At 43.9% G+C, this 144,179-nt stretch overlaps 3 protein-coding genes across 5 annotated transcripts; 1 reads left to right on the forward strand and 2 right to left on the reverse strand.

The window, feature by feature from the left end:
- Nucleotides 1–2,221: 2,221 nt before the first annotated feature.
- SLC1A2 (solute carrier family 1 member 2) lies at nucleotides 2,222–63,173 on the reverse strand. 3 transcript variants are annotated; one of them, XM_075281057.1, is made up of 12 exons: nucleotides 62,645–63,173; nucleotides 25,018–25,157; nucleotides 22,763–22,915; nucleotides 20,395–20,645; nucleotides 19,968–20,124; nucleotides 19,184–19,310; nucleotides 16,636–16,869; nucleotides 11,595–11,789; nucleotides 11,170–11,304; nucleotides 9,991–10,219; nucleotides 7,918–7,988; nucleotides 2,222–2,948 (listed from the first exon to the last, which is right to left on the reverse strand). In XM_075281057.1, exons 1-11 carry the CDS (start codon nucleotides 62,659–62,661, stop codon nucleotides 7,953–7,955), a joined length of 1,674 nt encoding a protein of 557 aa, XP_075137158.1. In that variant the 5' UTR covers nucleotides 62,662–63,173; the 3' UTR covers nucleotides 2,222–2,948; nucleotides 7,918–7,952. The 3 variants fall into 3 exon arrangements, with proteins under 3 accessions (XP_075137158.1, XP_075137156.1, XP_075137157.1); XM_075281055.1 differs by lacking the exon at nucleotides 7,918–7,988 and having other exon boundaries at nucleotides 2,225–2,948; nucleotides 62,645–63,172; XM_075281056.1 differs by lacking the exon at nucleotides 2,222–2,948 and having other exon boundaries at nucleotides 7,637–7,988.
- A 5,228-nt stretch (nucleotides 63,174–68,401) lies between these two features.
- On the reverse strand, nucleotides 68,402–100,253 carry PAMR1 (peptidase domain containing associated with muscle regeneration 1). Its single transcript, XM_075281053.1, has 11 exons — nucleotides 99,841–100,253; nucleotides 91,980–92,156; nucleotides 89,324–89,452; nucleotides 87,141–87,255; nucleotides 81,846–82,063; nucleotides 81,150–81,257; nucleotides 77,777–77,989; nucleotides 73,466–73,532; nucleotides 72,469–72,710; nucleotides 71,313–71,605; nucleotides 68,402–70,111 (listed from the first exon to the last, which is right to left on the reverse strand). Exons 1-11 carry the CDS (start codon nucleotides 99,911–99,913, stop codon nucleotides 69,575–69,577), a joined length of 2,172 nt encoding a protein of 723 aa, XP_075137154.1. The 5' UTR covers nucleotides 99,914–100,253; the 3' UTR covers nucleotides 68,402–69,574.
- Nucleotides 100,254–132,209: 31,956 nt separating this feature from the next.
- FJX1 (four-jointed box kinase 1) lies at nucleotides 132,210–134,408 on the forward strand. The gene has a single exon (XM_075281046.1). It carries the CDS (start codon nucleotides 132,661–132,663, stop codon nucleotides 133,843–133,845), a length of 1,185 nt encoding a protein of 394 aa, XP_075137147.1. The 5' UTR covers nucleotides 132,210–132,660; the 3' UTR covers nucleotides 133,846–134,408.
- Nucleotides 134,409–144,179: the final 9,771 nt, after the last annotated feature.

A 144,179-nucleotide genomic window follows, 5' to 3' on the forward strand; every position in this document is an offset into this window, starting at 1 on the left:
GAGGCCTATGATTTGGCTTCTGCAGTCCACCAGGTTTGGTGATGTCACCCAGGAGGCCGGAAGAGGTCCTAAGATGACCCTGAAGAACCCCGGAGACGCGAGGGAAGGCAAGTATCAGCATTTCTTATGTTTCTGCACCTCCCATGGACCCCAGAGTATAATAGGGTGGTGAACCCAAAAAATTTTGGGGAAAATTTGTAATGAATCCATTTTGTTACAAACCTCTAATAGTAACCAATCACTGCACAGTTTTAATTGTTAAAGAGCAAAATTTGATATGAAAGCTTGACTGTGATTGGTTGGTACGGGCAACAATTTTTTGTTTCATACGATTTCATGCATTTGCCCCATATCTTTCAATATATATAAATTGCGACTCAGCCTGTGTATATATCAGCCATGCAAACCCAATTTACCACCGGCTCTATGACATTTTGAGTCTATAATTATGTAAATGGGAGGGGGGGGGGGTGTTGCGCTTGTTGATGGTTATTTTTGCACATTGCAAACGCTAGCATCACCTGCGATATCTATATACAGCATCGCTGCTGCTTGTGCTACCACTGGGAGCCAGGTGCAGATACAGGATACCATGGTAATGGTCTCCAGAGTAATGCTAGCCTAATCCATTCTACCCTGCAGGCACCGAGCGAGGACACGTATGTGCTAAGGGGGGTGCGGATACCTGAGGCACTGTGCACATTGTCTGTATTCTAAGACCCCGTAAAAATATACCTGTGCTTATCACTTTTCCCATAGATATACATATACTAAATGTAATATTATATATATTTTTTATACAAAAAATTCAAAAAAAGGGATGAAAAAAATATAATTTTTTTGAGGCCTTATTTTTCTATATTTTTTTTTTACCCCCCTAATTCTGCTTAACCCTATGACAATTCATAAAACAGAACACTAAAATGGAAATGGTCTTAATCTCTAAATGAAAATTTTTGAAAATTTTTGTAAAAATACCAAAAAATTCTAAAAAAAAAAATGTTCCTGCAAAAAAAAAATTCTTGTTCCTGAAAAAAAAAAAAAAAAAAAAAAAACTGGTTCCTGCAAAAAAAAAAAAAATTCTATAATTTTTAATTTTTTTCATACCGGATTAAAAAAAAAGAAATGAAAAAAATAAAAAAAAATTTTAGGGCTTATTTTTTATATATTTTTTTTTACTCTCTAAGTGTGCTTAACCCTATGATGATTCATAAAACACAAAAATAAATAATAAATTTTAAAAAAATGTAATTTTTTTTCCATCCCTCCATACTTATTGCATTAGTATGTCTGAAAAAACTGGTTCCTGTAAAAAAAAAAAAAAAAAAAATTCTATAATTTTTAAATTTTTTCATAACGGATTTAAAAAAAAAATTCACTAAAAGGAATGAAAAAATAAAAAAAAATTTGAGGGCTTATTTTTGATATTTTTTTTACTCTCTAAGGGTGCATTCAGACTACGTAACGCCGGGCGTGTATGAGAGCCGTACACGCCGGCATTACGGCAGACTGCCGAACACTTCCCATTCACTTCAATGGGAGCGCTCGTAACAGCGGCGTTTACGAGCGCTCCCATTGAAGTGAATAGGAAGTGTTCGGCAGTCTGCCGTAATGCCGGCGTGTACGGCTCTCATACACGCCCGGCGTTACGTAGTGTGAATGCACCCTAAGTGTGCTTAACCCTATGACAATTCATAAAACACAAAAATAAAATGAAAATAGTCTTAATCTGTATTTGAAAATTTTTGAAATTTTTGGAAAAATGGCCAAAAAAATTCTACAAATGGCAAAAAAAAAATTACATATTTTTTTCATCCCTTCATACTTATTGCATTAGTATGTCTGACAAAAGTAACAAAGAAACAAACCGGTTCCTGCCCCAAAAAATCATTCAAAAATTTTTAAAATTTTTCATCCCGGATAAAAAAAAAAAAAGAAATTAAATAAAAAAATTCCTGAAATATCATTTCATTATGTGCTATAATAACCATCAAATTTACGTGCCCTAAAGGTAAGGAGTAACATGTATTCTTTCTACCATTGATCAAGCAAACAAGGTTAACGTGTTAAATCTAGAAGTATAATAAAATATTTCCAAAAATTGAAATGAGTATACAAACACTGTAAAATACAAGATACACTGGAAGGATACAAGTCACAGATTTCCGAAATTAAAAAGAAAATTTCACATTTTAAGGAAAATCTTTATCAAGAACAATAACATCAGTGCTATGCGATACATTATTTTCCGGAAAAAAAAAAAAATCCCAAAAATTTGAATATATGCATATAAAATATATTCTATAGACTCTTGGCTAGACGGTCGATGGTCACTAAAAGTTACGAAGACCGGAAATATTTCTTCATTGCGTCAGGCCTACAGCAGGAAGACTGCGGAATATACAATTTATGACATATATATATATATATGTATATTTAGGACCAGATAGTAGTAAAATACAAGACCCCGGTAGTGGTCGTTGAGTAAACAAGTTGGTCACCGCTATGTAATACCATGTGTTTGTATTGAACGTAGATCCTGACATGGAACGGATAGGAGACCAGCCATTGAACGGAATGTAATGAACACTGTCCTGTAGACAGAACCCTCCCAAATTCTGCACGTTTGATACCTGAGTCCTTACAATGAGGTGTGAGCTCATTCAAACATTCTCGACACCCCAAGACCAAGTCAGTCATTGGTCTGGTCTTGCCCGTTTTGCATATTCGGACGCCCACAAAAAGGTTTCCTGTGCTATGACTGTAAGGGTTGTGCTGGGTAGTTATGGGTGGAATGAGATTCATCAGATCATACTGTATCATACTGTACGCTAACGCTCTTCATGAAGACAGGCTGTGGCGGTGGGGTTCCCTCACCCTTATGCTTCCAGAGGTTCTTCCACTACAGCATTGAAGTCTGCCGTTTTCCCGTTGTTTGCCAGCGTCACCTGAAAATGATCACGGTTATGATGTAGCTCCAAAAAAAAGACAATATCAACCCCCTCGGATACCCGAGAGTTGAGCAAATTTTTGGTGTGGTTTGTGTCGAGGTTGGATGGACGTAGGGTTAGAGCTTCTATGGTCAGTGATGTTAACTTTGCAGAAGAGCGTTGGATTGGGTTAACCACCAATGAAAGTGGAGGGTGTAGAGTTAAAGTGATGTCTTAGATAGGAAGGCCATACTTGAAAATTTGGGGGTTTCTTCAACATGCCCATGGTGTAAACAAGAGCTTCCACTCCAACCTATCAAGTTATCTAAGAGGAGAAGATATCTATTGCACGGAGGGTCATCGAGGCCTTCCTCACGGCCCCAACATAACCATGTATATGGGGCAAACTAACTTCAGGGACCATAACTGGAATGGTGGAATGTTTGGTGACCAAGATCTCAATGGACATAAGGAACCTACATTGAGATCTAAGTTTGAAGGACATTTTTAGAGAAGCTGGCCATACTTGACCCAAGGATGCCCAGTTTAATGATTGGATTAATATTAGGGCCAGATAAGGGGAAGGTAGGGGTCTATAGTATAAATTTTTAAGAAATTTATGGGTTCTATTTCTCTTTCTTATTCAGAAGAGAATGGCATTGCCATCGGGTTGTTTCCAGAAATGGTTAAAGTCTCAACTATAACGGATGCCAAGGAGACACTTGGTCATGTATGGCCAAAAGTCCTAGAACCAAAGTGCTAAAGCTCAATTTTTGGGTCTGTCCCATATCCATAAATGAGATGCAGGTATAATCTGAAGCTCCTTGGCCCCAATTTATAATGTGACCTGATTTATGACAGAGGAAATTTTGGACCTCCTTAGGCACTAGAGAAGGCATGACTTCGACCTCTTATTAGTCTATACTTGGCTGTAGCCATGATCCCCAAGAATGGCGTCTATATTGGTTGCATTACTCTATAGCAGAGGTTCCCAAACTTTTTTTTTCTCCTAGACCACTTTCAAAATTTTACTGGTTTCGGTCGACCCCCTGCTGCTCCATTTCTACCATATTCCCAAAACTTGTCAAACAATGTGAAGATGAGATCTAACGATGGTCCCGTCTATATTCCCATTTCTGTTAGGGTCAGTGCTACATGTTTGTAGGGGGGACTTGGCAAGGACTTATGTTGTTATTGCAAAGAAAGCAAGAAGACTATTTACCATGCAGCAAGCAAGCAAGCACATTTATTATCCACATGCAGGGAGGGGCAGCAGCTTCACACATGCACCTAGCAGGCAGGCCATAGGATTCAGGAAGACACACAGCAGAATCTAGCAAAGTTCCTTTAATGCATGAAAAACAGCTGCAGGATTAGCGTCACCATAGAAAAAGTGCAATCGGGTTACAGATCACAATTTCCAGTCATTGCTTCTGATGATGTCATCAATACTATACAAATATATACAGTAAAAAGGAACCACTGTAAGAAGAATAGCGATATGGACGGGGAAGGTCAGAATCACATGACAAGGTTTAGGGGAGGCTTGTGCCCAATTTTTTTTTTTCTTACAAAGTAATAAGTGTAAAAAGATCCCAAAGAAAGAGAAAGAGTGAGGAGTCCATAAAAGTAACAGTAAAGGTATTGTTCACTTATAAAGAGAATCTAGCTACAGAAAAAGTTGAGTCACTGTGTATATATATTACATTACTTATCCTGAGTTACCTCCTGTATTATACTCCAGAGCTGCGCTCACTATTCTGCTGGTGCAGTCACTGTGTACATACATTACATTACTTATCCTGTATTATACTCCAGAGCTGCGCTCACTATTCTGCTGGTGCAGTCACTGTGTACATACATTACATTACTTATCCTGTATTATACTCCAGAGCTGCACTCACTATTCTGCTGGTGCAGTCACTGTGTACATACATTACATTACTTATCCTGTATTATACTCCAGAGCTGCGCTCACTATTCTGCTGGTGCAGTCACTGTGTACATACATTACATTACTTATCCTGTATTATACTCCAGAGCTGCGCTCACTATTCTGCTGTACAGTCACTGTGTACATACATTACATTACTTATCCTGTATTATATTCCGGAGCTGTGCTCACTATTCTGCTGGTGCAGTCACTGTGTACATACATTACATTACTTATCCTGTATTATACTCCAGAGCTGCACTCACTATTCTGCTGGTACAGTCACTGTGTACATACATTACATTACTTATCCTGTATTATACTCCAGAGCTGCACTCACTATTCTGCTGGTGCAGTCACTGTGTACATACATTACATTACTTATCCTGTATTATACTCCAGAGCTGCGCTCACTATTCTGCTGGTAGTCACTGTGTACATACATTACATTACTTATCCTGTATTATACTCCAGAGCTGCGCTCACTATTCTGCTGGTGCAGTCACTGTGTACATACATTACATTACTTATCCTGTATTATACTCCAGAGCTGCACTCACTATTCTGCTGGTACAGTCACTGTGTACATACATTACATTACTTATCCTGTATTATACTCCAGAGCTGCGCTCACTATTCTGCTGGTGCAGTCACTGTGTACATACATTACATTACTTATCCTGTATTATACTCCAGAGCTGCGCTCACTATTCTGCTGGTAGTCACTGTGTACATACATTACATTACTTATCCTGTATTATACTCCAGAGCTGCGCTCACTATTCTGCTGGTGCAGTCACTGTGTACATACATTACATTACTTATCCTGTATTATACTCCAGAGCTGCACTCACTATTCTGCTGGTACAGTCACTGTGTACATACATTACATTACTTATCCTGTATTATACTCCAGAGTTGCACTCACTATTCTGCTGGTGCAGTCACTGTGTACATACATTACATTACTTATCCTGTATTATACTCCAGAGCTGCGCTCACTATTCTGCTGGTACAGTCACTGTGTACATACATTACATTACTTATCCTGTATTATACTCCAGAGCTGCACTCACTATTCTGCTGGTACAGTCACTGTGTACATACATTACATTACTTATCCTCTATTATACTCCAGAGCTGCACTCACTATTCTGCTGGTGCAGTCACTGTGTACATACATTACATTACTTATCCTCTATTATACTCCAGAGCTGCACTCACTATTCTGCTGGTGCAGTCACTGTGTACATACATTACATTACTTATCCTGTATTATACTCCGGAGCTGTGCTCACTATTCTGCTGGTGCAGTCACTGTGTACATACATTACATTACTTATCCTGTATTATACTCCAGAGCTGCGCTCACTATTCTGCTGGTGCAGTCACTGTGTACATACATTACATTACTTATCCTGTATTATACTCCGGAGCTGTGCTCACTATTCTGCTGGTGCAGTCACTGTGTACATACATTACATTACTTATCCTGTATTATACTCCGGAGCTGTGCTCACTATTCTGCTGGTGCAGTCACTGTGTACATACATTACATTACTTATCCTGTATTATACTCCAGAGCTGCGCTCACTATTCTGCTGGTACAGTCACTGTGTACATACATTACATTACTTATCCTCTATTATACTCCAGAGCTGCACTCACTATTCTGCTTGTACAGTCAGTGATGTAATATATTTATAAAGTTACTAAACTTTTTCAGAAGTGAACATTACCCTTTTATGAATCCATACTGTTGAGTTCCATAAGGACCATCTCACCAGCTGAAGCTTCCCATCCAGCTACTGCCTAGTTGCAATGAGTTAAAGGGGCTCTCTTCTATAGAAGACTCTCCCACCGTGAATCCCCCTCTATGGGCCGGGGTGGATAGAATTCTCTGTCCCATTACCGTAGTGTTTCTGTTTGAACCTATGGGTTGTGCATCATTGGTTTCCTAATTTAGTTGCCGACTTGAAGTGTCGCCTGATAAACTGATGCTTGACATAGAGGCGGGCCTATTGGAGGATCACACTTTACTGCAATACTGCAACTCAAAGGTGTGAAATAGGTTCTATAAAAAGCGTGCAGTGACACCTGCTCAGCACCATCTCTGAAGATGTGAAATTCTGTCACTGGGAAAATATCAGAAAAAAAAAAATCTTCTGGGCAGGAAATTCTAAATTGAAAATTACGTTGCAACTTTTTTGAATTCTATTGATGGCGCCTTCTTCAGGAGCCGGGGCAAGGACTCTTATATTGGATATTAAATTTTTAATTGTATTCTGGTGTCAACGGTTTTATTTTTGTAGAAAATTCATTATGATTTCAGGATCCTTACATAGACTGGTTACAAAGAGCGTCTCTTACTCTGGAGGACCCGGCCTGTCCGAGCATTACATGGACAGCCTATTGATATGAATGAAAAGTGTGTAATACTGTATTTCTCCTGTGGTGGCACTGCAGGGAACTCAAACACTTACTACTAGATCATAGCTGATCACTTGAAATCTCAACAAACGAATGACCTATTAAATTATGATCTTCTCACCAAAGTGGACAACCCCTTAAAGGGAGTCCATGACCAGATCTTCATTTATAGCCCAACCCCCCCAGAGAGATAGGTTAGGGTCATCTGAATCAAACAGTGTTTTCCCCTTGTGAATCGGGGCCTCTGTTGGTAAGATATAACCATTTTGTCTATATGCAAATGAGTTTTTGGAGCTGCCATTTTTCCAAAGAGCTCATTTGCATATGGACAAACTTAGTGATATCTCAGCAATGGAGGCACCGATTCACAAGGGGATAACGCCATTTGATTCAGGTGGCCCTAACCTATCTTTCTGCTGGGTTGGCTTGATATGTTAGGTTCTGGTGTCACTTCCTTTAAGGTCTTGAAAATTTTGCGCATGTGGAAAGGAAGCAGAGCGTTATTTTCTAGAAAATTCCATTGCTTTGCTGCAGATTGATTGTTGTGGACATCACTATGCTACGGTTCTATTATGACATCTAGAGTCCACTACATCTACCCTTAAGAGCGTGTCTATGCCTTACCTTACATGCTAAGGTCCCCGCAGTGAACACAACACCTACAGACAGGACTGGTATTCGACTCGGTGGAAAGACTGGATATATGAGAGCATTGAAACATGAAGACATGACAAAATGCACCGACATTTCAACAAAAATAATAAAATCATCCCTCCCGTCCATAAGAGGAAAGGATAAGCATGCATTACAAAAAGATTCAAAGTAACAACAAAAAAAAGATGATTATACAAAAATATACAAAAAAAAAAAAATTAATAATCATGCAAATAATAGCCATTCTACCCCAAATATAATACACTACCAGACAGAATGTACTGGTGATACATGAGAGAATTTAAGGATTGGCAAAGCACAATGGAAGCTGCCATTCTGTGCACCAATTTTTGAGAAAATAGAGACATTTTTGTAATTTAAAGGGATACGTTTAAGATGGAGTCTGTGGGCAGCAAATTATAGAGCAGGAGGAGCTGAGCGGATTGATATACAGCTTGTGGGAAAGATTCAATAGAACTTGTCATTTATTCAGTTAAATCCTGTGGGTAAGTTCTGGGGGCGGTCCTACTCAGTGACTACCTTCTTAGCACCACCTACTAAATTTATAAGCCCAGAAAGAGCAGGAATTAAGATGAAAAATGACAAGTTCTGCTGAACCTTTCCCTACAAACCTATATATCAATCTGCTCAGCTCCTCCTGCTCTATAACATGCCGCCTACAGATCAGACTCATCTCACAACATGACAGGTTCCCTTTAAGAGACAATAGAAAATGAGAAAATGGTGGCTTCCATTATAATTTTACTATATTACCAGCCTATATTGTATCCATATTTATATATATACAACATTTTGTTGGCATCTTATCAACCCCTTTGCTGTCAGAAAGGTTGGCAGGTGACAAACCCTCGACCAGCAAAAAAGGCACAACATCATAATAAGAAGTACTCTCAGCACTGGGCAATCTTCACCAAATGTATACTATATATTTCTGGATGGCTTATATGCTACTGTGTATCATGGAAGAAGCGTGTATCAGGGACCTACAAAAATTTGCACCATGTATCATCCCATGTCCTGAGGTTAAAAGTTAAAATAATTTAAAAAAAAAAAACTAAAATAATACATTCTAATTATTATATTACAAAAATATATAGAAAAAAATTAATTAAAATGTCAGTTTTAGTTGAAATTTATTGGCAATAAATTTTTAATGTCAGGAGAAAAAAATCATAAAAATAATTAGTTAAAATAATATAAAATAAACAAAAATAAATATTTTTTAATAAATAATTTTACACTTATTAAAAACTAAAACTAAAATAAAGACATTGAAAGTATTACATGATCGCTTCAATTGCCATTTTGTGTTCTAGGAATACACTTTAGATACCCAGTTAAATTCGGGGTCAATAGGGTCCACTGTTTAACATCCACTGTGTTTATAAAGAGAGTCTCCCTCTCTGGAGGACCCGCCCTGTCCAGCTATATACAGACAACCCATTGATATGAATAGACACTGTGTCATGCTTCATCTCTCCTGTGGTGGCGCTGTGGAGAAACCAAAGTTACTTCTAGGTGTCCCCATAGATGATCACTACAGGTCCCAATAATAGGAAAGTCTAAAGGATGGTGTAAGGGGCTGAACACCATATCTATCAGGCCCCCAACCCTTTTTTCCCATTGGTCTCCATCCTATGGCCCATGGCCTTCAAGTGACACTTAGTGACTTATTACTATTATAACAGTTGCCATCTGGCAAAGCTGGGAAGTGGCACCATATTCCTATGGTCCCCATACTGGAGTATTCCTCTGCTCCCCAAGTTTAGTGAATCGTCCATGTTATATCCCACTCACTATTCCATGATACACTGTAGCAAAAAGAGAGAACATTCGTTCTTAGTCAATGTCTACCAAGTTCCAATGTAACCAATGGAGGTTGGGCCGCTATATTGGGGGTGACTTGGCCTGTTGTAATCGCAACAGGATAAAAACATACAACAGTATACCCGGGCATGCAGATGCAACCCTCAAGCATGCAGTCTATATACAGGTCTCGATATCCATAAAGGTGAATGGTACCTTGCAGTCGTCGACTACAACAGAATTGTGCGCTGCGTAAATGCATTGGTTTGAGTTATTCTCCCGGTGGTTTTTCATGTCGTCATAGATGGACTGAGTCTTGGTCATTTCCAGTTCCTGCTGTGCGTGTTGCTTATCCAGACTTTCCAGCTCTGCTTTGGATAGATGATAGACTATGCCGGCACCAAAGGAATCGCCCACCACGTTGACGGAAGTCCTCATACGGTCCCTTATATTGAGAAGACACAAGAATTATATACAATGGACCTGATGGATCACATCTGATCTTGTGAGGTGAGGAACAAAATGGTAATACCTGGTCTTGGTCAAAAATACAAACTTAATATTGGTTTAGTCCACAGAAGCCATATCACTCATTTGGACCATATTGTCTACAAGATGAAGAGGCTGGAAATCACTTATAAGTTTTGGGTCCCATTGGCTCACTCCTCCTGAAGACCCCATTTTATTGAAATTCTGAGTGGCCAAGTTAGAGATTTTTTTAGAAGTCCTATCTAAGATATCATCTAGAGGTCCTATCTAAGAGGTCCTCTAGTGGTCCCATCTAAGAGGTCTTATCAAAGAGGTCCTATCTAAGAGGTCCTATAGACTTTCTATCTAAAGAGGTCCTATCTAAGAGGTCCTATAGAGGTCCTATCTAAGAGGTTCTCTACAGGTCGTATCTAAGAGGTCCTCTAGTGGTCCCATCTAAGAGGTCTTATCAAAGAGGTCCTATCTAAGAGGTCCTATAGACTTTCTATCTAAGAGGTCCTATATAAGAGGTTCTCTACAGGTCCTATCTAAGAGGTCCTATAGTGGTCCTATGTAAGAAGTCCTATCTAAGAGGTCCTATAGTGGTCTTATCTAAGAGGTCCTATCAAAGAGGTCCTATCTAAGAGGTCCTATAGACTTTCTATCTAAGAGGTCCTATAGAGGTCCTATCTAAGAGGTTCTCTACAGGTCCTATTTAAGAGGTCCTATAGTGGTCTTATCTAAAAGGTCCTATCAAAGAGGTCCTATTTAAGAGGTCCTATCTAAGAGGTCCTAAAGAGGTCTTATTTAAGGCATCCTAAAGTGGTCCTATCTAAAAGGTCCTAGAAAAATCCTTTTTAAGGGATTCTACAGAGGTCCTATCTGAGACATTGTATAGAGGTCCTATCTATGGGGTCCTATACTTACAGCAGCCAGTCCACAGCAACGAGTAGACTGATGTCCTGTGTGGGAAGCCCCACAGCTGTGAGGATGAGAAGCATGGTAACCAGGCCTGCACTGGGGATACTGGCCGCTCCAACGCTGGCCAATGTGGCCGTCAAGCTGAAAAACAAAAAACACATCAAGATGAAAAGTTAAGAACACATATAATACACAAAGACCCCCAGGTGACCTGACAAAGGAGGGGGCTCTACATGATCTATCAGTTCAGTGTAGAAGGGCCTGGGTTTGGTCACTTCTCATCCATAGGAGTAGGTCATGAGACCTTTAGGCCAAGGTTCCTAAGGGGCTGGCATTATTTAGACATGCCCTTCAAATGAAATATAAAAGGGATCACTCAGGCTAAGCCGAAATTTTGCAGAGTGGATTGTATTTGGTTAGAGATGACTTACCTCACCGTTACAATCTGTCCACCATCCAGTATCACGCCATTCATCTGGGCAATAAAGATGGCCGCCACAGCTTCGTACAGAGCAGTTCCATCCATATTAATTGTGGCCCCGACAGGGAGCACGAACCGTGTTACTCTTTTGTCGATACCTAGGTTTTCCTCGAGACAGCGGAAGGTGACGGGCAGTGTTCCGGCACTACAACACACAAGAGGCGCTATGTAGTTATCTGCTCTACATGTATGTGGTAGAGAGACTAGAAGATGGCTATATTATAGGACAATTCTCCAAGACGACTATGTGAGCAGTCTAGTGACAACCGAAATAAGCCAATATCATGTTTAGAGCGACAGTAGTCAGTATATTGTGCAGCCGATGTAGGGTGGAGTAACACCCTAATTTCTCTTCTTTCTGACAGTGGAAGGCTGTGCATCATAAATCTTCTCACTCCAGTGCACCAGAGGGCAGGGCGAATAAATTTATCTTGCAAAGACTGCCAGCCATCAAAGGGAATCAGAAAGGAGATCAAAAAAGTTTATCCAGGCCTAGTGTGGTGAGGATGACTTGCGGGCCCCCCTGGCTTCAGGGCCCTATTGCAGCTCTGACCACTACGACCTCTGTTGTTATGTCAGTACTCTTCCTTGGATTTCGGATAGTCTGCCCCTATAGTATGTACGGCCTTTGTTGTCTCCATAGATTAACCAGGGCACATTGTTATATTCACTGCATCGCTGTAGTGAGACTGAGGAGTCTCCTCGCTTATAAATAAACCCGCACTTTAATATGTATATTGTGCCTATGGGAATTGCCTGTCTCCAGAGCGGATCAGAGCACATTAAGCTGAATACTTGCAATGCAACCATGACTGGGATCTGTTATAACATATGGAACCTATTACACCCCATGTGCCCTGCTGTCCACAACAACCTAATCCCACAATTTTGTTCCGTCCACTTTTTGGCCAGGTTGTGGCGATCCATATAAAGCTTAAAGAAGCAGTCATCTTTTTAATTTAATTTTATTTTTTTACTACTGCCATTGTTTCTATATTGGCGGTGGAACATTATACTGGTGTTGGGGACACTAAAGGAGCATTATACTGTGTGGGAGACACTAAGAGAGTATTATACTGTATGGGGGACACTAAGGGAGCATTATACTGTGTGGGGGACACTAAGAGAGTATTATACTGTGTGGGAGACACTAAAGGAGGTATACTGTGTGGGGGACACTAAGGGAGCATTATACTGTGTGGGAAACACTAAGGGAGCATTATACTGCGTGGGGGACACTAAGGGAGCATTATACTGTGTGGGAGACACTAAAGGAGGTATTATACTGTGTGGGGGACACTAAGAGAGTATTATACTGTGTGGGGGACACTAAGGGAGCATTATACTGTGTGGGAGACACTAAAGGAGGTATTATACTGTGTGGGGGACACTAAGAGAGTATTATACTGTGTGGGGGACACTAAGGGAGCATTATACTGTGTGGGAGACACTAAGGGAGCATTATACTGCGTGGGGGACACTAAGGGAACATTATACTGTATGGGGATACTAAGAGAGTATTATACTGTGTGGGGGACACTAAGCGAGCATTATACTGTGTGGGGACACTAAGAGAGTATTATACTGTGTGGGGGACACTAAGAGAGTATTATACTGTGTGGGGGACACTAAAGGAGCATTATACTGTGTGGGAGACACTAAGAGAGTATTATACTGTGTGGGATACACTAAGAGAGTATTATACTGTGTGGGGACACTAAGAGAGTATTATACTGTGTGGGGGACACTAAGGGAGCATTATACTGTGTGGGAGACACTAAGAGAGTATTATACTGTGTGGGGGACACTAAGAGAGCATTATACTGTGTGGGGGACACTAAAGGAGCATTATACTGTGTGGGAGACACTAAGAGAGTATTATACTGTGTGGGGACACTAAGAGAGTATTATACTGTGTGGGGGACACTAAGGGAGCATTATACTGTGTGGGAGACACTAAGAGAGTATTATACTGTGTGGGGGACACTAAGAGAGTATTATACTGTGTGGGGGACACTAAGCGAGCATTATACTGTGTGGGGACACTAAGAGAGTATTATACTGTGTGGGGGACACTAAGGGAGCATTATACTATGTAGGAGACACTAAGAGAGTATTATACTGTGTGGGGGACACTAAGAGAGTGTTATACTGTGTGGGGGACACTAAAGGAGCATTATACTGTGTGGGAGACACTAAGAGAGTATTATACTGTGTGGGATACACTAAGAGAGTATTATACTGTGTGGGGGACACTAAAGGAGCATTATACTGTGTGGGATACATTAAGAGAGCATCATACTGTGTGGGGGACACTAAGAGATTATTATACTGGTGTTGGGTACATTAGGGAGCATTATACTGTGTGGGGGACACTAAGGGAACATTATACTTTGTGGAGGCTACTGGAGAGCATTATACTGTGTGTGGGGGTGGGGACACTAAAGGAGCATTATACTTTGTGGAGGCTACTGGGGAGCATTATACTGTGTGGGGGACACTAAGGGAACATTATACTTTGCGGAGGCTACTCAGGAGCATTATACTGTGTGTGGGACATTAAAGGAGCATTATACTGTATTGGGCCACTGGAGAGCATTATACTATGTGGGGGACACTAAAAGAGCATTATACTTTGTAGAGGCTAATGGGAGCATTATACTGTGTGAGAGCTACTGGGGAACATTATACTGTGTGAAGGCTACTGGGGAGCATTATATTGTGCACGGCCACTGGAGAGCATTATATTGTGTGGGGGACACTAAGGGAGCATTATATTGTGCACGGCCACTGGAGAGCATTATATTGTGTGGGGGACACTAAGGGAGCATTATATTGTGTTAGACAATTCGGGAGCGTGATACTATATGGTGCATGGAGAATGGTGATGGTTTAGCTTTGAGGATGCATTCACACTGTGCGGTTAAATTTTAGTTTTTAGTGAGGTTTCCTAAGTCTCATTTTCGAATCCACTCGGTCGGTGTAAATCATTGAGATCACCGGTAGAAAAAGAAATATTTTTGACTGATTTATAAGAAAAAAAAGTAACATAAATCCCGTGAAAATCAACCATAAAATTGAATTTTTCCGAAAAAAGTGGAAAAGGATCAAACTCCTGTAATAGACAATGACCAGGAAGGGAAAAAAGATTATGGCTGCGCCACTGCCAAAGAAAATAAATGCATGCTAGCTGCGAGCTACCGGTGGAGCGTGTCCTCAGGACCAGACAGCTGCAAAATATCAGTCATGGGCTCAGATTACTACACTAACAATTTCCCAGCCAGAATTCAGTAGTGAACTGGTGTAAATAGGGTGTGGAGGGCGAGATCTCAACTTGTAACATATGGCTGTACATTGTACTGAAAGCCCCTTTAAGAGCTGATCATATCAAGACTCATTCCTGGGTGGTCTATACGTGTTATACAATACATATATAGATGGCTATCCAGCTTTCTATACACCCTGGATCCATGAACTACTGCTTGCTTTTATTTCCCACTGTTCCACTGTGTCAGTTGTTACTGTCACCCTGGCGTTGTAGTCATGCACAAGGAGGAACAGGATGAACAATGCTATAGCTGCAAAATATATTCTCTTTTTAAAAGTTGTTATCATCATTTCTATTATAGTCCCTCCCTTCTCTATTAAAGAAGAATATGGAATGTGGGTCTATGGAGCGTCCTTTGGGTTGAGTTTGTGAGAAATCCCCCTTAAAGGAACATTAAACACCTGCACGTCCTTCCTTCCTCCCCTCTATTTTTTAATTTTTGGTACTTTTTTTTGGCTCCTATAATAATTAAAGCTGAGAAATATATAAAGAAATCTCTCTGAGCCCCATGAGATCAGCCACGTCCGCCCTATAACAGGCTGTAAGATAACTGGCTGCAGCAGGAGCCTCCCCCCCCCCCATCCTTGACTGAAGTAGAGCAAAAGGTGGATCATATCACCAGTACATTAACCCTGGATTTCTGGGGGATATGATGCAAACTGACAAAAAGTGAGGGCAAGATCATTAGAGGCCTATAGACTTGGCACAGTTCACTTGCACCCTGGAAAGGGGACGTTATACTGAAATATGCAGCCTGTTCAATTGCTGTATACGACTTTATACATGGTGTCCTATCAGTTTTTCTGTTGCTAATAATCCAGGGATACAGGACTGCGAATACAGGTCATATACATACAGGCATGATGCAACCAAACAGATCCCTGGCACAGAAAAAGAAATCTATAAGCAGACTCAGGTAAGCTGCTCGCTGTCTGTGACTAAGGCCTAATGCACGCTTGGTTGTGTGCATGTCAAGGCTCTCCCAAGGGGGTGTCTGATGATCCGTTCCAATAATTATAGAGCGGGTCCTATCCTGCTCTGTGTCATGAGAACAGAATGGATCTGAAGCCATCATAGAAGCGAGTGCATCATGCAAGGCACTCCGATGACATTCAGATGTCACTCCGAGTATCATCTAAATGCATTCCGATGCAAAATTACTCCTCCTCCCCCTGATGGCACACTCGGTTATCTGCATGGGGCCTACTAGCCTGTTAGCAATAACACAAGCACCTAGTCAGAAGTAGATTCAAGTACCTTTCTAACATAATAAGCTGTGAGATATGCAGAATGTTCAGTCCAGTGCACAGAGAAAGCAGATTGCAAACATATGTGAAGATCGTGAGGAAAATCAGCCCCTCCCTTCTCGATTTATTGTGTGTAAAGAGAACAGACCCTTCCCCTCTACTCACTGTGAGTCCGTCTTGTTTCACAGTGATAACTAAAGACAGAATTTCCCAAGTAACAAGGAGTGAACAGCAAATTAGAACTTTAGAGAAGTTTTTCGTCATAAAAAAAGCAAAATTTTTCAATAAACTGTATTAGGTTTTTGTCCAACTTTACAATCTCTATTAAATGAGACTAAGCGACCAAGTTTTAGGGGTGAGGTGTCCCAAATGTTTCCTGATTTTTATCTCCGTACTAAAACACAAGAAGCGGTTACCTGGAGGCTGTACCAAGAGCCGTGATCCAAGCCTGAAAGATCCCAGCCAGAAAGGAGAACGGACTTTTCCTGGTGATTATGAAGTAGAGAGACGGCAGGAAAATAGCTCCGTGGATAATGAGGCCTACGATGACCGTGATCATGTACATCCCCAGTTGCCTAGCAACAAGCTCCAAGTCTTTAATGGCGATGATTTTCCCACAGATCAAACAGGCGATACCGAGGGGAGAATACCTGGAGAAGACCAGAGGGCACAGATATATCATCAACAGCCAGTACCGACACTATATATAGCATAGGGCATGTCTATAGGCCACTGATCTCCATATCTCTATGGAAATACAAATGCGTTGGAGTATCAGAGCTCCGTACAAGTTGGACAGAACATCAACTCTTAGTAATAAAGCTGCATGAGAAGTTCTACATTTTCCATAACTTAGTGTTGGTTGTCAATATCGGATCGGTGAAGGTTCAACTCTCAGCACCCCCACCGATCACCTGATTGGGAATGCGACTGAGCTACAGAAGAGTTGGTCAGCTGGTGGATGTAACGTCCCTAAGAAGGGAACGCAAAACTTTCCCCCGTGCTTCGGCCCGTTCAGTATGTTGATTGGTGGGGGTACCAGAAGTCTATCTACAGTATATGGCTATCTTTATCAATCCCACAGATTTGGATGGAGTGGTAGTATGCTGACATGACTATCTCTCTATCCCAATGGGGACATGGGCTTCCTGTTCTCGTGATCAGTGGTGTGATCCACATTAGTCAGATATGTATTTCTTATCCGATGAATAGGGTATAAGTTGTTATGGAAAAACAATCCCGAACGTCTTGCTTATGAGAGTGTCTTGGAAGATCTAGAGAACTTTGGTAGTGGTCAAGGTGATGGTGGCTTTGAACCTTTGCCCCATGTCTTCCTACAATCCAACCCGTCCTTGTCCCAATCTCTCAAACCATTTTCCAATTTCCAACCCCCCAAATTTTAGGTCCATGAGCTCAGGTCAACACTGAGGGGTTCTGATGCTCTACAGTTTATCTGAACCTCTTTGGCACCACTCACAAAATTTTGGTACTTGGAAACCTTATGTAAAAAAAAACACTGATGTGAATTGGGTTGGACATATTTCCAGTGGTAAGGGCTGCAACTTCGTGAAGGTCAAAGCTCAAGGACAACCCTGATGTCATCTTCTGAAACGCCTCCATGACATGTCTGAAGATCACTATTGGGTGGCTTCCTACTCCAAGCTACAGTCATTTGGCAGGCCATACCTACTTCTTACGTCAGCAACCGAGCCCCGAATCAATTGACAACTATGAGCAAGGAGCAAATTGCAAATATCAAACCAGTCAGCAATGAGGAACCAGAAGTGATTCCAGAAGGAAGAAAGCACATGCTAATTTGCTGAACTGGGAAGTCATTGTTCTTTCGAGACTGCTCTCCAAATGGCTATTTTCTTAAGAAGAGATCAATAAAGCTGTGACAGTCTACTTCTTTTAAGATCGTGGATGTCGTCCACCTGTAACAGGTCCAGAATTTCCCCAGAGGCCTCATTGTCTTGCCGAAACTGGGTCTGTGGCTTTTACAAAGAATTGACAAAAGACCTGCAATAAACAGGAAATTCGTCTTCTACGGTTGGATAGAGAGGTCATTGTTAGTGTGGAAACTGGGTCTGACTTATATTGTGAAACATCGTCTGCTATAAAGGCTGACACATTGTTAGAAAAATGACTTTCTGAGGAGGAAAATGTCGAAATAGAAAGGGATTAGGTAGAGGCTTACTGACTCGTGCGTTGTTATGAAACCCAACCATCAAAGATTGGCCACCAGTCTGTCCTGGTTAGAGAGATCTCCACTGATGGTGGCCATCGATCTTCAAAAGCTGTCCCCTGAACGCTATGTTTTTGCCAACAACTATTCTTCCCAATTCCTTCACTAGCATACATCCTTGGTTCAACCAAGTGAGGAGAAGGGAGCATGCTTCTACTAGGACACCATTGGATCGGACATGTTGAGTTTTGGGTCCATTCTTCTTTTGCTTGGGGAAGAGTTGACAGATCACGCTACGCATAATATCACCCAGTCTGACGAAATCGATGGATTGTGCCCAAGTTCTCTTATACGTATGGACACCTTAATCAGACAAGTCAAATATTGACTACTAGGCTAGAAGAACTTGAGATATGTCTACAAAAGTTGCCAGATAAAAAATATGATGGAATTCGGCACAACACCATGGCGGGAATTTATCAACCCCATTAGGATTGGAGCAAGCCTACATCCACAGATCTGTGCTTACTTCTCCAAGATGGCGGGAACAACCAAGGTTTGCAAAAACTGTATGCAAATGCTAAGAAGTGATGAAAGGCAAAGGGCAAAGGTCACACCAAATTTTGATGGGATTTACATTTCTCTTTTCTTCAGTTCGTTTTGTTAATTGACGTTCCCTTCTTACTGACAACATTCTTACTTTGCAGCATTTTTTCCCACAACTGACTAAAACTTTTGCACAGTACTGTCTCCCTAGCTTCCCTCCCACTTCTACATACCACATAATCATTGTCACAAGTTTCATCACAATCTCATTGAGGATATTGAAAAATTCCACCATCAGTCTGGCCTGTTCGCCCATTTTGCCCATGGCAATGCCAAACGCAATGAAGAAGCCAATTACTCCTGCGAAAAGAAGAGGTGGAAGGTCACGGTGGAGTTCAAGGAGCAGTCATGAATCAAATGCAGCATTGTCCAGCCATCAATAGTCATTGTCAGAGAGTGCACATGAAGGAGACATTTGATTTTGTACCTTGGAGTGACATATCTTGGAACGTCGGTCAGAAGATCCTTACATTCTACTCTTCCACCATTGTGTTCTTACCTCTGCCTGGTTGTAATCTCTACTTTATGTGGCTCATGGGGATGGAAGATCCCACAATTGGCCTTAGACAGTAGATGAAAACCTTCCTTACTCTGTATCTAGGGCTGAGACATGACTTTTGTAGGGACTACATTTTTGATGGCCAACGTAGACTTCCATGAATGGTACAGCCTGGTATGTTCTTCAAGGCTGAACATCTAAGTGACCAGTTGTCCATCGACTACCAGGCTACAAGGCCTGGAGGAAAATAAACAGCAGGTAGTTATGCCATGTAAGTGCTGACTCTTGACTGGACAGTCCCTTTAAGAAGACCAATGAGTGGAATTCTCCATATGGAAATATGTATTGTTCAACTATGACTTGTTCGAGCCTCAAAGGGTGAAATCTGGCTAGTAGGCAACCTCATACAACTATGGCCTGCACATGGTCAAAAAATGGCAATATCTCAGATTTCATACCCAAGACGTTCATTCCATCTTTGAACTCCAATTTTTTTCTAATTTCTTCTATAGGTGCGGGGACAGTTTCGTTCAGGAGAGCGAAGACGGAGTCGGTCACATTGGTAGATTCCTCTGGGGGAGGTTCCACAATAACCTTCTTAGAAACTGTCTGAATCTAAGGGTAGAAACAGAATATTTAGGGTGTTTATGGGTTCGTTGGTGGGAGAACCAGCAGTGATTGTTCAATTTCTTTACAGCACTCCTACAGGTGAGATTAGGCATTACACATTTACTAATGAAATCACTGGGCTCTCCAGACAATGCATGGACTTGTGGGATCTTTCAGAGCTAAAAACACTCGTAGTTACTTTGCTCCGCTGATAGATGTGAGGCCTACACAGGGGACACGCTGGGTGACATATCTGGGGTGCAAATAATCTGTTACCTGCTGGAAACAAGCCTGAACCAGGTTCTCAGGAAACAGATTTCTGATAAGATCCAAGAAGGCATCTAAACTGGAGACTTCATCATTTTCCTGCCCCTTTCCAAGTTGCTTCTTTAATTTAGGGTCTCCAGGATGTATCGCCAACACGAGGATGACTCCCAAGATTGCCGCTATAATGGTGGTAGCCATGTAATAAACCATTGCCCTGGTGCCAAGACGTCCACTCGACTTTGCATCCAATCCAGCCAACCCTGAAAGGTAAAAGTAAAAACATAAAACCTTCATATGCATGTTCATATTGGGAGCACATACCTTATGGGTCCCTTTAGATGTCAGGTTTGACTGCATCCTCTCCACCTCCCTTATTGAGGACCTTGTCATGTGGTCAAGTGACCTCTGTAAAGGTTCTAAACTCACAGAACCATCAAGACTCCAAACAGTGCAGGGCCGGAGGTTGTATTGCCACCATCTGTAGTCTAATAGCACCAGTGGAAACAAGTGCTATAGATTTGACCCTGATGGAAAGAATCTTTCATTACAATATTGGCCAAAATATCTAGAATGTTCTCCAGAACTGGGCCATAAATCAGTTCTCCATCTGTTTCTATCCTCCAAGCTTTACAATTCGTAATTCAATCCACACATTTTCCACCATCTCTGGTGCACAAGGGGTTATTCAGTCCGGTCGGTATCCATCTCGAGCCGGTATCCTCTGATTTACCAGATTAATATATGGTTTATTTCCAGCTGTCACAAGGGATTTAATTGTGTGCAGTAAAATAAGGGCTACAGATGTTTCTATCCCGTTCTGCGTTTAATTGCTGGAGCGAGCTGAACATCTCTCAGACAGTCCTTGTAGATGAGACACAAGATGGCATCTCCTCCGCTGCAGTAATGAGCCGTCTACGCTCAAACTGTGCAAATCTACCCCAAACATCTGTCTAGCTACAGAAAGGAGCAAAAATGGCTACCTTGTCTAGAGATAAAATGAGTCACGTTTATGGGGGAAGAGGTCATGAAGTTATGGGGCTCTGCAGGATGGTCAGGAATGGGCCACCAACACCATCGCTACCTTGCATTTGTCCACCAAGAATGACACCTGTACTGGAAGAGTCCTCGAGCTCCCCAGTGGCTACTATGACTGATACACTTGTGGTGACCACCATAGGAATGTGAAATGTTTTGTTAAGTTCTTCAAACCCACCGGTCTAAAATATGCCCATGATTCACTTGTGTGAAAATGTCCTTACAGTCTATTCGCCAACCACACATCAGAGATCAGTAAATGCAATGTGACTAGTTTTCATAGTAGACTTTACCAATACTATATCCATTGGACTGATCAATGATATCAAATTGATATCATGAGAGTCAACAAACACTGGTCAAACCAGTTGATTTTGGTGACCACCTATTATGGTGATGCCCTGCCTCTGTTTCCCAATGTTGGCAAGTTGGATTTCAACATGCCCAGTTCTTTGGTTCTCATAGGAGAATGCTTAAGCAACTAAGGCAAATCCGAAGGATTAGGAGTCAACCGCAGCTATGGAAGATGTCTACCTAAGTCTTAGTGGTATGAAACTTATGGGTGGAACCTCTTGTATCGTATGTGGGGCATCGCTACACTTGTACCATCAAGCTTGAGGACCTTAAACATGGAGTTCCTTCCCGCAAGTTTGGCAGCATGGCCATACTTGATACAAAAAAGTGGGGCATGCTCTTATGGTATCCATGGAAGGGGTTACTGAATGCGCAACATGACCATTAGTGGTTGGCCATTTCCTCCCATGTCCACAACATCATTCTATCCGGTTCACTGATCTATCCAGTGATACATCGAATCTCTGCAACATCTGTAGCCTCTAGCTCTGTCCTTCGAAAAGAAGCCCAATTGGCAAGACCTGCAATTTCCATGGCTTGGCATGATGTCTATGAAGAAATCATTGGGTTAATGACTGCCAGAAGACTCAGGAATTGCTGGAAAGATAGTAGAGGATCTGCTAAAATATTCAGTGCAAGTTTATGAGGGGGTCTGTCTGTGCCAATTCCGATTTTTGGCTTCATCAGAAGATCCCATCTGGATATCAAAAGTTTATTGCTAACAATCCACAGATCTAAAAATGTATTCCTAGTGTGAATTGTTGAAGGATTCCAGAACCTAGGTTCTCAACATCAAGGAGTACGTGCCATGTCTCTTGGGGTATTTGTATACATGTTATAAGTCTATGTGTTCAGTGTAGCACCATGTATGATCAGGATGTTGGGGAAACATTGATGCCATTGGTTTGAGTAGGGGTTACATGGCCTAGAAATGTTGGGGACCTCCATGCTCTAGAACGCTGGAGACCTCCATAGACCATCCACTTACCAGTGATTAAACTGGAAATGATTAAAGGTAGAATCAACATCTTCAGCATCCTCATGAGAATATCTCCTGGGAAGGCTATGACCATAATAATGTCAGGATGGATAGGAGATGCCAGCCGAAGGAGACCTCCACAAACTGCTCCCATGATAACACCTACAAAAAGGGCAGAAGAGTTGTTACAGACTTTTAGGGTAACCTAGAACAACAGAAAGAAATGTTTTGGTTGTCCCAGTTCTTGGTTCTACTGCCGGTATCACATATCTAGATTACCACAACCCACAAGATATGATATGAATCCATGACGGGTGGGGGTCTCGACACTAGGATTGGGTTCTCCTACAGCCATTTCCAAATTTGCAGCCTCCACAAGAAGAGGTGAATCTTTATAGTGTAGAGTCCCACCTAAAGAGGTCACATTGTCGGTGGCTGAAAGATTTTACCAAAATTTGCGCTGTGTAAACTCACTTTCATGTATTTACAGTCCTATGAAAAAGTTTGGGCACCCCTATTAATCTTAATCATTTTTAGTTCTAAATATTTTGGTGTTTGCAGCAGCCATTTCAGTTTGATATATCTAATAACTGATGGACACAGTAATATTTCAGGATTGAAATGAGGTTTATTGTACTAACAGAAAATGCACAATATGCATTAAACCAAAATTTGACCGGTGCAAAAGTATGGGCACCGCAAACAGAAAAGTGACATTAATATTTAGTAGATCCTCCTTTTGCAAAGATAACAGCCTCTAGTCGCTTCCTGTAGCTTTTAATCAGTTCCTGGATCCTGGATAAAGGTATTTTGGACAAACAATTCAAGTTCAGTTAAGTTAGATGGTCGCCGAGCATGGACAGCCCGCTTCAAATCATCCCACAGATGTTCAATGATATTCAGGTCTGGGGACTGGGATGGCCATTCCAGAACATTGTAATTGTTCCTCTGCATGAATGCCTGAGTTGATTTGGAGCGGTGTTTTGGATCATTGTCTTGCTGAAATATCCATCCCCGGCGTAACTTCAACTTCGTCACTGATTCTTGAACATTATTCTCAGGAATCTGCTGATACTGAGTGGAATCCATGCGACCCTCAACTTTAACAAGATTCCCGGTGCCGGCATTGGCCACACAGCCCCAAAGCATGATGGAACCTCCACCAAATTTTACAGTGGGTAGCATGTGTTTTTCTTGGAATGCTGTTTCTTTTTGGACGCCATGCATAACGCCTTTTTTTATAACCAAACAACTCAATCTTTGTTTCCAAAATGAAGTTGGCTTCTCCAAATGTGCTTTTGCATACCTCAGGCAACTCTATTTGTGGCGTACGTGCAGAAACGGCTTCTTTCTCATCACTCTCCCATACAGCTTCTCCTTGTGCAAAGTGCGCTGTATAGTTACCGATGCACAGTGACACCATCTGCAGCAAGATGATGCTGCAGCTCTTTGGAGGTGGTCTGTGGATTGTCCTTGACTGTTCTCACCATTCTTCTTCTCTGCCTTTCTGATATTTTTCTTGGCCTGCCACTTCTGGGCTTAACAAGAACTGTCCCTGTGGTCTTCCATTTCCTTACTATGTTCCTCACAGTGGAAACTGACAGGTTAAATCTCTGAGACAACATTTTGTATCCTTCCCCTGAACAACTATGTTGAACAATCTTTGTTTTCAGATCATTTGAGAGCGGGCTGTCCATGTTCGGCGACCATCTAACTTAACTGAACTTGAATTGTCTTGTAGAAAGAAATGGTCCAAAATACCTTCATCCAGGATCCAGGAACTGATTAAAAGCTACAGGAAGCGACTAGAGGCTGTTATCTTTGCAAAAGGAGGATCTACTAAATATTAATGTCACTTTTCTGTTGAGGTGCCCATATTTTTGCACCGGTCAAATTTTGGTTTAATGCATATTGCGCATTTTCTGTTAGTACAATAAACCTCATTTCAATCCTGAAATATTACTGTGTCCATCAGTTATTAGATATATCAAACTGAAATGGCTGTTGCAAACACCAAAATATTTAGAACTAAAAATGATTACGATTAATAGGGGTGCCCAAACTTTTTCATAGGACTGTATATATACAGTAGGCGTAGCTGTAGCAAATTTTTGTCTGTGCAACCTCCACTTCAACATAGAGTTCAATATCCAAAGTCAAGTCCAAGTCAGCATAACGTCCCCATTTTAGTGATCGGTAGTTGTCCCAGTGATCGGACCGATATAGCACTCACATAATGTGACCATTGATAATCAAAAACTCACCAAATACTGTGAGGGAAAGCAAGAGGTTTCCTCGGATCTTGTCACAAAATCTCAGGCATGGTGATCGGGGGCGCACTTCTTCTGAGGTCAGTTGGCTATCATGCATACGCACTTCCACCTGTTTGGGGGTGTTGTTGGCACTGCAAAAAGTTCATAGATATGTTAGTCGGTAGGTCTCTTCGGTTGTGTGCATTTAGAGTTTGGACACAAATAGTGTGATATCTAGTAAAATTTTTGCTATATATCAGGGTGCAAGCAATAGGGTGCAGTGACTAAAACTGGGGAGAGTTACGATATGCCGCAACCTATAGTCACCCATCTTATTGAAAACTGGGACTAGGCAGTCAAATAGATGCGATGCACTTTGCCAAAATTTCCTATGGTGGAAAACTAAAGAAAATTTGAGTTAGCAGATGACTATCATCTTCAATCGAAAGTCCTATTCCTATGATACAGTGCACAGGGTTGGTGCCACAAATATAGGGTCAACACTAGACGTAGGTCCTCCTTATTGAGGGACCCCATGCATGGCACCATACACACAATATCACAAGACAGGAAAAAAAACCAAAATTATTACATTTATGTCTTAAATTTGCAAATTTCTCTACGTGTTCAATGATCGTAGAAGATAGTGATGCCCAAATACCAAGGACTATCATGATCCTCCTGGCTTTTCCCATTGCTCAGGTACAGATGCAAGACCATTAATGAAAGAAGAACTCAGCCCTTCACAGTCACATTGACATATATTGACCTGTACAGAAAAATCCGGCTAAGAAGTTTCACAATTTGGTCAATGTTGGACCTTCATCAGATGTCGGAAATAAGGTAGTAACTGCTTTGGACGAGAGGTGTAGTCAGCATGTAGGTGGTGGAACCACTAGTGACAGGTGCATTGTTACCAAAGGGATCAGTAAGATCCTCCCTAAACTACAGTGGTGGACTGGCCCTCAAAGGCATCCTCCAGTGGGCCCAAGTCTAACACAAATTTGACACCCAAACTTGGAGGGTACTGGTCTATTTCCTAGGGGTTGTTGGAAAGTTGAGCTTCTTGTGGTCCCATGGTGCCCCGTTCTGTCTCTGATCCCAAGCACATTCAGCCCTTGCCAGGGGCCTATGGAGCCCCATTCTGTCTCTGATCCCAAGAACATTCAGCTCTTACCAGGGGACTATGGAGCCCCATTCTGACTCTGATCCCAAGCAAATTCAGCCCTTGCCAGGGGCCTGTGGAGCCCCATTCTGACTCTGATCCCAAGAACATTCAGCCATTGCCAGGGGCCTATGGAGCCCCATTCTGTCTGATCCCAAGCACATTCAGCCATTGCCAGGGGCCTATTGAGCCCCATTCTGACTCTGATCCCAAGCACATTCAGCCCTTACAAGGGGCCTATGGAGCCCCATTCTGTCTCTGATCCCAAGCACATTCAGCCCTTACCAGGGGCCTATGGAGCCCCATTCTGTCTCTGATCCCAAGAACATTCAGCCCTTACAAGGGGCCTATGGAGCCCCATTCTGTCTCTGATCCCAAGCACATTCAGCCATTGCCAGGGGCCTATTGAGCCCCATTCTGACTCTGATCCCAAGCACATTCAGCCCTTTCAAGGGGCCTATGGAGCCCCATTCTGTCTCTGATCCCAAGCACATTCAGCCCTTTCAAGGGGCCTATGGAGCCCCATTCTGTCTCTGATCCCAAGCACATTCAGCCCTTACCAGGGGCCTATGGAGCCCCATTCTGTCTCTGATCCCAAGAACATTCAGCCATTGCCAGGGGCCTATGGAGCCCCATTCTGACTCTGATCCCAAGAACATTCAGCCCTTACAAGGGGCCTATGGAGCCCCATTCTGACTCTGATCCCAAGCACATTCACTCGTTGCTGGGGCAGGAGCGTTGATGTTTCGTTTATGGTCAGGTGACCATTGGAGCCAATCATGGGTCTCACCAATCTCCCCTGGCAAGAGCTGAATGTTCTTGGGATCAGAGACAGAATAGGGCTCCATAGGCCCCTGGCAAGGGCTGAATGTGCTTGGAATCAGAGACAGAACGGGGCACCATGGGACCACAAGACCTGTACACAAATGGGATGTTAATACTGAGGCTAGCCAGTCATGTACCATTTATTCACGGGTCACCTCGGAGGACTCCCCTGACCACAAACAAAATGTCACACCGCTTCTGGAACTTCTGGAATGGAGGACCTGGAATGGGACACACTTAAAAGTTGAGTTGGATTTTGTGAGATAAGACGCCCCCAGAGGAGCAAGGGTTACTCTCCATTACCCATGCTAAACACATGCATGCTCAGCCAAGTCATGAGCCAAGTGTGCACGTGAATGGGGCGGTCATAAGGAATAGCTCTCAGGGGATTGAGCAGTTGGTCAAGAATTAGCGAATATAACAAACTGTATACACAAGCGATGACCACAATACAAACACAGCTCGCGCTCAGGATGTTTAATAAGGAAAGAACCGCCATCATTTATCCGCAGGAAACCTCAATATGTCTCAGGCTACTGTGATTTGTAGGGGGGAGAGCCGGGGCGCAGATGAACTGTAAGCACAAAGAGGAGACATTTGCCAGTAAACAACAGTTTGTGTTATTTTGCTTAATTTAATTTGTTATGCGGGGAACATCTGTCGTGTATTTTAGCGATCGCCATGGAAACGGAAATATCAGTGGCGACAATTATAGCTTCTGTCGCTCGTGGTATTTATAGGGCAAGGTGATATGTGCCAGCGAGGAGACTGTGAGCTCTTCTGGCAACCTGCAGGAGGCGCTAAAAGCCTTGTCTAACTGGAAATGGCATGTCGGCCATATGGAGGACTAGACTGGCAGAAGCGAATTAGTTGCCATTTTTTTACATCCCTATTTGTTCTGTATTATAAGCTCAGTTCAGAAATGTAATCTGGTGGGTAGAGACTCAAGTGTTCAGTTTTTCAACAGCGCCACCGCAGGGGAAATAGGGTATTGCAATGTTTTGGTCCTCCAAAGCGTGAGATTCTCCTTGTAGTCACGCTCTACTTTAGGTAATAGATGAGGGTCATGAAGAGGGTATCCCCATAATATTCACTAGGGTATCCCAACGATTAAAGGTTTGTCCACGAGAAGATGGGAACTGGCAAACCCAAACCTCAAGAAGGGATTTTTTCTTTTAGGACTAAGCCATGCCATACACTAATGTTGAAGAATTTGGTGAAGACCGGCCAACCATCTAACGTGTATATAGATCTCCTGACTGGGAGGATAAGGATCAGGCTGTTGGATAGGTCATCAATTAATAATCCTGGGTCCGTTAACACAGGGTTAAAATTCTCTAATTTCTGGTTGGATCCCCCAAAGCCTAAATCAAGAACCTCTGCTGCTATGGGCTATAGGCCCCAAGGTGATTTTAGGGCCTTCTTACAAATGGTACCTCTACAACCATTGTAGATACCGTAAACCACCAGTGTTGGGCTGAGGTTCTGTGGGCCCAGTGGAGGACATGATTCTGAGGGCCCACACAGAACAAGGTCTAGAAGGTTATTGTGACTCAACCCATACCAAAAAGTCCCGAGGGGCAAGTGATCGTTCCGGAGTCACCTCCATGTTGGGTTGTCTTCTGCCATTTGAACCTATTATTGGGGGTTGTAGGCCTTCCTGAATAGGGGAGTCTTCAGGGCCTTCTTGAAGCCTGTGATTGTGGGGATCAGTCTTATGTGTCTTGGTAAGGAGTTCCAGAGTATGGGGGATGTACGAGAGAAATCTTGGAGACGGTTGTGTGAGGAGCGGATGAGGGCAGAGCGGAGTAGGAGGTCATTGGAGGATCTGAGGTTACGTGTGGGCAGATAGCGGGAGATTAGGTTGGAGATATATGGAGGGGACAGGTTGTGGATCACTTTGTATGCTGGGCTATAGGTAGCCAGTGGAGGGACTGGCAGAGGGGAGCAGCCGATGAAGATCGGGGGGAAAGGTGAATTAAGCGAGTAGCGCAGTTTAGGGTTGACTGGAGGGGCCGAGGGTGTTTGCTGGGAGTCCATGGAGAAGGGTGTTGCAGTAATCTAAGCGGGAGATTATGAGGGCCTGGACTTGCGTCTTAGTAGTTTCAGGGGTGAGGAAGGAGTGGATTCGATGGATGTTCTTGAATTGGAGGAAGTGTTGAGGGTTTGAACGTGTGACTTGAAGGACTTGTGTCAGAACTTGGACCCCTGGAGGATCCTCAGGGACCCCAGTAGACCATTCGAACCCTACATACCCCCGATGACCAGCTAGCTATCCTGAAGGCTTCAGTTAATTGATATTCTTGTGTTACTAGTGTAGCTATAGAGGTCACAATGGTTACAACTGCTCCTTTCTGATTCCCTTTAATGGCTAGTAGTCTGCGAGTTGTAAATGTATCTCCTCTGCCCTCTGGTGCACTGGAGAGAGAAGATTTATGATGCACAACCTTCCACTGTCAGAAAGGAGAACATTAACTCTTTAATGGGTAAAAGTAGCAGATTGTCATTGGCATATAGTCATGGAGGGAGTTATGGCACAACAAGGTATACAATTATACTATATGGGGGGGGGGGGCATCAACAAGAAATGGAAATGATGGGAAACTTGTGTGCACAGACATGTTGGGAAGAAGTTGTCATGGTGGTCTGGGCTGGATAAAGAAGGAAATGTAAAGGCTGCTTAAATGTATGGATGGGACATAGCGTAATGGGGCCCAAGCTGAGTTTTGCACGAGGGCCCATGAGTCGTTAGTTACGCCCTTTCCTTGGATAAGTTGCCCCTTTAACCAGGACAAAGCCAGATTCCTGTTCGGCTCTAGATAATACCGCACATTGTACTCGATACTGTATATTTATTTGTTAAAATCTCAATTTTTTCCCGAGCCACTAACACCCAGTAAAATCGCCCAGAATTCCTCTCCTGGCTTCGTCCATCGCTCTATATAAAATCCTTGCCAAGTCTCATTCTGCAAGACTGAATGTAATTCATTGGCGTCTCCTGGGTATGAATGAGGCTCTGGGGGGACACATTTATCATGAATTACTCCGCCAGCGGAGGCTAATGCGGGGTCACCGCTCCATTAACAAGTACAAGAGGCTTCTATGGGAATGGTGGGTAGTAGTGGGGCTGTGGATACACCGCTAATGCACATAGCTTATGTTCATCAGACATGATATGGAATAGCGCAGGGGACTCAGGTGTCCCCGGGGCGAGAGGAGAATCACAGCAATATGACAAGTTTATCAATTACATCCCGCACTTCTGATACCATATAGAATAAAAGATTGCACGGCCCACTCTAATAGTAAGAGAGCGACTGTAAGAGGAGCGGGTGGTGCAATTGGACCCCAGCCCTGGGGCCAGAAGGGGCCCGTATAAGGAACTGGGTATAATCCATGGTGTCCTGGTACAAAAATTGGCTTCAAAGGTGGGCACAGGCTTTAATCCCCAACTCAGTGCTACTCTATGTTATTTCCAGCCATGTTGGGGATACGAAAATGCAGGGTCACATGGCTGTATCTGTAAACTCAGACTAATTATTACCGCCATACAGTGCACAGATAAGCACATACAGTGACAAACTATCACTACCGTAGAGTGACTTCCAGTACCTATATAACAATTACATACAGTACCCATAGAAGAGTGCCATACAGTGACTTTATAATACACCATATAGTACTCATATAACAGTGCCATATAGCACTTATATAACAGTGCCATATACTACTTATATAACAGTGCCATATACTACTTATATAACAGCGCCATACCGTACGTATATAACAGTGCCATATAGTACTTATATAACAGTGCCATATAGTACTTATATAACAGTGCCATATACTACTTATATAACAGTGCCATATACTACTTATATAACAGTGCCATACCGTACTTATATAACAGTGCCATATAGTACTTATATAACAGTGCCATATACTACTTATATAACAGTGCCATATACTACTTATATAACAGTGCCATACCGTACTTATATAACAGTGCCATATAGTACTTATATAACAGTGCCATATAGTACTTATATAACAGTGCCATATACTACTTATATAACAGCGCCATACCGTACGTATATAACAGTGCCATATAGTACTTATATAACAGTGCCATATACTACTTATATAACAGTGCCATATACTACTCATATAACAGTGCCATACCGTACTTATATAACAGTGCCATATAGTACTTATACAACAATGCCATATAGTACTTATATAACAGTGCCATATAGTACTTATATAACAGTGCCATATACTACTTATATAACAGTGCCATATAGTACTTATATAACAGTTCCATAAAGTACATATAAAACAGGGCCATGCAGTACCCATAGAATAGTATCATACACTACCTATATATCAGCACCATACAGTATCTAAATAGCAATAACAAAGATTGCACATATAATAGTGCCATACAGTACTCATATAAAGCACCATACAGTACCCATAGAACAGCATCATACAGTACCTATATAACAGTTCCATTCTGTACCCATAGAGCAGCACCATACACTACCTATGTACCTATGTAGCAGTGGTAGCCATATAAAAGTATAAATGTGCCATAAAATACTTTTATAACACTGCCATACAGTACTTATGTGACAATTCCATAAGTTGTCCCTTTAATCAAGACAAAGTCAGATTCCTTATAACAGGGTCAAACAGCACCAATATAACTGTGCCGTACAGTACTTATATAGTAATGACATACAATGCCCATAGAACAGTGCCATATAGTACCTATATAACAGCATCATACAAAACCTATATAACGTCATATAGGACCTATATAGCAATGCTTTACAGGTCCCATAGAATTTTTCCTTACAGTACCTATATAACATGTCCACTCAGTACTTAAATAGCATCGCCCTATAGTACCTATATAACAATGCCATATGGTAGCCATTGAACAGTGCCATACAGTATCTGTATAACAGTGGTACACAGTATCCAAGCATGTGTCACATAGCTCCATTAATGATGGCGCCATCTTTTTAACAATGCCCTATAGTACTTATACAACGGCACCATACACACCTACATAACAGTTCCATATAATCTTTATATATCAGCACCATAAAGTCCCAAGGTGCCACATGGATCCATTAATAGTAGCACCATACGGTATCCAAATGCCACAAATCTCCATAAATAATAGTGCTATACAGCAACTATATAACAGCATTGTAAATATCTATATTACAGTACCTATTTATCGAAATGTCATAGAGAACCTATATAGCAGTGCCATATAGTACATATTTAACATTGCCATACAGTGCCTATGTAATAGTGCCATACAGTACTTATGTAACAGTGCCAAACAATACCTTTCTCACAGTCCCATATAGTACCTATATAACATCACTATAAAGTGTACAGCACCATACATTAATCAAATCAAAAAAGCTTTACACATATAACAGTGCTATACGGTACCTATATACCAGAACCCTACAGTACCCGTATAAGAGTGCCATGCATTATCCATAATAGCACCCTACAGTACCTATATAATAGTGCCACCTCACAGTATCTATGTACCAGTGATATACAGTAACCATAGAATAGTGCCATAGAGTTTGTATATAACAGCGCCTTATGGTACTTATATAATAGTGCCGTTCATTACCTATATAACAGCGCCATACAATACCCATTGATCAATGCCGTACAGCTGCTATATAACAGTGCCATTCATTAGCTATATAACAGCCACATGCACTACCCAAAGAACAGTGTCATATAGTACCCATAAAAGTGCCATACAGTGCCTATATAACAACACCATACAGTAACAGTATCCACATAGAGTACCCATAACACTGTGCCATACAGTATATAATAATGCCAAGTAGTACCTATAGAACGGTGCGAAACAGTACCTATATAGCAATGTCATAATGCCATACAAAACTTATATAACAGCGCCACATAGTCCTATCATTTACACCGCCATACACTGCTCATTAATACACTAGGGCAGGCGGTGTTATACATGGCACGTGAGGGAGAAAGGTCCCTCTTACAGATTTTGCATTGGATTACGGTTATACCTGTAAGGAGGGGGCAGCGGCACAGGCCCTACAGTGCTAGAAACCAAAAAGTACCCCCTATCCTACCCACCCCCTATGGCATTAGCGCCCCCCTCAGCACTATAGCAGCTCCTACAGTTGCCTTTCTGCCACAAGACTAGATGACATCCCTTGCTATGGATCGGTGTGATACGGTGGGCGCGGGATGGCGGGTGGTAATCTGTCTTTGCACTTGTTCCTCGGCCTCCTGAGCACGCTACTTCTCCGGCCTGTGCTGAAGGGATTATGAGAGTGAAGCCCAGTGTTAAGGAATCTCATGAGGCGCTTTATTTGGGTCTGAAGGCTTATCGTACGCCTTTTATCCTCTCTCTCCAAGCTGCTTCCCTCTGCTGCGTTCAGTATGGCACAGAATACGCGCCATCTGCTCAGAGACATTGGCATGGAGCAATCCCTTTAACCAACAATATGCAGCCACATTTGCCGGCCGGGCTGTTATGTGCTATGTGGGGTGTACTTAGCCGCAGTAATCTTCCCCTCTCGTAACCCGGACTTACACAATCGAAGGTTGCAAGGACATGGGCGATCATGGGCTGGAAGAACACTAGATCCCGCAAGGACATGTATAAGCTGGGGAAACTTTACAGATCCACGCTTCCTATAAGTAAAGCCGTAGCATTCGGCTCTCTTCCATCCCCCCTCCCCTCGTGACATAGTGCGATTCTGTTCATGTCTGAACACAAATGAGGACCGGCACCAGAACAATTTACAACCAGTTTATAGTCAGGGACCTTTCAATGGTTCAAGTGAATGAGGCTGCAATACCAGACACTGCCAATGAAGAAGAGTGACGCTGTTTCTAGAAAAACACTAGACTCTTTTTCATAAAGAATCACGCTGCCTGTCTATATTATCTGTGTGTACTGTGTGCAGAATCTCCAGTGTATCTTGAGAGAGGCAGCTTCACATGTTCCCCCATCTTTACACTGCTTGTCTATACCATCTTTTTGTGCTGCGTGCAAAATCTTCAGTGTATCCTATGCGATGCTGCTTCACGTTGCTCTTCCCTGACTTACACTGCCTGTTCATACTATATGTGTGTGCTGTTTACACAATCTCCAGTGTATCCTATAAAATGCGGCATCACACTATTATCCCCTGACTCACACTGTCTATCTATACTATCTGTGAGTGCTGAGTGCAGAAACCCAACTTTATTTATAGGAGATACAGCTTCACACTAATCCCCCTGCCTCTTGATTTTAGTAGCTGGCAGTGAAAAATCTATCACAAGCAGCTTCATACTACTATCCCCTGACTCACACTGTCTATCTATAATGCCTGTGAGTGCTGAGTGCAGAAACCCAACTTTATTTATAGGAGATGCAGCTTCACACTAATCCCCCTGCCTCTTGATTTTAGTAGCTGACAAGGAAAACCTATCACAAGCAGCTTCATACTACTATCCCCTGACTCACACTGTCTATCTATAATGCCTGTGAGTGCTGAGTGCAGAAACCCAACTTTATTTATAGGAGATGCAGCTTCACACTAATCCCCTTGCCTCTTGGTTTAGCAGCTGACGGAAAAACCTATCGCAAGCAGTAACATACTACTATCCCCTGACTCACCCTGTCTATCTATACAATCTGTGAGTGCTGAGTGCAGAAACCCAAGTGTATTATAAGAGATGCAGCTTCAGACTAATACCCGTGCCTCTTGCTTTTAGTAGCTGACAGGGAAAAACCTATCAGAAGCAGGAGGCAGGGTAGATAGGTTAAACATGATTCACATTATAATGCAGGAGAAATAAGGCATTACACCATTACCCCATGAAATCGGTGGACAGCTTCAGGTTCTCCATAGTGAGATGTTGCCCTCTGTCCACTGTTATTAATGTATAAGAGTCCTATATGGAGGACCTCCCCTTATTAAATTGGAGTTCCCACCCCCTGGATAACACATACAAGATTCTAATCCCATGGAAACCCCTTTAAATTTTCCAAAACATTGGATAGGTTTACTAGGAGAACGTGGCCAAATACCAGGAGCCGGTGGGAATATGTCTCTTTCATTCAGCCTTGTATTAGATGATCCATGAAACTTTCCTTGCTCGCCTTTCTGTATAACAAATATACAAATGTCACCAGAGGAATGCATTAATGTCCCTGAGATGTATGAGCCTATAGGGGCCAGCAAGGGGCGCCCATTAATCTCTTACATGCAGGACAGGGGGAGCTATAAACAAAGATGTGCAGTCAATGTCAGGCAGGAGCTGCACAAGGGACAGGGACTTTGATCTCCACAATCTATCACCAGCAGCAGAACCAAAACATACCGACAAGTAAACACAGGCGGATGTCCTATCCCCTGGGCGCCTGAGACATTGCCAGCGTTGTGTGGTCTACCCTTCATGGGTACGACAGTGGACTCAAGGTTCAGATTAGGTTCACATCTGCATTGGGGTCTTTGTAGGAGAGACTCCGCCATAGATTCCATCTAATCTTTCCTTTCTCCCGTTTTTTTTGTCGGACCATTGTTTGGGATCCCATGCGAACCCGAACGATGGAGAGAGCAACGCTAGTGTGACCCTAGCGTCAGCCAGATGATATGGGGCCCTGAAACAACCCAAGTGCCCACTGCGAAAAGCAGATTATTCACAACGACCCCATATAAGAGAGCAACGGGAGGCGACTTCCATGATAGTTTGAGTCCACCATATCAGAGATCCAACCACAGATGCCACCCAAGTGGCAAATAAAGATGCCCCATAAGAATACGCCAGTTACAAGACCCCCTATAACACTAACCTATAGCCGTAACAGGATTGGGCTCTCCGCAGATGCCCCAATAAGTGCCAGACACCATTTTCTCCATAGACCGGTCAGCCACAAATGCCTCCTAATGATGTATCGGCCATAGATGACAGTACAACTTCCTCTAGCGCCACCTTTAGTAAGGTCACTCTTTAGAGATCAATGCCTGGTTGCCAAAGAAAACTGGTGACACTATCTAGGATTCTAGGCAAACCAGAATATCTCCTCCAAAAAGAAGGCAGACCCTTCTGCAGATTTTCAGAGAGACACAGCTACAGATCCACCCCAAGACCTATCCACAGACAGCTGTCTTAGGGCTAGCTGTGCAAAATATTTGACTGCGAATGGGTCTCACTGCCTTATGGGAGGAGAAATCCTGATTGGTCTTTAGGCCCAGATCATGCCACTGGGTCTCTTAGAAAATCAAGCATTGATGTGTAGGGAGGTACCTTCCTAAAGGTGGCGCTAGAGCATATTTTTCCCATCAAGAGCAACATATTGGCCTGTTCCTTTTTTAAACATATCAGAGCATACTGAGATTGTACTTTTGCAACAGCTATGGCCCTTTTAAGACAAGCAATACCTACTTTATGGCATCACCATAATGCGGGTGCAGTGTGAATGGCAACGTACAAATTTATTATTCAGCGTCTCGAAACGTAGTCTAAGACTTTGCAAATCAGATCCGAAGATCAAGATAATGACCCTGGCAGTGAAGAAGTTAATACGCAGGGTCTCGGGCTTGTGTGACTGAATAGCAGATGTTGAGGAAGTTTTTAATCTAATAAGAGCTGCATTAATAGCGGACAGCTCTACCAGCGAAATGTGTGCAGCGTCCTTTACAATACTGCCCCCGCCCCCTTAAAGCGTAACTAAATTTGTACTGATTTTTTTCATAAATCTATAATGCAAATGAAGAAACAATCTTTGTAATACATTTTATTAAAGAAAAGTACCTGTTTCTACACTTTTTTGACTCCTTCTGACACTGATCAGATCTGTACAATAGACGTCTATGGAGAGGGGAGAAGGAGAGGGATATCTACACTATAGAGAGACAGTTTTCTTTCACAACATTCCTGGGTTAAGAAAATTTACTATCAAGCCTTCTCCTCCTCCCCTCTCCATAGACTTCATTGTAAACTAAATGATCAGGACTCTAGACTGATAATTTGTTGCAACGAAACAATGCGGGTCTGGAGGTCAGTCGGGATGGTTAGTGGAACCACACTTTCTGGAACAACTACAGTGGCAGCAACTGTTCAGCAAACTTTATGAATCCATAGTACATGTGAATATAAGACATTTTGCAGTATATTTATTTCAGAGAAAAGTGCTTCTTTCCCCTTTCTCCTTAAAAATTGCATTATCTCTGAAATATCTGCTGAATCAGTCTTGGTCTCCCAAAACGGACTGTCAGTTCACTGAAGGACCAGATTTCAGCTGTCCTGAGAAGTCTATGGAGTAAGGAGAAGAGAGGAGGAGACCATTCAAAGAAATAAATACACAGGCTGCAGCTAATAGTAAGTTTTCTCAGTATTTCACTATAATATCCCATATGATCCTGCAATTATTTATGTGTGGGGTATCAGAATACTAGTTGCCCATATAAGTCTATAGAGAAATGAGACCTCCATTGAAAGAATCAGAGGCACAGGCTGCTGCAGCTAATGGTAAGTTTTCTCTTGCCCTAAGTGCTCAGTTATTCAGTATAAAATCCCATATGATTCTGCTACCACTGAATGAGAGAAAGAGTTCTGGGGCAGATTCTTCTCCACTTTCTGTGTACAGTGTATTGGAGACATCATGACAGCTAGTCATCAGCTCAGGGAGAACTGAGAACCAGAGACAGAGCCTGCAGAGGGGAAATCGCAAAAGGTGATTTATTATGAAAAACATGGCTGCTTTCTTACGAAAACAGCGCCACACCTGTCCACAGGTTGTATGTGGTATTACAGCTTAGTCCCATTTTCTTCATTGGAGTTCAATGACAATACCAGACACAGCCCATGTACAGAGGGGGCGCTATTTGTACAAGAAAGCAGACACGTCTTCCCTTAGGAGTCTGCGTGACGCCGTTCCTCTATTGTTCCTCCTACAAATTGTTGTTACCGGTTGTTGGGTGATGACCCTGCACACTTTGACAGTGTCCAATGAGAGATGAGAATGCCAGACAGTGAAGGGACACACCCCTATGACAAGAGAATGGTAAAACCCCATTGGTAATTCATTCATAATATTTCCAGGAGGAGTAACAGAGGAACAGAAAAGTTCTAAGAAAAGATACTCCGAAATGATCAGTTTCCTATGTTTGCGCCGGTCCGTTTATCCTCCTCTCAAGACTAAGAAAAGCATTGTAAATATTCGCGGCGAGCCGGAGCTGCCATCTTCATTATCCATTCTGACAAAGTCTCTGACTTCATTACGAGCTGTCAGCTTGTTGTAGGCAGCGGCGGCGGGATGGGCTCAGTGCTGTCTGGTGCTTACACACTGAATCTTTACTTATTTTGATCCAAAAATATCCCCCATCAACCCCAATGGACCATTAACCACCGACCTGCCGATCCACTGAAGTCAACTGAGGTCATGCGCATTAACCCTTACAGCTCCTCCCAGTGCACGAGACGGCAGAGCTGTACATCTGACTACTGCCATCTTTTACTTGATGAACATTTCCAGCGACACCGGTCTGCTGAGTAGACAATATGTCCTATTGTATCATAGAAGCCGCACGTCAGGAGGAGAAATGGCCGCCGCATCTAACAGTAATAATTAACTTTGAGATCTTCTTTTATTAAGTATGATAAGTAATGTATGAATAGCAACTCACTAATATACAGAGAATACACCCATTATTAGCCAATGGTTCAGTCACCATATATGTATACATTACCTTACTTATCCTGTAGTGATCCTGAGTTACATCCTGTATTATACTCCAGAGCTGCGCTCACTATTCTGCTGGTGCAGTCACTGTGTACATACATTACATTACTTATCCTGTATTATACTCCAGAGCTGCGCTCACTATTCTGCTGGTACAGTCACTGTATACGTACATTACATTACTTATCCTGTATTATACTCCAGAGCTGCGCTCACTATTCTGCTGGTGCAGTCACTGTGTACATACATTACATTACTTATCCTGTATTATACTCCAGAGCTGCGCTCACTATTCTGCTGGTACAGTCACTGTGTACATACATTGCATTACTTATCCTGTATTATACTCCAGAGCTGCGATCACTATTCTGCTGGTACAGTCACTGTGTACATACATTACATTACTTATCCTGTATTATACTCCAGAGCTGCGCTCACTATTCTGCTGGTACAGTCACTGTGTACATACATTACATTACTTATACTGTATTATACTCCTGAGCTGCGCTCACTATTCTGCTGGTGCAGTCACTGTGTACATACATTACATTACTTATCCTGTATTATACTCCAGAGCCGCGCTCACTATTCTGCTGGTACAGTCACTGTGTACATACATTACATTACTTATCCTGTATTATACTCCACAGCTGCGCTCACTATTCTGCTGGTGCAGTCACTGTGTACATACATTACATTACTAATGCTGTATTATACTCCAGAGCTGCGCTCACTATTCTGCTGGTACAGTCACTGTGTACATACATTACATTACTTATACTGTATTATACTCCAGAGCTGCGCTCACTATTCTGCTGGTGCAGTCACTGTGTACATACATTACATTACTTATCCTGTATTATACTCCAGAGCTACGCTCACTATTCTGCTGGTGCAGTCACTGTGTACATACATTACATTACTTATCCTGTATTATACGCCAGAGCTGAGCTCACTATTCTGCTGGTAGTCACTGTGTACATACATTACATTACTTATCCTGTATTATACTCCAGAGCCGCGCTCACTATTCTGCTGGTGCAGTCACTGTGTACATACATTACATTACTTATCCTGTATTATACTCCAGAGCTGCGCTCACTATTCTGCTGGTGCAGTCACTGTACATACATTACATTACTTATCCTGTATTATACTCCAGAGCTGCGCTCACTATTCTGCTGGTGCAGTCACTGTGTACATACATTACATTACTAATGCTGTATTATACTCCAGAGCTGCGCTCACTATTCTGCTGGTACAGTCACTGTGTACATACATTACATTACTTATACTGTATTATACTCCAGAGCTGCGCTCACTATTCTGCTGGTGCAGTCACTGTGTACATACATTACATTACTTATCCTGTATTATACTCCAGAGCTGCACTCACTATTCTGCTGGTGCAGTCACTGTGTACATACATTACATTACTTATCCTGTATTATACTCCAGAGCTGCGCTCACTATTCTGCTGGTACAGTCACTGTGTACATACATTACATTACTTATACTGTATTATACTCCAGAGCTGCGCTCACTATTCTGCTGGTACAGTCACTGTGTACATACATTACATTACTTATCCTGTATTATACTCCAGAGCCGCGCTCACTATTCTGCTGGTGCAGTCACTGTGTACATACATTACATTACTTATCCTGTATTATACTCCAGAGCTGCGCTCACTATTCTGCTGGTGCAGTCACTGTACATACATTACATTACTTATCCTGTATTATACTCCAGAGCTGCGCTCACTATTCTGCTGGTGCGGTCACTGTACATACATTACATTACTTATCCTGTATTATACTCCAGAGCTGCACTCACTATTCTGCTGGTTCAGTCACTGTGTACATACATTACATTACTTATCCTGTATTATACTCCAGAGCTGCGCTCACTATTCTGCTGGAGCAGTCACTGTATATATACATTACATTACTCATCCTATACTGATCCACTCCAAGCTATATTTTCTATTGACAAATAATTTGGGCCTTGTTGCAACCCAATCCCAAATCAGTCAGGCGACCGTCTAGCTTTCACATCCTCCATTAGCTAAACTGATTCCCATGGACACCACCATTTCATCCAGCATTAAAATCCAGCAAATCACTAGCGGTAACAGGTATCAGTCGTCCTGCAAACCTTCCACCCCTATGTATAGATTTGGTCTCTCCCATTACGACATGTGATGTCATCAGTTGACCATATTGATAGACTTTGGATGACCATCCCACCATTTCTGGACATTACATATACGAAACACACAGGCCATCTTATGGTACTGTTCTTTTTCACCTAGATGGCAGCAGAGGGTTAGCTATGTACCCCTTATACAAATATGAAGGGTGATTAGAGGTAATGGTAGGGGTCTGCAGTGGTAAGCACTGGCCAAACCCTTCAGTCAATAGCTATGCCAAGGATTAGATTTAGGCCCCACATATTGTGCAATACCAGTAACAATTTAAAGGGGATCTCCACCTTGTATGATCACTTTTTCAACGGCAACCAGTTTTCAACTTTCCTGCAGCGCCACCACAGGAGAAGTGAAGCATTACACAGTGTCCATTCACATCAATGGGAATCCCTGTCTTGCAGGACATGTTGGGTCCTCCAGAGATGATCTTTTGACCTGCTCTCTATTCTGGACAAAAGATAAGGGTCCCGAATGGAAGACCCTCTTCTATTAACTCAGAATCCCCTGAAATAGCTTTTCTAATCCAAATAATTTCTTAATCTTCACGAGATTCACCACTGGAGCTAGGAACTGACCTTGAATGGCGGATCTGGATGTCCCTCATGTTTCCGGCTACTATTCCAATGGATCTATTAGGGTATTTTTTGTTTTTTCTCCTTTAGGTCCATATACCATGAATTCTTCAGTTGTTAGGGCGCCATGATGGATGACCGACCCTTATCCACCCTATCGCCTCCTCACTTTCATCTGACTGCACCGCAGCTTCTCTCTTAGCACTTGTTTTCTGATGTCTATTTTTTTCTGTCGCCATGGGATAATTTCCGACCATTGGGGACAACCTGCTACGTTACCGAGCTAATTACCACCTGCGGGAAATCGTGTGCTTACAAGGTGTTACAGGGTAGATGACGCGGGTAGACAGCTATTATGGAGGCACAACCAAGACTGAAGAGAATTCCCTAAAAATGGAGGCATGAGATGGTGGGATGGTTTGATCTAGACCTTCAAACTGGATGGACCTCAAAAAGAACCATCAACTGAACCAATGGAGGTCCAGGAGCTATCATGGAATGTAGAGGTACAAGAGGACTATCTATGTGTGGCCAACCAAGGGGAGCAAAGTTTTTGGACAATCATTGATATCATGAGTTTGACCAACTTGACCAGGAGAGTGGCAAATATAGGTGGACCAGATCAGAAGATGTTCTGGATTTCTCGTCCTACAAGAGTCTTCCTCCCTGAGTCCTGAGTAGGCAACTTAGATTTCTTTAATTAAAATTTTGGTTGTCTTCAATTCGATTTACAAAAATTTAGGGAATTTTTCCCTCTTTCTAGGTTCGGCCATGCAATGTGTAACATCTGACTTAACATATCATCCTGTCCAGGTGACGTCATGTATACTGATCAATTGGCCGAGGAGCTGAGTCTATGACCAGTATACAGGAGGCCACCACTAGGCCTGTGCTGGTCAGTTTTGCCTTAGGGGGGTGTACATGTGCAGTCTCCACTCTACTCTACCAATTAAATGGGATTTGAGGGCTTGGTGAGGAGTTCCAACCACTCATGATCAAGAGAACAGGGGTTCTGTGTCCCCTTTTTGGCAGTTGCACATGAGCACTTGTATGGTGGTCTGGATGAACACCTTGAACATCAGTCTCCATGTACACTACTATAGAGGTGCCAAAAAAATGGAATGGATGGCACCTATGGAATCCATGTTTTTCACGCACCCTATTATTAGAATAGATGGACCAAGTGGTCAGGAATACAGCCCTGTCTATATGGGGCCATAGACATGAATGGGGCATAATTATGGATTTGTAATGTCGGATAGCCCAAATTATGGTCTTGTGCATGGAATCTTAGCCTGTTGGTATAGTAAGGTGTTGAATATAAGACGTGTTACGATGTACTTGTATGGTATGTTACATGCTAATGTCTCTGTAAATGTTGCAGGCCATTGTAGTCAGCGTTCTAGTACATTCTTGCAGCTGTATCTAGCAGTGACTCCTCGGGGGCGGTACTAAGTCTCCATGGGAGAAGTTGTTTGTTGCTGTCCCGTGATGTCAAGCATTTTCGGGCTGTCTGGAATTGGAGATGGCTCTCTATTTAAGGGCCGATTCTGCTTTCTGTAGGGACAAGGCAGGGGGACATGTTTCTGTAGCCACTGCTGAAGGGCTGCTTGGAGGAGGGAACATCTAGTGAGCCCAGGCAGCTTATACAGAGGAGAGGAACTCCTCCCCCTAGACGTGAGCAAATGCAAAGCCAAGGATAAAAGCAATGGAAGACCTATGCCGATTCCTGCAGGTGTACTAATGCAAAAACTACCCCATTTCTGGCAGCCTGAATTTCTATGATCAAAATGAATACTGATGGCCTGGTCCTTGGTCATTAATATTATATCTGTGAGGGTCCCACAGCCAGGACCACGACAGATCTGCTGTTCAGGAAACAGGACAGCTCACGGTAAGGTTTACATACCAGGTACTGCGCCACTCGCCGTAGGATTTGTAGTAGCGGGTTCTGGTACTGCAGAGTTGCCCCATAGACTTCAATGGAGCAGTGCTGCAGTACCGGAACCCGCCACTATACTGTGAACATTGGAAGTGAATTATAGATGCAACATGGCACTTCTGTGGTTATACAACGTATGCACTAATCTTTGGAGCATTCGATAAACTCGGCTCTGCTATATCACTGACCCCGTATGAGCCCCGCATTCCTACAACCTATGTGAACGCAGACAAGAGGTGTCATGCATCAGAATATTAGGAAATATAGTAACGCATGAATAAGTGATACCGGTGATTCATGGCGGAAAGTTCTTGTCCGGGCAGTGCCAGGAGGGCATTACACACAGATTTAGTGCAGTTCACCAGTCAGCAACAAAAGTCGTTCCGGTGGCGCAACAGACGAATAAAAAAGTGGAAGAACAATGGCTGAATGTGGGTGATTCACTGCAATGTACTGGGTGATGCCCAAACATAGAGCCCTTGTGAGAATACCCCGGACCCTCCCCTGCCCCAGGCGGACAACTTGTCTAAATTGTGATCAAAATGTCAGGACGTAAAAGCAAAATCAGAGGCGGGACTTATAGTCTATGAAATTCAGAACAGATTTATAGGCCATATGCGACATCTGCAGACCAGACGCCCAGACATGATGAGCGCTGCTCCGAGATTCCCAAACCACCCAACTGTTACTAAAATACCCCTCTCTGATAAAACCAAAATATCCAGTGATGACATTTATTACATAGTATGGCGCCACCTGGTGTTCACAGCCAGGTCTCTGCATAGTGATCCTCTGTTTTCTGCAGGGCAACCAATAGGAGTAGCTTATTGCCCTGTATGTCAGCAGAGGAGCAGAGACTGTGCAGTACATGGCAGTATAGCTGAGAAGACTACCACTACACGAGGAGTAAGAAGGGACTGTATTGTCAGAGGGAGAAGGAGTAAGAAGGGACTGTATTGTCAGAGGGAGAAGGAGACTGATTCTGTGCAGTGTCGGAAGTACATAGTAGTATAGCTAAGAAGACTCCTACTAAAGGGAAGTAAGAAGAGGTTATATTGTCTGGTGTCAGAGGGGGAAGGAGACTGATTCTTTGCAGAGTTTCTGCAGTACATGGTACTATAGCTAAGAAGACTCCTACTGAAGGGAAGTAAGAAGAGGCTATATTGTCATCTGCCAAAGGAGGAAGGAGACTGATTCTATGCAGGGTCTCTACAGTACATGGCAGTGTAGCTGTGATGATGCCTAGTATAGGCAAAATAAGAAGAGGCTATCTTCTCAGCTGTCAGAGGGGGAAGGAGACTGATTCTGTGCAGAGTCTCTGCAGCACATGATAGTATAGCTAAGAAGATTGCACTACAGGGAAATAAGAAGGGACTATATTGTCAGGGGTCAGAGGGGGAAGGAGACTGATTCTGTGCAGTGTGTCTGCAGTACATGATAGTACAGCTAAGAAGATTGCACTACAGGGAAATAAGAAGGGACTATATTGTCAGGGGTCAGAGGGGGAAGGAGACTGATTCTGTGCAGTGTGTCTGCAGTACATGATAGTATAGCTAAGAAGATTGCACTGCAGGGAAATAAGAAGAGACTATATTGTCAGGTGTCAGAGGGGGAAGGAGAGTGATTCTGTGCAGTGTCTGCAGCACATGATAGTATAGCTAAGAAGATTGCACTGCAGGGAAATAAGAAGGGACTATATTGTCAGGTGTCAGAGGGGGAAGGAGACCGATTCTGTGCAGAGTCTCCACAGTATATGGCAGCATAGCTGAGAAGACTCCTGAAGGGAAGCAAGTAGGGTCTATATTGTCATCTGTCAGAGGGGGAAGGAGACTGATTCTGTGCAGAGCCTGCCTTAAAACAGATTAGCAGTGGCAACTGGGGAGAAGGCAGTGTTAAGAAAAAAATTCCCCCAAAATTAAATTTTTTATGTCATGAAAACTACACTTAATAACAGATACTCAGAGCCTGTGACTTTGATATGAGAATAATTCTACTTTAAAAGAAGAAACTGCAATCGCCATAAAAGCCGAGCGCGCTCTGTCATGTGTCCTACATATAGCTTTCTACGTATCCACTGGTATGTAAGAAAAATGGGATTATCTGCAGTTTAAAGGGGTTGTCTCATGAAAGTCGGCCTAGTGATTAGCTGATCATCCGGCTTCTGCAAACCCTCCCTGATCCGCTGTTATCGCCAGGGGAACTTGTGTCCTGCTGTACATGTCACTTTCCTGCTGCGGGGGAATACGTATAGTATTGCAAATGGCGGGTGGGTCTGGCTGCGCGTGATGGGGGGGCCTGGATTAAGCCTATGTAAAGGGGACGTCAGACAACAACCCCTATTCTTTCTTCAGCCTATCCCTTTAATGGACATAATAATTCAGGCATGGTGGGACATAAATATGGAGGCACGTAAAGTCTTCCATGGCGGTGGCGTCAGTCATCATTCACCATGGCGGACAGACTGAGCGCTAATGAGTCGCCTGTCAGTACTTTATAGTCATGGTAGCCGGTCGGTTGCTCTTATGATGAATCTCCTGCACTGACTGCAGATAAGAATGATGGGGTAATAATTCCTGTCAGTACCGGGGATGGATGCGCCTATAAATATGGAGGATGAGGCGGACGGCCGCGTACCGCCAGCTTGTGCTGATACTAATATTATGGTGCAGAGAATCAACGTGGTTATTGTTATATGTGTCAGTCATCCGCTCGTACACCCGACCGCTCTTCCTCCTCACCCCCACGTACACCGCCAGCTCAGCCGAGTGTGCATGTGTTTTCAATGGGGAGCAGGGAATAGGTCGCCTCTAAATAAACGACCATGACCGGACCTCCTATATAGAAACCCCAGACCAGGCTGCTTAAAGGGGTTTTCCAGGCTTATTAATCGATGACCTATCTTTAGAAGTACAGCGCCATACATTGCCTAGTGACCGGTTTTGGTATGGCAGCTAAAACCGTTCACTTGAATGGGACTGAGCTGCAACCAGGCCAATGTTCCAGTGCAAAATTTCATAGGGTCCCATAGATATTGTCCTCTTATATTACAGATCGAGCAACTATGGGCCCCCCTTAGGCTCAGGGGCCTGGGTGGAATTTCGGCCTCGGCACCCTCTCAGCCCCCGCTGTGCAGTCGCCAGTCAGACTACGCAATGATATCACAATACAAAGGACAGGAGGGGATTAGTAGGCCATAGACATGGACAGATGAGTCAAAAGCGGAAACCCTGTATAGATCTAATATGTGTCATAGCTGAGGGTTTGTTACAGTGTGAGAAGCCTTAAGGGCTAGTTCACACTGAGTTCTTCAGCAGCGGATTTTGACGCCTCAAAATCGCTGCCAAAAATGGCTCCCATTGAAGTAACTGAAGCCACTCACTTCGCAAGACTACCTCCCAATTAGGCCCATTCATTGCGGCCTAATCCGGAGCAGAATGCCGCAACGGGATGCCGATGCACTAGCCGCGTGATATGCTCACACATGAAATCCATTTTTAACCGGTTGGTCGCCAAAAAAACCCTCCACCATGTCCTATATTTGTCTGTTTTGATGACCACAGAGGCGCCATATAAGTCACTGGGGGATATTTTCAAAACCAGTCTCTGCCGGCCAAAGATGCGTCTCATTTATGACGAAGAAAACGCCTCCTCGTAAACCATACACTTACTGTACTGTAAAAACCTGCGAGATAGTACAATATAATCCGACATCAATATCATTAGGTTGAGCCGATCTTGAGATTTCAGGATCGATTTTAAAATCCTATTTCCGATCATTTTCCAGCCGATCCCTGAAATTTGTGCGATCGCCGATCGGAATCCGATCTTTTCTAATCCCAATCGCTCAACCCTAATCAATGCTTCTCTATGGGAAATGTCACTCTTCGGGTTGAGCCGATCATGAGATAACCTCCGACCTCGATCCCGCTGGAAAAGATCGGGATTGGAATTCTGATCACGATCGTGAATTTTACTCGATCGCCGATCGGAATCCGATCTTTTCCGATCCCGATCGCTCAACCCCAAATATTCAGGGTAACCAGCATATAAAACCAAAAAAATCTGAGAACCATCAGAACTGATATATTGCACGTTGTATTCCTGTGCCGGATTATTTGATTCCGATGACAGCACATCTATATGGACGGCTGGTTACATCTCATATAACCTATAGACAACCTGTCAGCCTATATAAAGAGGCCGCAATGACCACAGACAGGGCCCGCACCAGGTTTGTGTGGGCCCTGCAGCAAAAAAGCGCCGTGGTAAAAACCGTGGCCCTGACGCACTGTATTTCTTTCTGCAGTCCTTTGGACAAAAAGTTTGCAGAGCTTTCCTCTGCGTACTTTCTGCTTCAATCATATCTCAACCGACGACATTTCCATGGAAATCCTGACATTTCCAAAACCGAGATTTTTTGGTGTTTTGGAAATTATATTGCGTATTTTATTTTACTGCAAAGTAGGGATCTGGCCTCATGTGACAAAAACACGATGGGAAAACCCAACATTTTACAGTTCCTTCTAGCAAACCCCATCCACACATTGTGGAAACATATGTGCAGTGGACACGCTGCGATTTCCAAAAGCGTTGGGGTTTTGGAAATTGCAGCATATCAATTATACCTACAAAAACACCATGAGTCTATAATGGAAGCAGAAAGTGAAAAGCACTTCAGGAAAAAGAAAAAAAACACAATGCATTACTGCCGCAGTTTTTCCTGCAGCGCTATTGTGCACCCTTTCAGGGACTTCGCTTGGGGACCCCCTGAACGGAAAGCTAAACGCATTAAAAAGTGGTTAACTAAGAAACCACACGGACCCCATAGACTGTAATGGGGTCCATGTGTTTTCTGCTCAGTTTCCGCACAAAACATGCGGAGAGAAAATTGCTGCTTGCAGTACTTCTCCCTCTGCGTGATTTGTGTGGAAACCACACGGACCTCAGTCTATGGGGTCTGTGTCTCAGAAAAAAAAAGTAAAAGAAAAAAAAAAAATTGCCCGGACTGCCTCCCCCGCATTAGAGGTGCGGCACTGGAGTCAGCACCCGGCAGCCAAGTGGGCCCCTTCAGGATCCTGGAGCCCTGACACTTGCCCGGGTGTGCCAGGTGCTGACGCCGGCCCTGACCACAGAATGTAGGGCATCGAATCTCTGATAAGCGGCCTGCAAAGTGTCCGGAAATCGCTTATTAATGGTTACGGCACAGACCAATATATATGGTGGAGGCCATTATTTTAATCTCCCAGTAATCGATGTGGTATTCGCAGCGTACGATTGCCATGGAGATTCCCATTCAGCGTAATGGACTGGAGTCTATCAGAGCATGAATGTAATATATTCCTGAGGTGGGGGTGACGGGAGAGAGGGAGGAGGGGGTGAGCGTCACCGTACAATACAGGCAATAGATAGGTAGGGTCAAGGTATATAGAACAAAACACAGGCCTCTTCAAGAATTGGGCTTATCATCTGCCCCCGAGCACCAGGAACTAAAATCTATCCCAATTTATACCGATTTCTCATGTAGGCCCCAATTCTCACAGAATGGGTGGGCAAAAGTCGCAATTTCTGTTGTAAAATTGTCCAAAAATTTTAATTTTTTACAAGATTTACGACAGTTTTCCGCCATAGAGGGGTGTAAATTTGGCACAGCGCTTTCTTGCAGCAAAGAGGCGCCACATTGTTCCTTCTGTACCCCAGTGCCACTTTGTATGAAAATGGGCACAGTATGGTGCAGACCAAAGTGGGCAGGGACCACTTTAGTTTATGACTGGCGTAGATTTTAGAGATGAGCGAACACTAAAATGTTCGAGGTTCGAAATTCGATTCGAACAGCCGCTCACTGTTCGAGTGTTCGAATGGGTTTCGAACCCCATTATAGTCTATGGGGAACATAAACTCGTTAAGGGGGAAACCCAAATTCGTGTCTGGAGGGTCACCAAGTCCACTATGACACCCCAGGAAATGATGCCAACACCCTGGAATGACACTGGGACAGCAGGGGAAGCATGTCTGGGGGCATAAAAGTCACTTTATTTCATGGAAATCCCTGTCAGTTTGCGATTTTCGCAAGCTAACTTTTCCCCATAGAAATGCATTGGCCAGTGCTGATTGGCCAGAGTACGGAACTCGACCAATCAGCGCTGGCTCTGCTGGAGGAGGCGGAGTCTAAGATCGCTCCACACCAGTCTCCATTCAGGTCCGACCTTAGACTCCGCCTCCTCCGGCAGAGCCAGCGCTGATTGGCCGAAGGCTGGCCAATGCATTCCTATGCGAATGCAGAGACTTAGCAGTGCTGAGTCAGTTTTGCTCAACTACACATCTGATGCACACTCGGCACTGCTACATCAGATGTAGCAATCTGATGTAGCAGAGCCGAGGGTGCACTAGAACCCCTGTGCAAACTCAGTTCACGCTAATAGAATGCATTGGCCAGCGCTGATTGGCCAATGCATTCTATTAGCCCGATGAAGTAGAGCTGAATGTGTGTGCTAAGCACACACGATGAAGCAGCCCGATGAAGTAGAGCTGAATGTGTGTGCTTAGCACACACATTCAGCTCTACTTCATCGGGCTAATAGAATGCATTGGCCAATCAGCGCTGGCCAATGCATTCTATTAGCTTGATGAAGCAGTGTGTGCACAAGGGTTCAAGCGCACCCTCGGCTCTGATGTAGCAGAGCCGAGGGTGCACAAGGGTTCAAGTGCACCCTCGGCTCTCCTACATCAGAGCCGAGGGTGCGCTTGAACCCTTGTGCAGCCTCGGCTCTGCTATATCAGAGCCGAGGGTGCGCTTGAACCCTTGTGCACACTCTGCTTCATCAAGCTAATAGAATGCATTGGCCAGCACTGATTGGCCAGAGTACGGAATTCGGCCAATCAGCGCTGGCCAATGCATCCCTATGGGAAAAAGTTTATCTCACAAAAATCACAATTACACACCCGATAGAGCCCCAAAAAGTTATTTTTAATAACATTCCCCCCTAAATAAAGGTTATCCCTAGCTATCCCTGCCTGTACAGCTATCCCTGTCTCATAGTCACAAAGTTCACATTCTCATATGACCCGGATTTGAAATCCACTATTCGTCTAAAATGGAGGTCACCTGATTTCGGCAGCCAATGACTTTTTCCAATTTTTTTCAATGCCCCCGGTGTCGTAGTTCCTGTCCCACCTCCCCTGCGCTGTTATTGGTGCAAAAAAGGCGCCAGGGAAGGTGGGAGGGGAATCGAATTTTGGCGCACTTTACCACGCGGTGTTCGATTCGATTCGAACATGGCAAACACCCTGATATCCGATCGAACATGTGTTCGATAGAACACTGTTTGCTCATCTCTAGTAGATTTCAGTTCAGGTGCCCGGGACCCCTGGGATACACCCGAATTGTTAAGAGGCTGGAGCGTCTAATAATTCAGACACATCAGGTGTCATTGGAAACGTACAGTACGCCAATTTTAATAAATTCCCCCAATCTATGTAAGGTTTTTTAATTTCCTTTTGACAAACTTGAATTTTCCGTCAAAATGGCTTAAAAAACACGACTAAAAAGCACGAAAACTCCCCAAAAACTTAAATATGCAACGAGCCACAAGAAGGGCGATCTCTACAGAGGTTCTCTCTAATGTTCTATGGTTTGGCATTAGAGATGAGCGAGTACTGTTCGGATCAGCCGATCCGAACAGCACGCTCGCATAGAAATGAATGGACGTAGCCGGCACACGGGGGGTTAAGCGGCCGGCCGCCGTCAAAGCGGAAGTACCAGGTGCTTCCATTCATTTCTATGGAGCGTGCTGTTCGGATCGGCTGATCCAAACAGTACTCGCTCATCTCTATTTGGCATCAATAATATGGATGACAAAATACAGCCACACTATAGCGGTCTGAACCCGGCCTCAGGTATTGACCCCCCTTAAAATAAGCTGATCATAGGTAGTCCCTCTAATGATCTGATGGGATTTCCAACAAACATCTGCAATGGGTAAGAAGAACCTAGTAATAAATGTTTAATTTCCCCACAGTGCCCCCGCAGGTGAAATAAAGCATTACAGCACTTATAGAATAAAATGCCCTACAGGATCCGTGCTGGGGTAACCCCTGGAGAACTAGGCAGGGACAATGATTGACTTTTTGCTAGTTAAGGCTAGGGCTATCTGACAACTTTGGCCATGACTCCTGTCTAGTAGTAGTGGTAGCCGTGGTTGCCGTGTGACTTACATTGGAGAAGGAGTCATGGGGTGACACTGCAATCTTTCAACCAAAGTCACCATGTAGTCCTAGCCTAAATCTCTACTATGTATCCAATGGAGCAGCCTCTTCTCTATTGTTGTCAGAATTAGCCACCCATCATTTTCCCCCTCTGAGTTGTCAGAGAAGTGTCCTTATTATCCTCTGAGGAGGCCAAGTCCTGTCCTTGGCCTGCCATTAAGAACTGTCCATTTACACGTATCCAAAGCATCAGCTGTCACAAGATGGAGTCAATTTAACCACAGACCACTTCCCAATATTGACCCGTCACGAAATCCTCTTGCGCCTGGTCTGCAGAGACCACACTCCAACCAATATCCTCTCAGTGAAGGCCGCAACTCGATTTATTATTAGCCCCGAGCGTTCCAGAGGTCGAGAGGTTAAACAATTGACAGGCAATTTGCAGCAATTATCCCTTTGACCGCATCTGTTATAGCTGACAACTGGTGCCCATATATATCGCAACATATGCCACGTCCCTTTAAGAAGTGAATCACTTTTGGAGCTTCTGTAACATTATAGATGCACAGTCATTGCAGCATTCTGGTATGTTTATGATCAATAGGGGGCACCATCATGCTATCATGCATGTCATGTACTGAATACCTTATGTTATCTAGCTAGCAACTATGGAGTGGATAAACTGGCGTCATCCCGCTGTAGTCTGTGCTATGGTCGTAAATTCTTACAATAGAGATCTCTGATATGGTAAGTTCAGGTCTGTAAAATCAGAACCTGAAAATTTGCGCAATCTGCATGAGGCCTAAAATATACCTTAAAGGCAACAAGGGCGCCTTGGAAAGTCGCCAGGGCCACAACACTGGATCGGAAGATGATCCCAACATTCATGCAATGCGTTCGGCGTCTTTAGGATGAGTCTTTTGGTAAAAATTGGGTAGGGGTGTCCCAAGGAAATTTTTTTCCCAAGGGTGCCCTGAGTCTGAAGAATAATAAAGCTTACTAGTACGTTCCCTGCCATGGTTAAGCTGTATTACTAATATACACAGCCCCATAGATGTCATCGACGCCCCTCGACTTGACCATAAGCCAAGTGGCGTCGGAGAAACAGCAATGGAGGCCGAGGGATGAGAGTCCCGGCACCAGTTTTAGGACTGCGGGGGACGTTCTGAACTACAGTAGAGATAAGTCCCACCTGAAATCTCCATCATCGACCTGCAAGGAGCGTCTATCCCTCTGGAAGACCTGGCATGTTCAACCATTACACAGTCAACCCACTTTTCAATGGACATTGTGTAATGCTTTGTTTCTCCTGTGGCGGTGCTGTAGGAAAACCGAACACTTGCTGCCAGGTTCTCAGCACATTACAGCCGATTGATGGGGCTCCCAACAGGAAGACAACCTGAGATCTATTTTTGAATTTAGTAAATTCCTTGGTTTTATGACTTTCTTTGAACTCCAACGCAGGCCAGTCCATCTCCAGCCCTCGGGTTTGCTTTTAATTTAAAACACGTGAATTTTGGACCATATAATTTTCCCTGGCCCCGGCCTCCACCGTGCAGAGAAAGGGCCACGAAATAGTTAACGGAGCAAACGTCAGTTCTCGAGATGTCTCCTCTTTATTAACAAGACGGGATATTCTGCTGAAATCTGCTGAGTGAGCCAAACACTCCCCGCGCTGTCCACGGAGGGCACCACTGACATCTTGTTATGTTCTCCCCGCTGACTTTCTGGATGTCAGTTCTTTTTGTTTCTGGGTGTTTCTGAGACTTTGGTGATTTTTTTTTCGTAAAGAGATAAACCATTTATCTTGAGTGATCGGCCTACACTCTGCGCAGGATGAGATCCAGATATCAGCACAAATAAGGAGACATTTATCATGGCTGCTATTTAAGGAAGCCCATGTGGTTTATGGTGCCGCGTGCAACCTAATTGAGATATATATCTCACATCTGAAAGCCCGTGAAGCTCGCTTGGTAGTAAATTGGCGACGTCTATTAGAAGGAGAGATTGTGTATTTGTGGAATTAACCATTTCTACGTCAAATCTTGCCGGACTCTCCTAACCATACCATCGTTTGGCCAGTAGCCCCTTTAAGAAGAAGAATCCATAGAAGAAGCCAAGGTGAAGCCTCCAATGATAGTCTCCATCTGCCGGCTAAGACCCCAATACCATGAACATGTGCCCTCGATTAGGTCAAGAAGGGAGAAAGCTGCCACTAGACTTGGGTGTTGAACTGTGCCATCATGCCCAATCCTTTGAGAGTCAAACCACAATTACACAAAAGATAGACCAGCCCCAACAAGATCACAATTTCACACCATTCTTGACTTCTCTACTTTGGGATCTTTAAGCTGATGACATAGAGCCATCCACCAGTCTAATCTCAAGTCTCAGTTGTCCAGGAAAGTGTAGACTTTCCAAAAAGTTGGATATATGTCCTACTGTGATACTGGTCAGCCATTGTAAACCCCAACTAACAACCTGATCACTACGCTACTAGGGTGATCGGAGTGAAAAATGGTTCTCAAAAAAGTGGAAGAAGGGAATAAGAGGTCACCTTGGGCAAAGGTTGACTTGGGTCAAAAGTCCATGACTAAATTTTATATCTTTGTTGAGGCCATTGAAGTGTCTTGAAGGTGTTCTCCACCACTGCCTTGTCCATTGTCTTGGATAAGGTACCCCACTGGGTCTCCACTCTCCACTATATACTTTCTATAACCAGATATAATACAATAGTAACATAGTCCATAAGATAAGTCCATCACGTCCAACCTATAAACCTACCAATTTGATCTACAGGAAGACAAAAAAACATGATGTCCTTCCAATTGCCCCATATCAGAGGAACAATTCCTTCCCAGTAGGGAATTAAACCCTCAATCAACCTCCCACCCCCAATTACAGGTTCCCATAACTTGTGATATTATTGCTTTGAAGAAAGTCCACCAGGCCACTCTTGAACTTGTACGCATTATCAGCCATGACCACATAACAATGAGTTCTATCGTCTCATCGCTCTTACTGGAAAGAGTCCCATCTAGGACTGCGATAAAATCTTATTTCTCCCAGACGTAGAGGATGCCCCCTTGTCATGGTCAATGATAGGGTGGAAGCAGAGCTCTATTCCCTAGGAGGGTATGGATGTATCTTCTCCATCCAAGTAGACCTGATGGTTCATTTGACCCATGAGGATGGTGGTGGGTAATGGAGAACCCCTTGGACTGTAATTGATAAATCAATAAGAATTGACACACCGGTCATGTCTTGGTAGATGGATAATGGAGGACTAGAGTCTCTTTGAGTGTCTTTGCTTGGTTTAACCCTTCACAGACACCCTCGTAGTATCTTTAACTTCTCCAAGGGTTGTAGCTATAGGGATGCAGATCCAGTAATCGCACCTAGACCTTTTTGCAAGAGGTAACCCAAAAGTACCCCTTCGGCATAACAGGGCACCAGTATTATAAAGGTGGGTACTTGGTTATAAATTTTGCACTGGGGCTCCCACATCTTTACGTTCCACCAACGTCAACGTTTTGACGTCCGCGCTCGCCAATTCCCCAAGTGGTTCCTAATCTTTCCCAGTCACGGGACTGTATACAGGGACCACTCTCGATGTGTTCTCCTAATATACTTTAGAAGTGAAGGTTTGCTAAAAATAAATCCTTTTTTTTTTAAAAAAATTTTCTCCATAGAAGTTAATTATAGTCTTTTGTTCCTCCTGTCGCTCGCTGAATCTCAGAGAAGTGACAGGAGTCAGTCGATGCAGATCTGTCAGCGCACATAGTCGTGTGATGTTCTCCGCCTCAGCGAGCGCTCAGCTCTTCTCAATTAGCAGCTGGAAGCCCAGATGACATTTCCAAGCTAAATTCAGCCGCCATCTGCCCCGCAAATATTGGTGTGCGCTGCCCTCTGTTGGTCGTCACGGATTTGACTCTTTATTTCTGAATGGATATGAAATCTTAAACCTATAAGGATATATCCGCACGGGACTTACAAAATTTCAGTGTAGAAAATCAGGAGCGGTTTACAGGAGCAGCAAAGGGGGTGAAATTTTTAGAAATCTTAGATCCATATTCTGCAGGAAATTTAAATTTTATGCAGCATCTCAATTCGGGTGCACGCACATGGGGCGACACTATTTGGTGCATATTCCGTTCCAGGGGATTTGCTGCAGATTTGCAGCTGCAAAAAAAATTGAGTCCCATGTGGACAAACCCTAATAGTAGGAAAAAAAGTTACAAAAATTGCAAAATAGTAATATTAGTATAAGTAATATTTTTTATATTTTAATTTATTTTTGTCTCTTTTATTTTTATTTTTTATTTTTTTTTTGCAGATGCTCAGCCCGATCTACACGCCTCCTTAAATTTAATGCAGATTTATCTGGATCTTCTAGGACCCAGCAGCTCCTGCAGTTTCCGATACCTGGTGATCACATGACCAAACCAGGAGAAAGCTGTTCCCATAGCTGTACACAGAGCTCATTGAGTGCAGTGATCGGGAAGGCGGGGGCGGTATACAAAGAGTCTCCGCCCACTTTCTGACAGCCGACTCCCCTTTCCTGCATCTGCGATATACAGTACCTGCAAAGCGAATGAGATTCTCGCTAATCCCATTCACACATTGCAAATAAATTGCTACCGTATCGTGACTTTAACCCTTTACAATGAATACCCACAGAGACGACCTATTGAGTTATGGTGCAAACTCCATTCCTTAAAGGGAGATTTTTGCAATTGAATTCAGGGAAAATCTACCGCTCATTTCCAGTAATAGTAGCAGCGGACACGTATAGGCCTGAGATTTGCAAAATGGCAAACTCAAACAGCTTTGCATTAGAATTGTGCATGTACTAAATGTACATAACAGTGTATCGGCTACATCTCGGCTCCTAGCTTCTCCCCTTGGACCATCTTTATTGGATTTGTGCACCTCTATGACAAGTGATGATGTATGAACAGCGCCCTGTAATCTATCATGTTAGGCCGATGAAAGACCCTGCTCTAAGCTGTCCTCGGCCTGTGACCCTCGCCGCATCCTCTGTCGGGCCAAAGTGTCAGGAAAACAAAGATGTATAGCCCTTAAAGATACAAGAGCGAAGGATAGAAGAAGACTATTATTTCATGGAGGTACGTGCGGGTACAATACATAATAATGGAGGCCTCGGAGATGTAAATGGATTCAGAGGTGTCTATCACATGGAGGGTATATCACTAAGGGTCAGGGTCCTTGTAGTGAATCGCAGCTCGGCCAGGCCAAGCATGCATGTGTATAAGGGGTCTGGAGATATCTGAATGGACTCCGTAAAGGATAAGTCATTATAGGTGTAGATATTGGGACAGCCTAGCAGGGACACAGGACATACCTGCCAATTTTCTTAAATTTACCGGACAGTCCCTCATTTTTTGGAACGTTCACGTCAAATAAAGGGAAGTGGTGTACAAAGCTATGGGCTACAACAAGTACTATATATATAGAAGCCATTGCTGCCTTTACATTGAGTCCCACCACTTCTCATATCTCAAAGGTTAAAAAATTTGAAGCCCAAAAAGCCCAGAAATGCTCCTTTTATCCATATTGCTGTATACCTTTGAGGTCCTGTACAGTGTCACGGGTTCTTTGAGCCTACCAGATAAAATGATTCTGGGAACCCATCTTCCAACATCCATTACGAAGTAGGCCAAAGTACCCTTCATTTCTGGGTGTCTTCTACTGGACCATTATTGTGGTGGAGCCTGGACCCACCATAGGATCCTCTGAAACTCTGGCAGGTCAGTCTGACACCGATCCTTTATTTAGGGTAGTCCTACAGGAAATGGGACAACACTTATGGGAACACTGACCCACGAGAAGTGGAAGAGATCTATGGAGAGCAGAAGTCTTGCACATGGTGGACATTATGGTGGCTCAATAATATAAGATATAATAATATGGGTTCCCTCTTGTATTTGTCAAGCACAAAGTTTCTCCCCTCACCTGACGTCTATTATTTCCACAATGGAGGTACATTCTGTGTACCCTATATGGCAGGACTATACCAACATCTATCTCCAAGTACATATCGGTGGTCATCATCGCTAACGTTCCTCTCCAGCTGCTTCTTTCAACTCTTTCATGGTCCCACTTATACAGATGTGTCCGTCCTTACTTCTGTTCTTGGCTCAAGACATCCTGAGATGAGTGACACCAGATTTTATTTGGTCCTCTCAGAAAATTCCAAACCAAGAGGAAAGCTATGGAGGCCACATCTGATCCCTCTAACCCCACTTTGCAAACATTTACTTCTCCATATGTATGCTAATGAATTATTTCCAGTTTCACGCGCTGTTTGATGTATTAATTATCTTCTCTACAACATCCCAAGGTGTATGGCGGGAGCATCTTTGAAGTGTCACCTCCTTCTAGTGTCATGTTGTGAGGGATGGAGGAGTAGACCCCCCAAAAAGCTTTGAAGTAGGGATCAGAAAGCTTTAGGCATCCTAATAAAACGGCAATAGCTTTAGAAGTGTACCGTAGATATGGGATGGAACACATGTTTCCTTATGTTTTATCCTTTCCCTCTCGGCCCTCTCCACTTCAGATCTTGACTATCCCTGAGGTGCGTTTTGGTTCAGTAGAATGTCTCGTGTACTACAGATGGAACAGAATAGTTGAATTTGCAAAAGAGAAGAGGAGAGATGGAAAATATGGAAGAGTTGAGTGACTCATCCAGGCCTGCTACATCCATAGGTGGGAACCCAAACAGCCAATAAGTACAATAAGGTCCAATAATTGTGCCCTTGACCAATTGTAGCACCATTGGATCAACCATGATTCAGAACTAGAGAATCTTCGAAGATCAAGTATTCATCTTTTCATACCCTATGTTGTTCCAGTAGGAACCAAAGGGAATCAAGAGAGTCACCGAGAAGTCCTCAAGATTGGATTGGAAGTCCAATCTTTTGTAACCGTGTACTCAAGCATGGAAATGTAGCTGTTGGGTGGGACAAGACTATTCAAAAAAGTCAAGAACATTTTGAGAAATCTCTATTAGATAAAGACCAACTTTGTACCTGAAGACATGTTTGTGAGTATTTCTAGAAATTAGAGAGTTCCCAACAACTTCTCATCTGGAAACATTAGCGGCCTGAAGAGCCCTTCCATCGAGCCAGGCCTAGAACATAGAGCAATCCTCAAATTGTCCTTCAGATTCCCTGAACAATTTAGCATTTTGGTTATTTTTAGAAGGCCATAGATATGTTATTGGTTGACTTGAATTTTCCTGAAGATCTGGTTTTCTGCAGAAGGACAAATGGTCGATACGGATGTGTCTAATTTAAATTTTCCACAAATTTTGTTAAGAATTTTAATTTGTCCTAAATCAATTCAATGGAAAATTACAACATGTAAAAACCCTTAGAGGGGCTCTGTCAGCAAAATTTTGCTGTATGAGCCCCACATATGCGTGAATAGCCTTTAAAAAATCTATTCAGGCACCGCTAATCTTATTTTAAACCCATGTCCCATTTTAAAATAAAACTATAAAAACATATAGGTAAATCATACTTGAATGTGCACCCTGGGGGGTGATGTACGATCCGACGTCATCTTCTGGCACGCCTACCTCTTCTTTCTTCTTCTTCTTTCGGTGACGCCCTCCAGTCCTGGCCTTCCCCGGCTTCATCTTCATCCTCTTCCGGTGGTTCAAATCCGATTGGTTGAAATCCGGCGCGTGCGCAGTAGCGCTCCTTCGGGAGCTACTGCACACACTCCGGCACCATTTTTCTCAATGGCAGTGTCACCAGAGTGTGCGCAGTAGCTCCGGAGGGAACGCTACTGCGCACGTGCCGGATTTCAACCAATCGGATTTGAACCGCCGAAAGAGGATGAAGATGAAGCTGGGGAAGAGCCAGGACCGGAGGACTTCGCCGAAAGAAGAAGAAAGAAGAGGTAGGCGTGCCAGAAGATGACGTCGGATCGTACATCACCCCCCAGGGTGCACATTCAAGTATGATTTACCTATCTGTTTTTATAGTATTATTTTAAAACGGGACGGGGGTTTAAAATGAGATTAGCGGTGCCTGAATAGCCTTTATAAAGACTATTCACGCATATGTGGGGCTCACAAAGCAAAATTTTGCTGATAGAGCCCCTTTAAGAGGGTGCAGTTCACACCATAACCACTGTGTGCCTATACCTAGGTCCATATAGCATAAATATCTCCTGACCTAGTATCACAAAATCATGTTTTTTCTCTTGCCATCCATCTTGGAATATGTTGACCCAAGAGGAAAGGTATAGAAAGACACATCTGCATGTTACATCAGCTTTGGAAGGAGTGCTCATTTAGAGGGGACAATATTGGACCCAAACTGAATTGGCGGTCCAGTGCCTAGGATGACCCCTTGTATGGGGTGGCAGCAGTTCCAGCAAAGGGGAATTTTTCATTTTTGTACACCACTACACCTTTTGTATTTTTTGTTCTTGGGACTTCCTCTATGGTACCGCTACTAGTATATAACTTTCCCGATGACTTGGTCAGGCCAACCACACCAGGCAGTCTGGTGGACCTACCATAAAAACTGACCATGCCAGGACAATAGTGGATGTAGGAATTTAGAATTTATTTAGCCTACCATGCCTTTGTCCCAAGCAATACTATGAGGTATATATAATATCTGACTACGTATCTGAATACCACTACAACTTTGCTGGTCTTAAAGGGAGTGTGTCACCAGAACCCTGCGCTATCAACCCAGGCCCACAGATTGATAGGTTAGGGTCACCTGAATCAAACAGTGTTTTCTTTTTCTGAATCGCTGCCTCTGTTGTCAAGATACCACCATTGTTGTCAATATGCAAATTAGCTCTTTGGAGCAATGGGGGGGGGGGTTGCAGTGCTCTCATTGCTGGAAACAGCTCATTTACATATTGACAAAAATGGTGCTTTTTTATTCTTACATATCATGAATATTATGGTGATAGTGTGATTGTAGTCACATGGTACAGAGGTGGCCATCAAGGTTTCACTTGCCAGACCATTGACTTTTTCCACTTACACAGAGCCATTTGCACATCTAACGATCCAAACTTTCTCCTGAAGATCTGTGATTTCAGCTGTTGACATTGGACATCTATTGGCGTATACATCTATGAACTTACTCATACGCATCATCCAAGTATGTGAAGGCTTAAGAAGATTTATTGGCCACCCATTATACAATTTTTCCACCATCGGCTGCCATATTGGACAATTCAAAAATTCTTCCATTGGAATAAATAGCTGTAAATAAGTCACAAAATTTAACACCAGATCTCAGCAATTTGGGTCCGGTGTCATGTGCCAATGGGGACACCAAGAACCACTCTGCCTTGTCCAGGAGGCTTAGATATAGGGCTATGCCAGAAAACTCAAAGAGATCATATAATGTAATATATTACTCATGTATTAATTTATTAATTTCGCAGTCATGTGACCTTCGCTAATTGTCTTTATCACTACTAATTGGAGCAAGTAACTACTACATATACATTATATAGTAATATGTTCACGTGAACAACCGTTCCCCTCTTATTCTAGATCATTCTATGTCTGATCCTATAAGTGCAGCGTTTTCCTATATTAAATAGTATCAGGGCCCTGTCCGGGTCGTGGCTAAGTCTTTCCATCTATGACAGATTAATCTTGTCCACCTTATCGAATGCTCGAAAATAAACAATATCATTTTTAGATGCAAATGGGAAACAGCGCCTCTAGTGGTCAAGTAGGGCATTGCGCAGTAATAGACTGTGTACGACTCCATGGAACACCTCGGGCTATGCATGTATAATTAAGTAGCAATCAATCGGGATTGCTTATCCTGTAGTAAATTGTCATATATGACCTGATAACCCCCTGCCCACCTCCCAATCTACGCTGTTCCGCATTATGGAGAGTGTAGGTGGCGTCTGCTTTGTTTTCGAGCATTGCTACTATCAGATTATTTTTGTGTCCAGATGCAACGTGACTCTACATCCGCCTTACCGCTCCCATTTGCACCCAGTCCAAAGTCTCCGGCTCCAATTATACAATAAAAGCTCCCCCTGGACTGTTGAACCCCCTCCCGATACACCGAAATGCCTCCGATGCAATGAAACTGAATGAGTTAGGACGTTGCGAGATTGGACTAGCAGCCTCGTGTGTTTGCAACCATGCACTCTAATCAAGCGATGCTAAAAAGCACATCATCTATGGCCTCCTGCCATGGCTGCCCCCGCGGGACCTGCTGTATCTCCTGGTAAAAAGTAATTGAATCCTCTAGATTGTGATAGTAAAAGTATTAATCTAAGTACAATCTGCCAGATATCCTCCAGAGACGTCTCGGCTCTTCCAAGGAATGCTCAATGAATGAGGAACCCGTTGACGTGATCGTGGCATTACCATAATTTCACAATTGGCAACAAATAAGTGCACGACCCCGGCACGTTGTATTATTCCGCCTACGGTTACGGTGATTTTACCAATTAGTTATCATTGGACGACTCGGTGAATTAAGTCGGGGGTTGAGATTTGCAGAATTGTCAAGCAAGCGAACGTTACATTGAGAGCGAAGACCTGGCAAAGGTGCGTCTTGGAGAAGACAATCTAAATCATCAGCTACAATTAAGTCAGGTTCTCCAGACCCCTAGAGCTACAGACCAGGGGACCATTGACAAACCCTCCGCTCTCCGACTAGGGTCTATTGTCTGGAAGACACGAAGAGAATGGAAACAGCTGTTCACAACAAAGACCCCTTAACGGGCTATGTGTAATGCCTGCTCCTTCCATCTCCACACCATTCTACACCGCTCAGTAGGATCATCTTGTCTCGTAGTCAAGTCACATCTAACCCAACACAAGCAAACAATTCACATTCCATTGTATCTCCTTCATTTCCACCTGGAGCTACACAACCTCCTCGGTGGTGGACCTACAAGAGAAGAAGAGTCATCTCACCCTTCAGTGGACGTCATGATGTTTCGGCTTCGGTGTCTTCTCCTAAAGGTCCTTTGGACTTGGTCACTTTAAAAGATCTTTGGGAAGTCCTTCAGTGGTGACATAAGACGTCTCTAATAATCCTCCGAGTTCCCCCCCCAAAAAAATAGGAACTGGCTGCGCTGAGCACCTGTCTCTGTTCAATGTCTCTCCAGCATCCAGACCTGAAATGACTTGAGGGCTTGCACTGCCACCCCTGGTGAAGATTGAGCTCTCTTGGTTGATGCCAGGGGGGAGGTGGACTTGTGGGTTTGCTTTGATCCTTTGCTTTCTCCTCTTCCAGGAGCACTGTGTTGACCTGCTGCTGACTAGAGCGGGATTGGAAGGTTTTAGTCTCCTAGCAGTGGATTTGCAGTCTATCCCTCTCTATTTTAGGCAGGGCTGACATCACTCGCTGTTACTCCTTTAAATCCTCAGCCTTCCCTAAGAGCAGGCATAGCAATAGAGATCTCAGTGTGAGCTGGGAATTCTCTGCCTGTGCTTATATCCATCCTTACATCGTGCTCGGCATCTCGGCACAAAGAAAAAAAAAAGGAACCGAGAGGTGCACGCATGGGTATTTCAGATTTGCAAAAAAAAAAAAAAAAATTGGAAATTTTGGTAAAAATTTGGTAAAAAATATCATAAATTTTATAAAAATTAGCAAAAATTATGTAGAATTTCTTTATTTTCTGCGGCTCTTTACAGATATGGCCAAATAATTTCTATAATATTTATAATTTTTTATTGATTCGATTTATTACAAAAATAAAAAAGGAATTAAATCCACAACATAATAAAATAGTAAATGTCCAATTCATCGATTTATATGTATTAACGCATCTGTACACAACCATTTATTGGGGGAGAAATTAAGGGTTTCCATCAATTAGTTGCAGTAACAGATGTTGCCTATTGATAAGGGTGGCGCTGTTCCTGGTGAAAGAGAGTATTTTTTTTCTAATCTCATACAACCACTTTAATGGCCATCTTAAAGACCAACTAAGATAGCAAATATCGACTACGACACACACCAAGCCCAGACTTAGGTATTACACCCAGCAAACCTCATACATCGGCATGGACATGGAACAGAACACAAGCCTCTCTCGTAGAGATCACTTTTTCCTTCCCATCATCATAATTGCACAGCTGGGGCTTCAAGGGTCAGGTCAAGACCCCTCGCTGTGTTGTGCTCCGGGCTGCTCTCCTCATTACCCCTACAATGCTAGGCCATATTTTACAGACCCGACCATACCATTGGAAACAAAGAAGTTGCTTAGAATTTTTACAAAAATTTCCCAAGAGTCTGGAATGTCATAAAACATCCATCGTCAGCTGTGCAATCCATCATTGCTGTTCCTGTAGCCCCTGCTGGTCAGGTATGTCTCAATGAGCAGAGACCATTGGGTACAACCAGAGTGGTGGATGGTCTTCATTATAATGGGATGCCGGATCCTGTTATTTTGGAAGTGACCCGTTTCCTGACTCTTTGAGCAACTGCCTGCCTTGACCCATATCTGTTCTATCATGTTGCACGAACCCTACCAGCCCTGACCTCAGATTTGTCTGACCTCTGTTCCTCATTTCGGAAGATCTCATCTGTAAGACATTGGTGGTTGATATTGGAGATGGACTTGGAATGTGACCTGAGGATTCTAATTGCAAATTCCATTACCATCCATGTCTTGTATTATAGTGGTCTGAACTCCTGTCCCAAGACCTGACCATGATGCTCACCCTTGTTCAAGGAGCCCAGGAGTAAAATCTCATCCATCTCATTCTACAAGGTTAGGACAGATTGTCCCCAGTACCTTCGTAGAGAATTTCATATTGGACTCTACGTAGGATGGTGGTTAGAGTGGTTTTTACCCTAGAAGATGGAGGGACTGTACCTATCTATTAGACAGGACCGCTAAGGCCTACAACCAACATCCACTTTAGCCCCCGGTCAAAAAAAATCCATAAAATTAGTAGTGGAAAGAAAACTGATGGTGACCTCTTGTTTCCACCATGTCATGAACACCACAAAGTGGTGAAGACCCCATCAAACATCTCCTCATATCTCAGATTCCAGACAAGAAGACTATTAAGATTATCTACAGTCCCACCTTAGTATGGAACTCAACAGGCCATACATCGCGGATTAACGTCCACCAAACCCGGTGGGATCGGCCAACCATCTCATATCTATGGCGGTCTCCAAATACCGAAGATCTTTATCTTTCACTAGGGTTCTGTTCACGTGACATTTACACATCTTGGATTGGATTGATAAAGCCTGTTACTGGTCGGATCTGTGGGATTAAACAGCTACAGACAGGGAAACAATAAGCAAGGAGACAATAACGGGGATGATAAGATCGCAGGAGGCTCTGCTTATCCCGCTAAACCATTTAATACACCAGAATTGATATGCAGCAGGTTAAAGGGACGTGGCGCTAATACAAAGCGGGATCCAGATTAGTGCGGGAATTGTGATTGGTGCGGGGTATTAGTGAGTCTATAGGGACACCTAGTGGTCAATCTCATGAATGAACATCAAAACAAAGTTGTCACCCCAGACTCCGGCGCACTTTGAGTTGTCATTCGGAGGTGTACATGGGATTTCTTGACCAAAGGCAAACAAATCAATTTGGGCGACTTCGTTCCCCCATCTGAAACGCACTATCCCAATGAAGGCAACATCAATTTTTGATATTAGTTTATTTAACATAAGAAAATTTACAAAAATATTTGACAAGTCAGTGGTTTTGGAATCCAGGCCTCGGGTACGTATATACTGTATATATTGCAGAAGCACAACACAGATGCCTGGGCAACGGCACAATTTGTTTCTTAGACATTTTTGGTCCATTACATTTGCAGCCAACTCCAAAAATATCCAGATCCCCTTAATACTGACACCAAATCCCCTAAACGAATGCACATCGCAGTCCAGACCCCACTCACTTACACAGAAACTTGCACTTTTGTGCATAGTCTTTCTGCTCTGGAGTCAGGACCTGCACTCATATGGTCATGTGACCTGATCTGTGCAGGTTCTTTTGAAGGTTCTGCAAACATTTGTGCCAAGGATTATTGTTTGCGTTTAGCTGCAATTCAATCTTTCGGCAGGGATAGACCCCACTGGAGCCTTAGGTGACGGCCCAAACCCCCCCACAGTTCTGAGTATGTTGGCACAGGACTTAATTTCTAGCATTGGATTTGTGCCAAGTCCATGGCAAGACCTGAATGCTTTACATGCAAATTTCGTTACTGATTATTTCTGGATTTGTCATGGATTGAACTCTCACTTTTCTTTGAAGTGTGGATGAGGGATGACCAGATGTTGCCCCCCTACCCTTAATTGTGTACACGCCCCCTAGTCTCCTTTAGATATGTCCTAGGTATGGCTGTAGAGGGTGCAGGGTAGCTCTCGCAAACAGGCTCTGGTGACTAAAGTGGCCAAAAGGGTCAGATTTTGTATCATGGCCCAGGAGCTTCAGTTTATGTCTTGGCCTCATTCACTACGACCTGTTAGGGCATCATCGAATGACTTGTCAACTGGAGACCATAGAAGGGTTTCTTCAAAACGTGTTCTCTTTGGTTCTTCGGGCTTTTCAATGACCTGTTCATGAAGTATATCCATCTTATTGTTGAGTTGACCGTATCTTTCCCACTCTTTTGTCTTCTCTCTATGGCCCAACATGAGATATAGCTGTCAGCTAGTCATATGGGCCTACAATATAATGTCCTGGCCTACCAGGACATGTGCCCTGGGTGCCATATGAGGTTCCTATAGTCACTCTGTCTAGACTACAGTTATAACTGCAACGTTGCCCAGGTGAAGGAAAAGTCAAGCTATGGATTCTGATTGACATGGGACACATTGGTGGGATTCCAAAATGTGCAACCTCCACTGACACCCTAATTGTAGGAGACCTGGTACATGGTACAAGTCAAAAATTATTGTGTTCTAAGCGTTTTTGTACAAGTACCTACTACTCGATCATGGATGGTGCTTCCCGAGCAGGAGAAATGATGACTTGGGTCTTGGCTTCTACGGATGAGTTTGACCATCTGAAACCTTCTCCAGAGGTTCACGAAGTCTAGACGCTACAAGATGACTAGTCTTCAGTTCCTTAACCCATCAGGGATCTGGTAACGGAGATGTGACTGGTCATGAGGGTATATTCTCTGATGGGTACGCACTCATAGTCATACTCTCCACCGAATTCTGCATGCACAGCACACACCATAGTTCAGCATTTAGCGGTGGCGCTCCATGTTTAACATTCATTATTCAAGTCTTTGGGGACATCATTAGTGTCTGTGAAGATCTCCGATCCAGGGTTTTCCCATTAACCCCTCGCTGCCTCCAGCCTGGAGACAAACAATAGAGTCTGGTATCTCAGTCTTGTTCTCCGCCTATTGTTCAAGTCTCATTGTGTAAGACGAGTGAAGTTATATCCCACCAGGGAATCCGAGGATAGAAGACTTCCATTTATAGTTGGGTTTTGATGGTGCAGAATGATCTTGTTGCACCCAGTCTCCATCACTCCATGCATCTTCTGCCCTGTAACGCACCTGTCAGCCGCGCGGCCTCTTCTCCCGGAATAATTTGTGTGCTCTTATTACGGATATTTCTCTCTTATAGCCTTCTGCCTGGGAAAGATTCTGTTGCCAGAAGGAAGCTCACAGCTGTTTTACCGGTGGGGGGGATTAGAATGGATCTTAGTGACCCAGATTTTGGTAGCCCTAACAAGCATATACTGTAGATAAAATACGATGCTACAAAAAATTATATTCTATATACAGCTAGTATAAAACATATGTAAAAAAAATTGGCACATTCTAATCAAGCCAGGGGCGTAGCTATAGGAGATGCAGAGGTAGCAGTCAGATTGGGGCCCTGGTGCCTTAAAGAGGATCTTTCATCTCCATAAATTTCAGCTCTTTCATCCCTTAAAAGGCTCCTCTTCACCGATTCCTGCACATTTGGAATTTTTTCTCTAGCACCCACCTTTCCTGAGCAATAGGTACAGTAAGTTTTGGTGTCTGATATCCTAACTAGGCTCTCTAATGTCAAGTGGGTGGTGTCAGGAAGGAGCAGGCAAGGGGGCGTGATTCAGAACTCCAATCAGAGGTGGATATTTTAAGAGCTCTGAGTCACGCCCCCTGACACCACCCACTGGACATCAGAGAGTCTAGTTAGCATATCAGGTACCAAAACTAACAACAGTGATTTCTCAGGAACGGTGGGGTCTAGAGAAAAAATTCCAACCGTGCTGGAATCAGCGGAGAGGAGTCCTTTACAGAACGGGAGTTGGTGGAAGTGGTTAAAAGGACTCTTTAAAGATCCTCTACCACGTACGACAGGACTAGTATCATATATGAGAAAATAGTACAGTAGTTGAGGATGTTTACAGATTCCTATTGCAGATTTTTTTTGTTCCGAGCCCACCCATCTCAGGTGGAGTACTGGTTCTCATTGAAGAGACATTTTTCAGGCAATGCTTCTTTGGAACAATTATGCAAACGAGCTCATATCAATGTCTAATCTGTACATCTTACCCATAGAACCCTTGACTTATTAGGTCCACCAGCCCACCAGGAACATCTTCGGATTATCAACCTCTTGAGCAAAAGAATGAGCAAATTACAAGAATGACCTGACTTTCGTTGGTAGCGTTGGGTGGAATAGTCTCTGAGTTTTCCACACACAAACCCCATTGGTGTGCCCATTCATGGTGCGCTTCCTTAAAGGGGTTGTCCAGTCACAGAACGTTCTTCCTGATCCCCCATCACTCCTGCTCCAAACCTTTCCAGCCCCCTTTGGTCTTAGTATACTAGTCTCTGGAGATAAAGTTTGGACATGGACAGGTGACCACTGGAACCACTGACTGGCCACAGACATGACCCAGTGTTGCTGGAGAGCCCCTTTAAGGGGCTAACACATAAAAAATCTAATGTTTCCTGTTTTTAAAACGTGTACCTTAATATCTACACACATTCCCATGAAAGACCAATAGCAAAAACCATCAGTAAAAAAGTTTTTTTTTCAAAAACATCCAAATAATTTTACATCTGATGAAAAAGATTTCCACATTTGGATGATTCATCGTCTTGTTTTGGTAACTTTTTCGGTAAAGAATTTGCCAATAAATGTCGGTCATCAACAAGTTTTTATATGTGTGAAGGGTTGTCGGCCCCGGTGAGGTCAGGGCAGGACGACATGGCATATTATGGATTAGTAAGAGTATTGCAAGCTTTGGTCGTTGACTAATTGTAGGTATAACCCATATGTAGAGGTCTTCTCCTGTCTATGTGACCCATTGGTTCTTACCAGTAGGACTTCTTGATATAGGTCCATCACGATATCCCAACCACCTTCTACCACCGTAAAATGCCTTCACCAACCTACACCGGCCTATAGGTGAGCAGAAGAGTAGGTGACATGCCAACGTTCATTCGTCTACTCACCATGGACTGGTGGAATCTCATTGGCATGAACCAAAATGGCGGCATTCCCTTATGTTCACTGACTTAGGCTGCAATTCTGGGTGAATTCACACCCAACAGATTTGTTGCAAAAACTTCTGCCACTGTTCCCACGAACCTCCATGTGTTTCCCTCCAAAACTTCCTCATTCAGATGAATGAAACGGGGGCAGTCACCAAAATTTTTGCAACAATTCTGCCGTGTGTGAATACGCCATAACATATATGCAACATGAAATGTTTATTGGTTCTACCAATATGGCCGTCGCCCCTAGGCATGGTAAATGGTACACGAAAAGTCTACATGTCCAGACGTCTGAGATGTATGATATGGTGGCCCAATATATAAATAGGAGGAAAAGCAAAAACATCCAACTTTTTGAGGCCTAAGTCCATGTCTATCTGGTGCCACTTGCCGCCTCCTCGCAGTCTACTTCATATTTTTTTCCAACCAGTCTTTGAACGTGACGGCTTTGGTGTAGCCCGTGTAGAGGTCCTGCTGACAGGTCTTGTCGTAGCCCCAGCTGACCAGTCCTATCAGTTGCCAAGTGGCCTCGGAGGACTCCTTGCCCGGCAATAGAGCAGCGGCAATCCCCCCAGTCTCTGAAGGACATATGTGAGAAGTGGCGCTCGGAGCCTGTTTGGCGCAGAACATGCTTTCCGTCACGCTGACTGCGATTCCGTTCTCCTCATACTGCTGCTCACACAGGAGGGAGTCCACCGGCAGCACCAACCCGGCACGAGTCGTCTCGTTCTTGTAACCTGGGGCTTTGGGGTCGGAGATGATCCTCCAACCACTGGTGACAATCTTGGAGTCTAGTGTGGCCAAGTCCAGATCGGAGGACGAGGTCAGACACACGGGTTGGACGTTGCTGCTCACCCTGGCCTTGTCCAGCAGTTTAATGACCGCGATGTCGGAGTCCAGCAGGATGGGGTCGTAATTCGGGTGTATGATGACCGCTGAGATCTGGTGAAAAAATGGACGAAACGGCGTTAGGATATTCAAGAAATGCAATTATTATGGCCTGCATTGGGAAAAATGGGGTCATCACAGTGGCCGATTGGCCCACCAGAGTACCAGAGGATCCTCCGATGGGCCCAGGCAGCAGAAGACACCCAAATTTGAAGGGTACCAATTCTATTTTCAAGGGTTTGTAGGAGGGTGAACCCCCAGAATCAATTTATCAGATGGGCCCAAAAATTCCCAGTCCGACACCGGTACTACAAGTATTAAGATGCTCCTGGAGATCAGCGCATGCAAGTCGTTTTAGTAGAAGGGAGATAAGCAGCTGCCAAATCCATCTGGTTCTGCTTATCACTGAGTAAAAAATTTGGTAAAAATTCAATCCCATAAAATTCTTGATGGGCGTATGGGCCATCACAATACAGATAGGCTGATGGTATAACGATGGAATATATACAAAAAAATCAACAGAAGGGCCCTCAAATATCTATAACGATTAGAAAAGAGGTCTGCTTCTGTCCAGCAACAGCGCCACTCTTGTCCAGAGGCTCTCCATGGTATTACAGCTGTATTTACTTGAGCTGTCATACCAGGCACAGCCTATAGACAAGGGTGGCGCTGTTGGCCATCGATTTCGCCATGAAAATCCACATTTAGGGAGGGTCAGACCCATCTGGTGCCGCTTATCTCAATGGGAAAGTGTCACTGGATGAATAAAAATCAAGCATGACCCCGTATTAAAGGAGGGATGTTTACGCATGCGCTAAGACTGAATGGAGCAGTAGCACGCATGCGTGACCATCCCTCCGTTCAATCGTTGGGGTCCTCCCAGTGATTATATGTATTTGATATGGAGTAGAGCGCCCCCTTAAGGCTCCTATGAATTTGGTTTATATAGATTATGACGTCATCAGATACCGCTGCCTGTGATGTCATCAGCAGATAGATGGGGGTTGGGGGCTATCTATTGCTGGTATGGTGTACAGCACAAGATCATATAACGGATAGGGGGCGCACTCTGACACTTAATGGCGGCCATTATCGGGATTATATTGTGCCATCGCTCTCAGACCTCGGGGGGATTTACACGCAGACCCCTATATCAGAAACAACACATCGACCGCTGTGACTCCGGCGTGTATCCTATGGGGGCGCCGCTGCCGTACGCCATACATCCCTGCTCCCAGTTGCCATGGTTACTGACGTGTAGGTGCTGCAGGCTCTTGTCGTCTCGCTCGTCGTCTCGGTAGAATTTCCCCAACACAACTTTCAGGTCTGACACCTTGATAATGGTGCTCTTGCCGAGGTCAGTCACGCAGTGCGCCGCTATCACCACCGTGCGCTCATTTAGCAGGGCCCCGCTACACACCAGGACCCAGGCGCCCCTCCGCAGATTGGCGTCTTTAACTCCGTTAGACCTGCGGTATAAGGCGGCCTGCCACGGCCAGCGCATCTCCGAGACCCGGGGAATGGTGAAATTCTCCAGCTTGCCGCAAACTGAGACAGGAAGAAATAGAAAAGGAAATATATCGTTATAGTCGCTCATAAAGGGGCTCATAAAGGGGGGGGGGGTCCAATACCGGGTACCAGTGTTTGAAGTGACAACGGCTCTCTCTTCCATTTTTCAGGCCGTGTGACGTCACGTTTATCGGCATTGTTCGCAGCTCAGTCCCATTCAAGTAATGGGTCTGAGCTGCAATACTAAGCACGGCCACTATTGTATATGTGGCGCTGTGCTTGGTAAGTAGTGAAGAGAATGAATGCTGCCGTCTAGTCAAACGGCAGAGGATCCAGATGTCAGACCCCCCGCCGGATCCTAAGAATAGGTCATCAATTAGTAACCCTGGAAAACCCCTTTATCGCGGACCAAGTTAATATAGGAATAATGGAGGACCACCTGCCGGGACCCCCACTGACCCCAAAACAGGGTTCTGCATTGCCTACATTTATTGAGCAGCAGGTCACGCAGGCAAACTGAAGCTGTATTAGTCTGTACTGTGGCCTATTCTTTGAATACACAGTATTGTGGCTATGCTTGGTATTGCAACACAAACAGCCAATGGGTGGGGGTGCTGGGTGTTGGACCCCCCAATATGACATTAATGACCCACCCTAAGGGATTCTCGGAGTCATGTGACTCCAATTATGTGTTCCTGCAGTCATCACTAGAGAGCGCTCCCTGTATAGATATTTTTGCAGAGAGCTCCCCCTAGTGGTGGGCGCAAGTAGCCAAAATTGACCACAGTCCGACATTCTGAATCCATGAATTACATATTGCAATGCAATCTATGACTCTCCATCTTCTGCAAAACTACAACTACAACAGCCCCAAACCTCAAATCTCCAAGGGTAGAACCTACTAGGGATACAAGATGGCGCCCGCCCGCTCCACTTCCCGGTTTTCAGACAGGTCCTTCGGCTGCTTCCTGTGCGGCGGTAGAATGGAGACACGCACTCGTACTGGATTTGGGTATGAAGGTGTTGGTATCCTTTCGGGAGCTCTCCCGGGGGCAGTGCTGGCTTCTTTGTGGGGTAAATTTCAATCTTGTCTTTGGTGAAGGATGAAGATGAGGAGGAGTAAAGCTGGTGCAGAGGCGTCTCCCTGAGTAAGACAGAAGCGGTGGAGTCAAGGAGGTGGCATGGCTATTAGGCAGGGGCATCACTATAGGGGGGCTCAACCTGGAAGGCCCAAAATACTCTACAGCATTAGGAGACACCAGTAATATAGATAGCACATGGTAAGGGGTGTCCTGGGGAGCTTAGCTTGGGACCCCTTCTCTATCCAGCCCAGACCGCCATGATGACTTCTTCACAATATTGTGGACACAATCTTCCCATCATTCTCATCCCCTGTCGATGACCCCCCACATTGTAATCGTACCCCCTTTCTGTGCCTCAGTCTCTCCCACAGAAACTCTTCCCGTATAGACGATGCTGACCAACTGGTATTTTTGCCATTAAAGAGTTAATTCTCTCCTTTCTGACAGTGGAAGGCTGTGTATTATAAATCTTCTCACTTCAGAGCACCAGAGGGCAGGGGAGATACATTTATGAGACTGACGGCCATCAAAGGGAATAAGAGAGGAGAGCAAAGAAATTTAAAGGGATTGTAATGGACATGGACATTTGTCCCCCTTCCCACACAGAAGATAAGTGCCCAATGGGGGCGAAAGCTTCCATATGAATGGAGCACCAGTGCGGTTGCACTTCTATGAATGGAGCAACAGTCACACAATTGTAAATTTAGGGAGGATAGGAGATAAGTGTCTATAACGGCCCTAGTGTGGTGACCCGTGGGCCCCCCTGGCTCCTGGACCCATGGCCCGACCAGTGATGGCAGTGGGTGTAATCGCTCACCGTGACTGGACCTGCGAGGGCAGCACTTTCTGACGCACCAGATCCGGAATCTTAGGCTCCCGACAAGCTGAAACAAAGACGTGAGAAAATCTGATTTACTTGAAATCTTTAGTTCTGTCTGACTGAAGGGTCTGTGAATATAATAGTATCTCTCCTTAGGATAGGTCACCAAATCGGGGGTTGGTCCATTTAGCGGACCTCCACCTTATGAGCTGATAGAAGGAGCCACACAGGAGAGTGCAGCAGCCCCTTCACTGTATACTAGGCACAGCGCCATACATTGTATAGTGGCTGAGTCTGGAATTGCAACTCAGTCTGACCGGCAATTCTCAGCAGGGGGAGATAATGAGCACAGGAGAAATTTCCTCCCAGAGTAAAAGGATTGTGTATTCTGCCCTCTCTCCTGATGGCAGACGATAGATATTTTATCTCCTCTCCTCCGCCCGCGCCATTCATGTTCTTATCATGTAAGGCCGGAGTTGCTTTTTAAACATATTTTACAGATTATATTTAGCTATTACCCTGAAATGAAAATGGAATTACACAGAAAATATCCACTTCCAATTTGTCTAACTGTACACGTGTAATCCGGATAAAGGAACCAGAGAGCCCCGGAGAGGCGGCAGGACACTGGTATTAACCAGACGTGTGCTGGAAGCGGGTCTAGGGGAAGGCAAAATGAATAGAGAAAGATAGATAGATAGATAGATAGATAGATAGATAGATAGATAGATAGATAGATAGGAGATAGATAGATAGATAGATAGATAGATAGGAGATAGATAGATAGATAGATAGATAGATAGATAGGAGATAGATAGATAGATAGATAGATAGATAGATAGATAGATAGGAGATAGATAGATAGATAGATAGATAGATGGGAGATAGATAGATAGATAGATAGATAGATAGATAGATAGGAGATAGATAGATAGATAGATAGATAGATAGATAGATAGATAGATAGATAGGAGATAGATAGATAGATAGATAGATAGGAGATAGATAGATAGATAGATAGATAGATAGATAGATAGATAGGAGATAGATAGATAGATAGATAGATAGATAGATAGATAGATAGGAGATAGATAGATAGATAGATAGATAGGAGATAGATAGATAGATAGATATATAGATAGATAGATAGGAGATAGATAGATAGATAGATAGATAGATAGATAGGAGATAGATAGATAGATAGATAGATAGATAGATAGATAGGAGATAGATAGATAGATAGATAGATAGATAGATAGGAGATAGATAGATAGATAGATAGATAGATAGATAGATAGGAGATAGATAGATAGATAGATAGGAGATAGATAGATAGATAGATAGATAGATAGGAGATAGATAGATAGATAGATAGATAGATAGATAGATAGGAGATAGATAGATAGATAGATAGATAGATAGATAGATAGATAGGAGATAGATAGATAGATAGATAGATAGGAGATAGATAGATAGATAGATAGATAGATAGATAGAAGATAGATAGTTAGATAGATAGATAGATAGATAGATAGGAGATAGATAGATAGATAGATAGATAGATGATAGATAGATAGATAGATAGATAGATAGATAGATAGGAGATAGATAGATAGATAGATAGATAGATAGATAGGAGATAGATAGATAGGAGATAGATAGATAGATAGATAGATAGATAGATAGATAGATAGATAGGAGATAGATAGATAGATAGATAGATAGATAGATAGATAGGAGATAGATAGATAGATAGATAGATAGATAGGAGATAGATAGATAGGAGATAGATAGAGAGATAGATAGATAGATAGATAGATAGATAGATAGATAGATAGATAATATCACATTCCGCCGGGCTGATCCCTCTGATTCTGGGCAGTCTCTGGATATAAATACTTTACCGTTCTCTCTCTCTGTTCCGTGTTGTCTGCAGTGATCTATCTGGATCTGTTCTCGGGGGAAATCACTTTGTACTGATTGAGATCTATAATTTATGTGTCTTGTTCCCATTCAATTTACAATGAACTCAGGGTCACCACTTACCATAGCTGGGTCTATAGGATCTGTATTATCTATAGGGCTTTCTATAGAGGGGTCCGGTATGATGGAGCAGGCGGGTTTTGATATTGAGCTTTCTTATTGCAGAGAAGAGACGGCCCTATCCCCTGTAGCCCTTCCATCATGGCGCTGGGTTTAGTGGTCCTGGATAGAAGGGTCTTATATTTCCCTTTCTTACCCCTGGGAATATCTGCCAATTGTTGAAAAAACGGGAGCGAGAAAGGGAGGAATATAAAGCAAAATATCTAAGATGGAATCAATCAGAGCTGGGGACCCTCCTCCATGACTACTTTATATAGTATACTGCGTCTTGCACCGCCCCCATACTGTGTCATGCACCACCCTATACTGTGCCATGCACCACCCCCATACTGCGTCATGCACCACCCCCATACTGTGTCATGCACCACCCTATACTGTGCCATGCACCACCCCCATACTGTGTCATGCACCGCCCCCATACTGTGTCATGCACCACCCTATACTGTGCCATGCACCACCCCCATACTGTGTCATGCACCGCCCCCATACTGTGTCATGCACCACCCTATACTGTGCCATGCACCACCCCCATACTGTGCCATGCACCACCCCATACTGCGTCATGCACCACCCTATACTGTGTCATGCACCACCCTATACTGTGCCATGCACCACCCCCATACTGCGTCATGCACCGCCCCCATACTGTGTCATGCACCGCCCCCATACTGTGTCATGCACCGCCCCCATACTGTGTCATGTACTGCCCCCATACTGTGTCATGCACTGCCCCCATACTGTGTCTTGCACCGCCCCAATACTGTGTCTTGCACCGCCCCCATACTGTGTCATGCACTGCCCCCATACTGTGTCATGCACCACCCTATACTGTGCCATGCACCACCCCCATACTGTGTCATGCACCGCCCCCATACTGTGTCATGCACTGCCCCCATACTGTGCCATGCACTGCCCTCATACTGTCATGCACCGCCCCCCATACTGTGTCATGCACCGCCCCCATACTGTGTCATGTACTGCCCCCATACTGTGTCATGCACTGCCCCCATACTGTGTCATGCACTGCCCCCATACTGTGTCATGCACCGCCCCCATACTGTGTCATGTACTGCCCCATACTGTGTCATGCACCGCCCCCATACTGTGTCATGTACTGCCCCATACTGTGTCATGCACTGTCCCCATACTGTGTCATGCACCGCCCCCATACTGTGTCATGCACCGCCCCCATACTGTCATGCACCGCCCCCCATACTGTGTCATGCACCGCCCCCATACTGTGTCATGCACCGCCCCCATACTGTGTCATGCACTGCCCCCATGCTGTGTCATGCACCGCCCTCATACTGTCATGCACCGCCCCCATACTGTGTCATGTACTGCCCCATACTGTGTCATGCACTGCCCCCATACTGTGTCATGCACCGCCCCCATACTGTGTCATGCACTGCCCCCATACTGTGCCATGCACCGCCCTCATACTGTCATGCACCGCCCCCCATACTGTGTCATGCACCGCCCCCATACTGTGTCATGTACTGCCCCCATACTGTGTCATGCACCACCCTATACTGTGTCATGCACCGCCCCCATACTGTGTCATGCACCGCCCCCATACTGTGTCATGTACTGCCCCCATACTGTGTCATGCACTGCCCCCCATACTGTGTCATGCACCACCCCCATACTGTGCCATGCACCGCCCCCATACTGTGTCATGCACCACCCTATACTGTGTCATGCACCACCCTATACTGTGCCATGCACCACTCCCATACTGTGTCATGCACCGCCCCCATACTGTCATGCACTGCCCCCATACTGTGTCATGCACCGCCCCCATACTGTGTCATGTACTGCCCCCATACTGTGTCATGCACTGCCCCCCATACTGTGTCATGCACTGCCCCCATACTGTGTCATGCACTGCCCCATACTGTGTCATGCACCGCCCCCATACTGTGCCATGCACCGCCCTCATACTGTCATGCACCGCCCCCATACTGTGTCATACACCGCCCCCATACTGTGTCATGCACTGCCACCATACTGTGTCATGCACCGCCCCCATACTGTGCCATGCACCGCCCCCATACTGTGCCATGCACCGCCCCCATACTGTGTCATACACCGCCCCCATACTGTGTCATGCACTGCCCCCGAAGACCCTGCACCCGAAGACCCTGCACAAGATTTAACCCAGTTTCTATGAATGTTACATCCAACCCTATAGCCATACTTTACCTTTAATGCAGACCGGCTGCTTCCCAGACCATTGACCTGTTTCGAGACATTTCCGTTCCTGATTCCCGCTGAGGACGTGGGAGTTGTTACAGAAGTAATGGATGGTGGAACCAATCTTGACCCCATTCCCATATGTGAACCTCGCCTGCTCAGATAATTTCCTATATCCGTTCAGTGGTGGTCCGGGATCGGTGCAGCTCTTCTCCTCTATTACTAAAAGCAAAAAGGAACAAAAACATCTCATTTGATAAAGGTTAAAAAATATTCTGCAGTAAGTAAAGAAGTGAGAGACATAAGCTCAAGTATAAAAGCTAACAATTATATGGCAGACGTAGAGACAAGGAGGCAGCACTATCTGTGCTTACATCCATTACAGGACGAGATAGGGTGGTAGCACTATCTGTGCCTACATCCGTTACAGAAAGAGATAGGGTGGCAGTATTATCTATATCTTTATTATTTCTTCAGAGACAAGGAGGCAGCACTATCTGAACCTACATCAGTTACAGGTAGAGATACGGAGGCAGTATTATCCATATTTTTAGAGACAAGAAGGCAGCACTTGTATCATTTACAGTACTTGTATCATTTACAGGAAGAGACAAGGAGGCAGTATTATCTATATCTTTATTATTTGTACAGGGACAAGGAGGCAGCACTATCTGTACTATTATAATTTACAGGAAGAGACAGAGAAGAAAAAGAAAAAGTATCTCTATCTATATACATGGTTTATAATAAGAGCCAGGAATGCAGCAATACCTGTATCTACATCATTTACATTGAGCAAGAGAGATTTTTATAATCTTTATACCTACTTTACATCATTTACAAGGAGGCAGTACTATCTGTCCCTACATCCTTTATATACAGAGTCAAGAAGGCAGTATTACCTGTACCTATATCTCTTTATAGAGAGAGAGAACAGTAGTGTTTTTGTACCTACATCATTTACCAGGAGAGACTCACAGGCGGTGTTATCTTGACTTATGTCATATACAAAGAGGCAGTACTAGCTGTATCTTTATTATTTGCATTTTGAGACAAGTAAGCAGTACTATCTGTATTTTATCACTTACAGGCAGAGACAAAGCGATAGTTCTGTCTGTGCTTTACTGGGAGAGACAAGGAGACAGTATAAGGGACCCTTCACACGGCGTAAGCGCGCCGCTCATTTATACACGTGTCCGAGCGCGGAGCTTCAAAACAGAGCCCATTGATTTCAATGGGAAGCGCGCGTATATCGGCATATACACACGCTTCCCATTGAAATCAATGGGCTCTGTTTTGAAGCGCCGCGTTCGGACACATGTATACGTGTCTAAAGGAGCGAGGTGCTACGCCGTGTGAAGGCACCCTGATACTACGAACATCATTTATAGTATGAGAAAGAGGCAACATTATCTGTACTTATATCACTTACAGGGAGAGATAAGAAGGCAGCACTATCTGTCCCTATATCTGCTATATCATTTACAGGAAGAGTCTGTAAGGCTGCACTATCTGTACCTATAATATGTACAGGTAAATACAGAGGAGCAGTACTATATATGCACATCATTTACAATGAGAGACAGGAAGGTAGTATTATCCGTACTTACGTTATTTACAGGTAGAGACAGGATAGCAGTACTATCTGTACCTATAATATGTACAGGTAAATACAGAGGGGCAGTGCTATCTATGCACAAAATTTGCATTGAGAGACAGGAAGGGTGTATTATCTGTACCTATGTTATTTACAAGTAGAGACAGGATAGCAGCACTATCTGTACCTACATGATTTACCTATAGTATTACCTCCCTCTCTCTGTAAATAATGCTATTTTAACCTACATGTTTACAGATGCTGCAATACTATGTGCACGAACATCATTTACAGTGAGAAACAAGAAGGTAATACTATCTGTACTTTAATTATTTACAGGTAGAGACAAGGAGACAGCACTATCTGTACCTGCAATACAGGTAGAGACAAGGAGGCAGCACTATTTTTACCTGCAATACAGGTAGAGACAATGAGGCAGCACTATCTGTACCTGCAATACAGGTAGAGACAAGGAGGCAACACTATCTGTACCTGCAATACAGGTAGAGACAAGGAGGCGGCACTATCTGTACCTGCAATACAGGTAGAGACAAGGGGGCAGCACTATCTGTACCTGCAATACAGGTAGAGACAAGGAGGCAGCACTATCTGTACCTGCAATACAGGTAGAGACAAGGAGGCAGCACTATCTTTACTTGCAATACAGGTAGAGACAAGGAGGCAGCACTATCTGTACCTGCAATACAGGTAGAGACAAGGAGGCAGCACTATCTGTACCTGCAATACAGGTAGAGACAAGGAGGCAGCACTATCTTTACTTGCAATACAGGTAGAGACAAGGAGGTAGCACTATCTGTACCTGCAATACAGGTAGAGACAAGGAGGCAGCAATATCTGTACCTGCAAAATCTAAAGTGAAAGACAAGGTAGCAATACTATCTGCACTCACACACTCTCCAGTGAGAGCTAAGAAGGTAGTACTATCTGTGCCTACATACTTACAGGTAGAGACAAGGAGGCAGTACTATCTGTACCTATAGCATTTTGTAAATTAAAGAGTACATTATATTCCCAGGTTATTATATATGTCGCCACACTGTGCCACATACATTCACTCGCAGACACAAGATTTCAGGTTAATTCTCCAGGGACTGCGGTATAACCGAGATCTGTTATCTGCGGGAGCAGAAATGAGCGATGACAGAAAGGCGCACATCAAAAATTCAATTATAATGAGCGAGGGGGAGAGTGACGGAAACCATCTGGATTGTGGGAATAATGAATAAAATGTCCGTGAAATCTTCATGTTCTCTGATCATTAACAATGAAACGCGCTTTCCTGCCTGTCCTCGTAAATTGCACAAGAAGTCAATCAGGCGGCTCCTCCTGTCGCTGCTCTGGTCTAATGTAGACATAAGGGTCTGAGCCATAGACCTGGAGTACACCTCCTTAAAACTGAAGAATCATCTAGAAATATCCCATGGAATAGTGTACTGGAGAATCTAATCTTATGAATCTCATTGTCTTGTTCCTCTGTTATTCTTCTTGGAAATTTATAAATTACCATGCCCATTGTTGACGAGAGGTGTCTGTGTAAACAACGTAGCGGCCTGTGCAGTCCTACAGAATATATACTGGGCTCCTAGGGGGTGGGGGTAAAGGATTCAAGATTGCCCAAAAAGGTATACCAACTCCCAATGCCAATCTGCTGCTGGTAAAGCCAGCCGGATATTGTCGTGCATTGTAAAAGGGTTGGCCAGGCGGCCAGATTAACCCTTTCATTGGCCAGTTGCCACTCCTAGACCATAACACTATAGCACTCACCGCTTTCACAGTGCTTTCCCGTATATCCGGCCAGGCAGGCGCACTTATAGGATCCGGTTTTCTCCACAATGCACGTCCCGTCGTGAAAACACGGAGAAGAGGAGCACACTGAAAGACAACAACGGGGATTAGAAGTCATAGTCATAGCAAGCTGTATACACACGATACGGTAGAAAATGTGGGGCTGAAAATTTTTGGAAATTTTTGGGTTCGTAATATGGAAATATTTTAGTTAGAAATGTTACTTTGTCCTACTGATTGACAATCTGTGACCAATCATGCATTGCGGGAACCTTTTAAAAAAAAAAAAAAAAAATTTGTTTAAAGCAGACTTCTCCTTTAAGCAGCTCTGTCAGGTCTCCTATTATACTGTACGTGAGGGCAGTATATGATAGAGGGAGAGACGCTGAGCTCGGGGATATATAGTTTTCTAGGGATTAGTTAAGGATATTCATGTAAAAAAGCTGTCTTTAACTGTCAATCACTAAGCGGGGGCGGGGCTAGCAGGACTCTCAGTCTTTCTGTAGGAGTCCTGGCAGCTTTCAAACAGCTTTTCGCATGCAAATCCTAGAAAACTATATATCCCCGAGCTCAGCTTCTCTCCCTCTATCATATGATGTCCTCAGACAAGTCCAAGACAGAACTACTTTAAGTCCTCATCCTGCTGACATCATACATTGGGGTAATATTATTTACCAGTAGTTTCTTCAAAGGTCGCATAGAATCCATCAAAGTTCTTAGACCCATCCGAATGGAAAAGAAGATGCAGAGAGTTCCCTGAGCTGCGAATGGACTGCGGCCGCTCATTCCCACAGAAGCGCTTGATGACTTTAGTATCCACGTTGTCGCCATCTCGGACTTCCAGGTAGTCATACTGACACATGTAGTCAAACTCCAGGCTTATCATTGCAAACCTGCAGGGAAATAAAGAGTCAAACCAGGGGCACCTGGAAAACTTGGGACTGCATGTGCAAAATTGTCGGCAACAGTGTTTTTTAAAGGAATTGTCCAGGATTAGAAACAAGCAGCCATGTTTTTCTAAATACAGTGCCTCACTTGTCCACAGGTTGCGTGTGGTATTGCAGTTCTGGCCTCAAAGGTAATGCTTGAGTATACATCATGTGACCATCAAGGCCTCCTGTGGTCATGTGAATGGTGTACCATGTGCAGAGACCAGCAGGGAGCACCAGAGCAGCGGCACAGGAGTGGCAAGGGATTGAAGTGAGTATAATGGTTTACATTTAAAGGGATTTCCCAGACTTAATAATTGATTACCTATCCTTAAAATTGAAGATTGGTAGGGGTCTGACTCCAAGGCTTCTTCTCTACTTATCCAGCACAGCGCCCTATATTGCATAGTGGCTGTGCCTGATATCGCAGCACACATTTATTCACTTGAATGGGACTGGGCTGTGCGCAGGTCATGTGACTGATGCTGATCTCCACTGATCCTACAGATTAATGTCACCTTTAAGCTGACCCTACACATAAAATCGCTGTCAGTCAAACTGTTAGACTCTAGCTACCTTCAGTCACCACTAGGGGGAGCTTAGGTGCTGATGCATACTCTTTATCCATTGAACTCAATAGTAAACCAGTATGCAGTCAGCGCCCCCTAGTGGCAGTTTTACTGAGAAATTTTGGAGCTCTGTTAGATATAGTAAGATATGAGTGAGCGCAGAATGTTGGACCTAAAAGTGACATGATGCTGGGGCTGATATAGGCGGAACTGGACACAGAGGGGTTAAACATACGAAATACGAATTTCACCAAATTGATGGCTTTTTTAATAAAAAGAGAGATGGGACGTCAGTGCGGTGTGAACCCTGGCACCCGATTCCGCCGTCATTTTTCATCTCGTATCTGCGCGCCTCATCCCGGGCTGCTGGCACATTATTAATCTTCAGCCAGCGTGTTACATATTACGAGATGATCCAGCAGCGACGCTCAATAATTCATACTCATTTACACTATGCGGCAACTAATTAATAGCAGCAAGACACCGGCAAGGTGAGGACAGGAATAAGACCGTGATGAAGCAGAGCCCACACTGCTCGCACCACTTAACTGTTTCCTGACTGCTAGACAAGATCTGGAGTCCTCATGTGTGCCGTGTATACAGATATAAGGATCTATCATTGGGATAGCTCTTCAAGTCATTAAAATTTTTACTTGTAATACCATGCCAGGCCACACGGAGTGCTGTTACAAATAGCATCAATGCTGGGAAACATGACACAATGCGATATTATTCAGCCATGAGGTTATAAAAGGGCTGAGTCACCAAATAATGACCAAATTTTTATATTTTCATTTTTTAAAGAATTTTAAAGAATTTTCCATATTTTAAAGAAAAAGTAATACTTTGCAATTTTAACTCTGGCCACTAAGCCTAATAATAGATTGATGGTTATGTAGGGCATTGCTCATTTATATCACAGATAATGTTACCATAGAAGATAACACCTCTATAGATAACGCCGTTGAGGCATCATGACATCACTACTGACAATAGATGATGTCACAGCTTATCTCCTCCCCCAGAGCATGACAACTCTCCCATAGACCTCAATGAGATTATACAGGACGATGATAGTATCAAGGGGGCAAAATGGCCGACCCCAGAATATCATAGACAATCCTAGTACCGTACAATCTGCCCTAACCCTAATGATGTGTATATTCCCCCGCCATTATATAATTCTTCCAGGAAATCTGCGACTAATTGCGGCGGATTAATTACAGTGATTATTATAGAGCGGTATTATAGGACGATGAGCCGGGGACTTCCTGCGGGATCCTTACTGAGAGATTTGCCCTTATTAGTGTCATTACGGCTTAATGGAGGTATTAAAATACATAAAAGGCTATTAGCAGAAGCGCACCATAGCGCCAACATATTCCGCAGCGCTGTACACAGATTGACATCACTCACATCAGTCTCTGATGATCGAAACTCTATGAAAAAATTGCTTCACTTTGTAATATATCTTTTCTTAGAGTTCCGTTGTGCGGTCCCTCTGTTATTCCTCCTGGAAATGCTTCAATGAATGAACAAGGGGTTTAAAAATCAATAGGGCGCCTGTCTACACTAGCGCCCCCCGGACACTATAGGAACTGAATGCACACTGGCAGGGGTCCCCTCCTCTTACAGCTGCTGCCTGGCACTCTACTTTACCATTGCTGAGACATAGTGACTACTAGATAAGACCCCCCCAATACTGCAACGTCTCAGGGGAGGTGGAGAGTCACGAATCAGAAGATGAAAGGTGACATCACACACTGTAACGCAGATCCCTGGAGAAGAGAATTCACGACGCAGCCAGGAAGCCGCCGCATTCAGAGTCTGTAAATTACCTGATCCAGAATCCGTTCACCTTCTCCTGGATTAAACCAATTAATTTATATCCAATAGGTGCAATTACTGTGTCACATGACCATATATTTCATCTACATATCAATGAGCGCAGCTCTGGAGTATAATACAGGATAAGTAATGTAATGTATGTACACAGTGACTGCACCAGCAGAATAGTGAGTGCGGCTCTGCAGTATAATACAGGATAAGTAATGTAATGTATGTACACAGTGACTGCACCAGCAGAATAGTGAGTGCAGCTCTGGAGTATAATACAGGATAAGTAATGTATGTACAAAGTGACTGCACCAGCAGAATAGTGAGTGCGGCTCTGCAGTATAATACAGGATAAGTAATGTAATGTATGTACACAATGTCTGTACCAGCAGAATAGTGAGCACAGCTCTGGAGTATAATACAGGATAAGTAATGTAATGTATGTACACAGTGACTGCACCAGCAGAATAGTGAGCGCAGCTCTGGAGTATAATACAGGATAAGTAATGTAATGTATGTACACAGTGACTGCGCCAGCAGAATAGTGAGTGCAGCTCTGGAGTATAATACAGGATAAGTAATGTAATGTATGTACACAGTGACTGCACCAGCAGAATAGTGAGTGCAGCTCTGGGGTATAATACAGGATAAGTAATGTAATGTATGTACACAGTGACTGCACCAGCAGAATAGTGAGCGCAGCTCTGGAGTATAATACAGGATAAGTAATGTAATGTATGTACACAGTGACTGTACCAGCAGAATAGTGAGCGCAGCTCTGCAGTATAATACAGGATAAGTAATGTAATGTATGTACACAGTGACTGCACCAGCAGAATAGTGAGTGCGGCTCTGCAGTATAATACAGGATAAGTAATGTAATGTATGTACACAGTGACTGCACCAGCAGAATAGTGAGTGCAGCTCTGGAGTATAATACAGGATAAGTAATGTATGTACAAAGTGACTGCACCAGCAGAATAGTGAGTGCGGCTCTGCAGTATAATACAGGATAAGTAATGTAATGTATGTACACAATGTCTGTACCAGCAGAATAGTGAGCACAGCTCTGGAGTATAATACAGGATAAGTAATGTAATGTATGTACACAGTGACTGCACCAGCAGAATAGTGAGCGCAGCTCTGGAGTATAATACAGGATAAGTAATGTAATGTATGTACGCAGTGACTGCACCAGCAGAATAGTGAGTGCAGCTCTGGAGTATAATACAGGATAAGTAATGTAATGTATGTACACAGTGACTGTACCAGCAGAATAGTGAGCGCAGCTCTGGAGTATAATACAGGATAAGTAATGTAATGTATGTACACAGTGACTGCACCAGCAGAATAGTGAGTGCGGCTCTGCAGTATAATACAGGATAAGTAATGTAATGTATGTACACAGTGACTGCACCAGCAGAATAGTGAGTGCAGCTCTGGAGTATAATACAGGATAAGTAATGTATGTACAAAGTGACTGCACCAGCAGAATAGTGAGTGCGGCTCTGCAGTATAATACAGGATAAGTAATGTAATGTATGTACACAATGTCTGTACCAGCAGAATAGTGAGCACAGCTCTGGAGTATAATACAGGATAAGTAATGTAATGTATGTACACAGTGACTGCACCAGCAGAATAGTGAGCGCAGCTCTGGAGTATAATACAGGATAAGTAATGTAATGTATGTACGCAGTGACTGCACCAGCAGAATAGTGAGTGCAGCTCTGGAGTATAATACAGGATAAGTAATGTAATGTATGTACACAGTGACTGCACCAGCAGAATAGTGAGCGCAGCTCTGGAGTATAATACAGGATAAGTAATGTAATGTATGTACACAGTGACTGTACCAGCAGAATAGTGAGCGCAGCTCTGCAGTATAATACAGGATAAGTAATGTAATGTATGTACACAGTGACTGTACCAGCAGAATAGTGAGCGCAGCTCTGGAGTATAATAGAGGATAAGTAATGTAATGTATGTACACAGTGACTGCACCAGCAGAATAGTGAGCCCAGCTCTGGAGTATAATACAGGATGAGTAATGTAATGTATGTACGCAGTGACTGTACCAGCAGAATAGTGAGCGCAGCTCTGGAGTATAATACAGGATAAGTAATGTAATGCATGTACACAGTGACTGCACCAGCAGAATAGTGAGCGCAGCTCTGCAGTATAATACAGGATAAGTAATGTAATGTATGTACACAGTGACTGTACCAGCAGAATAGTGAGCGCAGCTCTGCAGTATAATACAGGATAAGTAATGTAATGTATATACACAGTGACTGTAGCAGCAGAATAGTGAGTGCAGCTCTGGAGTATAATACAGGATGAGTAATGTAATGTATGTACACAGTGACTGTACCAGCAGAATAGTGAGTGCGGCTCTGGAGTAAAATACAGGATAAGTAATGTAATGTGTGTACACAGTGACTGCACCAGCAGAATAGCGAGCGCAGCTCTGGAGTATAATACAGGATAAGTAATGTAATGTATGTACACAGTGACTGTACCAGCAGAATAGCGAGCGCAGCTCTGGAGTATAATACCGGTTCCATCCATTCAGATGTTGCTTTTTACTCTACAATGGTACTTCAAGGAAATATTCTACCCATTACATACCATACCTGAGCTCTACGGTATACCCGGGCGACACTTGGATGCTCCATTCACAATGCGCATTAAATGGGTAACTCTCCAGCATGATCTCCCCACGGGCGGCTTGTATCACCTCCCCACATCCTATAGAAGGAGATAATAGTACATTAACCCATCACAATGCCCATTATGCAAAAAATAAATAAAATCCTCCAATCTATTCTGACCATTGTCTATATGATGCAATGAGATGTGTTAGAGCTCCCTCTACTGGTTATATCAGTGTACTGTCTTGTGTAAATTATGTATTAATAAATATATGAGCAGTAAAGGGAAATGCAGTAAAACTAAAGATCATAGATCTAGTCCGGTACATGTATATATAACCGCACATCATATATTGTAATGCGGTACAAAATATGGGACAACCTGCCCAAAATGTAAAGAAGCCATAGTGTGCCACGGTATACATGACAATCCTATATAATGCCGTAAACACTGCCCCTATATAATCCGCTACATGACTCCAGCACTGAAGGAGTTAAGGGCCTCCCCACATTTTCCATTCTCATCTCCTGCTGCTAAAATTAAACGGAGAACTCGCTGTTGTGGAATTTTTTATTTTTTTTTTCGCCGCGGGTGTTGCCATGGTAACCGGTACCACTATACAGGGGACCCGGGAACGCCGCCTATTACCTCGCTGCATTTTACTAAACCCCCTCAGGGGCGCAGAGTGCGAGGTTAATGTTGCAGTTCGTGAATGGTGTCGCTATAAATAACCCAAAAATATTCTTTAAAAGCGAATTCCGGATTCTTCCCCGGTGGCGGCCGCCGCAGTGTTTTCTCAGTACATACAATTTCCCAGGATACAAATAGCAGTAATGTGACAGCTGGGCGGCGGCCTATGGATCGGTCCTCAATACAGGCACATAAGTTCATATACAGTGCGGGAAAAAGGTAGTGGCGTTTCCACGGGCACAGCCAACGCCAAAAAAAACCATACCGAGACCTAAGAGCAGGCCATCAGTTGCGGCCTCACTGAGGTCTACGTGAGAGTTTTCTCTGTACAGGGTGTGACATCATCTATTGTCAGTAGTGATGTCATGATGGCTCAGTGGTGTTATCTATAGAGGTGTTATCTTCTATTGTAATACTGTCTGTGAGGTAAATGTGTTACCATCCATCAACTCTAACTCTTTACACCTTTTAATAGACGCTTCTCCACTGATTCCGGCGCAGTTGGAATTTTTTCTCTAGCCCCCACCATTCCCAAGCAATCACTACTTTTATTTTCCGCACCCAATATGTTATTTTGACTCTCTACAGTCAGAGCAGGTAGTCTGGGACCGCCCACTTAACATTAGAGGGCCAAGTGGGTTAAAATTTCCAGCAATGATTTCTCAGGAACAGTGAGGGCTAGAGAAAAAATTCCAACTGCGCCAAAATCAGTGAAGCTGTGCGAATTAAAGAATGTCAGGAGTTGGAGTTGGTAGAGGTAGTGAAAGATCCCCTTTAAGCCAATCTTTCCTTAAAGGAGTTAACAAGAAAAAAATGGCACTTTGCATCACTCTCTACATTTGCGCTTTTGTGTGCTTGATGGAATAGTGACAGCTAGTTACTGAATGCCCGGGGATGTGCCGTTGCCAGCAGACGGGCAGATGCAGGAACAGAAACTCCCAGTCCTCCTCTCATCCTACGCCAGCACATACGGAGTACAGATTAACCAGCGGCCTGATCAAGCATAATTAGCAGTTAGAATACATAGTAATTAAAAACTCCTTCTGCCCGGCCAAGATGGAGAACAAGACTAATTAACTGGCTGTTGTAATGCGAGTCGGCAGATAAAGCGCTTCACTCTATACTGGGGGGGTTGAGTCAACAGGGGCGCAGTGTGTATCGGGCTCCAGAACATTGAGGCTACCCACGGCTAACCTACAGCAACGCAGGCGAGAGTAATTAGCAGAAATTAATAACAAACAGCAAAAACTCATCACATAGAACAATATGACACAAGTTCTAATATTACACTATTAACTTGTATATAGATGTAGCAGAGCTGAGATTGTTATATAATGCACAGCGACTCAACATGTTATCGCACATACATACGTACCTTTAAAATTGCATTATTGTACATATGAAAGTGCCGTATGAATACACCGTAAGTACTGCAAATATCGCCTAAATCTGAGGAGCATCAGATGGTACTTACTCATACAGTCTCCACCATACCAGCCGACCCGGCATTCAGAGCAGTACCGACCCTTCACATAGAAGTCGTCCAGCGTACCGCCCCATGATCCATTGTTACATGACTTACAATTTTCAAATATCGAACATCCTGAAAAAAGTGATGGCAAAGTAATGAAAACTTGTCCAATAGTATGGAGCCACATTAGGCGGTATTATAGTAGTTATATTCTTGTACATAGGTGGTAGTATTATAGTAGTTATATTCTTGTACATAGGAGCAGTATTATAGTAGTTATATTCTTGTACATAGGAGTAGTATTATAGTAGTTATATTCTTGTACATAGGAGGCAGTATTATAGTAGTTATATTCTTGTACATAGGAGTAGTATTATAGTAGTTATATTCTTGTACATAGGGGCAGTATTATAGTAGTTATATTCTTGTACATAGGAGGTAGTATTATAGTAGTTATATTCTTGTACATAGGAGTAGTATTATAGTAGTTATATTCTTGTACATAGGAGCAGTATTATAGTAGTTATATTCTTGTACATAGGAGGCAGTATTATAGTAGTTATATTCTTGTACATAGGAGTAGTATTATAGTAGTTATATTCTTGTACATAGGAGGCAGTATTATAGTAGTTATATTCTTGTACATAGGAGTAGTATTATAGTAGTTATATTCTTGTACATAGGAGCAGTATTATAGTAGTTATATTCTTGTACATAGGGGCAGTATTATAGCAGTTATATTCTTGTACATAGGAGCAGTATTATAGTAGTTATATTCTTGTACATAGGAGGTAGTATTATAGTAGTTATATTCTTGTACATAGGGCAGTATTATAGTAGTTATATTCTTGTACATAGGGGCAGTATTATAGTAGTTATATTCTTGTACATAGGGACAGTATTATAGTAGTTATATTCTTGTACATAGGAGTAGTATTATAGTAGTTATATTCTTGTACATAGGGGCAGTATTATAGTAGTTATATTCTTGTACATAGGAGGTAGTATTATAGTAGTTATATTCTTGTACATAGGAGTAGTATTATAGTAGTTATATTCTTGTACATAGGAGCAGTATTATAGTAGTTATATTCTTGTACATAGGAGGCAGTATTATAGTAGTTATATTCTTGTACATAGGAGTAGTATTATAGTAGTTATATTCTTGTACATAGGAGGCAGTATTATAGTAGTTATATTCTTGTACATAGGAGTAGTATTATAGTAGTTATATTCTTGTACATAGGAGCAGTATTATAGTAGTTATATTCTTGTACATAGGGGCAGTATTATAGCAGTTATATTCTTGTACATAGGAGCAGTATTATAGTAGTTATATTCTTGTACATAGGAGGTAGTATTATAGTAGTTATATTCTTGTACATAGGAGGTAGTATTATAGTAGTTATATTCTTGTACATAGGAGGTAGTATTATAGTAGTTATATTCTTGTACATAGGAGCAGTATTATAGTAGTTATATTCTTGTACATAGAAGGTAGTATTATAGTAGTTATATTCTTGTACATAGGAGCAGTATTATAGTAGTTATATTCTTGTACATAGGAGGTAGTGTTATAGTAGTTATATACTTGTGCATAGGAGGTAGTATTATAGTAGTTATATTCTTGTACATAGGAGTAGTATTATAGTAGTTATATTCTTGTATATAGGAGCAGTATTATAGTAGTTATATTCTTGTACATAGGGGCAGTATTATAGTAGTTATATTCTTGTACATAGGAGTAGTATTATAGTAGTTATATTCTTGTACATAGGAGGTAGTATTATAGTAGTTATATTCTTGTACATAGGTGGTAGTATTATAGTAGTTATATTCTTGTACATAGGAGTAGTATTATAGTAGTTATATTCTTGTACATAGGAGGTAGTATTATAGTAGTTATATTCTTGTACATAGGAGTAGTATTATAGTAGTTATATTCTTGTACATAGGGGCAGTATTATAGTAGTTATATTCTTGTACATAGGAGTAGTATTATAGTAGTTATATTCTTGTAGATAGGAGCAGTATTATAGTAGTTATATTCTTGTACATAGGAGCAGTATTATAGTAGTTATATTCTTGTACATAGGAGCAGTATTATAGTAGTTATATTCTTGTACATAGGAGTAGTATTATAGTAGTTATATTTTTGTACATAGGTGGTAGTATTATAGTAGTTATATTCTTGTACATAGGAGTAGTATTATAGTAGTTATATTCTTGTACATAGTAGGTAGTATTATAGTAGTTATATTCTTGTACATAGGAGCAGTATTATAGTAGTTATATTCTTGTACATAGGAGGTAGTATTATAGTAGTTATATTCTTGTACATAGGAGCAGTATTATAGTAGTTATATTCTTGTACATAGGAGCAGCATTATAGTAGTTATATTCTTGTACATAGGGGCAGTATTATAGTAGTTATATTCTTGTACATAGGGGCAGTATTATAGTAGTTATATTCTTGTACATAGGGGCAGTATTATAGTAGTTATATTCTTGTACATAGGGGCAGTATTATAGTAGTTATATTCTTGTACATAGGGGCAGTATTATAGTAGTTATATTCTTGTACATAGGGGCAGTATTATAGTAGTTATATTCTTGTACATAGGGGCAGTATTATAGTAGCTGTACAGCAGTTTGATACCTGGGTGTATGAGGCAGGAGTCACACTCATTGTCTTCATTACGACAGCAGGGGATAGTGTACCCCACCTTCTTATTTCCTCCCGGGCACACACACTCCACCTGATCATATTCACAGCAGTCTCGGCACATGATATTCCACTCAGCTCCAGGGCAGTTTTCATTAATCACTGTATATTCTGGAGAAAAGAGCCAAATACATTCATTGGATATATAATGGTGAAGATCTGTGCAGGAGAGGATATGTGCAGATGATTGACACTTTACAGGGTTATTGCTTTTCAGCTTGTGCTGCGTGCGCTGTGGGCGGGGTTCTCATTATTATTAGAAGGCAGGATGACAATAAATGGTTAAACTTTTCTAAAGTTGAAGGCAGGTTACACAGGATCATAGAAAAGTCAATGGTGATGTGAACATCTCCTCCTCCCTCCTCCCTCTCACTGTACAGCGACTTCTCCATACAGAGCATGCCCACAACATTCTGCCATAGAAGTCAGTGTGATATTGCCTGGCTGAGGTTTCTTAAGTCTAGGCGCTCATGTCTTATACTGCAGAGCACTCTGTGTGACCCCTAGCACTGTGCAGCAGGACGGACATGCTGGCGGCTTTCAACATACTATTTACTATGATGGCAGAGCAGACACATCTGTTGGTGATGTCTTTTCCATGAGTAACTGTGTTAAAATTCTCCCTCTGGCTCTTGGTTTCCTCCATTACACGAGATGACTTTTACAACTCCTGCCGTGTTTACTAATACATACTGTACACGGGTATGCAGATGTAGCAGAGCTAAGTTTGTTTGGCACGATTATGTGTAGCATTGAGATATCACAGCGCACAAAAGATCCAATGCAACGATAAAGTCAGCTCTGCTACATCTCGGAGTACCAAATATTCTGGATTAAGAGGCAGTCAGGATGTTAATCCGCTACTAATCCTTTATCATCTTGAATCGTCTGGGTCTGATCTGCAGTTCCAAGCTGAATTATCACATTTTCTGGATTACTGGATGCCGGATTAACAGATTACAGGGAATTAAAGGGTTTATCATCAAAATCCGGCATATCATCTCAGCCCTGCAGATAGATGGGTTAGGGTCACCTGAATCAAACAGTGTTGTCCCCTTGTGAATCGCTGTCTCCGTTGCTGAGATATCGCTGGTTTTGTTGATATGCAAATGAGCTCTTGTAGCAATGGCGGCGCCCGTGTTGTTCCAAACAGCTGATTTTCACATTGGGAAAACAGCGATATCTCAGCAATGGAGGCAGCGATTCACAAAGGGGTAACACAGTTTGATTCAGGTGACCCTAACCTATCTATCTGCGAGGATGCGGAGATATATTGGGTTCTAGTGACACTCCCTTTAAGGAATTAAAGAAATCTGGAAGGAGACTATTATAACGTCTGGTGTCACAAAACCTTCTAGTACTTAGCTTAAAATCAGTCTACGAAAATATTAATGTTTGTACTCCAGGGGGCGCTGAGCATGCAATTATATCAGAGGTTTAATGACGCAGCCCCAGAGTTCCCCTGTAATGTCAATGTTTGTATACCAGACATTCTCAGTAATGTAGCCGAGTGCAATGAGCAAAAGCAAAGTGAGCGGAAAAGAAGAAAGTTGGGATAGTAGTAGCATTAATAGCAATATGTCTTCTTAAAGGGATTGTCCCCAGCATATCACCCCAAACCTGTAGATAGATAGGTTAGGGTCCCCTGAATCATACAGTGTTTTCCCCTTGTGAATTACTGCCTCGGTTACTGAGATATCGCTGTTTTTTCAATATGCAAATGAGCTCTTTGAAGCAACGACAGCGCTTTTGTTGCTCCAAAGTGGTAATTTGCATATTGATAAAAACAGCAATCTCTCTGGAATGGGGACGGCAATTCACAAGGGGAAAACACTGTAAGATTGAGGTGACACTAACCTATCTGCAGGGCTGGGGTGATTTGCCGGTTCTGGTGACACTAACCTATTTATCTGCAGGGCTGGGTGATATGCTGGTTCTGGTGACACTAACCTATCTATCTGCAGGGCTGGGGTGATATACTGGTTCTGGTGACAGTAACCTATCTATCTGCAGGGCTGGGGTGATATGCTGGTTCTGGTGACAGTAACCTATCTATCTGCAGGGCTGGGGTGATATGCTGGTTCTGGTGACAGTAACCTATCTATCTGCAGGGCTGGGGTGATATGCTGGTTCTGGTGACAGTAACCTATCTATCTGCAGGGCTGGGGTGATATGCTGGTTCTGGTGACACTAACCTATCTATCTGCAGGACTGGGGTGATATGCTGGTTCTGGTGACAGTAACCTATCTATCTGCAGGGCTGGGGTGATATGCTGGTTCTGGTGACAGTAACCTATCTATCTGCAGGACTGGGGTGATATGCTGGTTCTGGTGACACTAACCTATCTATCTGCAGGACTGGGGTGATATGCTGGTTCTGGTGACAGTAACCTATCTATCTGCAGGGCTGGGGTGATATGCTGGGTCTGGTGACAATAACCTATCTATCTGCAGGGCTGGGGTGATATGCTGGTTCTGGTGACAGTAACCTATCTATCTGCAGGGCTGGGGTGATATGCTGGGTCTGGTGACACTAACCTATCTATCTGCAGGGCTGGGGTGATATGCTGGTTCTGGTGACACTAACCTATCTATCTGCAGGACTGGGGTGATATGCTGGTTCTGGTGACAGTAACCTATCTATCTGCAGGGCTGGGGTGATATGCTGGTTCTGGTGACACTAACCTATCTATCTGCAGGGCTGGGGTGATATGCTGGGTCTGGTGACACTAACCTATCTATCTGCAGAGCTGGGGTGATATGCTGGTCCTGGTGACAGTAACCTATCTATCTGCAGGGCTGGGTTGATATGCTGGGTCTGGTGACAGTAACCTATCTATCTGCAGGGCTGGGTTGATATGCTGGGTCTGGTGACAGTATAACCTATCTATCTGCAGGGCTGGGGTGATATGCTGGTTCTGGTGACAGTAACCTATTTATCTGCAGGGCTGGGGTGATATGCTGGCTGTGGTGACAGTAACCTATCTATCTGCAGGGCTGGGGTGATATGCTGGTTCTGGTGACAGTAACCTATCTATCTGCAGGGCTGGGGTGATATGCTGGGTCTGGTGACACTAACCTATCTATCTGCAGGGCTGGGGTGATATGCTGGGTCTGGTGACAGTATAACCTATCTATCTGCAGGGCTGGGGTGATATGCTGGCTGTGGTGACAGTAACCTATCTATCTGCAGGGCTGGGGTGATATGCTGGGTCTGGTGACACTAACCTATCTATCTGCAGGGCTGGGGTGATTTGCTGGTTCTGGTGACACTAACCTATCTATCTGCAGGGCTGGGGTGATATGCTGGTTCTGGTGACACTAACCTATCTATCTGCAGGACTGGGGTGATATGCTGGTTCTGGTGACAGTAACCTATCTATCTGCAGGACTGGGGTGATATGCTGGTTCTGGTGACACTAACCTATCTATCTGCAGGACTGGGGTGATATGCTGGTTCTGGTGACAGTAACCTATCTATCTGCAGGGCTGGGGTGATATGCTGGTTCTGGTGACAGTAACCTATCTATCTGCAGGGCTGGGGTGATATGCTGGTTCTGGTGCCACTGACCTATCTATCTGCAGGGCTGGGGTGATATGCTGGGTCTGGTGACACTAACCTATCTATCTGCAGGGCTGGGGTGATATGCTGAGTCTGGTGACACTAACCTATCTATCTGCAGGACTGGGGTGATATGCTGGGTCTGGTGACAGTAACCTATCTATCTGCAGGACTGGGGTGATATGCTGGGTCTGGTGACAGTAACCTATCTATCTGCAGGGCTGGGGTGATATGCTGGGTCTGGTGACAGTATAACCTATCTATCTGCAGGGCTGGGGTGATATGCTGGCTGTGGTGACAGTAACCTATCTATCTGCAGGGCTGGGGTGATTTGCTGGTTCTGGTGACACTAACCTATCTATCTGCAGGGCTGGGGTGATATGCTGGTTCTGGTGACACTAACCTATCTATCTGCAGGACTGGGGTGATATGCTGGTTCTGGTGACAGTAACCTATCTATCTGCAGGACTGGGGTGATATGCTGGTTCTGGTGACACTAACCTATCTATCTGCAGGACTGGGGTGATATGCTGGTTCTGGTGACAGTAACCTATCTATCTGCAGGGCTGGGGTGATATGCTGGTTCTGGTGACAGTAACCTATTTATCTGCAGGGCTGGGGTGATATGCTGGCTGTGGTGACAGTAACCTATCTATCTGCAGGGCTGGGGTGATATGCTGGTTCTGGTGACAGTAACCTATCTATCTGCAGGGCTGGGGTGATATGCTGGGTCTGGTGACACTAACCTATCTATCTGCAGGGCTGGGGTGATATGCTGGGTCTGGTGACAGTATAACCTATCTATCTGCAGGGCTGGGGTGATATGCTGGCTGTGGTGACAGTAACCTATCTATCTGCAGGGCTGGGGTGATATGCTGGGTCTGGTGACACTAACCTATCTATCTGCAGGGCTGGGGTGATTTGCTGGTTCTGGTGACACTAACCTATCTATCTGCAGGGCTGGGGTGATATGCTGGTTCTGGTGACACTAACCTATCTATCTGCAGGACTGGGGTGATATGCTGGTTCTGGTGACAGTAACCTATCTATCTGCAGGACTGGGGTGATATGCTGGTTCTGGTGACACTAACCTATCTATCTGCAGGACTGGGGTGATATGCTGGTTCTGGTGACAGTAACCTATCTATCTGCAGGGCTGGGGTGATATGCTGGTTCTGGTGACAGTAACCTATCTATCTGCAGGGCTGGGGTGATATGCTGGTTCTGGTGCCACTGACCTATCTATCTGCAGGGCTGGGGTGATATGCTGGGTCTGGTGACACTAACCTATCTATCTGCAGGGCTGGGGTGATATGCTGAGTCTGGTGACACTAACCTATCTATCTGCAGGACTGGGGTGATATGCTGGGTCTGGTGACAGTAACCTATCTATCTGCAGGACTGGGGTGATATGCTGGGTCTGGTGACAGTAACCTATCTATCTGCAGGGCTGGGGTGATATGCTGGGTCTGGTGACAGTATAACCTATCTATCTGCAGGGCTGGGGTGATATGCTGGCTGTGGTGACAGTAACCTATCTATCTGCAGGGCTGGGGTGATTTGCTGGTTCTGGTGACACTAACCTATCTATCTGCAGGGCTGGGGTGATATGCTGGTTCTGGTGACACTAACCTATCTATCTGCAGGACTGGGGTGATATGCTGGTTCTGGTGACAGTAACCTATCTATCTGCAGGACTGGGGTGATATGCTGGTTCTGGTGACACTAACCTATCTATCTGCAGGACTGGGGTGATATGCTGGTTCTGGTGACACTAACCTATCTATCTGCAGGACTGGGGTGATATGCTGGTTCTGGTGACAGTAACCTATCTATCTGCAGGGCTGGGGTGATATGCTGGATCTGATGACACTAACCTATCTATCTGCAGGGCTGGGGTGATATGCTGGGTCTGGTGACACTAACCTATCTATCTGCAGGGCTGGGGTGATATGCTGGGTCTGGTGACACTAACCTATCTATCTGCAGGGCTGGGGTGATATGCTGAGTCTGGTGACACTAACCTATCTATCTGCAGGACTGGGGTGATATGCTGGGTCTGGTGACAGTAACCTATGTATCTGCAGGGCTGGGGTGATATGCTGGGTCTGGTGACACTAACCTATCTATCTGCAGAGCTGGGGTGATATGCTGGTCCTGGTGACAGTAACCTATCTATCTGCAGAGCTGGGGTGATATGCTGGTCCTGGTGACACTAACCTATCTATCTGCAGGGCTGGGGTGATATGCTGGTTCTGGTGACACTAACCTATCTATCTGCAGGACTGGGGTGATATGCTGGGTCTGGTGACACTAACCTATCTATCTGCAGGGCTGGGTTGATATGCTGGGTCTGGTGACAGTAACCTATCTATCTGCAGGGCTGGGTTGATATGCTGGGTCTGGTGACACTAACCTATCTATCTGCAGGGCTGGGGTGATATACTGGTTCTGGTGACACTAACCTATCTATCTGCAGGGCTGGGGTGATTTGCTGGTTCTGGTGACAGTAACCTATCTATCTACAGGGCTGGGGTGATATGCTGGTTCTGGTGACAGTAACCTATCTATCTGCAGGGCTGGGGTGATATGCTGGTTCTGGTGACACTAACCTATCTATCTGCAGGGCTGGGGTGATATGCTGGTTCTGGTGACAGTAACCTATTTATCTGCAGGGCTGGGGTGATATGCTGGTTCTGGTGACACTAACCTATCTATCTGAAGGGCTGGGTTGATATGCTGGGTCTGGTGACAGTAACCTATCTATCTGCAGGGCTGGGGTGATATGCTGGTTCTGGTGACACTAACCTATCTATCTGCAGGGCTGGGTGATATGCTGGGTCTGGTGACACTAACCTATCTATCTGCAGGGCTGGGTTGATATGCTGGGTCTGGTGACAGTAACCTATCTATCTGCAGGGCTGGGTTGATATGCTGGGTCTGGTGACACTAACCTATCTATCTGCAGGGCTGGGGTGATATACTGGTTCTGGTGACACTAACCTATCTATCTGCAGGGCTGGGGTGATTTGCTGGTTCTGGTGACAGTAACCTATCTATCTACAGGGCTGGGGTGATATGCTGGTTCTGGTGACAGTAACCTATCTATCTGCAGGGCTGGGGTGATATGCTGGTTCTGGTGACACTAACCTATCTATCTGCAGGGCTGGGGTGATATGCTGGTTCTGGTGACAGTAACCTATTTATCTGCAGGGCTGGGGTGATATGCTGGTTCTGGTGACACTAACCTATCTATCTGAAGGGCTGGGTTGATATGCTGGGTCTGGTGACAGTAACCTATCTATCTGCAGGGCTGGGGTGATATGCTGGTTCTGGTGACACTAACCTATCTATCTGCAGGGCTGGGTTGATATGCTGGGTCTGGTGACAGTAACCTATCTATCTGCAGGGCTGGGTGATTTGCTGGGATCTGGTGTCCCTAACCTATCTATCTGCAGGGCTGGGGTGATTTGCTGGTTCTGGTGACAGTAACCTATCTGCAGGGCTGGGGTGATATGCTGGTTCTGGTGACAGTAACCTATCTATCTGCAGGGCTGGGGTGATATGCTGGGTCTGGTGACAGTAACCTATCTATCTGCAGGGCTGGGGTGATATGCTGGGTCTGGTGACAGTAACCTATCTATCTGCAGGGCTGGGGTGATATACTGGTCTTTCTACAAAGATATCTATGTTCCTTCTCCAGGGGGCGCTGTGCATGTAAATATTTAAATCCCAAGATCAGAGCTTTCCGGAGTTCCCCTGTAATGTTAATGGATGCAGACAAGGTATTCCCAGCAATCTAGCACCGAGCACCTACACACTGTGAAGACAAGTCGTGGTAGTCGTTGGATTCATATCAATAATGTACTTGAATATCTTCTTAAAGGAACTGTCCAAATTTTTTTTAAAGGATATTTTATCCAGTAAGAAAACCACTCCGGCCCATGGGCTGGTACTGGAGGAAATGAGACTAAGCTGCAATACCAGTCATAGCCTATGGGCAAGAGGGGCGCTGTTACTTTTGTTTTCTATTTCCAGAAATCCTTCCATAATTCCCTGACTTGCTCTTTCTATCTGGTGGAATGTATCCAGGAAACTAGAGAGAGTTGCAAATTTGGAAGTTGCGGGCACTGTTCTGTGATTTTCCTATTGTATTCTATGCAATAGGTTCGGGATCCGTCTCTAGCCCTGAGAGGTGTCAGACGTCCCGGTGACATCACAGCTGGTACTCACTTGAACTCCTGGGGTAGGCAGAGATGGCGCAGAGGTAGAGCAGAGTCAGGCCGCTCCTCGCTGTCAGGGTCATGGTGTCGTCTCTGATCCCACTGCAGACGCTCTGTAAGGGCTCAGGGTCTCCGTCTCTTCATTCTTACAGGGCTGGGGTCTCAGGTTTCACACTTTGTATCATCCAGGCAGTGACACCCTCACCGAAAGCTTCCACTGGGGTCTTCCAGACTACGTCACCCCAAAAACACTCCGCTGTTTTAACTCTTTGCGCTCCGCAGCAGACAACCCCTGAGGCAGCCTGTGAGGTCACTGACTAAGCAGCAGATCTGGGATTCCTGCTCCACCATGCCCCGGCCCCGCTGACACCGCAGACAGTAGCGCAGGGATTGTGCAGGTACCATAAGCAGAAGGCGGATCGGTCTGAGGCGAACGAGACGTCGACACAATAATTCGCTTCAGACCCCGTCCTGACCTGGCATGGAGTCTGGAAAAAATTCTCGTCTCCGTGTCCAATACATGTGTTTGCAATAACATACATTCCTCATCATTGACGCCATCCCCAAAACTAATTAAATATTAACTAATTTATAGAGTGCGTAATAGTGACATTTGTCAAATGGGAAGCCCCCGGGGGTCCTGGAAAGGAAATACACTAGGGGGGGGGTCAGCATTGTGTCCTGGTAAGGGATCATTCACACCAACACCGTGACATTTCCCAAAGGGAGTCATGGAGCATAGACATGAAAAATGAAGGGGGGTGAATACTTTTGCAACCGTGTTTGCTTCAATGCACCTGAAAGAAGAAATGGAGCAACTTTACAAATAGTCTTAATTAGAAATTTCCTATCGTTTGGTGTCTACCGGTAACAGACAAGTCCACAGTGTAGTCTGATCTTATCTCAAGTCCCATCTTTTACAGGAAGGATAAATCTAGGAAGATTAGACATTAAAGCGTCTTGATAAAGTAGGTGACAGTCCCCAGGAGAACTAGTTTAGATTTCACAGGCCATGTGGCACCATGATCACCGGTCACATGGCTCTGTCTCATTAAAGTGAATGAGATCGCGCTGCAGTACCAAGCACGGCCACTGTACAATGTATGGCGCCGTGCTAGGAAAAGAGTGACCCTGGATTGTGTAGTGAGCAATGAAGAGAGGACATGGGCCTGCCAAGTATATCAGGGAGACGCTGCACAGGACTGAAAGGTCAGAGGAGGCCAGGGAATGGAGTCGGTCCCTGCCAGTACTGAGGACTGTGACCCTGAAAATCTAGATAGATAGATAGAGTGTTGGCCAAAAGTATTGGCACCCCTGCAATTCTGTCAGATAATACTCAGTTTCTTCCAGAAAATGATTGCAATCACAAACTCTTTGGTATTATTATCTTCATTTAATTTGTCTTCAATGGAAAACCACAAAAAGAATTGTCAAAAAGCCAAATTGGATATAATTCCACACCAAACATAAAAAAGGGGGTGGACAAAAGTATTGGCACTGTTTGAAAAATCATGTGATGCTTCTCTAATTTGTGTAATTAACAGCACCTGTTACTTACCTGAGGCACCTAACAGGTGGTGGCAATCACTAAATCACACTTGCAGCCAGTTGAAATGGATTAAAGTTGACTCCACCTCTGTCCTGTGTCCTTGTGTGACCACATTGAGCATGGAGAAAAGAAAGAAGACCAAAGAACTGTCTGAGGACTTGAGAAGCAAAATTGTGAGGAAGCCTGAGCAATCTCAAGGCTACAAGTCCATCTCCAAAGACCTGAATGTTCCTGTGTCTACCGTGCGCAGTGTCATCAAGAAGTGTAAAGCCCATGGCCCTGTGGCTAACCTCCCTAGATGTGGACGCAAAAGAAAAATTGACCAGAGATTTCAACGCAAGATTGTGCGGATGGCGGATAAAGAACCTCGACTAACATCCAAACAAGTCCAAGCTGCCCTGCAGTCCGAGGGTACAACAGTGTCACCCTGTACTATCCAGTGTCAGCGTCTGAATGAGAAGGGACTGTATGGGATAGATAGATAGATAGATAGATAGATAGATAGATGATAGATAGATAGATAGATAGATAGATGATAGATAGATAGATAGATAGATAGATAGATAGATAGGAGATAGATAGATAGATAGATAGATAGATAGATAGATAGGAGACAGATAGATAGATAGATAGATAGATAGATAGGAGATAGATAGATAGATGATAGATAGATAGATAGATAGATAGATAGATAGGAGATAGATAGATAGATAGATAGATAGATAGATAGATAGATAGATAGATAGGAGACAGATAGATAGATAGATAGATAGATAGATAGGAGATAGATAGATAGATGATAGATAGATAGATAGATAGATAGATAGATAGATAGATAGGAGATAGATAGATAGATAGATAGATAGATAGATAGGAGATAGATAGATAGATAGATAGATAGATAGATAGATAGGAGACAGATAGATAGATAGATAGATAGATAGATAGATAGGAGATAGATAGATAGGAGATAGATAGATAGATAGATAGATAGATAGATAGATAGATAGGAGATAGATAGATAGATAGATAGATGATAGATAGGAGATAGATAGATAGATAGATAGATAGATAGATAGATAGGAGATAGATAGATAGATAGATAGATAGATAGGAGATAGATAGATAGATAGATAGATAGGAGATAGATAGATAGATAGATAGATAGATAGATAGATAGATAGGAGATAGATAGATAGATAGATAGATAGATAGGAGATAGATAGATAGATAGATAGATAGATAGATAGATAGATGATAGATAGGAGATAGATAGATAGATAGATAGATAGATAGATCGATAGATAGATAGGAGATAGGTAGATAGATAGATAGATAGATAGATAGATAGATAGATAGATAGGAGATAGATTGATAGATAGATAGATAGATAGATAGGAGATAGATAGATAGATAGATAGATAGATAGGAGATAGATTGATAGATAGATAGATAGATAGATAGATTGATAGATAGATAGATAGATAGATAGATAGATAGGAGATAGATATGAGATAGATAGATAGATAGATAGATAGATAGGAGATAGATAGATAGATAGATAGATAGATAGATAGATAGATAGATAGATAGAAGATAGATAGATAGATAGATAGATAGATAGATAGGAGATAGATAGATAGATAGATAGATAGATAGATAGGAGATAGATAGATAGATAGATAGATAGATAGATAGATAGATAGATGATAGATAGTAGATAGATAGATAGATGATAGATAGATAGATAGATAGATAGATAGATAGATAGATAGATAGATAGATAGATAGGAGATAGATTGATAGATAGATAGATAGATAGGAGATAGATAGATAGATAGATAGATAGATAGATAGGAGATAGATAGATAGATAGATAGATAGATAGATAGATAGATAGGAGATAGATAGATAGATAGATAGATAGATAGATAGGAGATAGATAGATAGATAGATAGATAGATAGATAGATAGATAGATAGGAGATAGATAGATAGATAGATAGGAGATAGATTGATAGATAGATAGATAGATAGATAGGAGATAGATAGATAGATAGATAGATAGATAGATAGGAGATAGATAGATAGATAGGAGATAGATAGTTCTATAGATAATATACAGACATCACTGACTATCTTTCTATGACTGTTCTTGTAAGTCTCCAGGGTTTCTATAAGACGTTCCTTGTTCCTTCTGAGCCGTTTTCCTCGGAGCAGCCCAACATTTAATAAATGGAAACTTGTCTTTGTATTTTCAGGGCGCACACAGCGGGACGATGCGGTTTTTGGGAATCATTTTGACAGCTGTGAGGAACATTCAAGAGCGCTGGAACTTTTACAAGGTGGCCGCCACCGCAGAAGATATTCGCATTCTCTTCAGGCGTAGATCTGTAATGATAAACACAGAACTGTACATATGTAATACTAGGAAATACCCAGCTCGCCAAGGGAGAGATCTACTCGGAAGACAGGATGTAATGGGGAGGTGGCTCAGGTAACAATTGTCATTGTATAAAGGGGTTGTCCAGAATTAGAGCAATACTACTGCCTTCTTTCAAAATCAGCGCCACCCCTGTTCACAGGTTGAGTTTGGTATTGCAGCTCAGGTCCATTAACTTGAATAGAACTGAGCTGCAATACCAGACACAACCTATGGACAATGTGGCGCCTCTATGCTTTTTTATCAGTCCTGAGCAATATTGTCCATCCTGGTTGTCTGTTCTCTTTGTGCACATTATCTCATTTGCCACCTGGATCTGACCGAATTTCTTGTGGCCCTTTCTGTCCTGACCTCTGCCTGCTTCGCTCCTTCCATCATAGGTCTCAATAATCACATGACTTTAAGGACTGAATAAGGGTAATGAATGGAAACTTGCTTGCAAGCTGAAGCGGTGGCCACACCCCCGAGGAGCATCTGGAAGAGAATCCAGAGCTCTGCTGCCCCTTGTGGTCAGTTATTGTATATATCCTAAGAGCTTGCACTTGTGTTGTTACTTCCCCTGGTGGTCTTACATCAATCCATGCAGAATATCTTCATTACAGTAGTCCTGACTACGACAATACTGCCCCCTATGGCTTGGATGGATAGCATGACTTCTGGTTGTCACAAAGGTGCAGAGTTTTTCTAGAGTTCCGGAATATTTTTGAAACTTTTTTGCCAATGTTCTTTATGTAACAGTGTACGGGACAAGTGAACCCCACAGGTCCGGGCAGACAGACGGGCGGGGGGCGGGCTTCTTGACTTGATGGCTTCCAGAGACGGCAGCTAACCACAAGGTGATTACCTCCATTTAGTCAGGGGCCCCTCCGAATATCCAAGTGAACTGTCTGCAGGTCTGGGGATGTCTGATGAGATAATAGGGCTGTGATGTAAGAAGGACGACGGAGCGCAGAGTCATTTTACCCATTCTCCGGGGTCTGAAGGAGATCTGACTGCAGATTCAGCAGAGACAAGAGTTCAAAGGTTATCAAGAAGAGAGGGGCCCCCCATAGCAAAGATCAAAGTGGGCCCCCACTATGGTGCCATTATGTTACCCACAATAGAAGAACTTGGGGTATGTTTCTCCATTCCTTGGTCCTTGTTCCCATCTCATTTGGAGAGAAGAGTCCTACACAGGTATATGGGGCCTACTGGGTCAGTGCTCCCTGCCCCCAACTAACCACATGGTCTACCCCAAGGAAACGGACAACACACCGGCGTTGTAGGTCTTGGAAAGGGAACTCAGCTAAAAGGTAGCCTACATTTACGGGTGTAAGGGGCAGTTCCACCAGGGCCCTGATACATGAGTGGACCAATCATGGTTGTGACTCGTCTTCAAAGTGACCCCCAACTAGCCTCATGGTCTAGTTAGGGGTAGTTATATTCTTGTACATAGAGGGCAGTATTATAGTAGTTACATTCTTGTACATAGGAGGTAGTATTATCCTACTAATATTATAAATGTGAAAGTTTGTGTGTTTGTTCCTCAATCACGCAAAAATGGCTGAACGGATTTGCATGAAATATTGCCACATACATAGATAGGAACCCCGATTAAAACATAAGCTACTTTTTATCCCGGTAAATGACGTCACTACACGACTGCAGTGAAGGAATTTAGGTTCACACAACACTAAAGGATGTGTGATGACATCATCACAGGTCCTTGAGCCATTCTAGGATAGGATCATGCTAGGCAGTGGGCGGAGCTACTCACTAGTTTGTGGGCAGAGCTATACAGGATGAAGCCGGACAGTGTGAAAGCTGAAGAAAATTGAGTCTCATGGAAGATCAGGAAACTACAGAACATGCAGGCTGTGTGTGGGCAAGAGGAGTATATCGGGTGTAGAGTTTCAGTGAGTACCACGGGGAATGTGTTGTTCTGCCTCTGATGGGGGAGGGGGGGGGGACTTTGGCACATTTCAGCAACATCCTTTCAGCCCTTTGTAACACAGAAGCTGCTCAGACCGTCACATAACAAAACCCCTCTAATCACAATTGCCTGATGTAGCAGAGCTTAAGAAGCGCTGTAGTAGAGCTGAGTATGCTCTCCATATGCAGAGATGTACATACAACTGAGTATGTTGCGCATATGCTGCGATGTAGCAGAGCCGAGACGCGGGAGCTGGCGGGTCATCCACAACAGCAATTGGCTAAATATAAGCGGCTCAGCGCTAACACCAATCCGCAGATGAAGTCGCAGGCATATGCTAGTAGGGTTATATGGTAACGGTTCTATCAGGACATTGGAGGAATAGAGGTAAATACTGACAGATCCTACAAACTAGTATAATATGTTTATAAGAAGGTCTTGCGGACAGCTTACAGCTCTGGAGGGACATAGTGCAGCCGCAGAAGTATTTACATTCCTCCGCTATCTCTCTTCGTGATGTTTTCCTGCTGCCGGAGAGGGAGATGAATAGAAATCTTATTTATTAGCTGTCAGGTTCTCCCAGACACGTCCTTCTTGTTGCTACATCTCCTCCATATGAATTTCAACATGTCCTGGCAGGAATCTCAGGGACACAGGACTTCATCTTCTGGCACAAACAGGCAACGAGGAAATTCAGAAACACTTCCTAATTTCTTGATTGAGAATCTTATGGCATCCCAAAATATGTCACCGCCATGCGACATTGCCTTTATACTTGTAGGGTCTATGAAGACGCCTGTAGGCTCTTAAAGGGATCCTCTCACCTCAACCGACCTCCCTGTAAATACTTATAAGCCCCAGGTTTCTGGAGACTCCTTTCTTAGAACTCTGCATCGTGTTGTTCCTCTGTTATTCCTCCTGGAAAGCCGTGAATGACGTAACAATGAAGACATTCTAAAACTCAACTATCTCAAAGTAAAGTAAATGGAAAGTTTCCAGCTCATGTGTTTAGCCTGAGATGTTCTTTCCACGGGCCTGTGTATTCCTTGTTACCAGGACACGGCAAGTTGTTGGGATTCCTTCCCAGCTCTTGCGCCACACATTGATGTCTGAGACCGACAGCCTCATGTGATCCGCGACGGACTTGTTTATCCTAAGAAATGGCCAATAGAATCGACTACAACGAAAACCGAAAACAATGAAAACATTTACATAGTTGGGGTTCTTCATACTGGTCCTCCTGGACATGGCGCATGCGCACTGCGGGCTCTGCTGGATAGTGAATGAAAATGATCGTGATAGTGTTCAGAGCAGATGTCGAGAGGATCACAGTCAAGGGCAGGGACTGGTGCCAGATTGGCCCACCATAGTACCAGAGGATCCTCCAGTTGGTCCAGGCTCTAACCCACTAATGGTCCAGCAGAAGACACCCAAATTTGAAGGACACTAAAGTCTATTTCCTAGGGGTTGTTGGAGACATATTAACTGGTGGGACTCAATATGGTAACCCATAGAGGACTCAATATGGCAACCCATAGGGGGCTCAATATGGCAAACCATAAGGGACTCAATATGGCAACCCATAGGGGGCTCAATATGGCAAACCATAGGGGGCTCAATATGGCAACCCATAGGGGGCTCAATATGGCAACCCATAGGGGGCTCAATATGGCAACCCATAGGGGGCTCAATATGGCAACCCATAGGGGGCTCAATATGGCAACCCATAGGGGGCTCAATATGGCAACCCATAGGGGGCTCAATATGGCAACCCATAGGGGGCTCAATATGGCAACCCATAGGGGGCTCAATATGGCAACCCATAGGGGGCTCAATATGGCAACCCATAGGGGGCTCAATATGGCAACCCATAGAGGGCTCAATATGGCAAACCATAAGGGACTCAATATGACAACCCATAGGGGAATCAATATGGTAACCCATTAGGAACTCAATATATGGCAACCTATAGGGACTCAATATGGCAACCCATAGAAACTCAATATGGCAGCCCACACTGACTCAATATGGCAACCCATAGAGTCTCAATATGGAAAACTATAGGGAATCAATATGGCAACCCATTAGGGACCCAATATGGCAACACATAGGGGACTCAATATGGCAACCCATAGGAACTCAATATGGCAACCTATAGGGGACTCAATATGGCAACCAATAGGGGATTCAATGAAGTAACCCATTAGGGATTCAATATGGCAACTCATAGGGACTCAATATGGAAAATTATAGGGACTCAATATGGCAACCCATAGGGGACTCAATATGGCAACCCATAGGAACGCAATATGGCAGCCCACAGGGACTCAATTTGGCAACCCATAGAGACTCAATATGGCAGTCCATTGAGATTCAATATGGCATCTAACAGCAGTGTTGTCATGTGCTTTGACCCCTTATCTTACAGGGCTCATTGGTGGGCAACTTGGTGGACCCGAGAGCTCCATATTTGGTCCTCCATTTTAACCCAGGTCTACTATACAGTCTCAGCCAATCAATGTAAGCCGAATTGATGACATCACACAACTTGACTCCATCTGCCCCTTTGCTCATGGTCACTACAGTCATGGCCAAAAGTTTTGAAAATGATACAAATATTAATTTTTACAAAGTCTACTGCTTCAGTTTTTCTAATGGCAATTTTCATATACTCCAGAATGTTATAAAGAGTGATCAGCTTAACAAAAATTACTTGCTAAGTCAATATTTGCCTATAAAATGAACTTTATCCCCCAAAACACATTTCAACATCATTGCAGCTCTGCCTTAAAAGGACCAGCTAACATTGTTTCAGTGATTGCTCCATTAACACAGGTGTGGGTGTTGATGAGGACAGGGCTGGAGATCAATCTGTCATGATTAAGTAAGAATGACACCACTGGACACTGTAAAAGGAGGCTGCTTCTTGGCATCATTGTTTCTCTTCTGTTAACTATGGTTATCTCTAAAGAAACACGTGCAGTCATCATTTCACTGCACAAAAATGGCCTAACAGGGAAGAGTATCGCAGCTAGAAAGATTGCACCTCAGTCAACAATCTATCGCATCATCAAGAACTTCAAGGAGAGAGGTTCCATTGTTGGCAAAAAGGCTCCAGGGTGCCCAAGAAAGACCAGCAAGTGCCATGACCATCTCTTAAAAGTGTTTCAGCTGCGGGATTGGGCTACCAGCAGTGCAGAGCTTACTCAGGAATGGCAGCAGGCAGGTGTGAGTGCATCTGCACGCACTGTGAGGCGGAGACTCTTGGAGCAAGGCCTGGTCTCAAGGAGGGCAGCAAAGAAGCCACTTCTCTCCAGAAAAAACATCAGGGACAGACTGATATTCTGCAAAAGGTACAGGGAGTGGACTGCTGAGGACTGGGGTAAAGTCATTTTCTCTGATGAATCCCCTTTTCCATTGTTTGGGACATCTGGAAAACAACTTATTCGGAGAAGACGAGGTGAGCGCTACCACCAGTCTTGTCTCATGCCAACTGTAAAGCATCCTGAAACCATTCATGTGTGGGGTTGCTTCTCAGCCAAGGGAATCGGCTCTCTCACAGTCTTGCCTAAAAACACAGCCATGAATAAAGAATGGTACCAGAATGTCCTCCAAGATCAACTTCTCCCAACCGTCCAAGAGCAGTTTGGCGATCAACAATGCCTTTTCCAGCATGATGGAGCATCTTACCATAAAGCAAAGGTGATAACTAAATAGCTCAGGGAACAAAACAGAGAGATTTTGGGTCCATGGCCTAGAAACTCCCCAGATCTTAATCCCATTGAGAACTTGTGGTCAATCATCAAGAGACGGGTGGACAAACAAAAACCTACAAATTCTGACAAAATGCAAGCATTGATTGTGCAAGAATGGACGGCTATCAGTCAGGATTTGGTCCAGAAGTTGATTGAGAGCATGCCAGGGAGAATTGCAGAGGTCCTGAAGAAAAAGGGTCAACACTGCAAATATTGACTTGCTGCATTAACTCATTCTAACTGTCACTATAAGCTTTGGTTACTCATAATATGATTGCAATTATATTTCTGTATGTGATAAAAACATCTGACAAACACACATAAAAACCAGAGGGAGCAGATCATGTGAGAATAGAAGATTTGTGTCATTCTCAAAACTTTTGGCCATGACTGTATAGCTGACATTTTACCGTACTGCAGTCAGTCCCATCGTCTGATTCTGTTTACCGTCAATTACGAGATCATTTTCTTTGTTCTAATATTCATTGAAGAGAATTATCTAACGACAGGTAGTGGAGGCTGCAGGTGCGGAGGGCCCGGGGCCCGGCCGGGTGGTAATGGCAGATCCATTATAAGATCAGATCAGCGGCTGTGTGAGGATATTATAGGAGAACGTTATAGTCAGAGCAGGCGCCGGCGCACAAAATATATCCATTATTAATGGCTGAAAGTACTCGGAGTGGGGGAGCGAAACGGAAAACGTATCGCCCTCATCACATCAGAAAAGAGAGGATAGCCGAGGATGGAGGGGGGCGGGAATGATATAAAAGGGGTTGTCCAGGCCTATTAATGGATGACCTATCCTTAGCATAGGCGATCAACTGACGATCAGAGGGGTTCGCCACCTTTACTGGTCCCCACATGGTATAACACCCCCATCATTGCCCCCTCATGGTATAACACCCCCATCATTGCCTCCACATGGTATAACACCCCCATCATTGCCCCCCACATGGTATAACACCCCCTTTACTCCCATGGTATATTAACCCCTGCGTTGACCCCACATGATATATTGCCCTTTATTGCCCCCATATGGTAAGCGTCCTCCTTTATATTACCCCCTTTTCTGCACCCTGCACAGCATATTGCCCCTTCATTGGCACCCGCAAACAGTATACTGTCACCGTTACTGGCCCCCACATAGTAATTGCCCCCTTTTCTGCCCCTTTATTGCCCCAGATATAGTAAGTACACAAGATATAACCCCCATAGTGGCCCCCACAGAATGACTTTCGGCCATTACTCCAGCCCAGTGAGTCCTCCACTTCACGTCCATTCTCTTCCAGCACACTATGTCCCAACACTCAATATACAGCGCCCCCTGGAGGCTAAAAGCATTTGCTCCACAACTGCCTGGTCCCCCTACAGATCAGCTGTTTGAAGCGGTAGCGACACGTCCTGAGCATCACTTCTACTTCACAGGCCATGTGCCGTAACGTTCATCACTCACATGGCCTGTTTAAAGCTCAGTCCCATCCAAGTGTATGGGCTGAGCTGCAATACCAAACACAGCCACTAAACAACGTATGGCGCTGTTCTTGGTAAACAGTGCGGAGGCCACATTTGTCCTGAATAGAGATGAGCGAACAGTGTTCTATCGAACTCATGTTCGATCGGATATTAGGCTGTTCGGCATGTTCGAATCGAATCGAACACCGCGTGGTAAAGTGCGCCATTACTCGATTCCCCTCCCACCTTCCCTGGCGCCTTTTTTGCTCCAATAACAGCGCTGGGTAGGTGGGACAGGAACTACGACACCGGTGACGTTGAAAAAAGTAGGCAAAACCCATTGGCTGCCGAAAACATGTGACCTCTAATTTAAAAGAACAGCGACGCCCAGCTTCGCGTCATTCTGAGCTTGCAATTCACCGAGGACGGAGGTTTCCGTCCAGCTAGCTAGGCCTTAGATTCTGGGTAGGCAGGGACAGGCTAGGATAGGAAGGAGAAGACAACCAACAGCTCTTGTAAGAGCTAAATTCCAGGGAGAAGCTTGTCAGTGTAACGTGGCACTGACGGGCTCAATCGCCGCAACCCAGCTTTCCCAGGATCCTGAATGGAATACACTGTCAGTGTATTCCCGTATACCCGATATATACCCCGATACCCGTTCCAACGGTGTGCCCCCCCACCTTCACCCCAGAAATACCCTGCAAGTCCCCTAGCAATAGAATTGGGGCTATATACACCCACAATTTTTACTACTGGTATACAGTGCCATTGTCTGACTGGGAATTCAAAGAATATATTGGGAATACAAATACCCTCATTTCTTGCTACTGCCATATAGTGCCAGTGTCTGACTGGGAATTCAAAGAATATATTGGGGTTACGTGCACCCACAATTTTTACTACTGGTATACAGTGCCATTGTCTGACTGGGAATTCAAAGAATATATTGGGGTTATAAATACCCTCATTTCTTGCTACTGCCATATAGTGCCAGTTTCTGACTGGTAATTCAAAGAATATATTGGGGTTACGTGCACCCACAATTTTTACTACTGGTATACAGTGCCATTGTCTGACTGGGAATTCAAAGAGTATATTGGGAATACAAATACCCTCATTTCTTGCTACTGCCATATAGTGCCAGTGTCTGACTGGGAATTCAAAGAATATATTGGGGTTACGTGCACCCACAATTTTTACTACTGGTATACAGTGCCATTGTCTGACTGGGAATTCAAAGAATATATTGGGGTTATAAATACCCTCATTTCTTGCTACTGCCATATAGTGCCAGTTTCTGACTGGTAATTCAAAGAATATATTGGGGTTACGTGCACCCACAATTTTTACTACTGGTATACAGTGCCATTGTCTGACTGGGAATTCAAAGAGTATATTGGGAATACAAATACCCTCATTTCTTGCTACTGCCATATAGTGCCAGTTTCTGACTGGGAATTCAAAGAATATATTGGGGTTACGTGCACCCACAATTTTTACTACTGGTATACAGTGCCATTGTCTGACTGGGAATTCAAAGAGTATATTGGGAATACAAATACCCTCATTTCTTGCTACTGCCATATAGTGCCAGTTTCTGACTGGGAATTCAAAGAATATATTGGGGTTACGTGCACCCACAATTTTTACTACTGGTATACAGTGCCATTGTCTGACTGGGAATTCAAAGAATATATTGGGGTTATAAATACCCTCATTTCTTGCTACTGCCATATAGTGCCAGTTTCTGACTGGTAATTCAAAGAATATATTGGGGTTACGTGCACCCACAATTTTTACTACTGGTATACAGTGCCATTGTCTGACTGGGAATTCAAAGAGTATATTGGGAATACAAATACCCTCATTTCTTGCTACTGCCATATAGTGCCAGTTTCTGACTGGGAATTCAAAGAATATATTGGGGTTACGTGCACCCACAATTTTTACTACTGGTATACAGTGCCATTGTCTGACTGGGAATTCAAAGAATATATTGGGGTTATAAATACCCTCATTTCTTGCTACTGCCATATAGTGCCAGTTTCTGACTGGTAATTCAAAGAATATATTGGGGTTACGTGCACCCACAATTTTTACTACTGGTATACAGTGCCATTGTCTGACTGGGAATTCAAAGAATATATTGGGGTTATAAATACCCTCATTTCTTGCTACTGCCATATAGTGCCAGTTTCTGACTGGTAATTCAAAGAATATATTGGGGTTACGTGCACCCACAATTTTTACTACTGGTATACAGTGCCATTGTCTGACTGGGAATTCAAAGAGTATATTGGGAATACAAATACCCTCATTTCTTGCTACTGCCATATAGTGCCAGTTTCTGACTGGGAATTCAAAGAATATATTGGGGTTACGTGCACCCACAATTTTTACTACTGGTATACAGTGCCATTGTCTGACTGGGAATTCAAAGAATATATTGGGGTTATAAATACCCTCATTTCTTGCTACTGCCATATAGTGCCAGTTTCTGACTGGGAATTCAAAGAATATATTGGGGTTACGTGCACCCACAATTTTTACTACTGGTATACAGTGCCATTGTCTGACTGGGAATTCAAAGAATATATTGGGGTTATAAATACCCTCATTTCTTGCTACTGCCATATAGTGCCAGTTTCTGACTGGGAATTCAAAGAATATATTGGGGTTACGTGCACCCACAATTTTTACTACTGGTATACAGTGCCATTGTCTGACTGGGAATTCAAAGAGTATATTGGGAATACAAATACCCTCATTTCTTGCTACTGCCATATAGTGCCAGTTTCTGACTGGGAATTCAAAGAATATATTGGGGTTACGTGCACCCACAATTTTTACTACTGGTATACAGTGCCATTGTCTGACTGGGAATTCAAAGAATATATTGGGGTTATAAATACCCTCATTTCTTGCTACTGCCATATAGTGCCAGTTTCTGACTGGGAATTCAAAGAATATATTGGGGTTACGTGCACCCACAATTTTTACTACTGGTATACAGTGCCATTGTCTGACTGGGAATTCAAAGAATATATTGGGGTTATAAATACCCTCATTTCTTGCTACTGCCATATAGTGCCAGTTTCTGACTGGTAATTCAAAGAATATATTGGGGTTACGTGCACCCACAATTTTTACTACTGGTATACAGTGCCATTGTCTGACTGGGAATTCAAAGAATATATTGGGAATACAAATACCCTCATTTCTTGCTACTGCCATATAGTGCCAGTGTCTGACTGGGAATTCAAAGAATATATTGGGGTTACGTGCACCCACAATTTTTACTACTGGTATACAGTGCCATTGTCTGACTGGGAATTCAAAGAATATATTGGGGTTATAAATACCCTCATTTCTTGCTACTGCCATATAGTGCCAGTTTCTGACTGGTAATTCAAAGAATATATTGGGGTTACGTGCACCCACAATTTTTACTACTGGTATACAGTGCCATTGTCTGACTGGGAATTCAAAGAGTATATTGGGAATACAAATACCCTCATTTCTTGCTACTGCCATATAGTGCCAGTTTCTGACTGGGAATTCAAAGAATATATTGGGGTTACGTGCACCCACAATTTTTACTACTGGTATACAGTGCCATTGTCTGACTGGGAATTCAAAGAGTATATTGGGAATACAAATACCCTCATTTCTTGCTACTGCCATATAGTGCCAGTTTCTGACTGGGAATTCAAAGAATATATTGGGGTTACGTGCACCCACAATTTTTACTACTGGTATACAGTGCCAATTTCTAACTAGGAATTCAAAATGCGCAAGGCTCCCGGAAAGGGACGTGGACGAGGCCGTGGGCGAGGTCGGGGGAATGGTTCTGGGGAGCAAGGTAGCAGTGAAGCCACAGGGCGTCCCGTGCCTACTCCTGTGGGGCAGCAAGCATTGCGCCACTCCACAGTGCCAGGGTTGCTTGCCACATTAACTAAACTGCAGGGTACAAACCTTAGTAGGCCCGAGAACCAGGAACAGGTCTTGCAATGGCTGTCAGAGAACGCTTACAGCACATTGTCCAGCAGCCAGTCAGACTCTGCCTCCTCTCCTCCTATTACCCAACAGTCTTGTCTTCCTTCCTCCCAAAATTCCGAAGCTTTACAGAACAATAACCCAAACTGTCCCTGCTCCCCAGAGCTGTTCTCCGCTCCTTTCATTGTCCCTCAACCTGCCTCTCCACGTCACGATTCCACGAACCTAACAGAGGAGCATCTGTATCCAGATGCTCAAACACTAGAGTCTCCTCCATCTCCGTTCGATTTGGTGGTGGATGACCAGCAACCCACCCTCATCGACGATGATGTGACGCAGTTGCCGTCAGGGCATCCAGTTGACCGGCGCATTGTGCGGGAGGAGGAGATGAGACAGGAGTTGGAAGAGGAAGTGGTGGATGATGAGGACACTGACCCGACCTGGACAGGGGGGATGTCAAGCGGGGAAAGTAGTGTGGATGTTGAGGCAGGTGCAGCACCAAAAAGGGTAGCTAGAGGCAGAGGCAGAGGTCAGCAGCTTAGGCGAAGCCAGGCCACACCCGGAATCTCCCAAGATGTTCCAGTTCGTACCCAGCCCCGAAAAACTCCCACCTCGAGGGCACGTTTCTCGAAGGTGTGGAGTTTTTTCAAGGAATGCGCCGAGGACAGATATAGTGTTGTCTGCACAATTTGCCTCTCGAAATTGATTAGGGGCTCTGAGAAGAGCAACCTGTCCACCACTTCAATGCGCCGTCATTTGGAATCCAAGCACTGGAATCAGTGGCAGGCAGCAACGGCAGGACAAAGGCCGACTGCCGTTCACGCCACTGCCACTGCCTCTGCCTCTGCCTCTGCCACTGCCACTGCTGACTGTGCTGGCGATGCACTCCAGAGGACGAGCCAGGACACCACTTCATCTGCCTCCGCCACTTTGTTGACTTCTACCTCATCCTCCCCTGGTCCTGTCTTATCTCCTTCTCCTGCACCATCAAAGGCACCATCAGGCGTTTCTTTACAACAACCCACCATCTCTCAGACATTGGAGCGGCGGCAGAAATACACTGCTAACCACCCACACGCGCAAGCCTTGAACGCCAACATCGCTAAACTGCTGGCCCAGGAGATGTTGGCGTTCCGGCTTGTTGAAACTCCCGCCTTCCTGGACCTGATGGCAACTGCGGCACCTCGCTATGCCGTCCCTAGCCGTCACTACTTCTCCCGGTGTGCCGTCCCCGCCTTGCACCAGCACGTGTCACTCAACATCAGGCGGGCCCTTAGTTCCGCGCTTTGCACAAAGGTCCACTTGACCACCGACGCGTGGACAAGTGCATGCGGACAGGGACGCTACATTTCACTGACGGCACACTGGGTGAATGTAGTTGAGGCTGGGACTGCTTCCCAAACTGGCCCGGTGTACCTCGTCTCCCCGCCTAACATTCCTGGCAGGGACACGAGAAGAACACCCCCCTCCTCCTCCTCCTCTACCGCCTCCTCCTCCGCCACCGCCTCCTCCTCCGCCACCGCCTCCTCCTCCGCTGTTAGATTGACCCCAGCTACGAGTTGGAAACGTTGCAGCACTGGCGTTGGTAGACGTCAGCAGGCTGTGCTGAAGCTGATCAGCTTGGGGGACAGACAGCACACTGCCTCCGAGGTGAGGGATGCCCTCCTCGATGAGACGGCAATATGGTTTGAGCCGCTGCACCTGGGCCCAGGCATGGTCGTTTGTGATAACGGCCGGAACCTGGTAGCAGCTCTGGAGCTTGCCGGACTCCAACATGTTCCATGCCTGGCCCACGTCTTCAACCTAGTGGTGCAACGTTTCCTAAAGAGCTACCCCAATGTTCCAGAGCTACTGGTGAAAGTGCGGCGCATGTGCGCCCACTTTCGCAAGTCGACAGTAGCCGCTGCTAGCTTAAAATCTCTCCAGCAACGCCTGCATGTGCCACAACACCGGCTTTTGTGCGACGTCCCCACACGCTGGAACTCAACGTTTCAGATGTTGAATAGAGTGGTTGAGCAGCAGAGACCTTTGATGGAATACCAGCTACAAAACCCTAGGGTGCCACAAAGTCAGCTGCCTCAGTTTCACATCCATGAGTGGCCATGGATGAGAGACCTTTGTGACATCCTACGGGTCTTTGAGGAGTCCACAAGGAGGGTGAGCTCTGAGGATGCGATGGTGAGCCTTACAATCCCGCTCTTGTGTGTTCTGAGAGAATCCCTGATTGACATCAGGGATAACTCAGATCACACAGAGGAGTTAGGGATAGCATCCGATCCGTCACAGCTGGAGAGTAGGTCCACACATCTGTCCGCTTCACTGCGTTTAATGGAGGAGGAGGAGGAGGAGGAGGAGGAAGAAGAGTTGTCCGATGATGTGATGGTGATACAGGAGGCTTCCGGGCAACTTCGAATCGTCCCATTGTTGCAGCGCGGATGGGTAGACATGGAGGATGAGGAGGAAATGGAGATTGAACTTTCCGGTGGGGCCAGAGGAGTCATGCCAACTAACACTGTGGCAGACATGGCTGAGTTCATGTTGGGGTGCTTTACAACCGACAAGCGTATTGTCAAAATCATGGAGGACAACCAGTACTGGATCTTTGCTATCCTTGACCCCCGGTATAAAAACAACATCTCGTCTTTTATTCCGGTAGAGGGGAGGGCCAATCGCATCAATGCTTGCCACAGGCAATTGGTGCAGAATATGATGGAGATGTTTCCAGCATGTGACGTTGGCGGCAGGGAGGGCAGTTCCTCCAGTAGGCAACCAAGTTCTCACCGGTCCACACAAACGAGGGGCACACTGTCTAAGGTCTGGGACACCTTGATGGCACCCCCTCGCCAAAGTGCCGCCACGGAGGGTCCTAGTGTCACCAGGCGTGAGAAGTATAGGCGCATGTTGCGGGAATACCTTTCCGACCACAGCCCTGTCCTCTCCGACCCCTCTGCGCCCTACACGTATTGGGTGTCGAAGTTGGACCTGTGGCTTGAACTTGCCCTATATGCCTTGGAGGTGCTGTCCTGTCCTGCCGCCAGCGTCCTATCTGAGAGGGTGTTCAGTGCAGCCGGTGGCATCATCACTGACAAGCGCACCCGTCTGTCAGCTGAGAGTGCCGACCGGCTCACTTTGATAAAAATGAACCACCACTGGGTAGAGCCGTCATTTTTGTGCCCACCTGTGTAAAGCACCCCAACATGAAACTCCATGTCTGTACTCAACCTCTCCAATTCCTCCGCATCCTCATACTCATCCACCATAAGCGTTGCACAATTCTGCTAATACTAGGCTCCCTCCACCCTGATTTCCCCCAACTCTGCTGGTTAGAGGCTCCCTCCACCCTGATTTCCACCAACTCTGCTGGTTAGAGGCTCCCTCCACCATGAATTTGCCCAAACTGGGCTGTTTAGAGGCTCCCTCCACCATGAATTGGTCCAAACTGGGGTGGTTAGAGGCTCCCTCCACCATGAATTGGTCCAAACTGGGGTGGTTAGAGGCTCCCTCCACCATTAATTGGTCCAAACTGGGCTGGTTAGAGGCTCCCTCCACAATTAATTGGTCCAAACTGGGCTAATTAGAGGCTCCCTCCACCATGAATTGGTCCAAACTGGGTTTTTTAGAGGCTCCCTCCACCATTAATTGGTCCAAACTGGGCTGGTTAGAGGCTCCCTCCACAATTAATTGGTCCAAACTGGGCTAATTAGAGGCTCCCTCCACCATGAATTGGTCCAAACTGGGTTTTTTAGAGGCTCCCTCCACCATGAATTTGCCCAAACTGGGCTGTTTAGAGGCTCCCTCCACCATGAATTGGTCCAAACTGGGCTGGTTAGAGGCTCCCTCCACCATGAATTTCCCAAAACTTGGCTGTTTAGAGGCTCCCTCCACCATGAATTGGTCCAAACTGGGCTGGTTAGAGGCTCCCTCCACCATGAATTTGCCCAAACTGGGCTGTTTAGAGGCTCCCTCCACCATTAATTGGTCCAAACTGGGCTGGTTAGAGGCTCCCTCCACCATGAATTTGCCCAAACTGGGGTGGTTAGAGGCTCCCTCCACCATTAATTGGTCCAAACTGGGCTGGTTAGAGGCTCCCTCCACCATGAATTTCCCAAAACTTGGCTGTTTAGAGGCTCCCTCCACCATTAATTGGTCCAAACTGGGCTGGTTAGAGGCTCCCTCCACCATGAATTTGCCCAAACTGGGCTGTTTAGAGGCTCCCTCCACCATTAATTGGTCCAAACTGGGCTGGTTAGAGGCTCCCTCCACCATGAATTTGCCCAAACTGGGCTGTTTAGAGGCTCCCTCCACCATGAATTGGTCCAAACTGGGGTGGTTAGAGGCTCCCTCCACCATGAATTGGTCCAAACTGGGGTGGTTAGAGGCTCCCTCCACCATTAATTGGTCCAAACTGGGCTGGTTAGAGGCTCCCTCCACAATTAATTGGTCCAAACTGGGCTAATTAGAGGCTCCCTCCACCATGAATTGGTCCAAACTGGGTTTTTTAGAGGCTCCCTCCACCATTAATTGGTCCAAACTGGGCTGGTTAGAGGCTCCCTCCACAATTAATTGGTCCAAACTGGGCTAATTAGAGGCTCCCTCCACCATGAATTGGTCCAAACTGGGTTTTTTAGAGGCTCCCTCCACCATGAATTTGCCCAAACTGGGCTGTTTAGAGGCTCCCTCCACCATGAATTGGTCCAAACTGGGCTGGTTAGAGGCTCCCTCCACCATGAATTTCCCAAAACTTGGCTGTTTAGAGGCTCCCTCCACCATTAATTGGTCCAAACTGGGCTGGTTAGAGGCTCCCTCCACCATTAATTGGTCCAAACTGGGCTGGTTAGAGGCTCCCTCCACCATTAATTGGTCCAAACTGGGCTGGTTAGAGGCTCCCTCCACCATGAATTTCCCAAAACTTGGCTGTTTAGAGGCTCCCTCCACCATTAATTGGTCCAAACTGGGCTGGTTAGAGGCTCCCTCCACCATGAATTTGCCCAAACTGGGCTGTTTAGAGGCTCCCTCCACCATGAATTTGCCCAAACTGGGCTGTTTAGAGGCTCCCTCCACCATGAATTGGTCCAAACTGGGCTGGTTAGAGGCTCCCTCCACCATGAATTTCCCAAAACTTGGCTGTTTAGAGGCTCCCTCCACCATTAATTGGTCCAAACTGGGCTGGTTAGAGGCTCCCTCCACCATGAATTTGCCCAAACTGGGGTGGTTAGAGGCTCCCTCCACCATTAATTGGTCCAAACTGGGCTGGTTAGAGGCTCCCTCCACAATTAATTGGTCCAAACTGGGCTAATTAGAGGCTCCCTCCACCATGAATTGGTCCAAACTGGGTTTTTTAGAGGCTCCCTCCACCATGAATTTCCCAAAACTTGGCTGTTTAGAGGCTCCCTCCACCATGAATTGGTCCAAACTGGGCTGGTTAGAGGCTCCCTCCACCATGAATTTCCCAAAACTTGGCTGTTTAGAGGCTCCCTCCACCATTAATTGGTCCAAACTGGGCTGGTTAGAGGCTCCCTCCACCATGAATTTGCCCAAACTGGGCTGTTTAGAGGCTCCCTCCACCATGAATTGGTCCAAACTGGGCTGGTTAGAGGCTCCCTCCACCATGAATTTCCCAAAACTTGGCTGTTTAGAGGCTCCCTCCACCATTAATTGGTCCAAACTGGGCTGGTTAGAGGCTCCCTCCACCATGAATTGGTCCAAACTGGGGTGGTTAGAGGCTCCCTCCACCATTAATTGGTCCAAACTGGGCTGGTTAGAGGCTCCCTCCACAATTAATTGGTCCAAACTGGGCTAATTAGAGGCTCCCTCCACCATGAATTGGTCCAAACTGGGTTTTTTAGAGGCTCCCTCCACCATGAATTTGCCCAAACTGGGCTGTTTAGAGGCTCCCTCCACCATGAATTGGTCCAAACTGGGCTGGTTAGAGGCTCCCTCCACCATGAATTTCCCAAAACTTGGCTGTTTAGAGGCTCCCTCCACCATTAATTGGTCCAAACTGGGCTGGTTAGAGGCTCCCTCCACCATTAATTGGTCCAAACTGGGCTGGTTAGAGGCTCCCTCCACCATGAATTTGCCCAAACTGGGCTGGTTAGAGGCTCCCTCCACCATGAATTTCCCAAAACTTGGCTGTTTAGAGGCTCCCTCCACCATTAATTGGTCCAAACTGGGCTGGTTAGAGGCTCCCTCCACCATGAATTTGCCCAAACTGGGGTGGTTAGAGGCTCCCTCCACCATTAATTGGTCCAAACTGGGCTGGTTAGAGGCTCCCTCCACAATTAATTGGTCCAAACTGGGCTAATTAGAGGCTCCCTCCACCATGAATTGGTCCAAACTGGGTTTTTTAGAGGCTCCCTCCACCATGAATTTGCCCAAACTGGGCTGTTTAGAGGCTCCCTCCACCATGAATTGGTCCAAACTGGGCTGGTTAGAGGCTCCCTCCACCATGAATTTCCCAAAACTTGGCTGTTTAGAGGCTCCCTCCACCATTAATTGGTCCAAACTGGGCTGGTTAGAGGCTCCCTCCACCATTAATTGGTCCAAACTGGGCTGGTTAGAGGCTCCCTCCACCATTAATTGGTCCAAACTGGGCTGGTTAGAGGCTCCCTCCACCATTAATTGGTCCAAACTGGGCTGTTTAGAGGCTCCCTCCACCATTAATTGGTCCAAACTGGGCTGGTTAGAGGCTCCCTCCACCATGAATTTGCCCAAACTGGGCTGTTTAGAGGCTCCCTCCACCATGAATTGGTCCAAACTGGGCTGGTTAGAGGCTCCCTCCACCATGAATTTCCCAAAACTTGGCTGTTTAGAGGCTCCCTCCACCATTAATTGGTCCAAACTGGGCTGGTTAGAGGCTCCCTCCACCATGAATTGGTCCAAACTGGGGTTTTTAGAGGCTCCCTCCACCATGAATTGGTCCAAACTGGGGTTTTTAGAGTCTCCCTCCACCATGAATTGGTCCAAACTGGAGTTTTTAGAGGCTCCCTCCACCATGAATTGGTCCAAACTCTGCTGGTTAGAGGCTCAATCCACCCTGATTTTCAAAACAAATGTTGGTGCCAACCTCAACTTACTACAAGGGCCAAATTCACTGCTGGTGACAAGCTCTCCTCACTGCAAGTGCCAAATACACATGTTTCAAGGTGTTTTCCTACTGTCAGAGAGGTGGTATTGAGTGTGTAAAGTGTGTAGTTGTTAGGCTGTGATGTTGGGGTAATAGAGGGTCTTTGGTGTGTTAGATGCCCCCAGACATGCTTCCCCTGCTGTCCCAGTGTCATTCCAGAGGTGTTGGCATCATTTCCTGGGTTGTCATAGTGGACTTGGTGACCCTCCAGACACGGATTTGGGTTTCCCCCTTAACGAGTATCTGTTCCCCATAGACTATAATGGGGTTCGAAACCCGTTCGAACACACGAACATTGAGCGGCTGTTCGAATCGAATTTCGAACCTCGAACATTTTAGTGTTCGCTCATCTCTAGTCCTGAACACTGCAGTCTCTTCAAACAGCTGACCATGGGGTTCTAGGTTTGGACCCCTGCCAAATCCAGGATAGGTCAGCAATTATTAATCCTGGAAAAACCCTTAAAGGGGTTAATGGCAACCCCAGGTGAGGCCAGGGAGAATCAGGGGGTGTGCCGACTAAATGCAGGACTGGGGGTAGATGAGTATCACTTACTCTTTTATTCTTCACCACCTCTGCCCCCCACCCCGTGCCTTTTATAGCAGATTATCCCTTTAAACTCCATGTGACCACTATAATGAGTGGGAGCCCTGCACAATCCTCAGCATATATTATATGTCTGCTATGAAACGTGACCTCCCGGCCTGCCGTAACATCTCCTGACACCCAGACGAAATTAGGAGAGATTATGCGGGGTCAATCACACATTATTACAGTACAGGAAATAATAAGCTGTAGTTCTCATTCTCACCACCAGATGGCAGGAAAGAGCTAAGAACAATAAATCCTGAGCCAAGAGAGTTGTAATATTACACATAGAAGAGATTATACAAGTGTGTCACTGCAGCCCAATATACCCCAGTGTAACTGTATAGCGGGGAATACCAGCAATAGGAACACGGCACAGAGGCTGTATGACCACACATAGAGTCCTATATATCTGTATATACTGTACACATCAGTGTCTGCACCAGCAGAATAGTGAGCGCAGCTCTGGAGTATAATACAGGATAAGTAATGTAATGTATGTACACAGTGACTGTACCAGCAGAATAGTGAGCGCAGCTCTGGAGTATAATACAGGATAAGTAATGTAATGTATGTACACAGTGACTGTACCAGCAGAATAGTGAGTGCAGCTCTGGGGTATAATACAGGATAAGTAATGTAATGTATGTACACAGTGACTGTACCAGCAGAATAGTGAGTGCGGCTCTGCAGTATAATACAGGATAAGTAATGTAATGTATGTACACAGTGACTGTACCAGCAGAATAGTGAGTGCGGCTCTGCAGTATAATACAGGATAAGTAATGTAATGTATGTACACAGTGACTGTACCAGCAGAATAGTGAGCGCAGCTCTGGAGTATAATACAGGATAAGTAATGTAATGTATGTACACAGCGACTGTACCAGCAGAATAGTGAGTGCAGCTCTGGAGTATAATACAGGATAAGTAATGTAATGTATGTACTCAGTGACTGCACCAGCAGAATAGTGAGCGCAGCTCTGGAGTATAATACAGGATAAGTAATGTAATGTATGTACACAGTGACTGCACCAGCAGAATAGTGAGCGCAGCTCTGGAGTATAATACAGGATAAGTAATGTAATGTATGTACTCAGTGACTGCACCAGCAGAATAGTGAGTGCAGCTCTGGAGTATAATACAGGATAAGTAATGTAATGTATGTACACAGTGACTGCACCAGCAGAATAGTGAGCGCAGCTCTGGAGTATAATACAGGATAAGTAATGTAATGTATGTACACAGTGACTGTACCAGCAGAAAAGCAGAATATTCCTCTTTTCACAGAAAGGGGAAACAAACACTATCTATTTGTTCTTTGTTACGAAGTTCTTTGTCCTCCATAAGCGATACCTCATAGTGGTTGTACTGGTCGCAGTTGTTGTTTCCCTTCCCCCAGTCTGTAGCTCTGTCTAGACTACTATATACTGTATATACTCTGTTACTGGCAGGTGTTTTCTAATGTTCTCCTCGCTGTCAGGTCACCGCACTCCTGCGGCAGAACAGAGGGAGTTAAACAAGACCAATTTATCTGGAGAAAAGCCGGAGAGATACCGGGATGACAAGCGGTGAGGTGAGATGAGATCTCATGCAGGGCGATGGCACCTCCGCTATTTATACCGCAGATTAGGAGGGGAACGTACAGGCAGAGATATCTGGGGAAACAACCCCAATTCTACAAATACCCTGATTCATATCTCACAAGACACAAGAGCCGACGAGTGCCATGTCCAACCAGAGGTCAAGATCGACTTATTATCATAGATGACAGCGGTGACATCATAAGACCGGTCACAATAACCCTACTGACAAGCGTAATGAATTAATCCAGGAGTGACTGATACTGTGTAATATACCTATAGTAGTCTGTGTATAGGAGGTAGTATTATAGTAGTTATATTCTTGTACATAGGAGTAGTATTATAGTAGTTATATTCTTGTACATAGGAGCAGTATTATAGTAGTTATATTCTTGTACATAGGGGGCAGTATTATAGTAGTTATATTCTTGTACATAGGAGCAGTATTATAGTAGTTATATTCTTGTACATAGGGGGCAGTATTATAGTAGTTATATTCTTGTACATAGGAGTAGTATTATAGTAGTTATATTCTTGTACATAGGAGTAGTATTATAGTAGTTATATTCTTGTACATATGAGTAGTATTATAGTAGTTATATTCTTGTATATAGGAGCAGTATTATAGTAGTTATATACTTGTGCATAGGAGTAGTATTATAGTAGTTATATTCTTGTACATAGGAGCAGTATTATAGTAGTTATATTCTTGTACATAGGAGGTAGTATTATAGTAGTTATATTCTTGTACATAGGAGTAGTATTATAGTAGTTATATTCTTGTACATAGGAGTAGTATTATAGTAGTTATATTCTTGTACATATGAGTAGTATTATAGTAGTTATATTCTTGTGCATAGGAGGTAGTATTATAGTAGTTATATTCTTGTACATAGGAGCAGTATTATAGTAGTTATATTCTTGTACATAGGGACAGTATTATAGTAGTTATATTCTTGTACATAGGGCAGTATTATAGTAGTTATATTCTTGTACGTAGGGGCAGTATTATAGTAGTTATATTCTTGTACATAGGAGTAGTATTATAGTAGTTATATTCTTGTACATAGGAGCAGTATTATAGTAGTTATATTCTTGTACATAGGAGCAGTATTATAGTAGTTATATTCTTGTACATAGGGACAGTATTATAGTAGTTATATTCTTGTACATAGGGCAGTATTATAGTAGTTATATTCTTGTACGTAGGGGCAGTATTATAGTAGTTATATTCTTGTACATAGGGACAGTATTATAGTAGTTATATTCTTGTACATAGGGCAGTATTATAGTAGTTATATTCTTGTACATAGGGACAGTATTATAGTAGTTATATTCTTGTACATAGGGCAGTATTATAGTAGTTATATTCTTGTATATAGGAGTAGTATTATAGTAGTTGTATTCTTGTACATAGGAGTAGTATTATAGTAGTTGTATTCTTGTACATAGGAGCAGTATTATAGTAGTTATATTCTTGTACATAGGAGGTAGTATTATAGTAGTTATATTCTTGTACATAGGGCAGTATTATAGTAGTTGTATTCTTGTACATAGGAGTAGTATTATAGTAGTTATATTCTTGTACATAGGAGCAGTATTATAGTAGTTATATTCTTGTACATAGGGCAGTATTATAGTAGTTGTATTCTTGTACATAGGAGTAGTATTATAGTAGTTATATTCTTGTACATAGGAGTAGTATTATAGTAGTTATATTCTTGTATATAGGAGCAGTATTATAGTAGTTATATTCTTGTACATAGGAGCAGTATTATAGTAGTTATATTCTTGTACATAGGAGCAGTATTATAGTAGTTATATTCTTGTACATAGGAGCAGTATTATAGTAGTTATATTCTTGTACATAGGAGAAGTATTATAGTAGTTATATTCTTGTACATATGAGCAGTATTATAGTAGTTATATTCTTGTACATAGGAGTAGTATTATAGTAGTTATATTCTTGTACATAGGGGCAGTATTATAGTAGTTATATTCTTGTACATAGGGGCAGTATTATAGTAGTTATATTCTTATACATAGGAGCAGTATTATAGTAGTTATATTCTTGTACATAGGAGCAGTATTATAGTAGTTATATTCTTGTACATAGGAGTAGTATTATAGTAGTTATATTCTTGTACATATGAGCAGTATTATAGTAGTTATATTCTTGTACATAGGAGTAGTATTATAGTAGTTATATTCTTGTACATAGGAGTAGTATTATAGTAGTTATATTCTTGTACATAGGAGTAGTATTATAGTAGTTATATTCTTGTACATAGGGGCAGTATTATAGTAGTTATATTCTTGTACATAGGGGCAGTATTATAGTAGTTATATTCTTGTACATAGGGCAGTATTATAGTAGTTATATTCTTGTACATAGGGACAGTATTATAGTAGTTATATTCTTGTACATAGGGCAGTATTATAGTAGTTATATTCTTGTACATAGGAGTAGTATTATAGTAGTTGTATTCTTGTACATAGGAGTAGTATTATAGTAGTTATATTCTTGTACATAGGAGCAGTATTATAGTAGTTATATTCTTGTACATAGGGCAGTATTATAGTAGTTGTATTCTTGTACATAGGAGTAGTATTATAGTAGTTATATTCTTGTACATAGGAGCAGTATTATAGTAGTTATATTCTTGTACATAGGGCAGTATTATAGTAGTTGTATTCTTGTACATAGGAGTAGTATTATAGTAGTTATATTCTTGTACATAGGAGCAGTATTATAGTAGTTATATTCTTGTACATAGGAGCAGTATTATAGTAGTTATATTCTTGTACATAGGAGAAGTATTATAGTAGTTATATTCTTGTACATATGAGCAGTATTATAGTAGTTATATTCTTGTACATAGGAGTAGTATTATAGTAGTTATATTCTTTTACATAGGGGCAGTATTATAGTAGTTATATTCTTGTACATAGGGCAGTATTATAGTAGTTATATTCTTGTACATAGGGGCAGTATTATAGTAGTTATATTCTTGTACATAGGGACAGTATTATAGTAGTTATATTCTTGTACATAGGGCAGTATTATAGTAGTTATATTCTTGTACATAGGAGTAGTATTATAGTAGTTGTATTCTTGTACATAGGAGTAGTATTATAGTAGTTGTATTCTTGTACATAGGAGCAGTATTATAGTAGTTATATTCTTGTACATAGGAGGTAGTATTATAGTAGTTATATTCTTGTACATAGGGCAGTATTATAGTAGTTGTATTCTTGTACATAGGAGTAGTATTATAGTAGTTATATTCTTGTACATAGGAGCAGTATTATAGTAGTTATATTCTTGTACATAGGGCAGTATTATAGTAGTTGTATTCTTGTACATAGGAGTAGTATTATAGTAGTTATATTCTTGTACATAGGAGCAGTATTATAGTAGTTATATTCTTGTACATAGGAGCAGTATTATAGTAGTTATATTCTTGTACATAGGAGAAGTATTATAGTAGTTATATTCTTGTACATATGAGCAGTATTATAGTAGTTATATTCTTGTACATAGGAGTAGTATTATAGTAGTTATATTCTTTTACATAGGGGCAGTATTATAGTAGTTATATTCTTGTACATAGGGGCAGTATTATAGTAGTTATATTCTTATACATAGGAGCAGTATTATAGTAGTTATATTCTTGTACATAGGAGCAGTATTATAGTAGTTATATTCTTGTACATAGGAGTAGTATTATAGTAGTTATATTCTTGTACATATGAGCAGTATTATAGTAGTTATATTCTTGTACATAGGAGTAGTATTATAGTAGTTATATTCTTGTACATAGGAGTAGTATTATAGTAGTTATATTCTTGTACATATGAGCAGTATTATAGTAGTTATATTCTTGTACATAGGAGTAGTATTATAGTAGTTATATTCTTGTACATAGGAGGTAGTATTATAGTAGTTATATTCTTGTACATAGGAGTAGTATTATAGTAGTTATATTCTTGTACATAGGAGCAGTATTATAGTAGTTATATTCTTGTACATAGGAGTAGTATTATAGTAGTTATATTCTTGTACATAGGGGCAGTATTATAGTAGTTATATTCTTGTACATAGGGGCAGTATTATAGTAGTTATATTCTTGTACATAGGGCAGTATTATAGTAGTTATATTCTTGTACATAGGGGCAGTATTATAGTAGTTATATTCTTGTACATAGGGACAGTATTATAGTAGTTATATTCTTGTACATAGGGCAGTATTATAGTAGTTATATTCTTGTACATAGGAGTAGTATTATAGTAGTTGTATTCTTGTACATAGGAGTAGTATTATAGTAGTTATATTCTTGTACATAGGAATAGTATTATAGTAGTTATATTCTTGTACATAAGAGCAGTATTATAGTAGTTATATTCTTGTACATAGGAGTAGTATTATAGTAGTTGTATTCTTGTACATAGGAGTAGTATTATAGTAGTTATATTCTTGTACATAGGAGCAGTATTATAGTAGTTATATTCTTGTACATAGGGCAGTATTATAGTAGTTGTATTCTTGTACATAGGAGTAGTATTATAGTAGTTATATTCTTGTACATAGGAGCAGTATTATAGTAGTTATATTCTTGTATATAGGAACAGTATTATAGTAGTTATATTCTTGTACATAGGAGCAGTATTATAGTAGTTATATTCTTGTACATAGGAGCAGTATTATAGTAGTTATATTCTTGTACATAGGAGTAGTATTATAGTAGTTATATTCTTGTACATATGAGCAGTATTATAGTAGTTATATTCTTGTACATAGGAGTAGTATTATAGTAGTTATATTCTTTTACATATGAGCAGTATTATAGTAGTTATATTCTTGTACATAGGAGGTAGTATTATAGTAGTTATATTCTTGTACATAGGAGGTAGTATTATAGTAGTTATATTCTTGTACATAGGAGTAGTATTATAGTAGTTATATTCTTGTACATAGGAGTAGTATTATAGTAGTTATATTCTTGTACATAGGAGTAGTATTATAGTAGTTATATTCTTGTACATAGGGGCAGTATTATAGTAGTTACCTCACTTGTCTTCACTATGATCCACTGCTTTTCATCACCAGTATCATCCAGTAGACGGCAGTATTACACCGTTGAAATCTATAGACCGCCACTCTACATCCAAATCTGTATGTGGTCTTCTGTTTAGGGTAAGGACACACATAGCGATGGTGATTCGGCTGCTGCTTGGCCATATACGCTGCCCCTGTTTCCTATTACGCCACTGCATTTTATCGCCTGTTACATGTGGACTGCCCATTAGTTTTACATCAACAAACCTAAATATGGAAACCTACCGGGTGTGTTTATGATGTCAGGGATTAGCGTGTCTTCTGTTATATATGGCAGGACCCCGCTGCTAGCCGCAGCGTCAGTATCTGGACGAATGCTGATGTCATCGTGACATCACTGAGGAGGAAGTAGCTAACTTCTCCCCTACTTTAGGATTATTAGTAAGGATGAGACTTTTTGACCACTTTTCGAAAAGTTTTTGTAATTTCAGGTGATGGGTTAAGATAGACAATGACGCCAGCGTAGGTGAAGGCATCAGGAGGTATAAATAAGAGCGCCAGCCGTGGTTTGCATGTAGAGTGCCTGAATATTCGGCATCATTGTGGAGTCATTAGACATCTGGATGTCAGGACTGGAGCTGTCAGCCGCACAATTCCCCCGAGGGGATAATTTGTTTATCATCTCGTGTGTCAATCACACCCGGCCGCGCCAACATCAGGTTGTTTTTCTCATAAACCTGGCAAAGATTAAAGGGCAATGGAGGGAGGAAGAGGAGGAAGAAGAGGGGGGTATAGGAAAAAGCTGTGACCCAGGCGAGGACCGGCCCATTACCAGGAGAAGGGCCCAAGGGGGCAGGTAGTGAAGGACGAACCGAATCCGCCTCAATTTCCCAAATTGTTCGGTTTTTAATAAAACCAAACTATTTGGGATTCATCCGGGAACTACAATGGCCGCCATGACGTGTATTATGGTAAATTTTTATACCTTCCGTTACCTCTTTTGGTCCTCTTCGTAGTTTCCGGCACTCTCCTGATGACATGAGTCCTGGGTCACCCCTGAGGCTTGTGACTGGGCACATCAAGCACCATGATGTGGCCTCAGCAGTGATCCCGGGCGCATAATATCACCCAGACGCCACAAGGGGACCCAAAAGAGGTCACATACTGATGACTTGTCCTGTGGAGAGGTCAGCAGCATCAGTTTGGAGCTGGAATACTTCCTTAGGCCGGGACCACACGTTGTGAAGCTGTTGCATTTTAGCCGTGGCAGAAACGCTGTTGCAAAAAAAACGTTGCATTTACAGTCCCTGCAGAGTGGATGGAAATCTGGCAAATCCACACGTAGCAGAAAAAAAATACACAGCGGAAATGCTGGAAATCGCAATGTGGAAAAAAATGCAATGCGTTTCCACTTCGTTTTTTGGGGTTTTTTTTGCTGCAAATCACTATGCGGGGCCTTAGCCTTAAGGTGCATGCACATAGTGCAGTTTTAATGCTGTTTTTGATGCATGCGGGTTATTTCTGATGCGGTGTAGATACTGTTGCAATGCAGTTTTGTTGCAGTTTTCATGCACAGATGGGTGCAGGATCTACGCAGGACTCTGCTCTCTACAAGGGGTGGGCCCAATATGATGGAAAGGGGCTGTAGGGGCAAATAGTAGCCCTTCTACCTAGAGGGCAAAATCCTCAGCATAATGGGCAAGCAAGTACTATTAGTATTCACTTGTCTATGGGCATCTTTACAGGGGAGGGGGTTCTTAACAATAACATCGGGTTATCTGCAATACCACACACATCCTGCAGACAGGTTTGGCGCTGTTTTTTATAACTCTATTACATCACCCATTAAGCTCACATTCATTATAAGATTGCAATAGGATTATATACAACAAACCCTCGTCCAGAACCGCTCAGACCACAAGGGCCCCCCTTTTTAACAATGGCACTCTATTTTGTGCACTGACAACTCAGCAAAGTCTACATTTATGAGTGTGAACTGTGGCCTGTCACCCCCAAGTCCCATACCATTATCTACGAGGTGTCAAAACCAAAAATACTTGGGGAAAAACTCAACAATAGCAAGCTGCAATCCCACCCTCGCTCCTCCAGGGGGAGCTCCTGATCTGTTGTATCTATAGTGAGATCAGATTGATACAGAGTAGCCACAGAACCTAATTAGGAGATACAAGGATGGGGGGTATTAGGACCCTGCACGGATGACCTCACCCCTAACCCCTGCAGAGCAGGTGGGCTCCAGGACAATGTGCTGAGGGGCCACCAAGCCCAATTAACCCTTTACTCCCAATGACGAAAAGATACAAGAGTGTAACAAAGGAACCCGCACAGATACATATTTTGCGCTTGAGGTGTTAACCCTTTGCTGCAGTAATATCGCAGGGCTGGGTTTCAGACGTAGTAGAGCTGAGTTTGTTATTTCATCTATTTAATTGCGTGCTTAATTAATCTAAAACCTAAAAAGAGACAGGCATACGAAAAAAATTTGCACGTGAGTCGTTAACCCTTAATTTGGTATCAGAATAGGTGTTGTCACATTGCGTGGTCGAGTTCGCCGTTCCTTAGATCATGTAATATTAATATAATTTATGGTTTTTGCAATGTTATACAAATGACTATTTTTGCATTTGCAATTTTTTGCACTTTTTGTCTCGGATTGCAGGTCAGATTCTGGTATCATCGCCTGCAAATGACAACTGGTAGATCTCCCCGCAGAGGGTTAATGACAACTCATGTTGCAACAGCTCCGGCTGTGAATGGAGAACATCCCTCTTGCATCTGGAATCCTTTAAATGCTGTCACAGAATTAGCTTGGGAAGACTCAGCCCCTTTAAGAGGAGGAGCTGGAGGGTCATGAGTGGGCTGGGGAGGGTGTGGGAATATTCTCTTCTTCATCTGGAAGATGCAATGCCTAATGCTTCTCACAACAGATAAGAGGCAGCCAGGCGCAGACCGTGCCCGCTGCACCCCCTGCCTGCCCTCTGCACAGTCTCCATAGGCTTCGCTGGGTCTTCTGCTCAATCCAAGGAGCTGATTGCAACTTTCTAGGAACTGAGAGACCCTGGCTGGCATGAGGGTCTCATCCTCGGAAGACAAAGCCCCCAGCATGTGCTGCGCACAGGACACAATGAGCTGTCTGTAGTTGTGTGCCAGTTCAGCATCCAGCAATGTGCCCGGCGTGGGATCTCCAGCACTTTCCTACAGGGCACAAAGAACTGGGCAAGCACACAATGTGCCTACTAAAGGAGGCAAGGACCAAATACTGACCCCTGGGATGTGCCCGCAGAAAACTGGCCGGAGATGAAGAGGATGCACCCAGCCGGTAATCGCTCTGCACCCTGAGGGTCCCTGTGGATGTTCCAAGCTTCCAGGATGAAGGCGGCGGCGGCTCTCATCGTATCTGGAGTCCTTCTCCTAGTGGGGGGTATTTTCTGGGTATGGAAAGACCCTCACCCGACTGATCACCCTGGATATCTCCCCCAAAGAGCACCCCGAGCTTTGCGTCTTCCTGCACTGTCTCCGCAGACACCCCCAGCAACTGAGGGTCACCCGTCTGGATCAGAACATAGAACTACTTCCTACCCATCGGGGAACCACTCGCAGACCTTCACGCCTTTGGAGCAGGGCATCTTCTGGGCTCGGTCACTGGAAAGGGCATTACCCCAGGGCTTTTCGGATGAGTACACTTTACACTGGCAGGAGTTTGCCCGGACGGCGAGCGTTGTGTCCATGGAGAAGGGTTGTGGGCGCAGTACTAATAGACTAGTGACCCTCTCCGATGGGAGTCGGGCATGTGTCCGCTATGGGATTAACCCAGAGCAGATCCAGGGAGAGGTCCTCTCTTTTTACCTCTCTCGCCTCCTGGGACTGCACACTGTGCCACCCTGTGTTCTTTCCAAAGTGGGGAGCGCTCAGTGGGCGCCGGTACAAGCCGAACTGGGTGGCACGGGATGGACGTCGGGGTCGCTGGTCACCATCACCCCTTGGTTACACAATCTCAGTTCGGTTTTGCCACCTTTATCCCTCCGCGCTGAGGACGGGAAGTTGCTCCCTTTACGCGAGGAGCTGCGCTCAGGCCACGCGGGGGTGGTGGAGTTGGCACAGTGGGCGGATCTTATCCTCTTTGACTATTTGACCGCCAACTTTGACAGACTGGTGAGCAACCTCTTCAGCCTCCAGTGGGATCCTCGCGTCATGTTGCGAGGGACGAACAATCTCCACCGCACCGCCGATGGCACCCTTGTACTACTGGATAACGAGGCCGGATTGGTCCATGGATACCGCCTGCGGGACACTTGGGACAAATACAACGGACAGCTCTTAAGCACGGTGTGCCTGTTCCGCAGGGGCGTGGCCAGACGGCTGCGAGAACTCTACCTGGCACGGAAAGCCTCCGAGGAGCTGCACTCGCTTTATTTGGCCAGGGAGCCCTTGGCGGCGGATCTGGGCTCTCTGACTGAACTGGAGGCGCAGATTTTGCAGGACAGGGTGGGGGTAATTTATAGACATATACAGACCTGCCAAGGCAAGCACAGCTGATAAAGGGTTAACTGGCATCCACGAGAGCCAGATACCAGTCGCCGTGGGCGGTGGGGGAGGCCAAAGGTGATGGCGCTGAAGGGTCTGGCAGATACTACTGATTCTGGGTCAGTGGTCTCCACCCGGTGACGCTCTAGCTCCATGCTGGGAGTTGTAGTCCGCTGGTTGGAGGCCACTTTTCTAGCCGCAGGGACGGAGATGATATTTCTAACATTTCAGGGACTAAAACCTAATATATTAAAGCTACTAATAACCTTCATCATTGGGGGGCGCTGCGGCCGGGTTATACCCGGGCCGATAACATAGAACAATAGCGCCCCCGTCAGACTAAGGTGTCAGGTATGGGAACGTTCTGAATGTTATTAACAGCACCTTTATATAAGAAAACTTTTTGTATTAGGCGTGTTAGCCCTTTAAGGTGACCAAGTACAATGCACTGTCTGTGCCAGCGGGTCCGGGGTTGTATATAGGCGGGGGGGTGGAAATATTGATCAGGAAGGGATCGGACCCCCCCGCCGACTGTAGAAGAAATGAGGGACCAAATAAATTCTCTTCTCAAACTAGTGATGTTTTTATTCTTATAAATAAATGTGTTTCCTGACAGATGTAGCAGAGCTGAGTTTGTCGGGGGGACATTATCCGCGGGGTGTGATCAGGATGGGTCTGTACTACTTGTTTTTACATAGGACTGCAGACAAAGCTGCTGGTTTAAGTTTGTGTCAGCTCTGCTACATCTGTATTATATGTATGTGGAATAGCAGTAAGGAGTGAGCCATAAGCCGCACCCTGGGGTATAATATCCATATCCTATATACAATGATGGGTATATTACATGGTATAGTCGCAGTGGGTTGCCTTCTATTGAAATCCTATCCATACTCAGCAGAGTTGAGTTTGTCAGGGGTAAGATTCGGCACTCGATGTGATACCATGACGTATGTTTTTACATGGGACTGTAGACTAACCTGCGGTATTATACTCACTTTGAAGCTCACGTCAGCTCTGCTACATCTGTATTTTGTGTGCTTGGTATAGCAGTAAAGAGTGAGCAATGTATTATATATGGAGTCGTTGTGGCGGGTTAGCTGTTAGGATCCTATTCACACACTGCGGAAAAAGGTCACTTTCTCGCTGCAGGTTCAGAACAATTTTAACCATTGCAATGCAAAAGTTGACAGGTGGTCGGGCCGCGGGGGTAACTCCCAAAAAGGGGCGACCTTCTGGATTTCCGGATGAGCTGGCAAATCTCCCGCCTGCGCTGAGATAACCATCATTTTATTTGTCACTTGGGCACTTTATGTACCAGTGATGTCCACAAAAGGGCCATGGGGATGTCCAAGAGGGGGTACGGCCAAAAATTGCCCACCCTTTTCCCAGATCCTAGTGTCGAAATGTTGGCTAGTGTGGGTAAAACCTGGCTGATTTTGGTCCCTTGGCCCATTTCTGCTTCTTGTGGTCTAACCCTTGCGAACTGGCCCATCAGAGGACCACAAGGGCCATTGTTTGCCCAATTTTTGGTTAGACCATGGGGAACCTGACTGTCGTAGATCACTTTTTGTTTTTAGGGTCTATCTACAGAATAGCCTCTCAGTTCTTTTTGATAACACAACCCCAGTGTCAAATGGGCCCACCAGAGGTCCACAAGGGCCATGGATTGCCCAATTATTGGTTAGACTATAGATCACTTTTTGCCTTTAGTATCTATCTACGGAATAGCTTCTCAGTTCTTTTTGATAATATGGCCCCATTGTCAGACGGGCCCACCAGAGGGTCATTGTTTGCCCAATTATTGGTTAGACCATAGATCACTTTTTGTTTTTAGGGTCTATCTACGGAATAGCCTCTCAGTTCTTTTTGATAACACGACCCCAGTGTCAGACGGGCCCACCAGAGGTCCACAAGGGCCATTGTTTGCTCATTTTTTTGTTAGACCATAGGGAACCTGACTGGCGTAGATCATTTTTTGCTTTTAGGGTCTATCTACGGAATAGCCTCTCAGTTCTTTTTGATAATACAACCCCAGTGTCAGACGGGCCCACCAGGGGACCACAAGGGCCATTGATTGCCCAATTATTGGTTAGACTATAGATCACTTTTTGCCTGTAGTGTCTATCTACGGAATAGCCTCTCAGTTCTTTTTGATAATACGGCCCCAGTGTCAGACGGGCCCACCAGAGGTCCACAAGGGCCATTGTTTGCCCATTTTTTTGTTAGACCATGTGGCATAGATCATTTTTTGCGTTTAGGGTCTATCTACAGAATAGCCTCTCAGTTCTTTTTGATAATATGGTCCCAGTGTCAGACGGGCCCACCGGAGTACCAGAGGATCCCCCAGTGGGCCCAGGTCATAGAAAAATAATGGGCCAACAGAAAACACCCAAATTGATAGACTACTATGGTCTATTTCCTGGGGGTTGTTGGGTGGTGGGCTCTCAGAGTAATATTTCTGGTGGGCCCAAGGAGCCTCGGTCTATATGGGAGCAGGTTGCACAAATGTGCAGTGAATTGTGGGTAAGGATGACCCTAGAGGGCCCAAGTTAACCCCGTCTGCATACAGTATTATAATATCCTCACATTACAATGATGTATTCTATACCTGCTGATCATTAAGACGCCGGCCACCCCTCGGCAGGGATTTTCCACATCAAAGACCAGAATTTTTGAAACTAGACCCCCCTCCCCCGCCTCCTCCTCCTTCTCCTTCTCAGAACTTCTCCTTGTATTCTCTCCCGCTCCCGGCCGCCTGAGAGTTTGCTCCTAATCCACCTTAAATCCTGACACATTTCTAAAGTTTAAGCTTATCAGACACAAGAAATGAAAGGGCCGATTGGTTTTTGAGAATGACCTTTACTCTGCGGAGTCCGCGTTGTGACCCGTAGCAACCGGATTACAGCTCCGGGGAAGAAAGTGAACCTCTTGTTGCCAGGGGCTACAGTATAGGAAGCACAAGTCTGGGCCAAAGGGAATTATATTACTCATGTTAAAAAAATTGCAAAACATATGTCTTTTTTTAAATCCTTTTAACTAGGTCCCCAGTTAAGTTGATCATAGGGCGCCATGATGCTTGTACCCTCCCCCAATGCCCCCCAATAATGAGCTGTAATCAGCAGAGGCACCTGGCAGTGAGTGTGCAATTTCCCTGCACTGCCTCCGCAGGGGAAGGGAAGTATTACACGTTTCCCATTGAAATCAATATAATGGGTCCTCCAGACGTTCCAACGAATGAGGGTCCTGAATGAGAAATTCCTTTCTATTAAAGGGGTTCACCAAGACTTATAGCAATATGTGATCAGTGGGGGTCCGACAACCAGGACCCCCCACATATCAGCGTTTGGGAGAGCTCTTTAGTCTCTTCACTGAACACAGCGCCATACATATCATAGAGGCTGTGCTTGGTACTGCAGCTCAGCCCCATTCAAGTAAATGGGACCCCACCGATCACATACTGATGACCTTCCCTATGGATAGGCCATGTTTATGTAAGTCTTAAGTAACTGACGTCTTCCCTGTCTGTTTTACTGCATAACTGTATTATCCCTAGTATAACAATTCTGGAGCTTCTTATTCTATTGTACCGTACCTCTGTTATTCCTCCTGAAAATTTCTGAATTAATTGATAATTGGGTGTTACCAATTGGGCTTAGGTCCTTACCCAGTCTGACACGGTCCAATCAATGCTGACAGTGTTAGACACCCAGTTGTCAACTTAATGTTACATTTCCAGGAGGAACAACAGAGGGACTATGCAACAAAAAAGTTTACATTTTATGGGGGAAGTTGTATTTTGATAGAGAATACAAGTATGTACTAAAATAGACATATCAGGGGAGGGGAGAGGTCATCTATAACGGTGGTCTACAATCCGTGGCTACACTCCCAGCATGCCCTTACACCCAAAATTTAGTCTATCATGTGTCATTTATAATAGAGGTATCTTCTTATGGGGCAGAGGAGGTTTTGGGCCCCCCTCAGGCAGTAGGGCCCGGTTGTTATACTCCCTATAGCTGTATTAGAAGTAAGCCAGATGTCACTAGTAAACACGGACCTCCTCGGGGCGCACAAGACCTCACGCCTCCGTGCCCCCGTTTTACGTTAACGGGACCGAAGTGCCTAATGAATTCCTATTATGAGCGATTCCTATTGTTCCATTATGAAATGACTTCTCTAGACATCTATTCTGCTAATAATGAAGATGGATGGAATCCGCTGGATACGCTAATACATTCCTCAGACGCGGCCGGCGCTGTGTTAGGTAGTTTGCTCACCAAATGTAAAGTCAACAGAATTTCCAACAGATGGGACGACTGCTGGTCCAAGATAACAGCTCTGGATGTGTAATGGTATACGAGATTCGCACGCTCTATAAGCGGTAATGGCAGATGGCGCAGAATATTTAACCCATATTGCGGTAGTTTTTCGGCGCTGTATCATGAGTAAAGCAGAGGTCTGACTGTACGCCATGACAGGGCCTCTTGGGGCATAAATAGTATAATAATCCGAGACCCGGGGGTGAATATACAAGTATTAAAAACACTGCTACCTACCTCTCCTTGGCTCCACTACACTCCCCGCTGATGTCGGCCAGCTTCAATGATGTACGGGACGCCACGTGACCAAGGGCATGCATCGCGACGCATAAGGCTGCAGACCCTGGTTATGTGACGTCAGGGACATCACACAAGTAGGCCCAAAGCCTGCCCGGAGCCAGGAGAGGTAAGTAAATGGGGCCCGTTACCGACTGGAGTAACTCCAGCCGGAAACAGCCTATTAGAAAAGAAACGCAACGTATATATATATATATATATATATATATATATATATATATATATACGGTTACGCCCATAGATATGATTGTAGGATCTGACTACACTGGGTTTGTTTGTAGTCTGTTACAATGGAAACCTATAGGCCGACGGAGGCAATACAGAACCGTAGATAGAATTTTCCAAGTTTCTCCATTCTACTTACCTGGGAGGAGTTTTCTCTTTGTCGCCCCCTAGTGACTAATGCCATTTGTTTGATTTGAGTGGAGGAAGGGAAGTGACAACATTTCTGAGCACATTTCTTATTTAGAATCATGGTTGTCAGATTTCCAGCTCCTCTAACTTCTGCCATGAGGAATAAGTAGGAAATATTTTGGTATTACTAATAGCGCCCCCTATGAGCTATAGAATGCACATTTTTGTTAAAGGGATTGTTACCAGAACCGGCATATCAACCCAACCCCACAGATAGATAGGTTAGGGTCACCTGAACCAAGTGATGTTATCCCCTTGTGAATCGCTGCCTCTGTTGTTGAGATATTGTTGTTTTTGTCAATATGCAAATGAGTTCTTTGGAGCACCAGGGGCGGAGCAATTGCTCCATAGAGGTAAGTGACCACTCCCTTATTGCTCCAAAGAGCTAATTTGCACATAAACAGCGATATCTTAGCAATGGAGGCCTCGATTCACAAGAGGAAAACACCATTGGACTCAGGTCACCCTAACCTATCTAGCTGCCGGGCCCGGTTGATAGGTTGGGTTCTGGTGCCAAACTCCCTTTAAGAGTTTCCAAAAAACATTTCTAATGTGTAAGGCCGTAGGCCCGATGATGATACGTATAGAAACACTATATAGAGCTCTAGTACGCATCCAGCCCCGGTAAATGACTGGCGTTGCCCCCGAGGCCTCCGTTCCCATCTTTCCTGCAGATATTTTTGATTCCTTTGTGATGATTCTTGGAAGTTTCACCTCTGCTATATATAGAAGCTCGATGTGGAATACAAGTTTAGACTGTGAACTAATGGAACAGAACAGAGCTGAATATTTTATCTCCTTGGTTTGATATCAAGGCCCGGTGGTGGCGACACAAAAACAGCGGTGGGGTGGGCGGTTGTCGGTCGCAGTCCTCTTGGTTCTGATGGTTTCATGGTTGGGAGGCTCTGATAAATGAGGGAGTTGCGGTGGTAGACTGTAAGTATTGCTGACCTCTGGGCCTGGCCATAGCTTTCCATCTCCTGGGCATCTTCGGAGCAGGTTGTCGGGGATGATTTATGGAGTGGGCCGTGTGGTCGTAGACTCTCCCTGAGACATGTCATCTGTTCCTCAGTGGTTAATCTGTTTGGAAAGTGCTTGGAGAGCAGATCTCAGAGTGCAGCCCCGTCTCTCAGACTGCCCGGGGCTTTCTTGCTACTCTGCGCTTTTTAACCCTTTCAGTAGTAAAGCAATGGGAATAGAGAGGTAATACCTTCTTAGCTACGCATTGTCTCGCCAAGCCTGAAGCCTTTCCCCTCCTTATCGTAAAGGGAAAATATCCTCAAAAAACAACATAAATTTCTAATCCAACTTCAATTTTTGGTGTTTTTGTATTTTTTTTTAAAAAGGTTTTGTAACCAGAATGGTTACCAATAGACCATGGGGTGTCTTCAGACAACAGTAGGCCCAGGGGAGGTGCTGAAAGAATAATTTCCCTCTCCTGCCTTGGGCTCACTCATGGCATCCCTGTTTTTTGCAGGATATCTTCCGGCCTACTGTGTGAGATCAGCCTTGCCATTGCGATTGGGCTTCAGTGGTAATCGTTGAGGGCTCCACTGTTACCCAAGGCCACAAACATCACACAAGAGGGTGGAAGATGCCCAGGAAAGAACACTGGACAATGGGAGGGAGCCCAGGAGTGGTGAGGAAAGGTGGGTATCAGTGTTTAGATTTCTGGCATCGATTCTGGAGCCTGTGGTGAACCCCAAAAATTTGAGGTTCAATTGAACCCCAAATTTTTGGAAAATTCTTCTCTGGCTACTAATACAGATAGCGAATACTATTTGAAACTCCAGTTTCGAATACCTCGCTCCCATAGGAATGAATGGGAGCGGGCGAACTACAAGGGGTTAAGCACAGGACGCCGGCCGGTGCTCGACCACTCCCATTCATTCCTATGGAGCGAGGTATTCGAAACTGCAGTTTCGAATACTATTTACTCATCTCTAGCTACTAACATTAAAAATCTTGAAATACTCCCCTTTTCACAGTGGTCTTTGCCATATACTGTAGATTGGGCTTTGACATATAGACTGGGACAGTCTGAGCAGAGTCATCTCACTATCTTTAGGTGGCGCTGTTCCTACTAGGTATAGGAGAATATTAATATATACATATTTAGGGCTCCCCTGTCACTCCCGATCTTTAGGGGAGGGCGCTGTACTCCAACACTTAATCTAGTACTGTTCTCTGTCAGTACCGTATAATTGACATGCTGCGATCTCCAAAACTGCAATGTTTTTTTAAAAATCGCCTTAGCGCAAATTTTCCTGTACTGTGGGGATAGGGCCCATCCACTATAAACTGACTGTAAAATGCCAATTTTTTTTCCGCCACATGGAGCCCCGGCCTTAAAGAGAAATGGTCCTGGTTTCCCAAAGCAACCATTCGCGGCGCATAAATCTGCCTGTCTATGGCTTATTTCATCTGGTTTTTGGCAGAATTGTAGTCATTTGAGGTCATTTATTGGGATTCGGAGCGCTTTCTGACATTGCGCTGTAAAGTATAGAATAAAGCTATGAAAATTTGAATACAAATCGCCCTCTTGACGCCTTCTTCGTACAATAAATACATTGGCGCCAATGGTGTAGCGTATTTGGAGGGTAATTTACGCGTACGCAGCGGCGCGCATCTAGACAATAGAATCATCTTTTTGTCCTTTCTAGAGAATCTAATAGAAATGTGGGATTAGGTTATTCGCATTTAGAGCGAGCGCTCGGGGGCTGCGTAAAAAATTCTGTGCGTTCTTATTAATCCTCTGCTGGCGTTTATCCAAATTGTTTCCTCTTTCTTACAATGAGGTCATTCGGGGAGACATGAAACGGTTTCAGATTTCCTCTTGTAAAATAATGAAGGAAAAATTCTGAACACTTCTAACATCTGCGGTGCACATGCCCCGGGCCCACAGGAGTAGTTAGAGTCAATGCAGTCACACCTGGACCCGAGAGCCCGACATGGTCCTTATGTCCCTCTAACACCGGTATATAAAAGGCGCATGGTCTGTGGGGTCCTGGTACCGAGAGAGCTTCAAGTTACACCCAGTTTGCAGACCCTAACTGGTCTGACTCTTCCTAGCTGGTTGTCCCCAAGGACAATTTGGGGAGTTTGGGAGGTCGCCACTTATTTCAGAGCCTTCCAGAGATTCTGGGAGAGTTGACAGGTCTGGTTTTCAGGGACCCCTCGGGCACCAGGGCTCATGAGTGACTGCTACCTCTGTGCTACCCTATAGCTACATGGCTGACTAAGGCACTGTGCACATAGTCGGGTTCAGACCGTGAGACAGGTCCAGTTAATCCAGACCACCCAAAGCTCGACTGAACTGACCTCACAGTATCATAGATCTCTGTGGTGCAATGATAAGATCATCAGCCACACTATGGAACGGTCCAAGAAATGGGGCTGTTACATGGACCATATTGGCCAGGCCAATGGGCCTACTGCTATACTAAAATTAATTGATCATTGGACCTTTGGATCTACACATTTTTTTCCCATTGACTGATCGTGTCCTTCTTCATCCATTGCTCCCTAGGCAGCCACCTACCTTGCCTATCCCTCCTTCCTACCTACCCTGTCTATCCCTCCTTCCTACCTACCCTGCCTATCTCTCCCTCCTATCTAAACTGCCTATCCCTCCTTCTTACCTATCCTGCCTATCCCTCCTTCCTACCTATCCTGCCTATCCCTCCTACCTACCCTGCCTATCCCTCCTTCCTACCCTGCCTATCCCTCCTTTCCACCTACCTTGCCTATCCCTCCATCCTACCTACCCTACCTATCCCTCCTTTCCACCTATCCTGCCTATCTCTCCTTCCTACCTATCCCTCCTTCCTACCCTGCCTATCCCTCCTTCTTACCTACCCTGCCTATCCCTCCTTCCCACCTATCCTGCCTATCTCTCCTTCCTACTTATCCTGCCTATCCTTCCTTCCTACCTACCCTGCCTATCCCTCCTTCCTACCGTACCTATCCCTCCTTCCTACCTATCCTGCCTATCTCTCGTTCCTACCCTACCTATCTCTCCTTCCTACCTACCCTGTCTATCCCTCCTTCCTACCATGGCTGATTTTTCCCCTTTTGGATCCTAAAAAATTGGTTACCCAAGAAGAATTCATAAACAGTAATCTTTATGCCTATATGATTGCCTATAAGACCATGTTCACACGTTGTAGCCATATCGTGGTTTTTTTTGTAGCATTTTTCCTGCCGTAATACCGCCATATGACCATGAGATGTGCATTAGTTACAGCGGTCAGTCCAATCTGCTTTCAGGATCATAAGTCTCAGCAATCTGTCAATGAAGGTATTAGCTCAACGCTATAGATACGATAAATGTATGTAGAAGGAAGCAACGTAGCTATGTAAATCACACCGCCATCCTGCGCACGCAGCAGAACAGATTAGGAGGTGAGAGACGATAAATCTAATGTACATTTTCACAGCTGCATCTCATATCCCATTCTATAGACATTAATAATAATTTAGGGTAAGCGCTGATGACCGCACATTACGGGCCGGATCTGAATTGCTGCCTTAAGAAAATATTGACAGGCGGATAAATGGCCTTTGGTTTTATTCCTTCTGTAGGTAATAGCGTAACTAATACTTCAGGTAACAACAAACCATCCATCTTCTTTATAGGATCAGGAGTGGATTGAAAGCAGCTCGCTTCTGGGTCCACTTTAACCCTCTCAGTGTCATGGCAATCTGGGAAATCGGGGCGGTGCACAGCACAGTGCGGTCTACAACACTATGTATCATTCTTATGTGTATCATCCATTCTTGCCAACATTTGGACACCGTGTTATGGGAGGAGCAGTGTATTGGGAGAGACCACGCCCCTTTCCCGATAGACCACTCCCATTGGCGGGTATATATCAATATATACTGATACAAACTGATAAAGAGCTGCCCCGAGAAAAGTCCAAATTTGCAATAAAGTGGCCTTTACAAAATTTGCCAAAATTCCTTCAAGGAGTTTGTCTGGTTGAGAATATCCATCTTGAAATATCGCAAGACACTGACTGAAGGAACCTCCTCCCCGGTGCAAAAGAAATCCCATGGTAAACACATGTGACACTCTAGTGTTGGCGGTTCCCTGAGCCCACCGGATGAAATGGTTCTGGGCGCGCACCCTCGAAGAACGTTTAGGAAATAGACCATAGACCTTTCAAATTTGGGTGTCCTCTGCTGGACCATTTTCTTGTTAGAACTTGGGCCCCTTGGAAGATCATTGGGTATTGTGGTGGGCCAGTCCATTTATTGTTCAGTTGTATCACCAACACCACCACCATCTGACTACCATCTCCATCTTCCATT

The sequence above is a fragment of the Leptodactylus fuscus genome, chromosome 7 (assembly GCF_031893055.1).
Source record: "Leptodactylus fuscus isolate aLepFus1 chromosome 7, aLepFus1.hap2, whole genome shotgun sequence".
Taxonomy (NCBI): domain Eukaryota; kingdom Metazoa; phylum Chordata; class Amphibia; order Anura; family Leptodactylidae; genus Leptodactylus; species Leptodactylus fuscus.

Bases quoted from the DNA above. Each gene is read 5' to 3' on its own strand.
- SLC1A2 (XM_075281055.1), bottom strand. The intron at 16,870-19,183 runs GTATGTAGAAGT...GGTCTTCTCCAG, and splicing joins CTTGTGACAATGATTATGTG to GTATTCTCCCCTCGGTATCG. The intron at 10,220-11,169 runs GTAAGTATAGGA...TCTCAATATAAG, and splicing joins GTTGCTGTGGACTGGCTGCT to GGACCGTATGAGGACTTCCG.
- PAMR1 (XM_075281053.1), bottom strand. From the start codon at position 99,913: ATGACCCTGACAGCGAGGAGCGGCCTGACTCTGCTCTACCTCTGCGCC. The intron at 77,990-81,149 runs GTGAGTGCTATA...TTTTGCTTTTAG, and splicing joins GGGAAAGCACTGTGAAAGCG to TAATAGAGGAGAAGAGCTGC. The intron at 72,711-73,465 runs GTGAGCGATTAC...TGTCTTACTCAG, and splicing joins CCCTCGCAGGTCCAGTCACG to GGAGACGCCTCTGCACCAGC.
- FJX1 (XM_075281046.1), top strand. From the start codon at position 132,661: ATGTTCCAAGCTTCCAGGATGAAGGCGGCGGCGGCTCTCATCGTATCT.